The sequence below is a fragment of the Hyperolius riggenbachi genome, chromosome 2 (genome assembly GCF_040937935.1).
Source record: "Hyperolius riggenbachi isolate aHypRig1 chromosome 2, aHypRig1.pri, whole genome shotgun sequence".
Taxonomy (NCBI): domain Eukaryota; kingdom Metazoa; phylum Chordata; class Amphibia; order Anura; family Hyperoliidae; genus Hyperolius; species Hyperolius riggenbachi.
The window spans coordinates 247464629-247608807 of NC_090647.1; the positions used below are offsets into that span (position 1 = coordinate 247464629).

The 144179-nt window shown below is 43.0% G+C and overlaps 3 protein-coding genes across 5 annotated transcripts; 2 read left to right on the forward strand and 1 right to left on the reverse strand.

Annotated features, from left to right (window-relative positions):
* Window positions 1–4114: 4114 nt before the first annotated feature.
* TRAT1 (T cell receptor associated transmembrane adaptor 1) lies at window positions 4115–48548 on the forward strand. 2 transcript variants are annotated; one of them, XM_068265326.1, is made up of 6 exons: window positions 4115–4206; window positions 24621–24740; window positions 26621–26657; window positions 29759–29817; window positions 34160–34227; window positions 48009–48548. In XM_068265326.1, the coding sequence occupies exons 1-6, from the start codon at window positions 4194–4196 to the stop codon at window positions 48315–48317; spliced, it is 606 nt and encodes a 201-aa protein (XP_068121427.1). In that variant the 5' UTR covers window positions 4115–4193; the 3' UTR covers window positions 48318–48548. The 2 variants fall into 2 exon arrangements, with proteins under 2 accessions (XP_068121427.1, XP_068121428.1); XM_068265327.1 differs by lacking the exon at window positions 24621–24740 and having other exon boundaries at window positions 4158–4206; window positions 48009–48547.
* Window positions 48549–61400: 12852 nt separating this feature from the next.
* Window positions 61401–94084, reverse strand: LOC137546234 (uncharacterized). Of its 2 annotated transcripts, none has more exons than XM_068268464.1 (9): window positions 93708–94084; window positions 92653–92754; window positions 86090–86156; window positions 81492–81565; window positions 79220–79256; window positions 76177–76232; window positions 70906–70942; window positions 65419–67280; window positions 61401–63480 (listed from the first exon to the last, which is right to left on the reverse strand). In XM_068268464.1, the coding sequence occupies exons 1-8, from the start codon at window positions 93738–93740 to the stop codon at window positions 65455–65457; spliced, it is 2232 nt and encodes a 743-aa protein (XP_068124565.1). In that variant the 5' UTR covers window positions 93741–94084; the 3' UTR covers window positions 61401–63480; window positions 65419–65454. The 2 variants fall into 2 exon arrangements, with proteins under 2 accessions (XP_068124565.1, XP_068124566.1); XM_068268465.1 differs by lacking the exon at window positions 93708–94084 and adding an exon at window positions 93573–93685.
* MRPS23 (mitochondrial ribosomal protein S23) lies at window positions 93699–115884 on the forward strand. The gene is made up of 6 exons (XM_068268466.1): window positions 93699–93934; window positions 94327–94423; window positions 102876–103052; window positions 106951–107025; window positions 108514–108637; window positions 115566–115884. The coding sequence occupies exons 2-6, from the start codon at window positions 94380–94382 to the stop codon at window positions 115677–115679; spliced, it is 534 nt and encodes a 177-aa protein (XP_068124567.1). The 5' UTR covers window positions 93699–93934; window positions 94327–94379; the 3' UTR covers window positions 115680–115884.
* The last annotated feature ends 28295 nt before the right edge of the window (window positions 115885–144179 follow it).

Sequence of the window (144179 nt, forward strand, 5' to 3'; positions counted from 1 at the left end):
GCGCTAAATAAATACATCATATGGCAGGACATTACACTATGACAGGATTAGATTGTGCGCTCCTCTGAGACAAAGTGGGTGTGGCCATGGCATGATGTGGGTGGAGCCACAACTATATAGCAAGATGTGGGTACCAATCCCCCAGTATCGGTGGCCAGATGTCCCATAAGTAAGTAAGGTGTCCCCAGTGTAGGTAGTAAGGTGCCGCCACTATAGGTGGTAAGGTGTCCACAGTATAGATCGAAAGGTGTCCCCAGTATAGGTGGTAAGTGTCCCCAGTATGGGTAGTAAGGTTGACCCTCCAGTATAGTTGGTAAGGTGACCCCCAGTATATGTGGTAAGGTGCCACCGGTACAGGTGGTAAGGTGCCCCCACTACAGATAGTAGGGTGTCCCCAGGTGATGGATGGGTGGGTTGGTGGGTAGGTAGCAATGTGTGTGGGTTTAGGTAGGTAGGTAGCAGCGTGTGGGTTTAGGTAGGTAGGTAGCAGTGTGTGGGTTTAGGTAGGCAGGTAGGTAGCAGTGTGTGGGGTATTAGGTTGGTAGGAAGCAGTATGTGGGTTTAGGTAGGTAGGTAGCAGTGTGTGGGTGGTTAGATAGGTAGTTAGGCTTTAGGTAAGTAGTAGTGGGTGGGTGGTTGGTTAGGTAGGTAGAGTGGTTAGGTATGTTTTAGGTAGGTATGTAGATGAGTAGCAGTGTGTGTGGGTTTACCTAGGTAGCAGTGTGTGGGTGGCTAGGTAGGTAGGTAGCATTGTGTGAGTGGTTAGATAGGTAGGTAGGGTTTAGGTAAGTAATAGTGGGTGGTTAGGTAGGTAGAACGGTTAGGTAGGTTTTAGGTAGGTATGTAGATGAGTAGCAGTGTAGGGGTTTAGCTAGGTAGCAGTGTGTGGGTAGGTAGGTAGGTATTTAGGGTGTTTCTCTTTCCTCCCCCTCCCTCCCATCAGACCTGCAGATCAGCGCGGCGAGCAGGGACAGACCTCCGAGCAGCATGGAACCCGGCTGACAGAGCGGTGCAAAGCAGGGGAGGGAAACACAGGGGGGCAGTCCAGCTCAAGACCCCAGGCTGCAGTGGATTCCAAGCAAAGCACAGGGGCGGCAGCACAGAGCTCCGTTTGTCACCCCCCAACCATGAAGACACCCGGGGCGGGCCGCTCGACGCTAGGAACGCCACTGGTTGCTCAATAATTCTGCATGTCAGCTCACTGCCCATACAAGACTATGGGCCTGGTCACGGGACTGCATTGTAACTGATAGCGTTATTCTAACTCACTGCATGCAGACTTTGTATTAAAGTCTATGTCCAGTCTCCATTGCAGTTGACAGTCATTATAATTCATTATAATGCGTGCGTTATGCAACTGACCACTGTGAATCTAGCCTCTATATACTTTTTAGCATTAGTTAATGTAGTTGTGAGTGGGTTGTGGAGTTTTGGGATGAATTAATGTAAGTGGGGATTTACATAATACCTTATAAATAAATTATAATCCGCACATATTGCCAAGTATTATCTGTATTAAATCACAATTTCCACCAAGTGCTGCACCCTAAACGGGATGTGCCACCACCAGCAAGGGATAAGGGGTCAAGAAAAAAAACCCTTTGTGGGTGCACTCACCAACTAGCCACTTGTCAGCTTACATATAATCAGACCTTTAACAATCCACAGTAAGTCCAAATAATGATGGGGGGAGTGTCCTAACAGCAAATGAAAAGTTTGCACATAGTCTTCAACACTGTTTGAAATAAAAACACAACTTGCATTGGATGCCGCACTCCAAGAGAATGTGCTGCTCCAAGAATATGGAAACCGAAATATCGGTCCCCCTTCGTAGTTACTCACCAACTGGCCACATGTAGCTTTGCATGTAGTTGAACACCCAGGATATTTCTAGTTTAAAAGAGCTGTTTTATTCCAAAATCACGGCTACCACAGCTGGAGAAATCCAAGGCTCAGTCCTTGCTCCCCCTCTCAACACTGTTTGAAATAAAAACACAACTTGTATTATATGCTGAACTCCAGCAGAATGTGCTGCCCCAAGAATATGGAAACTGAAATATTGGTCCCCCTTTGTAGTTACTCACCAACTGGCCACATGTAGCTTTGCATGTAGTTAAAGAGACACTGAAGCGAAAAAAAAAATTATGATATTATGATTTGTATGTGTAGTACAGCTAAGAAATAAAACATTAAGATCAGATACATCAGTCTAATTGTTTCCAGTACAGGAAGAGTTGAGAAACTCCAGTTGTTATCTCTATGCAAACAAGCCATTAAGCTCTCCGACTAAGTCTTAGTCGTGGAGAGGGCTGTTATCTGACTTTTATTATTTCAACTGTAAGTGAACTGTTTACTTTTTCTCTGCTAGAGGAGAGGTCATTACTTCACAGACTGCTCTGAAAGACTCATTTTGAATGCTGAGTGTTGTGTAATCTGCACATATTATAGAATGATGCAATGTTAGAAAAAACACTATATACCTGAAAATAAAAGTATGAGAATATTTTCTTTGCTGCTAATCTTCTAGTAATTATTCATAGTACACAACCAATTCACTATATCATATTTTTTTTTTCCGCTTCAGTGTCTCTTTAAACACCCAGGATATGTCTTGTTTAAAAGAGCTTTTTTATTCCAAAATCACGGCTACCACAGCTGGAGAAATCCAAGGCTCAGTCCTTGCTCCCCCTCTCTTCTTTATCTATACTTCTGTCCACTGGAACCTTCTTACAGCCTGTATTTGGCATGCAACATCCCTCAAGACAATCAAACATAATCGTAAAATTCACCTCTTCAGGAAAGCATACAGACTGATCTAGAACATGTCATTCAGTCATTTATTTGTTTTAAGTATGTATATAGCGCTGACATATTACACAGCGCTGTACAGAGTATATTGTCTTGTCACTAACTGTCCCTCAGAGGGGCTCACAATCTAGTCCCAACAATCGTCATATGTCTATGTATGTATCATAGTCTAGGGCCAATCCCAAGACTTCTGTACCCTCACTTTTGTAACCAAGATTGAACACCATGTATTGCGGACTCAGGCAATAACTGACTTGCTGCATCTGTGTATGTCTAGAAGTGGAACTCCCAAAACTCGGTAGGAGCGATTGGAGTCTGTGATGGTGCTGCTCTTTATCCATACAAGTCAGTTAGAAAAACAATAGAAAAGAGAGAGTGCACTCCAATTGTCTATGTAGGTACTTGGCCATCTGGCCGAGGACAGATCTCACCTTTAACATGAGCTGGGATTACCCTTATGTGTATGCCACTGTATGCGCCTGTGTCCCTTTAAGTCAGGGACCGGGCTTGTTGTGGCAGGTGGTGTCAATCCTGTGGCAGTTGTCCTCTGCCACTCACCCCTGCCTCTATCAGTCTCGATCAGTCATCCTACCATTCTTGTGCTGGTAAGATGGGTTTTAAATTCTACAATTTGTTTTATCCTATGACAAACATTGTATGTAGCCTGATCAAGTTATGTTTGAATGAGTTACAATATCTCCTCATCACACTGAGTCTGTGGTAGGTGATGTTTAAGCAAACAAGTGGTCTTATCTTTTTGTCATAAATTAGCTAACATCCCTGTGAAACACTCCTCTGACTTGAATATATTTTTGCACATATTCTTATCTATGCGAAAGTGTGTTTCCTTAGATTCCTCTACTTTTGCAAACATTCTTATCTGTGCAAAACAAAAAAAAATGCCATATTTCACTACGTTGTGATGTTGTGCTTCTAAATTGAGGTTATAACTGGTAAAACAACCTCTCCACAGGTTGTAAGAAAGAGCATGACCATACGTAAGACTCTGCAAAGCAAAATGGGAAAACCTGCTGAATGATGCCAGAATGAAATAAAAGCTCTATGGTCTGAACATCCAAACATTCAAAGATGTCGTATGCAAATTACAACAATTCTAACTGAATCCGGTAAAGTGATTTACTAATTTTTAATCTTCACCTTCTTTCCTCATAGCTAAACTTCATGGACATTTCTAAACAAAGCCCGTGATTTTCAGTGTATGGTACATAAAAGGGTTGAGTTGCTGACTTTGTGTACCTCACTTCCTGTCTGAGAATTGTGCATCAAAAGTGATCTGCACCAGATAACTTTACACATAACCTATCTCTGAAAAATGCAAAACAAAGAGAGCCGTACTACACATTAAATTCATTGTGGAACAGCTTATGAGGATGACAGGTAAGTCATACTAATACAAAAACAAATCATAGTTCTTTATTCTTGTTAGTGATTTGGTATTTCTTTTAATTTTCTGAGGTTTTGAGCACTCTTAAAATATTTATTTTGACTGCCTTGATCAGTACAAAACTATCAGTGGTAGAGGCTTTACTTATTTATTTAACAGCGGTCTGCTAAAATCTGCTCAAACGCAAGTGATATCAGGTGGCAAAATGGTTGCTTTCTCTCCAACTGATTTTTCATTAGATTGCTCATCACTTAAGGCCGGTACACACCATGCAATTTTACTTCCGATTTTATTTCTGATTGAGAAACAGAATGATATTCAGAATGGAGACCAATCGCATATAGAAGTTAGCTAGCATACCCATGTATGCAATTTTTTTTTTAAATTACGATCAGATTTCTGGTCATTTTTCCAAATGGATATTGACTGAAAATGAATCGGACATACACATGAAACAATAGTCAGTATTTCAATTGATAATTTCCAGCATGTCCCGATATGCTTTCAATGAAAAAGTGATTGATTTTGGGCTTGGATCAGTTGATGACAGTCAGTAGGCTTTATATTTTTATGGCCAATCTGATTTTTTTCTTGATTGGACATGGAATCTGAAGTACGGTTTGTGGTTTACCAGCCTTTAAAGGAATACTTAAGTCTAGAAAAAAAAATAATGACATTTACTCACCTGGGGCATCCCTCAGCCCCCCGAAGCTGGATGGTGCCCTCGCAGCCCCGCTCCGATCGTCCTGTCCCCGCCGGTGGCTACTTTCGGTTCGGCGACAGCCGCCGACAGGCTGGGAACGCGGCTGATTTTCCGCGTTCCCAGCCGCTGCTATCACCCTCTATGCTGCTATAGCGTATATATATACGCTATAGCAGCATAGAGAGTGATAGCAGCGGCTGGGAACGCGGAAAATCAGCCGCGTTCCCAGCCTGTCGGCGGCTGTCGCCGAACCGGAAGTAGCCACCGGCGGGGACAGGACGATCGGAGCGGGGCTGCGAGGGCACCATCCAGCTTCGGGGGGCTGAGGGATGCCCCAGGTGAGTAAATGTCATTTTTTTTTCTAGACTTAAGTATTCCTTTAATGTGTAGAATTGCCTTAAGAACTACTATAATGGCTGTTGCTTAGAAGAAATTGTACTGTTACCAGTTGTCATTGCACAAACAGTTTAGGCAGGCTTACTCAACCAGGATTCTTTGAGGACTCTGCAGGGGGTACCCCATTGTAAGGGAAGTATAATAGAGCACCTTATAATAGGAGGTACTGTAAAAAGAAGCACTAACTTGGGGGTCAGAATAATAATGAGCACAGTAGAATGAGTGGCAGTGTAATAGGAGGTAGTGAAATTAACAGCCTCACCCACTTTTAAAGACCATGCCTCTAGAAAAATAAATGCAGGGGTTCCTCGAGACCAAAACATTGTTTGCAGGGGTCACGTGAGATCCAAAAGTTATTTGCAGGGTTCCTCCGGGGTAAAAAGGTTGAGAAAGGCCGAGCTAAGGACTGCAATCTGATGCTAATGTACATTTGTAGTTTAACAGAACCACCCTCATGCTTATTATAGTTTTTGAAATTGTGTTAAGCATCTTTTTTGTTACTAGACAGATGGTAACTACCAGCACTGTGACAGTTTTCTTCTTTGCTTTATCTACTGTAGATCACTGTGTCGTCTTAAGCACAAAATGCAGTCTTCACAATCTGCATTTTTAGATATAGCAAGTTAAAACGTATTAGTATACCGGTAATCATGTCATATTAATAAAAAGTACTGTACAACATAACTGCGGAGTTATCATGTGCCTAGCTAACACAAAGTATTTATTTTATTCGAAAAGAGCAAAACTGTGTTTCAGAAAATTAGGTCAAACTACAATCCCACAAACAGTAGGCGCTACACCTGCTATTGCTGAAATTCTGTTTTGTCTTCACGTTTATTGCCTGATGAAGCGGGCTTGGCATACGAAACGTTGCACTTTTGGGGTACTATATAATAAATGTGATTGCTACTTTTCAGACAGTCTTTCGTGTCTGCTTTATGGAGGTAAGTCCACCACTTCCTCCTAGCAAATTTTAAAGGTTTTATCCACTTTTATTCTGCTGGCGCCTCTGTTTTCCTACTACAAAATTCCACAAACAGGCACATTTTATGCTAACACAGTGTTTGATTGCAGAGAGGAGTTACTAGATATCACAGGTATAGAGATCAAAATCTTGACTGGACCCAAAAATGAAAAGTAAAAAGAGACTAAACAAAAATAAACAACACTGTCCCCAATAAAATGAGTGGGCCATGGCTTGATTGCAAAAATTGTCTTGCTGTATTTTAACATTGTTGGTCAGCAGTCTACTAAACATGTAACAAAATGATATTGGCCTTTTACCACTGGTGGTCAGTGGACTACTAAACATTTAACAAAAACATTGTCCTTTTACCTTTGGTGGTCAGTGGTCTAACAAATATTTGAACATCTGAAAGTAGGTAAAAGCCTCCGTTTATCATTAGTAGTCCGTGGCCAACTGAATACTCATTTGTGGCCAACATACTTATATTATTTGTGCCTCTAGGCCAAGTATGTTGTGACTCCCTTTTTTGTGCTGCAGGGCGCCCCATGCCCCGTGCAGCCCCTTTCTTTCATGAAAAGCTCATCCTTTTCATGCGTTGCTCCCCATTTTTACAAATACGTCCCAGGAAAAAAATAAAACACCATCTACTTACCTGGGGCTTTCTCCAGTCCCTCACAGCTTATCTGTCCTTCGCCACAGTTCCGGTGTCCAGGGATCCCTTCCGTTGCACATGCCGACCTCGCCAGGCTATGCAGGCCTTAACTGGCTGCCCGGGGCTGGAGGAAGCCCCAGGTATGTAGAGCTTGGTGCAAAAGACTGGTGTATGGTAATACGGTTATCAAGTCTCGGGTTACCTGAACACTTGCCGGTGCCTTTCCTCAGCTGGATTGCTCATACAGCTCGTGTGGCATCAAAACAAAGAAGAGACGGCACACCACTGGCTCTGCAAAACTTGCTGTGTATTAATCGAACAAACACTACATGTTACGGATAAAAATCCTTCCTCAGGTGTATAACGCTAATACACCTAATGTAGAGCTTGGGTTCTTTTTTTTCTAACGTACCCTTTAAACATCCTCTTTCATATGTAGCGACTCCTCTTTCATATCCAGGTGCCCTCTCTGGCTGAAGCTTCCCAAGACCTGGGCCTTTGTGGCCTTTCCAGAAATCTGGCCCTGGTGGCCATAGGTTTTCAGGCTAGTATTAAAATTATCCCTTGCATTGTCATGAATTCCATTTAATCGACGGCTAAAGGAACATCTTAAAATATCCCTCTATTGTATCAGGTTTCTGATTGGGGCCTCCTCTGCATCTGTTGCTTACATGAAAACCGTAAATGTGTTTCACTTTGTAACCTGTGCCTGCCATATCATTCTATTACTGTTTTGTGACCATAGCAAGTGAAGCTATAATGGGAAGATATGATGTATTAGTGCAGGTGCTGAAAATGAGTAACCATGGCTTTGTACTGACAAAGCACTTTTGCAGCAGCTGGGAGTTTATTGGGAACCTGTATTTCAAACAGAATCCTGTTTTTGTCACAAAGTGTAATATGAAAAATCAGTTTTGGAATTTTTTGACTGGATGCATATTGAAACGGAGAGATAATTTTTTGACATTTAGTTACAAAAAGATAAGTGTAGCACTGATGTAAGGCAATTTTATAATGATAATGGAATTTCCCTTTCCTCCTTTTACTTGTGCGCATGAGCTCTCTTCAAGGCTCCAGTCCTTCTTCCATACTACATTAAGTATCTAGAACTAATCATGATGAGATAGATCAATGTGGTGGCTAAACGTAGTCCATAATTATGCACTTCTTTTACCCAAAGTTCCATGTGTGCTCTAGTAGAAAACTGATTTTTTACAAGTAAGAAAGTGCCATCCAGGTGCATAGCTACAAACCATGGGGCTCCCAGGAAAACTTTAGTGCCCCCCTCAATGTTCACACCCGTTCCCTTGCCTGCCCCTGATGACCCTCGCATCCTGGGGGCCCATCTTACAATGGTCATAAAACAAGTGTGGACATCATAACCTTCACACCCATTACAAATGTAGCTCCAAAAACACCTGATCTGAAGCATGGACCCCTTCATCTGAGGAAGTGGTGTTGTAGTTGGGGCCCCCTTACAGCTCTGGCCCCTCTGCAGGGGGGCTGCTCCCCTGTAGTTACGCTTCTGGTGCTATCACTAGGAATGCTGGGGCCCATATGCAATTCACTTTTTCTCCAGAGTTTTCTCCTAGGAGATAATTTTTCATCTTGTATTTAAAAAAAAAATTCAGCATTTTGCAATCAAAAAAATACCAAAAGTAGGTGAAAAAGTACTATCAAAATTATTCTGAGTATTTTCTTGCTTGCTGAATATAATCACCTTATATCACCTAGAAGAAAACTCAGGGGAAAAAGTGAATTGCATATGGCCCTGGGTGTTTTTTTTCCTTCCAAGCCTCCCTGCAGATATAGCCCATAGTAAAGGTGTGAGTTGAACATGGTTATAGATATAGCCTCCCTTTTTTAAACAGTAACACATTTCATCTTGCAATCTAGCCTTGTATAAGCAGTCAGCTCATTTCAATGCAGTAAAATCAGTTTTATGAAAATAAGGTGACTGTTAATGAAAAGTCAGATCATTCAGTAGCACACAAGATTAAAATCTCCAAAAGGAGCTTTGTAAAGTAGGTCATTAAGTTACATTATGCATTTATACAGAGCTGACATTTTCTGCAGCACTTAACAGATTACATTGAATAATTCATACCACTAACTGCCCATCAAAGGGGTCCACCATTTTTGTCCCAACATTAGCAAATATTCCTCACATAGTATAGGTCCTTTTTTGGGTGAAAGGGAGGAGGGGAGGAATTTAACAATTAACCTTCCAGTGTGATTTTGGGATGTAGGAGGAAACTGGAGTGCCAGAGTAAATGTTAATGTATTTCTCATTGTTAAGAAAATAGAGGGCAATTTCTATTTGCATTAGACCATAAAATTAATTTCTGCTTTAATGTGTACCTGAAGTGACAGATAGGAATGAAGAGATAAATGTGTGTATATGTAGTACTAATCCTTCTGAGAGCTTGCCTGTGTTCACTTTCTCTATTATTCTTTTATTCTATTGTTGAAGAAATCAGTGGTATAAATAAGCCTGTAGTCAGGTGACATCAGACCACAGCAGGATTCTCCCTTGTGTGGCTGCCTGTGATAAACATTCCTGATAGACAGGAAGAGATGAGAAGTTTAATAGCTCATGATAACTCTACATGGGAGCTAAATGAACCTAAAGAGCAGTAGTAGATGTCAGTGAGACAGTTAAATCATGTGACATGATGAGCTAGACATGTGTATGTACAGTGCCAAGCATACAATGAACTAGGCTGTGTTCCTTTTTTTCTGCCTGTTAACATTCAGGGCCCATTTCCACTATATCCAAATGCTTAGCGTTTCCCTGCATGCAAGCCAGATGGGAAACGCCACCAATTCAGACAATAGGCTTGACAATAGGCATGCCACAGCAGGCATCCGAATCCCTATTGCTGACCATGGTACACCTGTAGTGATTCAGCTGCAGCTTCACAATAGCACAGGTTCCCATATGATTCGGAAATTAACACAGCACCTAGTAGAAACTGGCTCTCAGTTATGCAAGTGACAGTTTCTAGTAGTTGGGACCAAGGTGAACTATAACGGTAACCCTCACTGATAAGGAATTACAGCTATAAAACTCTGTCCTGGGAGAGAACACCTTCTGAGTACAGGGAATAGATAAAAAGGTCAATCGTTCAATTGTGGATCGTTCATTTTTACCTATTAAGGAATATATCCCCTAATTTTATATCGGAGGCCCTGAGTACTGGACCTAACAGGCCCTCCTGGGTATGAGCTACCTGGTTATTCATTTAGTTATGCGGAGCCCTGACAAAAGAAGTCCTTGACTGTCGGGCTGCTCGTTTACATTTTCTAAATACCCTGAGGTCACCTTGTTGTCTTACTGGGTAGACATATATACTGTGTAAATGTATGTTTATTTGGAATGTTGATGTTCATTCACTGATTTTGTATTGTTATATTAATAAATGTTTCAATAAAACTACTTAAATTTAAAAAGGTGAATAGTTCACATATTTTAGCTCTGGGAGGCAATAAGACAATAAATCTACTTAAGAGTAAGAGGATGGATACAACTGTTTATCTCATCAGCTTCTTTTTACCTCAGGTTCACTTTAAGATTTTCAACCCTTAATGTGTCCACTGCCCATACACACAATGATTTTCCCATTCAATTCCCTGCAGATTCAATCACCTCAAATGGTAATCTATTCCCAAAAATGTCAGGCTAATCAAATCCAGATCTCTTTTGACCAAAAAATATTGTTAGAAAGTATCGATCGAGCATGATGGATAATCTAGGTCAATCAAGGGCAGGGCAGAAACAGCGGTAGATCAATGGCCCATAGTGTTGCACTGCATCGAGCAACACTGCAATTCAATCAATTTTAAATATATTCCCTGCTACACTCTAATGAAAATTGATGCGCCGAGTATGATAGGAATCAAATCTTTTTGAAATGATTCTTTTCAGAGAGGAATCAATTATTTAGAAACATTAAGTGGAGATTTATATGTGTATGTCCAGATTTACAAGCAATGAAGATTGCACAGACATGCAAATCGCAAGCCTTTGCGCTTTTTCCCGTGTGATCCTATGCTTTATTTGTAGTGCATTTGCAAATCTTATTCAATTACATTGGATGAAAATGCTAAGGCAAATGGACTAAAACACAGCAAGCAGGACTTTTCAGTAACGTAGAGAATCGAAATGCACTAGTGGAAGCAGACCACCGCAACTGACATTGTAAAATCAGTGTCCTTGACACATGCGTTTTGGAAAAATAGATTGAATCGGAGCACACTGTGACATTAGCAATCAACATCAGGACAGTGTGATCTATGTGCCTCCAGATCAGAGTGAAAGTCTATAAGGGCTGATTTACACAGAATCAGTTGCAGTGAGGTTTACAGCAAATATGTAGTGCAGAGAAAAAAATGTCAAATGCTTACCTATGGAGAGGGAAGGCTCTGGATCCTATTGAGCTTTCCTTGTCCCCTCTTTGCTTTTCCTTGTCCCCTCTTTGCCCCTCCCTTCCAGCCCTGTCCCCTGGTGAAGTTATGCCACATCCAGAAGCCCTCGGAAGCACTTGTTTCCTCGAATGCTCCTGAAGATAAGTAGCTCAATATTGCAAACAAAATAAAGGTAGAAGGCTGCGCATCCCTGACCCAATACTGTACAATTGAATGGTTAATCGCTATGGCGCACACCGCCCCCCCCCTGGACTGAAATGTACGCCCGCATCCAAACAATGCAATACTGGTCTATGGAGAAATTTTAGCTTCCATCATAGTTTTGCATGCAAAAATATAAATATAATATACTGGACATCTGCACCAACGATGAGGTAAATCTCCAGAGCAGATGTCCTAACACTAACTAACCTAAGTTAAAAGCAAATGTCTTTACCCTGGGAGCAGCTACGCTAAAATGTGTAACTTACATTCAATACAGACAGCAAAAAACAAAGCAAGCGCTCACCAACATGGGCTGCAACTGAATGACTCATCAACTCATATGCACCGCTTATATAGCTCAAATACACACTCAGCAATCAGACAGATGCAAAACATATGCATAACTAAATACTTACCATGCAAAACAGGATAACACAATGGGTGCTGCTAGCCTGGTAGTTACAGAATTATGGGAACAAAATAAAGGTAGAAGGCTGCTCATCCCTGACCCAATACTGTACAATTGAATGGTTAATCGCTATGGCGCACACCGCCCCCCCCTGGACTGAAATGTACGCCCGCATCCAAACAATGCAATACTGGTCTATGGAGAAATTTTAGCTTCCATCATAGTTTTGCATGCAAAAATATAATATACTGGACATCTGCACCAACGTTGAGGTAAATCTCCAGAGCAGATGTCCTAACACTAACTAACCTAAGTTAAAAGCAAATGTCTTTACCCTGGGAGCAGCTACGCTAAAATGTGTAACTTACATTCAATACAGACAGCAAAAAACAAAGCAAGCGTTCACCAACATGGGCTGCAACTAAATGACTCATCACCTCATATGCACCGCTTATATAGCTCAAATACACACTCAGCAATCAGACAGATGCAAAAAAAATGCATAACTACATACTTACCATGCAAAACAGGATAGCACACTGGGTGCTGCTAGCCTGGTAGTTACAGAATTATGGAAACAAAATAAAGGTAATTTCTCCATAGACCAGTATTGCATTGTTTGGATGCGGGCGTACATTTCAGTCCAGAGGGGGCGGTGTGCGCCATAGCGATTAACCATTCAATTGTACAGTATTGGGTCAGGGATGCGCAGCCTTCTACCTTTATTTTGTTTCCATAATTCTGTAACTACCAGGCTAGCAGCACCCAGTGTGCTATCCTGTTTTGCATGGTAAGTATTTAGTTATGCATATGTTTTGCATCTGTCTGATTGCTGAGTGTGTATTTGAGCTATATAAGCGGTGCATATGAGGTGATGAGTCATTGAGTTGCAGCCCATGTTGGTGAGCGCTTGCTTTGTTTTTTGCTGTCTGTATTGAATGTAAGTTACACATTTTAGCGTAGCTGCTCCCAGGGTAAAGACATTTGCTTTTAACTTAGGTTAGTTAGTGTTAGGACATCTGCTCTGGAGATTTACCTCAACGTTGGTGCAGATGTCCAGTATATTATATTTATGCATGCAAAACTATGACGGAAGCTCAAATTTCTCCATAGACCAGTATTGCATTGTTTGGATGCGGGCGTACATTTCAGTCCAGGGGGGGCGGTGTGCGCCATAGCGATTAACCATTCAATTGTACAGTATTGGGTCAGGGATGCGCAGCCTTCTACCCCTAATTTTGTTTCCATAATTCTGTAACTACCAGGCTAGCAGCACCCAGTGTGCTATCCTGTTTTGCATGGTAAGTATTTAGTTATGCATATGTTTTGCATCTGTCTGATTGCTGAGTGTGTATTTGAGCTATATAAGCGGTGCATATGAGGTGATGAGTCATTCAGTTGCAGCCCATGTTGGTGAGCTCAATATTGCACATGCGCAAGTGCATGCTCGAGCATGTGCAGTACTAAGCTGCCTGTTTTTGGGAGCACTCGGAGACCAAACATTGTTACACACATTGGGGCTGTTTTCCTTAGAGCACAAAAATGTATGTGAATCCAGCTTTTATCAGAACACATATTTTACATGTAACAATAGCTGGTCCGGTGCAAACAATGGACAATTTTTTGCCAATGGCTTCTTGGAACATTTACAAATGATGCGCACTACCCTGTAACATAGTGCAAACAGATGTTTACACTTAAATAACACCTGCTTCAAATATCTTTTGCTATCAAACTATCAAATCTTTATTGAAAGTGAAGATAAATAGTACATACTAGGTGAAGCTTCACTACAGTCATATCAGTGGGGTACTGAAGTGAAGAGTAAATTTAAATTGAGTAAACAATAGGATATGCAAAGTAGTATATAGAAAATACAATCCTAAAATTATACAAAATAACCAGAGGGATAGTTGAGGTCACGAACATACAAAGTCTCTGAAAATTGTGCATCCAAAAAGAAGAAGAAAAAAGCAACGTCTGAGATAACGAAGAGCGTTGCTTCAAATATCTTAATGGAAACCTTTGCTGAGGGAGACATGAAGGCTGCATTTCTAAAGCACTTCTAAAAAAATCTAGTCATCATGTTCTGTCTTTAAAATATTCTGAGCCTTTGGTCTAGAGCAAGAATGCAGATCAGATGTTCTGACTCCATTGTACGCAATATGCATACAACTTTCAGCTCAGAGACTCCAAGGAACACTATGATTGTTTTATTTTTTTAGAAGGGAATAATCAGCCATGACCTACATAATTTCCTCAAGATATACATTTCCGTTTAAAGGTGTTGCAATAAACAACAGGGCACGTTCACACTGCCTACAGTGTTCTGCACTGCTGCTTCCCCACCATTGCTGGTTTAGAATCTGCTCTACTAACACAGAGTCATTCACACTGAGGGTAGAGCAGTGAGGTGCCATCTATAATGTTTGGAAGCTGTGGAGTCGGATGGTTCCATTCACTTGTAATGATTGGGGCCACAGCACTACACACCAACAGTCAGCAGAAGTACCAAGCCTGCATCACATGCAGTATGAATGCATCCTTAGAGTGCTTATAGGGGAGGTTTGTGACAGAGTGTGCTGTTGGTGGGGCAGGGCTTGGAGGGATAGACATTACATCTCTGCTTCTCTAGCCCCCCATCCATAAGGGGTTCACCATCTTCCCCAAGCAGTGACCATAGCTTCAAGCCTCTGGTGGATTCGTGAGCTCCAGGCTGCCACATTGCATGTCGAGAGATGTAGTCACATTAACGTACTTCATTTTCTGACATGCTTTGTGGTTGTCAGTGGGGTCAGTGGCTTGCAGCCTCAGGCCGCCCATGAGGCAGGGTGAGGCAGGTTCCTCAGGCAGCGGAAGTGGGGGGGGGAGAGGGGCGGCGCCCGCCTGGCCGTGGGTGGGGGTCCACCGAGCTGGCGGGGGTAGCAGCCAAGAAGGGGGGTAGCGGGCACAGCGGCAGGGAGGGGGGTCATGCAACCTGACAATATCAGTCAGATCAGGTAACATCCATATACTTTCTGTGGTCTTCTAGCTTTACTGCAAAACTGCAAAACTGCCATCTGTACTAAGGTAAGTTTTTTAGCACAGCCATTCCAGGAAGCCTCCTGGAGCGCTGTTTGCTGAAGGGGCACCATCATTACTTGTCTGATGATAAGAATGATCATTGTCAGCAGCTCCCTGTTATCTAGGCTCAATTTCCTTTATACACAGTATACGCTGCTGTTCCACACCCACCACCTTGAGCATTCACCCGATGCCTTCTTTCAACCCCTCACCTCTATTATTTGCTCACAAGACATTCCAGACCTCCGCCCCGTCACTGCAGTAAAAACTTAGCATCTGAACACCTTCCCTGTCATATCCTAAATCACCTGAAATGAATCAAGCTGAACCAATTTATTATTATTATTATTTTTTATTTATATAGTGTCAACATATTCCGCAGCGCTTTACAAAGCACAATAAGACGACAAGGGGAACATAGATACAACTAACAAATGTACAGCAGAGTTCCAAGCAGCACAAATATTGTTACAAAAACAGTAAACATTAGGAGGAGGACCCTGCCCTTGCGAGCCACAATCTAATGCATGTATATTCAAAAAGTACGTAATTTTATTGATCATAGCCAAAATGCGAATTATTCAAACCTTAACTACCTGCGGACCCAGCGAGTACAAATCTACGTCAGGCAGGAGGCACTGCGGTCCTGACCGGACGTAAACTCTACGTCCCATTGACCGCGCGCCCCAGCCTGTCCGCTTCGCTCGGTCCGCTCTGCCCCCGCCGCAATCAGCTGCCCTGCCGCCTCTATGACGGCAGAGCACTGTGAGCCGGGCAGGAGCCGTTTTCATTGGCTCCTGGCCCTGTCATTCCTGTAAGCCGTTCCCATTGGCTTACATGGAATGACAGGGTTAGGAGCCAATGAAAGCGGCTCCTGACCGGCGCACAGCGCTCTGCCGTCATAGCGACGGCAGAGAGAGCAGCCTGTGGCGGGGACAGAGCGGCGTGTACGGTGCGGGAGCGACGGTAACTTGCGGCGATTCGTCGGGAAGCGGCGGTTTGCTGGACCAGCACCCTCTGGTCCTTAAAGAGACTCTGTAACATCAGAAACATCCCCTGGGGGGTACTCACCTTGGGTGGGGGAAGCCTCCGGATCCTAATGAGGCTTCCCACGCCGTCCTCTGTCCCACGGGGGTCTCGCTGCAGCCCTCCGAACAGCCGGCTACAGACCCGACTGTAAATTCAATATTTACCTTTGCTGGCTCCAGCGGGGGCGCTGTGGCTGCTTTCGGCTCCATAGTAGACGGAAATACCCGATCTCAGTCGGGTCCGCTCTACTGCGCAGGCGCCAGAAACTTGCGCCTGCGCAGTAGAGCAGACCCGACGGCGATCGGGTATTTCCGCCAACTTCGGAGCCGACAGCCGTCAGAGCGCCTGCGCAGGAGCCGGGAAGGTAAATATTGACGTCATCTTGCACGGAGGGCTGCAGCGAGACCCCTGAGGGCCGGTGGACGGCGTGGGAAGCCTCATTAGGATCCGGAGGCTTCCCCCACCCGAGGTGAGTACCCCCCAGGGGACGTTTTGACGCTACAGATCCTCTTTAAGGGGGCAGAGGGTGCTGGTCCAGAAAGGGTTAAAGTAAACCAGAGATAAAAATAAACTAATGAGATAAACAATTGGACCTGCCCTTCTAATCCTAAAGCCCCGTCTACACGGGGAGATGTTTGGGAGATGTTGTGGCGATCGGAGGCCTCTTGCGCGTCCCCGAGCGTGCCCGCCGCGTCCCCGCTCGCGGCATTCGATTCCCCGCTCGTGCCCGCTCGTCCCCGCCGGCGCCGCTTATCTCCCGCACGATTCCCTGCCATTGTCCCCTCGCGGGGATCGAGCAGGGAATCGGCGGTGCGGAGATCCGTCCTGTCGGATCTTATCAATCGAGCCGCATCAGCGGCTCGATTGATAAGGAGCATCGCGGCCGCATCTACTCGTGTAGATGCGGCTTTAAAATGACCATTTTAGATATCTCAAGGTTTTATTTTACGTATAAACATTTACAAAGCAGATTCATGTTTTATAGTCTCTGGTCAACTACAGTGTCTTAAGAGTCCCAGAGTGAAAATACATCAACTATTGACCTTTTTATCTGTTCCCTCACAGTAAAAAGCTCAGGTATCGGCTTAGGAAAGTGTTTTATAGCTGTAATTTGTTATCAGTGAGCCCACTGGGTACTGACTGGAGAAAAACTGCCAGTTCCTGAGCTAATTATAAACGCTTTCAGGCAGGGAAAAAAAGAAATGGAGCACAGGATAAGTGTCCGTATGCTTGCCACTGTATATAAACATGTCTATCTCATCATGTCACATGTCATCTCTGGTACACTTTAAAAAACTATTAAAAACAATGCAAGGGCCATAAAGTCCTATACCAAACAGGATGATGGGTGTTATAATAATAATGATCAGCCGACAGACTTCTCCAGCTTGGGCTAGTAAAGCTCTTACAGGAGTATGACCTGGGTCATAGAGTGGCTCATAATTACAAAGATTAATAAATATCAAAGTGCAATGACACAATAACAGTGTATATGGCTTTTAAGCAATTAAAGAAAGTGCTTGTGCATAAGCAATGTAATAATGTACACACACACCTAAAATCTAGTGCTATAAATAAGCCCCAAAGCAATGGCAGTGCAACCTGTATTGAGTGATGTGACCCTTCATTTGTTTTTAGTGATGTTTATGTGTGAAACACGAAAGCGTTATGGTACATGAGCAACATTTGTTGTAATTCGTGAATCTTTTTACTCGACTTTCATTTGACTTGTCAGTATAATAAAAATGCTATCTGAAACAGATTTTCCTTCCATCTTCCCTGCACTGCAATAATCCATCAAGTACCAAATAAAATACAGCATAATTCCTCAAAATACCCAAAGAAATAATGCATGAGGGGAAAATCTTTGTGAATTGTCATGCAGTTTTTGATAAATAACTGAACTGTTACCACATGTGTGAACATTTTTGTGAACTTATAAAAATAATGCTGTATTTTACCGACCCTTTATTTTTTACCACTTCTTGGTGGATTGAAGCCATTGGGCCAGATCTAATTCACTTTTTCTCCTGAGTTTTCTCTTAGGTGATATTTTCTCACTAGAAATAGAATGCATTTTAAGCCACCAGCAAACAAGAAAACACTTTGCAAAGTACCCTTTCACCAAATGTTTGGGTACTTTTACAGTTGCAGAGTGCTAAAGTTTTTTTAAACAAAAGATGAAAAAGTATCTATTATGCTAAGCTGAAGAAATCAAAGGAGATGCTGGACTTTAATTTCCCTGATGTGCAGGGGTACAATTTAGCCTCTTTATTTCGTCATGCCCAAGATTGGTTAGGGGGTACATTCTTTTATTCTAATTGCTCTTTGGAAGTGGATATGGCTGCTCCTTGGTCGCTAGGAGGTATTTTATACACAAAGTGTCCTAGCTTCTCTTTTTATTAAGCATAATATTGTTCTGCGAGATACTTGTTTCTTACTTTGTACAGTGCCACGGAATATGTTGGCGCTTTATAAATCAATAACAATAATAATAATACTATAATAACCTGGAGGGATACTCGGAAGCTGTTTAACCTGACTGGTCCTTTATCTCCTAGAGCGCCTTTGGTAGGTGTCACAGGGCCCCTCGTGGCCAGACCGCAAATGCCTTCCAATCGGTTTCAGCACACAGACCATGCAAGCTGTGGTCGCGATCAGTGCGCAGAAACCACTGGAGTTTTGGCAGCAAACCGACCAGAAGGGAGCCTGTGGGTTACGGTAATTACGAATTACACACTATTTCAGGGTATAACTGCCACCACCTCTGTTTTCTGAGACAGAGGAACTCACTGACTGGCTGAGCGTAGATCTACAAATAAAAACGGTTAAACACACTCTATTCTGTCTAGCTAGCAACAAAAGTAGCATCTCTCCAGAAGTCTGGGTTCAGTTTCTGTATGGCTGAATAATAGGGTAGCTGAACAAACAACTGACGATAGCGTCGGTTTATTAATGCAATATAAATAATTAATATATACAGAAAATTGTTAAAATCAACAATTATGGAGACAAATGATAACAGTATGAAAATAAAAGGGAGAAAATACTTAATTCATGAATAGATGTCCTTTCTGGGAAAATCATAAAGTTCTTAGTTTCAATTCAGTTCCAGAGCAAAGTCCAAACAAGATGGCCGCTAACCACGTGTCCTCTGGCTAGCAGCAGACAGGCTCTCATACAGATGGAATTTGGAGGACTGAGGTCTGCCTGCTGGCAATGTGCTTTTGATAGCTCAGGGGTGTGGCCGTGCCTGCCTCCTCTGAATTACCAACCAACCACAGTTCAAGTCCTTGGGGAGAGATTTAGGCTTAAACTTATAAAATGCCGTAACTCATAAACGATACATGTCATATTTAGGTGGATAGCAGATTCATACTTGTAGGAAAATACAGATTAATATGATATCAGACGTGACTAGGGCAGCGGGTCAGGTTCCTGAGAAGATTCATACCGCAATAACTGGACGAGATATTGCCATGAATGTTATATCAGCACGTTGGGCAGACTTTAACTAATAAGACTATGTGAATTTCATAGCTGTGCGATACACGGTCTCCATATACCGACAAGAAATCATCCAACACATGCATTCAGATCTGCCCTCCATGGAGTCTGTGGGAAAGCAGGTTTTGAATAGACCTCCTGCTGTGGGGGAAGTTTCCTTTGCTGGCTCACCAAATGGATGAGCAGTTGACACCTATCTGAAGTTCTGCCAGAGTGCAGCATCCTATGTCCCCAGGTAATTAAAAATACACACTAGTCTCTTGAACACCAGAGTTTGTTCCTGGTCATTAGCACATCAAAAGAGCCATGCTGCAGTTGAGCTAATGCTATCTCTCTGCTGAGAAAAGAGAGAGCCCAGATTGACTGCAGATGCTCCTACACAACCAACCAGATTCTATCGATCTTAATCGCAATCGATGCAGAGAATCGATTGCATTCGCATGTTCTTCACGGGCGGTTCAAGGACGCGTCTTCGGCCACGCAACCGTTCGTCACAGTAGGTAATCCGAGTTTTTTTGCCATGCAACTGCTTACATGCAGCTTATCAAATCTGTGCGGAGCATGGTGGAACTCATTAATCTCACTTATTACGAGTGGATGGGTCCTTAAAAACTCAATCCGAGGCCATGGCACAGTACGCCTTTCTGACATCATAAGCCTTTTATTATAACCAAATACAGAGTTTCTGCACTTCAGTACTAGGGAATCATGGTAAGTTCCCAAAGATACAGGGCTTTGAGGGCCTGCTGGCGGGACTGGGAAACAAACAATACCTATCATGTATTTTCTACTTTATCAGGGATAGGCAGTCAGCTAGGAGGAAGGGTCTAACCTCCCCTACCTTGGAGGGAGTCTCTATAGACGAAGACCAAGATATAAATACTAAATAAAAATAATAATAATAATAATTGTATTCTTGAGGCTTGGAAGGCGACGCGTAGTAGCATTGTGAGTGCAGATTGGAGGAAGATGCAACTAAAAAATATCCACGGAGCTTGCATTCCAATTAAGGGTCCCTACACTCATACTGAAGCCACGAGGGAAGTAACCGGTTGTCCTAAATGCCCGTCGATTGAACCAGACCTCAACCATATGTTTTGGTCCTGCCCTGCTGTTCAATAAGTGTGGAGGTTGTCTCTTGATTTAACTCAGGTGGTACAGGGCCATGGGAGGGACTGTAATATGTTTATTTGCCTATTTCATAGCTCTGATTATTTAGAAGGGGACCAAACTAAATCACTCACTCAGTTTGAACATTTAGTACTCCTAGCAACCAAGAAGTTCATTCTTCGGCAGTGGTTGTCGCCTGTAGTTCCCACTAAAGATATGCTTAAGGAAAGGCTTGGCTATTTGACGCATATGGAAAACTTACATATAGAAAGTGAGAAGAAGAATTCTGTAAAGAAGTTTTTCAAGACTTGGAGGGCATATATAGAGATGGAATGCTCGAGTGAACAGATTGTAGCCATTATGACTTCTCTATAGAATAACACTTTGTATTTAACACAAAAAATAGGGAGGTATCTGGGGAGACTGGAAATTTAAATTCATTCTGTAGCTTCCATTATGATGCTAAAATTCTTATTGGAGGGTGTGTCCTGGGGATGGGAGGAGAAGTGAGAGGAGTTTCTCCTAGGAGCAGCATGGGTGTATATAGTTTGGTTCTATTTTATGTTCTTTTTCTTCTTTAGGGAACTGTATCTGATGGTTACTTGGTTTGCAAACCAACTATATGTTCTGTGTATGGTTACGGGTAAATGTACCTTGACGGACCTGAACCCTACCATATGTTTACGTTTACTTATTATATATTTGGTGCAATCTCTGATGTTATCTATGTACAATTGTATATCAAATGTAGAAAGGAAGATCCGCAGAACACAACAGGTTGAGGTAAAAAAGGCTGATGAGTTTATTCGAAAAAATCCACAGACAGTGCAATAAAATCACAGGATCAACTGACGCGTATCGGGCCTACCATCTGCCCTTAGTCGTAGTTAAAAGTGAACCTGTACAGGAGGGAGTTTATATGTGGCCGGGGGAGAGAAGATTCCACCCCTGGAAACACACAAGCTGCCCCTTAAAGAGACATACATCCCAGCATTTGCAATACAAAAAATACAATAATAACATCAAAAGTACTAGATAAAAGATGTAAAAAAAATGATTGCACTGTCTGTGGATTTTTTCGAATAAACTCATCAGCCTTTTTTACCTCAACCTGTTGTGTTCTGCGGATCTTCCTTTCTACATTTGTCCTGCTATGGTCTGCTATGGTCTGGCTTGCCTGATCCTGCACCGATTGGTATGATGGTTGGGGGTAGAGCGTCATGAACTTTCCCATTACAATTGTATATCATTGGATGGCTGCACCTGTACATCTATATTGTTTACGAATTTATAAAAAAAATTGGGATCTGTTTCACAAATGTGTGTGACATTTTGTATAAACAATAACTTTATCTTGTTTCTATCTCTGCCCCCCAATAAAAATTGCTTTACAAAAAAGTATCTACTATGAGAAAACTAAGGAGAAAAAGTGAATTGGATTGAGCCCATCCCATCCTAGGAAATATTTTTTTAATCTTCTATTAAATTAACTTTTCAGCACTTTGCAATTGAAAAAGTACCAAAAAATAAATTAAAAAGTACTATCAAAATTATTTGAGTATTTTCTTGTTTGCTGGTGGTTGAAAATGCATTTTATTGACAAGGTTTGAACATATCACCTGGGAGAAAACTCATGAGGAAAAGTTAATTGCATATGGGCCCTTGGGCCCTATGCAATTACCAAACTCGCCAGCGCTAAGTGCTGGCGAGTTCTTAAATTAGGCGTCAGCAAGGTCGCCTAATGCAATTGCATTTAACACCCCCCAGGGCGGAAAAGAACTCGCTTGGGCGATATAATCGCCCAGCAAGTTCCTTTCCCCCTATGCAATTGCATTTTGCACCCCCCAGGAAGATAGGTGCTAACTTTTCACCTGCTCTGAGCAGGCGAAAAGACCTATCGCTGCTGTCAGCGGGCTGATTTTGGCATCTGGGAGCCTCCTTTACTAAGGAAACCCCAGATGCCAGTGATTTAAATAGGTAAAGGAGTCAGCTTTGACTCCTTACCTATTTAAAATGTAACAAAAAAACATACCTCCATCGTTCCCGTCTCGCCGCATGTCCCACGCCGCTCCTCCGCTCATCTCTGTGACTGTGAGTATTCTTGGAGCCGGCAAAGCATCTTTGAGTATCCCGCCGGGGCTCCCCATTCGTCCACTAGGTGGCCCAATGAGAATCATCCTGATTCTCATTGGTCCAATTAGAATCAGGATGATTCTCATTGGGCCACCTAGTGGACGAATGGGGAGCCCCGGCGGGAGACTCAAAGATGCTTTGCCGGCTCCAAGAATACTCACAGTCACAGAGATGAGCGGAGGAGCGGCGTGGGACATGCGGTGAGACGGGAACGATGGAGGTATGTATCTTCTGAAGGTCCCGCGGTAGCGACGAGCGGCAGAAGGCGACGGGCGGCGGTATGAGCCTTGCAACGATGCGCTGGCTTTTGCGACGATGCGCGCGCATCTTCCCGGGAGCGAGGCAGCAGTGTTGTGGTGCTGAAGGACAGCTCCACGGCACAAATGCCTCACTCCACATCGCTGGCCACACAGGAGCATCGCTCGGCGAATACCTAGTTTTTGCCTGAGTTATGCTCCTTTATGCAAGGACATCGCTTAGGTGAAACTGGCAATTGAATTTGCCGGTAAATCCTGAGCGATGTGAGGTGATAAGAAGCTCGCATGTTTTCAGCTTCTTATCTCCTCGAATTGCATATGGCCCCTTGTCTCTTACTCTGGAAAGGTTCCTTAGTTACACCACTAGCAGCACAGCAATATTTAAATCCTACTGCTTCACATGGAAGGAAAACATGGTAATAGATGATAAAAAAAACAGGCCTTAAAACTCTTTTGGTTTCTTTAAGCTTTAAAAACCTTAAAGGGAAGGTCCAAGCAAAAAAAAAAAAATGAGTTTCACTTACCTGGGGCTTCTACCAGCCCCATGCAGCCATCCTGTGCCCTCGTAGTCACTCACTGCTGCTCCAGTCCCCCGCTGGCAGCTTTCTGACCTCGGAGGTCAGGGCCGAATTGCGTACATTTTTACACATTCCCGCTAGTGCAGGAACATTAACACATACATTTTTACGCGTTAGTGGTGCAACACGTACATTTTTGTTCCTGCACTAGCTGGAATGCGTAAAAATGTATGCAATGTGGCCCTGACCTCCGAGGTCAGAAAGCTGCCAGCGGGGGACTGGAGCAGCAGTGAGTGACTACGAGGGCACAGGATGGCTACATGGGGCTAGTAGAAGCCCCAGGTAAGTGAAACTCATTTTTTTTTTTTTGCTTGGACCTTCCCTTTAAATAGACACTGAACTGAAAATAAAAAGTCAAAATAACCATACACAGGTCATACTTACCTCCTGTGTAGTCTACTTCTCAATCTCTTTCTCCTCTCCTACGTCCCATTTGTCCACTGTGATCAATGGAATTCTCCGTCCTCCATTTTAAAAATGGCCATTACCCCATAACCGCTTCCTGGTCAGCACACTGTTAAACTGTAATATCACCCACTTGAGCCATAGGGAAACATAGACATTACCTTGCACATTCAGTTGTAACTGACAGCTGCTGATATATAACTGACAGCAACTGGTATATTTCAGTTCTGACAAAATGTTATCAGAACTGGAAAGGATCACTAAAAGAAGAAAATGGTGAGCTTCTGAGAGGAAATGACAGTAAGGTTAGTATGTAATATTCATTTGCAGCTACGGCATGTGTTTATTTTAAATTATTTTACTCGCTTCAGGTTCCCTTTAAGGGCCTTGAGGGCGTGTTTTTTTTATAACCAAAAAATTAGTTAATAAAACATGATACCATATTTAGTTGCTCTCTATCTTTCTATGACCTCAAACTGATTTAAAGATTTTTTTTTCCCATGTTCACAATGCACAGTATATATAAGCGATGTATCTGACACACCTTTGTCACATTCTATCTACAGATACTCCTGCTAGTAATGTAAAATGCATTGAATACCAGGTGCCATTAGTGATCCTGTCTGTGGCTTTCATGTCTTTGTTGACTATTAACATCGTACACTTTGCTAAAAAACATAAAAAGGGTAAGTGTTTTTTTGTTTTTGTTTTTTTTAAACAAAAATACTAATAGTTATGTTAAAACATATTTACAAGCTTTCACTGGGGAAAATATTTGGTTACATTTGGCCAACACTAGCAATACCTGGGTCACCTTAGATACACTGGATACTCTGACTCAGAAATATACACAGTACACTATGGGACATGATGAATTCAAATAACAGAGCTGAATTTTGTGAATGTTGCATTTGAGAGGGCACAGATGTGTCTATTCTTTGCTTTATACCTTGAAATAGAGGGACAGAACATCTCAAAACTTTGGACGGATTTAGAGCAGCATTGATAAAGTATTGCTTTATAGACTTTACTGAGGACTGCCAACAACCCTTTCCAACTTTTTCCTTTGGATTTTCCTTCTCACTGCAACTGCCCTTCACATTTGCACCACATACATCTGTCCTCCCAGTAGCATCAATAGGTCACTAGGTATTCAAGGACCACAGCAGTCCAGGTTTGCTGCAGGAGATGGGGAGGCTGCTGGACATGAATGAGCCAAACGGTGAGCATAGTCTATTTTTTTAACAGGCACGTCTGAGCACCCATGACTGACCATGGCCAGATTCAGATGTGACTCCATGGGGGTGGGGATATGGGGCACCTTCCAAATGCTAGCACCTGGTCAGTATACAGAAGCAGTTGACAGGTGGTGTATTTACCCCCTTCAGCCTCCCGTGGGAAAGTGGTCTAACTGTGTTTGGGGGAGACCGTACACTGACTAACAGGAGTGGTCAATGAGATACTAATAATTCTAAGTTGATGTAAATGTGGTTTGCCTTGTGGCATGGCACGTATTAGTGGATTTTAAAAGAAAACCCAAGGTGACATGATGAGATAATGTAGACATGTGTATGTACAGTACCAAGCACACTGATGACTATGCTGTGTTCCTTTTTTTCTTTCTCTGCCTGAAAGAGTTAAGCATCAGGTATGTAAGTGACAGTTTCTGTCTGGGTCAGGACCGGGTTGGGACTACAGAGTAACCCTCACTGATAACGAATTACAACCATAAAACATTTTCCTAGCAGAAAAGCGCTTCTGAGAGCAGGAAACAGATAGAAAGGGTCATTAGTTCATAGATTTTAGCTCTGGCATACTTCAATGAATGTGTCATTGAGCAGAAACAATGAAACAGTAAAAACTTACAAATTGGATTTAAATATAAAATAAAACTGTGGGATATCTTAAGTCATTTCTAGGAGAAGGAGGATAGATACAATTGTTTATCTCATCAGTCTATTTTCACTTCGGGTGTCCTTTAAGGTGTTCCTCAGGTGCCCACAGGCATAAAAATCTAAGTATAGCCCAAACATTCAAAAATGACATGACACCAGGTTGCACCTAAAAGTGATTTTTTTTTTTTAACAATCTTTACTTTGAAAGGCAAAACAAGGAAAAGTACAACACTCGTCAATATCTGTCTAACCCCCGTATGGGGCATTAGAACCAACAGTGTTACGTATAATGAGCATTAGACAGGTAATCATTAGAGCCTTACACTTTTTTTTCAGTCAGGAAGCATTCCTTCCTATTGCATTAAAAGGCATCATAAAGCCATCCAAATTATTTTATTGCTTGGAAAAAGGGTAGAAAAAAATCCTCCTGACAAATGCTGGGGGAAGTGGGGGAGGGAGGGGGGGGAGGGTGGTTGTTGAAATCTGTATTTTGTAGTGTGTTGCTCTATGGTGATAGGGAAAGTCACGTTATCATGATATAGTTAAACGGTAATAAAGTAGCCGTTGGTAACAAACTATAATAATACAAAATATCATGTTGATCATTACAGAACGATGTGTCCTCTGACACACTAGTAGTTTATTTTCAACCGTTTACTTCTCTTTTACAGGAAAAGAAATGAAATATTACAGCCAGTGTACCATAAGGTATGTAGCTGGAGGTATGCTGGGAAATAGTCCTCTTGATGTGAATATATTGTGTAGTAAATGGGCAGCTGAGGTGCTAAGGCTAGCTGGTATTTGATCTTCACAGAAGTGCCTAAAGGCAGTAACCAAAGTGACAGAAAAGTGACGTTATTTAACAGGTTGTGCAGAAGGTCCAAGTCACTGAATCCAAAGCCAAAATACATAATAAACTGCAAATTCCACTGGCCAGGGGAAAGACATTATAGTGTTTTATGATTTAGGTGTCAGGTTGTCCTGTACTCACTGTACAGACGTAGTACCGGTTTCACTTTCACGGAGATTTTATTTGCAATTTTTTACCATTTCATTTTAAAACTTATTAGGGCTTCCTGCCATTCATTCCTGATAATGAACAGAAAATATCTTACATGGTCTCTTTTCTTCTATGTAGTGTTGGTGTTTTAATGTTCAGGTTTGACCTGAAAAGCTCAGTCTCCTGTATAAGCATCCTAAATTGCTGTTTTTTCTCCCTGCTAATTAAAAAGGCACAATTTTTACACGCTCACCCTGGGAGCAATTTAGCCAAGAAACTGTCCTACCTACCCGTCACAACATTCCAACATAGAATGGAGAACATGAAGCCAAGCAATGAAAACCCAGAGCTTCTAGATCTTTATTGTAAAGTGTGAGTCATAGTAAAAGGGTATGCAATGGTAGCAACTGCACCAGGGCCCCTGGACCAGAGGGCCACTGGGGGTCCTTCAACTGCTTTATTAGTTCTTTATTGGGGCTATGCTGATAATGATCACCTCTAGATGGACGGTCCTTTGATTAGTTGTAACCATTAAGACTCTTCTCCTCTCCAACCTACACCCCTCTGACATTGCAGCTGTCCTTGGCAGATTTTGGTGCGCCACAGGCTTGAGACAGAACAATATATAACTCACACTGGGGCCCACAGTTCCTAAGCTACACCACTGGTAAAGTGTGTTTACTGGTGTCTGTGTCACACCTTGTAAGAGTCACGTAACTAGTACTGGACTTCCAAGGTTTTGAGGAGAAACATAGTATTTTAGATGTCTGTAAAATTATTTGAAGGAAACCTGTAACAAAACAAGGCAAAGGTTAGACACTTACCTAGAGAGAAGCCACTGGATGATCTAAAGGCTTCTCCAACCCTCCTGCTGCCCAACGCTGCTTGCCAGGACCTTTTTTTTCTTCACGGCTGTGCACCCGTCTGTGTACGAGCACGGCCGCACTGCAAAGGCACAAAGGAGTCCCGTGTCTGTGCAGGAGCTCGGAGGGGGGGGGGGGGGAAAGCCTCGCACAAGCAGCCTCATGCTACTGTGCAGGCTGGCATTGCAGACAGGATCATAGCCGTGTTAACATATTTGAAAAGCCTTTGTCGAATTTGTTTGGAGGGTCCCAGCACTAGATCCGTGGGAGTGAGGAGGATGGGGAAGCCCCTGGAGTATCTGGAGGCTTCCTACTGCTGAAGTAAGTATCTAAATTTTGCCTCTTTTTTTTTCTCCTCACAGGTACACTTCAACACAAACAGGACACCACGTTCACGAAATCACAATGTTGAAGAAACCTATTTGCCTTCATAAAACATTAGTTACCTTCACAATATGCACTATTAGCAAGGGTTGAGGACAAACTTAGTAAACACTGCATTTCAGATTGACAATTCCACATGTAATAGAGGATGCACTGTATTAATGGATACACAAGGTGACATGTGACATGATGAGATAGACATGGGTATGTAACTAGGCTGGGTTCCTTTTTTCTGCAGCTGTCACACCCACAAAGCCTGGCAATTCACCAAAGAAATGGCATGCTTCTGTTCATGTCATCAGAATCTCAATATTTGTAGCTGAGGAAATATCCTTTCATTCAAAAAGTTAACATTTGAACACTGTGATCACTAAGCCATGTTAATGGTGTTTTGAGATCTGTGTCTTGAGATGGGTATTACATACTTTCTGGTGCAGGAGAAGTTTAGCTATGGCCTCACCTATGTTAACTTATGCATTGGAGCAGGGGATGGTATATTGTCATGTAAGTGGGCAGGAGATGAGGCCATAACACACATATCACTGTTCCTGCCCATCTGATTGCAATGCAGTATTGTAAAGCTGGCCATGCACTGTTGTATTGCCAAACAATAAGGCAAACAGTTCAATCCCTGTCTCTTCAGAGTCAGACCAGGGAGGGATTGATCTGTTTGCCAGAATCCCTCCATACACGGAAGTGTTAGATACAGTGCAACGCTATGGGCCATTGACCCCCTCTGAATTCTCTTACGATCAATGTGGCTCGATTGTAAGGGGATTGATATAACCAGCAGTTTTGATCACTGTAAATGAATTGGCCTGGAAAAATCAATGTGTGTATTCCCAGCTTTAGTGGTTAGGGCATAATTTCTGTGGGGACAACCATGCCCAGTGCCCAACATCATGCCTGCTCCAAAACAGAGGTTGGTGTATGGTCAGGTGGGGGACATGGATATAGCTATGTTACTACCGCAGTTGTACTCCTATACTCATATACCAGAAAGTACTGATAAAAGAACAACCAACTCTTTCCAGCTACAAATAGTTTTTTCCTGTGCAGTGTAGGGAGTATGTTTGGTAAGACTGCATACAATGGACACTATCATAGGTTCTATTTTAGTGAACTCTGGAAGTTATATGATTGATGTAATATTATGAGGATGGTTCTTGGTTTAAATTAAAATGAACTACATGTGAAATTCTGAATCTGAAATGCAGTGTTTCTCAAAAATGTCTTGACTACTGCTAACAGTACATACCGTGAAGGTAGTCTCACATATGCAAATACATTCATGCCTGCTTCTGTGTGACTTATTGCCCTGTGTGTGTACCCACAGGGAAATTATTCTGTGAATGTATTGCATGCAGGTTTTCTGATATGTGTAGCCATAATCATTATTTTACAATAAGCACAAACATATTTTTTGTAGGTTATACAAGAGGATGTAGAAAGGAACATTTCTATACATAAGAATGAGACTTTGTGACTAGATGCATTTTTATGTACTGTGAGTGTTCCATATGGCAATTCATTTTATGAATAACACATTTCTTAATCTACAGTTATGATCAGTGTATCGAAAATAACCCAATTTATGGCAATTTGGATCAACTCATTCTTGGTAAGTTGATATGAGAATTTGCTCAGTTTCACATAGATGACTTCTAATTTAAAGCTTAACGCAAACCTGACCCAAACCCGAACTGTGACAGTAAAGATATGAATAGAATACTTACTCCCTGCTATCTATTTTCCTCTCTCTGTGGATCCCATTCATTGTGGCTCACATCATAAACATGTCTCCTCCATCTTTCAAATTGTGCCAACCCTGGAAGAACTTCCAGGTCAACGCTCCCTGTTTCATGCAATTTGCGCTCTCATTCTCTCCATTCACAATCAAGAGAGCAGCAAGGAGACGGGCAAGGGGCCTGTAAGAGGCTGGCAATGGGTGAGATTGGTAGGGGCTAATCTCAGGGGCGAACCGCAGGGTAACCTCTTCCACTTCCTGTTTCAAAGGTTGACTTTCACAGAAACCAACCGATCCGAGCACACAGAGGTTTGTACCTTGGTTGCAAACATACCTCTGAGCTCATTTTAAAAGTTAGATCCGGGTCAGGTGTCCTTTAAAGGAATACTATCGATTCACATATTTTTTTCAATTGACACAGGAATTGTTTGGGAAGTGCTGCTAAGTACTGGTGTATACATTTTAGTAGCAAGTTCTTTGTTTACTGTTATCAAAATACATTCAAACTTTACTGACGCCAAAACTGACGGCTGACTGAGCCATGAGGAGAGGGGAAATTCCCCTCACACTTGATAAGTTAACTCTATGTGTAACTCTGCATGTGACAGAGAGAACAGCTGCAGCTTCTGTGTCCTGTGTTTCTGACTGACGTGGCTGAAGAGAGCAGAGGAAATGTAACTAATTGTCACAGCTTTTCATACAGTTTTTGCTTTCAGAGTTTGATATGTTTGACATTTGCTTTCTGTAGTCCGATATGCAACTCTGGCTGTGCATTGAAGCAGACACCCCTTCTGCAATTGATTTGTCCCAATATAGCTAAATCCTACCCTCAATAAATTACAGCTTTTGCCTCTGATATTTAACATGAAAAGTAGGAAAATGTTTACACAGCTACTTAGACATTATTTGCACACTGTAATTTTAAAACACTTGGGTATCGATAGTATTCCTTTACGGCTAAGTTTCTGCTTTGTGTGATGCCTGTGTTGGATTAGTGCAATGCTCTACATTATTTTTCAGAGCATGAAGAATTGCTTTGGCTTTTATGAGAACTACAAGAAATAGGACAAGTTTAGAACAGAGTTGAGGTGGGTGTTCCCAGAACATATATCCATTTTTGCTCAATTTTATTTTAAACATGTCCTATTTCTTGTAGTTCTCATAAAAACCATAGGATACAATGCAGAGCCCTTGTAAGCAATTACTACAAAGGACTCTGGGTCAGGCACTTGCATATAAAACTTCTATTTCTTGTTAGTTAATTGAATCCACTGCTAGTCACAAAAAAGGAAAGAAAGAAGTGTGGTTGATGCACCCGTTGTGTTTACAGATAAAATTATGCTTGCTTTTGAAGTGAACTGCTGCCATGTATATAATAGCTTTGATTTGGACTACAGATTTAGGGAACACCGAGTACGAGTAAGCATAAGAGGGAGTGTGTTTGAGAGATACAGCAGACTCCCCCTTGAGAAAGCCCGAGCGGAGGGGCAAAATGCGTCGGTGGGTGTGTCCCTGGTTCTGAGCGCTCCACGCCAGCCTCACCATGAGGGATTCCCATGTGGATAGCAAACGGACATGCAAATCGGAGGTGATACATGCCTGACAGCAGCCTGTGGAACTAGATGCAGCCAGTCTACCCCAGTGCACTGGTGCTGACCCTATCTCACATATGAGCGGAAATTACCAACACGATCCCTGGTATTCGAGTACTGGACTGTGGGAGTTGTGGCTAGTTCCAGAGGGAGCCTATTGAGATAAATTTTCATCCATGAAGTTTTGCAACTTCAACCATAACCGCTTTATTGTTGCAGCCCCAATTGAACATAACTTTGCATAACTCTGGAAACAAGAAGCACATATTGGTTGCACAGTGTGGGGTGTCATTGGTGAAGGTTTAAAGGGAACCTTAACTGAGAGGCATAGGGATGTTTCCTTTTTAAAAATACCAGTTGCCTGGTATTCCTGCTGATCTCTTTGGCTGCAGTAGTGGCTGAATCACAGACCTGAAACAAGCATGCAGCTAATCCAGTCTGACTTCAGTCAGAGCACCTGATCTGCATGCTTGTTGAGGGGCTGTGGCTAAAAGTATTAGAGACACGGGATGAGCAGGAGAGTCAGGCAACTGGTATTATTTTAAAAGGAAAAATCCATATCATTCTCAGTTTAGGTTCCCTTTAAAGGGACTTAAAGCGATAGAGCACGGACTGTTTGTATAGGCATCAGATGGGTGATGGTCACATGCATTTACTGCCGCTGTTCCCGCATATATAGATAGTGGCGCTCACTACCAGGAACACTGTTTTATATTGTATGTGGTTTAATAGCAAGAAGTATTGAATCAGGATGATGCCATTTATTGGCTTTAACTTAGAGATAAATAAAAAGTAAGCTTTCGGCTAATAATAAGCCTTCATCGGATTTAGTTCCTGCATATACTGACAAGAAGTTAAGAACCAATATGCAGGAACCAAGTCCGATGAAGGCTTATTATTAGCCGAAAGCTTACTTTTTATCTCTAAGTTAGCCAATAAATGGTATCATCCTGTCTCAAAACTTCTTGCTTTTACGAATGGCTAACATGGTACAACACTCTACTGCCTCTACTATGGCTATCAATCATAAAAGTGTTGTCGGTAAAGTAAATCCATGCGGGAAAACACCGCTGGCGGTATTTTAGACTTCTGGCTGCTCATTCATAAAAATGTATACAGTTGCAATAGCAGTGCGGAGATTTCCCGAACTAGGCTGGCGGTAGGCAGGCGGTAGGCTTGCGGAAGCACAGGAAGCTGCCGAGTTGATACATTTCTCCGTGTTCCGCTCTACTGCAGCTGCCTGGGAGGTCTGTGTCTGCATTAACTTAACATTGTTATTGCCACATCCAAGGGAGCGGTACTTCCCGACCTCACACTGCTTGCGGTAATCTTTATGAATTAACATTTTGTTAAATTTTTTACGATAATCACCGCATAAGGCGGTGATTTATCACTTTGCTCAGTAATGTCAGCTTTTCATGCGGAAAGAGCCTTTATGAATGCAGAATTTGCTAAGTGTTCGGTAAAGTCAGCAGTTTTAAGCATTTCCGCATGCGGAATGATAGCCTATGTGGTCTTAATGCAACTTTCTTGATATCACTCACTGCCAAGGCAGTAATTAAAAATGTTTATGTATAAGAAACCTCTGCAAAAAGTTTATAGTTTTGAAAACATATGTCCATCGAGTTTAAACAGAAAATAAGGTACAACGCTAGCCTGCACCCTCACATATCCCTGTTGATTGGTAGGTTTTACCCCAGTGCAAAGTGCTAATGAAATATATTCTTCATTAAAGTGGTTCCGAGGTGAACTTTTACTCATTGCATAATTGTGTTCCTTTTCCATTGTTTATAGGGCATTCCTCAAGCCAAATACTATTTGTTTTAATACTCTAATTCCCTATAAACTAAATAAACCATGCACACAGGTTTTCAGAGAGCCTTGGCAGTAGCAAGGGCTCATGGGAGCTCAGTCTGGGCAGGAGGAGGTGTTGAGCAATTGATTTCAGAAGCAGAGAGGAGGAGGGAGGAGGGGAGGATTAGGTTTTTTCACAGGCTTAGTGATCAAGATACAGATAAGCCTGCCTCTGTGTAATGTTTACAAACAACATGGCTGCTGTCATATCACAGGAATAAATCATTTTCTATTAAAGGTGTTTGCAGCTATATTTGCTGTGTAAACTATGTAAACTTTAGATAAGATATATAGACAAGTTACTTGTTAAAGTTAGTTTTTCATCTCGGATCCGCTTTAATATTGCCATTTAGACCCCTTCCAAATGCAATAAATGCTCTGCTCACTACATACAAAGTAGTAACACTATGGCCTCAATTCACGGAGCATTATCAAACGTTTATCAAACACTTTATCAAACGTTTGATAATTTACCTCATGGGTAAAATCTCATTTTGAATTCACTAAGGTGTTATATATTTGTTGAACGTTTTATCGGTAAAACATTCGATAAATATACAACACCTTAGTGAATTTAAAATGAGATTTTACCCATGAGGTAAATTATCAAACATTTGATAAAGTGTTTGATAAACGTTTGATAATGCTCCGTGAATTGAGGCCTATGTATTTGTTTTACTATGCAACGGAAAAACTTGTCTTTTGCTGATAAAATGTTTGTAAAATAGGTTAATTACAACATATTGTTTTTCTAACATCTCTTTTCTTAGAGGAAACTGAAGCCTACTGTTATGAACCAATGGCGACAGCCCATGAAAGACACCAGGAGGATGTGCAGGTACAATTCATATACAAACTGTAGCAGTAGAATGAAAAGCACTGGGCACCCAAGTTGAACGCTTCAAAATGTATTCCAACAGGTACATACAGACAGATATGGCATTAATGGGTAGTGATAAAAGGCCGAACAGCCGTTTCACTGGCTTTTACCCGCTTCCTCAGAGACCTGGTCCCTGAGGAAGCGGTAAAAAGAACGTGAAACGGCTGTTAGGCCTTCTGTCACTACCCATTAATGCCATATATGTCTGTATGTACCTGTTGGAATAAATTCTGAAGCATTCATCTTTGGTGCCCAGTGCTTTCATTCTACTGCTGCAATTAGTGAATCTGACTACTGTAAGTACAAAGGTGGCTTCGGACCCACGGTACAGTGCATCAGCCCATTATATGCCAGCCATTCTGTTTTCTTTCTCCTTCTTTGGTTTACTACAATTCATATACAGTATAATCTCATTATAGTATACAGGATCTTCTCAAAAAATTTGCATATTGTGATAAAGTTCATTATTTTCTGTAATGTACTGATAAACATTAGACTTTCATATATTTTACACAACTGAAGTAGTTCAAGCCTTTTATTGTTTTAATATTGATGATTTTGGCATACAGCTCATGAAAACCCAAATTTTCTATCTCAAAAAAATTAGCATATTTCATCCAATCAATAAAAGAAACATGTTTTTAAAACAAAAAAGTCAACCTTCAAATAATTATGTTCAGTTATGCACTCAATACTTGGTCGGGAATCCTTTTACAGAAATGACTGCTTCAATGCGGCGTGGCATGGAGGCAATCAGCCTGTGGCACTGCTCAGGTGTTATGGAGGCCCAGGATGCTTCGATAGCAGCCTTAAGCTCATCCAGAGTGTTGGGTCTTGCGTCTCTCAACTTTCTCTTCACAATATCCCACAGATTCTCTATGGGGTTCAGGTCAGGAGAGTTGGCAGGCCAATTGAACACAGTAATACCATGGTCAGTAAACAATTTACCAGTGGTTTTGGCACTGTGAGCAGGTGCCAGGTCGTGCTGAAAAATGAAATCTTCATCTCCATAAAGCTTTTCAGCAGATGGAAGCAGGAAGTGCTCCAAAATCTCCTGATAGCTAGCTGCATTGACTCTGCCTTTGATAAAACACAGTGGACCAACACCAGCAGCTGACATGGCACCCCAGACCATCACTGACTGTGGGTACTTGACACTAGACTTCAGGCATTTTGGCATTTTCCTCTCCCCAGTCTTCCTCTAGACTCTGGCACCTTGATTTCCGAATGACATGTAAAAGTTGCTTTCATCCAGAAAAAGTACTTTGGACCACTGAGCAACAGTCCAGTGCTGCTTCTCTGTAGCCCAGGTCAGGCGCTTCTGCCACTGTTTCTGGTTCAAAAGTGGGTCCATGCTTCCATCTGCTGAAAAGCTTTATGGAGATAAAGATTTCATTTTTCAGCACGACCTGGCACCTGCTCACAGTGCCAAAACCACTGGTAAATGGTTTACTGACCACGGTATTACTGTGCTCAATTGGCCTGCCAACTCTCCTGACCTGAACGCCATAGAGAATCTGTGGGATATTGTGAAGAGAAAGTTGAGAGACGCAAGACCCAACACTCTGGATGAGCTTAAGGCCGCTATGGAAGCATCCTGGGCCTCTATAACACCTGAGCAGTGCCACAGGCTGATTGCCTCCATGCCACACCGCATTGAAGCAGTCATTTCTGCAAAAGGATTCCCGACCAAGTATTGAGTGCATAACTGAACATCATTATTTGAAGGTTGACTTTTTTTGTTTTAAAATCACTTTTCTTTTATTGGTCGGATGAAATATGCTAATTTTTTGAGATGGGAAATTTGGATTTTCATGAGCTGTATGCCAAAATCATCAATATTAAAACAATAAAAGGCTTGAACTACTTCAGTTGTGTGTATTTGAATCTAAAATATATGAAAGTCTAATGTTTATCAGTAGTACATTACAGAAAATAATTAACTTTATCACAATATGCTAATTTTTTTAGAAGATCCTGTATTTACTATATCATAGTAACCTCGGATATAGTAAAATTTCTGGTATAGTAAACTAAATATCCAGGTCCCATCCAAGCACCACTATAAGTATACTACGCATTACATGTAGTATGGAAAACACTAACATAATAGAACTTCTGTTATACTGTAGTAAACCTGTTTTTTTTTTTTTTTTGGCCCATGTGGTAATCTGTATCCAGCTATAGTGGGAAGTGAGCAGGTGCATGTGTCATGCGTCAGTCGGAGACCCATGAGCTGTGGTCAGTGGATTGGCTGGCAGACAGTTGTAGTCTGCTCATTATCTGCATGCTACTGGGGGCCTGTGTTGATTACCTCAAAAGTACCAGCGGGTGAGACCTATGCTTCCTGTGTAAGCTGCTGCCTAATTACTGAGGGAACTGCCTGTCATCTGTGACTTGCTTGTGCATGGCTGCAATGGTACAGTATCATCTAGGCTGCACAGAGGAGCACACTATCAGTACTGTACGTACCTGCATTAACTAGTGAGACCTACGCTTCCTGTGCAAGCTGGTGCATGATTATTGCATGCAAATCCCTGCATTTTGAGCACTGTGCATTTTTATGTAGCTTAGACACTCTTCGTGCTCGCTTGCTGAATTGAAAAGAAAAAATGACTCCCAATTATTGACTAAATTACGATACAGTACTATAGTACAATTTATGTGCTTGATTATGAAAATTTCTGATATAGTAAACTATTTTGCCCTGTCCCTTGGAGTTTACTATGAGGGGATTTCTACTGTACCAGTTTTCTCAACATTAGAACAAGCCTTCCTTAGTTTAAATAAATTCTGTAACAATAAAAACTCCCCTAGGGGGTTTTCACCTCGGGTGGGTGAAGCCTCCGGATCCTATTGAGGCTTCCCCCGTCCTCCTCGATCCCACGGCGGCGGCGATGAAAAGATTTACCTTTTGGCTCGAGCGCAGGTGCAGTATCCGATCCTTCCCAGGCGGAAATAGCCGATCTCCGTCGGGCCGCTCTACTGTGCAGGCGCAAGTCTCCTGCGCCTGCGCAGTAGAGCGGACCCGACGGAGATCAGCTATTTCCGCCTATCTCCGTCAGAAGAGCCGCAACAGTACCCCCGCTGGAGCCTGGAAAGGTAAATATTGAACAGGCTGTCGGGTCTGTCAGGCCGCTGTTCGGAGGGCTGCAGCGAGACCCCCGTGGGACAGAGAAGGACGGAGAAGCCTCATTAGGATCCGGAGGCTTCCCCCTCCCGAGGTGAGTACCCCCCAGGGGACGTTTTTATTGTTAGAGTCTCTTTAATTTAATCTCTACCATGCTCTGCATAACATTATTTTACTAGTGTATAATCCATCACATCTTACAGGTCAGAGTTGCAAGATGTGCTGTTTTATGCAAATAAGCTTATGATTCTAATTCATATTTTGACACTTGCTTCAGGCACTAAAAGGCTATCCCTCCCTCTAAGCTCCCCTGAGAAAGAGCAATGAGGCAGAGCGTTTAATATTTACATCTCTTCATTAACTACCGAAGTACATAGTGAAAAAGATCAAAAATCACTCTCTGCAATGTAGCAAGCTGAACTGAAGGGACTATTTCTCTCAGTAATGTGGAGTTATTCTTTAAAATAGATACCCACTGTGCAGATATTTTGGCCTCAGCTGTTTATGTTCTTGGTCTGGAGCAAGCATACTGTAAGATAATTCAGAATACAAACATTAGAAAGATGAAACTTCATTAGTAATGATAAGCTTTGAAGTTACAGATTGCCCAGCAAGCTTATGGTGAACAAGAACTCCAAGGAGTGTGTAAGGGGCTAAAAATGACCCAAAAGCCCTCTCACAAAAAATACTATGCAAAACAGAAATTTGACTTCTTAAATCAGAAGGTATCTGCGATTATTTAGGTTGGAGTGAGCATGTGAGGTTTCCCACAATGCATCACTGCTGAATATGCAATATGCATGTTTTAGCCACACTTATGCAACATTCATACAGACTGTTTCGAGCTGGTTGATCCTCATGTCATGGATTAATATGGCTCTATGAGGTAGGACTTGAAACATCCAATGTCCTTTGTAACCCCTTACACATTCTTAGGAGTTCTGGTTCACTATGAGCTTGCTGGGCAATCTGTAACTCTGGGCGTTTTAAGTCCTACTTCATAGAGCCACATTAATCAATGCCATGCAGTGAAGAGGATCCATGAGTTCCGTTAGTGATTGGTAAATGCGGCGGATCCGTCGATACGGAATTATCGCAGACTCCCTATATTTGCATTCCCTTCAGGAGACCAGACCAGTTGGGTCCATATCAGACAGACTGATGTAAACAGATCCTATTAACATAGGATCCATTCGCATCCATTGGGATCTGTTCCATTTTGGTCCTCTAAAAAGGAACTTTTTTTTTTTTTTTTTTTTTAGGACAGTGTGAACTGAGCCTTACACTTGCTTATATGTCAATACGTGGATAATTGTGGATTCGTTTCTGGGACTGGGCACGGCTGCTCACCTGGAATGTTCATAGGAAGTGGGTTATCCGTACATAAAAAATGCAGTTTCCTAAAAAGCGGAAAATTGTATACTTACCTAACGGTAATTTTCCTTTCCTAATGCATCCATGGTAGCGCATTGGGTAGTGACCCCGCCCCACTACCCCATAGGACCAGTGAATATTAAATTGAATTGAGAGGAGGTGCTTGCTGTCTTTGTAACTATTAGACTCACCGAATAACGGGTGGGATCCATGTGCTACCATGGATGCTTGGAAAATTACCGTTAGGTAAGTATACAATTTTCTGCTTTCCTAATGCCTCCATGGTAGCACATTGGGATCTAACTAGTATTTAATAAGAGGGAGGGACACAGTAGTTTGCTGAAGAAAATAATAGAAATGTATTCCAAGGCAGAAACAGAGGAGGAGATAACTGCTCTCCCAAACTCTAGTGTAGTAGAAGAGGAAACATCAACTTTATAATGTGAAATAAACGTATTAATCGATGACCAATTTGCAGCTTGGCAAATCTTTGATGCAGATACATTTGAGTAGGCCGCCCAGGAGGAGGATATGCTTCTGGTTGAATGCGCCCCTATGTTGTCAGGAGGAGACAAATTGATAGCCCGGTATGCGTTTTGGATTAATTTCACCAACCACGAAGCTATCGTTCTTGAAGAAGCACTTTGGCCTTTTCTGTATCCCGCAGGGATGATGAACAGGTTATCAGCTTTGCGGAATGAATCTGTTGCCGAAACATAGGCTTTAGGGGCTCTCGAGACGTCAAGACAGTGTAAATTAGCATTTACTTCGTTTTGAAATGTTGGAAGAGACCACTCTTGGTTTATGTGGTATGTTGTTGAAACTTTTGGTAGGAATGAGTCCATAGGCCTGAGCTGTACTCTGTCATGAAAGAAAGATAGATATGGCTCCTTACAGCTTAACGCCTGGAGCTTTGAGACTCTTCGGGAGGATGTTATGGCCACGAGAAAAACTGTTTTTTAAGTGTCAAATTAAGCAATGAACACTCCTCAGTTGGTTCAAACGGGGTTCCAGAAAGATAGCTCAACACTAAAGGCAGATCCCACTTGGGAAAACACGCCCTCTTTGGAGGTTTGAGTTTAATCGCTGCCAGAAGAAACTGTTTGACTAGTGGATGCCAGGCCCATTTATAGTCAGTCAGAGCGGATAGTGCAGAAACTTGAACTTTGATCGCACTGTAACTTAAGCCTTTATCCAAACCCGTCTGAAGAAAGGAAAGTATATGGTGAGGTTGAGGATGTGCATAGTCGAAAGTGTTAATTTTTGCAAAGTCCACAAATCTGTTCCATATCCTATAATAGGAAGAGTTTGTTGAAGCTTTTCTGGCTTGTAAAAGAGTTGCGATGACCTCTGGTGTGTGCCCTAGACTTTCTAGTTTCCTCCTTTCAATCTCCAGACTGTCAAATTTAGTCGAGATGGATTTGGATGGAATATCAGACCTTGAGATAGTAGTTGTCTCCTGAGTGGTAGGATGAGAGGTTCCTCTATTGCCGGATGTAGCAATAGAGGATACCACGGGCGTCTAAGCCAGTTCGGTAGGACTGCCAGTAAGATTACTGGTTCTTGGCGAAGTCTCGAGTAATCTCTGTATCAATGGGACTGGTGGGAACACATACCCCATTGAGAAGTTCCACTGAGTCGTTAACGCATCTAGGGCTTCCGCCTGTTTGTATGGGTATCTTGCAAAGAATCTCTTGCACTTTGTGTTGTGGCTGGACGCCATCAAGTCGATTTCTGGAACTCCCCATCGTTGGCATATGAGATTGTAACATTGTAACATTGTAACATTCTTGACTCAGTGACCACTCGTTGTTGTCGAGATTCTTCCAACTGAGGAAGTCTGCTTCCCTGTTCAATCTCCCTGGGATGTAGATTGCCTTGAGAGATAGTAGCTTCTCCTTTGCAAGGGAAAAAAATTGGTCTATCTTCATCAGCGACTGACTTCGTGTGCCCCCTTGGTGTTGAATGTAAGAGACTGCTGTCTTGTTGTCTATTTTGAGAAGACAATTCTTGTTGTGTAGAAGATGTAGAAAGTGGGTGAGAGCATATAGCACTGCTCTAGGTTCTCGGGAGTTCGACGATTCCTTCTATGTAAGGAAGTCCCACTGACCTTGGACTGAGTGACTCTCGCAGGTGGCTCCCCAACCTCTCCTGCTGGCATCGGTTGTGATCACAATCGGTCGGTCGGGTACCAGTTGAACATGAGAGTGTATCTTGTCCCTCGATAGCCACCATTTCAAGCTGCTCTTCATCTGATGAGATATAGTAATGCGTTGGTTCATGCTCTGTTCCATTGCTTCAAGAAGCCAATCTGAAACGTTCGGATGTGAAAATGCGCCCACGGCAGCATAAGTATGGTCGCAGATAATGTTCCAGTGTTCTCCCCAGGCTCTTTTAGCCGAGTGCTCCACCCGGCTAGTTTTGGTGACCACCCGGCTGTCATCAGCTCACCTCCTCCTATACTGTAAGCAGAGTTGCTCACAGAAGCACTGGCCCTGCATTCTCATCTCGTCCCACCCGGCTACTTTTTCATGCCACCCGGCTGGAAAAAATTTCTGGGGAGGACACAGTCTTAGGCATTTCCTCGCAGAGCAGTAGTGGAGTTTCAGCATATCTTGCACTCTGTCCTGAATTTTTGGGATCTTCTCCAAAGGAATCGAGATTGAGTTGTAAGCTGTTTGAAATCGGGCCCCCAAAAAGACAAGGTCCTGTTTCGGTTCCATCTGACTCTTGTCGTTGTTGATTATCCAACCGAACTCTGTTAAGGTAGGGAGAAGAATTTCTCTGTGAAGTAGTAGATGATCTCGGTCGTTCGCTATCAGAAGTATATCGTCTAAGTAGTGGTATAGACGTAGACCTTGTTCTCTCAGTACTGCTATCAGGGATACTAACACCTTTGTGAAAGTTCTCGGGGCAGTCGAGATGCCGAATGGCAGGCACACAAACGGATATTGGTGTATTCCGACTGCAAAGCGTATATTTCTGCATTGTCTGTTGAATTGGGACGTGCAAATATGCGTCCTGTAAGTCGACGGAAAGCATCCAATCTCCAACTGTTATTGCTTGACTTATGGACTGCAGAGATTCCATTTTGAAAGTCTCCAGATGGATATAGTGATTTAGTCTTTTCAGATCTAGTACCGGCCTTAACTTTCCTGACTTCTTCTTGACTAGGAAGAGAGGGGAATAAAACCCCTGTCCCCTTTGATCTGAAGAAATAGGTGACACTGCCTGTCGATTAATTCTGCCAGATATGAGAATAAGACGTTTCTCTTCTCCTTCCCATGTGGGATGTTTGTTGGTATAAAGGTATGAGGTGGATTCTGTTTGAACGCCCAAGAATGACCTTCTGAAATCGTTCTTGTTACCCAGTGAGATTTTATTTATTTTCGCTTCCCATATGTGATGGAAAAGCTTTAGTCTGGCACCAACCGGTACTTCTTGGGCACACGTACCGTCAAAAAGATTTTTTCTGTGTTGATGTGGACTCCGTTGATTTCTGTTTAATTAGCTTATTCAAAGCTCCTTGCGTACTTCTCCAGTTCCGTTTAAAGTTTTTGTTCGGACGATAAGATCTTGGATTCTTGAATCGATTTTGTTGTTGAAAATTTGAACCTGGCCTAGCTTATTTCCTGTCTTGGGGAATGAGCCCAGGATTTTCCTCCTGAAACTCGACTTATGGCAGTATCCATCTTCTCCCCAAATAGTGACCTACCGTCATAAGGAATTTTGCACCAGGTTAGTTTCGAATTTTAATCTGCCGACCACGGCTTTAGCCATAGTGCACGTTTTGCAGTAACGCTATAGAGCATAGCACAGAAAGCGGATCTGATCACATCAAATGCTGCCTCTCCAATGAAGTCAGCGGATAATGTTAGATCATCAAGGGCAGAAATGATGGATTTTCAGTCCACGTCTGATTTTAAGGCTGCTTCTAGGTTGTCCGTCCAGGCTCTTATTGCTTTCCCGACGGATGCTAAAGCTATGCCTGGTCTACATGCACCTCCTGCCGCTATATAGGTCTTTTTCAAGTCCAGATCCGTTTTGCAGTGAAGTACATCTCTGAAAGATATGGCATCTTCGAGAGGGAGGGTCATATGCTTGGCAAGGCGCATGACAGAGGCGTCTACCACGGGAGCGTTGTCTAATGGTTTTGAATCCCGTTCTGTTAAGGGATACAGCTTTTGTAGCCTATTTGCTAAAGGTGTTTTTTTTTTTTTTTTTTTTTTTTTTTTTTGCCATTACTCATTCATAATATCTTCAACTTCCCCCATACATGGGAAAGAGTCCTTTACTTTAGTTTGTTGTTCATAAAATCTTCTTCTCCTTTTAGCTTTTATTTCTGGTTGTTCAGAGTCATCATCCGATTCCCACTCGATTGCTTCTCGAACCAATTTTATAAATGGCTGTACTAAGGAGAAATCAAAGCCACAAGGAACTTCATCTATCGAATCTTCCGGCGATGCTGTAGAGGTACTGGGATGTCCTTGTTCATCCCTAGAAGGCGTAGGACTCCATAGATTCCTGTACGGCCTTCTTTATGAGGTCCGAGACATCAATTGAGGATTGTTCTGGTTCCACAGGCATTTCTGCGAAACATCCTGCGCAGACAAGCTTTCCTGACATTACAGTGTCTCCGCAAGCCCAGCATCCGATCTGACTGGAAGGAGATTTTCGTCTTGGAGATCTACTTCTGCTCCTGTGCGCCGTATGTTTTGAAGTATGGCGTAAAGGCAATTTGTTTTTGGAGCGATGCTCAGTAGCCTTTGATGAATGGTGACGGGAAGGTGACTTCCTCTTGTTAGACTTTTTCTTCTTTGACGAAGTCCGTTTTCTTGGACTGTAACAATTGTCAATTTATGACTATTAGTATGGTGAATGCACTCCCAATAACTCTACACTTACCTGAACAGTCACCTACATATCAAGATGTCGCTGATCTGTATGAGGCGCATAGGTGTCCATAATAGCTGGTCAAAATATGACCGCTGAAAGAAGAAAGAGATTAAGAAGCAATAAGTTTATGCACCAGAAATTAGAGAAAAGATAGATGCTGCGGAATGACCAACCTGAAGAAGAATGATTTTCTTTTGTATTGGAAGGATTCAGCCAGAGACGCAGACTCATGCAGCAGCAGCAGCAACAGCGTGTATAGGCATGAAAGCGCTGGAAAATGCCGCTGCTCTGGCTTTTAAACTGTTCCTCTTCCTGGTTTCGTAAACCGGAAGCGGAAGTACGCGTCCACGCTTTACCCTGGAGCACATGACGTGTCAGGACCCCTCCTGCGTACTTTCAGTCACTCCGAGCGGCAGCGAGCAGAGACAGAGACAGACTCCGCCTCCTATGTCCCCATGCGTTCCAGAGGCCTGCATGGAAGGTAGAAAGTGGTGGAACGCACGCCGAGACGGCGGGGAGCGCACGAAAGGGAAGGAAAAGGGACACCTAGGCCGAAGTCTAACTTAAGAGTTGATTTACATGATGCAGGTAGACATGCAGCGATTTACACCAGAATTACACTGAACATCAAAGAACCCCCAAGACCAGCAGAATGGGGTGCCCCACATAAACCTAATTTATAGGCTGTACAGGGGACCATCACACAGGGGAGGCAAGTGTGTGGAGGCTGCAAGAAACAGAAGGTAGGTAAGTAAAGTAAAAAACTTCTGCAGCAAACGCAGGTACCTGGTTCTATGAGGTGAGGACTGGAAAAAAAGGCAGCGAGCACCTCCTCTCAATTCAATTTAATATTCACTGGTCCTATGGGGTAGTGGGGCTGGGTCACTACCCAATGTGCTACCATGCAGACATTAGGAAAGAGATTTCAGGGTAAATTGAAGTGCATTTTTTTTCATTAAAAAAACTCTGGTTAAACCACATATTTTCTTGTGAAACTGGGCTCATGATTTCTACCTACTTATCTCTGCTGATTACTCATATGGGAAAGCTGCTACACTTTTTTGTACAAGTAAAAATGTTAGCAATCTTCTCTATGGTTGCCTAGCAGGGGGTGATCGAGAAAGTGTTGGACATGTTTGTGAAAATGTCCCCAAACTTTCAGTAAATCCGCAAATTGTAAGTGAAAGTGAACCAGTTACGTGAGCTGCATTGAAGTCAGTGGCACCAACTTAAAGGGAACCTTAAGGCTGATAAAAAAAATGACTTTTACTCACCCGAGGCTCCTCTCAGCCTCCTGCAGCTGAACGGTGCCCTTGCCGTGTCCCTCCGATACACCTGGACTCGCCGGCAGCCACTTCCGGTTTGGCCGTCACTGGCCGACAGGCTGGGAACGCGGCTGATTATCCGCGTCCCCGGCCGCAATAGCGTCCTCTATAATGCTATTGCGTCCAGGGACGCGGATAATCAGCCGCGTTCCCAGTCTGTCGGCCGGTGACGGCTAAACCGGAAGTGGCCGCCAGCGAGTCCAGGTGTATCGGAGGGACACGGCGAGGGCACCGTTCAGCTGCAGGAGGCTGAGGGGAGCCTCGGGTGAGTAAAAGTCATTTTTTTTTCTCAGACTTAAGTATCCCTTTACGAGGTCTGTATAATATAATCATCAACATTTGCTAGGTAGGAAGAATAGTAGGAATAAGTTAATGCCAGTGTTTCAAAAAGACCTTGTAGTTTTTGAGAAAATTGTTTACTCTTAAAGTTACTCTAATAAAAAAAATGTGTTTCTAATGACAGATAATGCATCATACTCATCTGTATTGCAGCTGTACAGGACCTGTATTGACCAGTATAATGACCAACATGCAACCCTGGGATCAGTGTCATGATGCCCATACACAATGCAATAAAAACGTCTCAGGGCTGTGGAGTCGGAGTCGTGGAGTCGGGGCAATTTTGGGTGCCTGGAGTCGGAGTAGGGAAAAAAATGCACCGACTCCGACTCAGACTCCTAATGAATTTAAACTGTAATTAAAATAGAAAATATGATAAAATGTTCTATTTCTCAGATAATAGTCATCATAATTTATACATACAGTAATAGTTGTGCTTAGTCCACAAAAATGAAATAAACCAATCAAAATTAGTTACTTGTGCTGCTTCAATAAAGCAGTCCCCGTATTTTTAAAGTCAGATATACACATCTGATTGTGACTGTATATATGATGTGTACACAGGAATCTCTTATAGATACGAAATAACATCTATGCTGTAAGTATAAAGCCTGATGTGTAGCCGTGTCACTAATAGAGATGGTCAATGAGATGGAAATAATTCTGCGTTGATTCTGATTTATGCAAATGTACACTTTGCTCATGAAATCAAATAATTTGATATGGTATTTAAAATTTGGTTTGGTGATTACGAATTAAATGGTACCCGAGAAGGATGAAAAGAAAAGTTTTATACATACCTGGGGCTTCTTCCAGCCCCCTTCAGGCTAATCAGTCCCTCGCTGTCCACCTCCACCACCTGGATCTTCTGCTATGAGTCCTGGTAATTCAGCCAGTCAGCGCAGTCCGGCCGCATGCCACTTCCACAGCCCGGAGCGTTTTGCACCTGCGCAACAGTGCTGCGCAGGTGTAGTACGCTCCCGGCGGCGGAGTGTGTGCATGCGCACTACGCCAGACTGGCTCAAGTACCTGGACTCATAGCAGAAGATCCAGGTGGCGGAGGAGGACAGCGAGGGACTGATTAGCCTGAAAGGGGCTGGAGGAAGCCCCAGGTATGTATAAAACTTTAATTTCATCTGTCTCAGGTTTACTTTGTTACAAAGTAGTACTATACTCTACATATGCACTCTCCACAGAGCTGCAGAGAATCCACTGAGAATGTTGTGCACATTGAACACAGAGGTGTTGTCTATCACCCATAAACCTGGTTCAGATTGTGCATGAAGAATGTGTAATAGAGGAAGTATCTCCTTATTCCCCTGTAGAGTACCTGCACATCACTCTTACATGTACCCACAGTTACATTGCCTAGGGCCTGACAGATGTTCTTTGTTCCGGTCTGTACCTTTTACAAGCACTCTTACCAAGGACTAGTTTTAGTCTATGACTAAAGGGAATAAATATGGCAGTCTCCATATCCTTCTCACTTCAGTTGTCTTGTAAAATTCATAAGTGTTGGCAGTTAAGAGACGAATTTCATGTTACATACTTTCATTCAACAAGATTGTAATATGCAAATTAGAAGAGTCGGAGTCGGTGGAATCCTAAACTGAGGAGTCGGAGTCGGTGGATTTTTGTACCGACTCCACAGCTCTTAGATCTAAATGATCGAATGAAAGTTGAAAATGTTTTTTTTTCGATCAAGAAATTCGAATGATTATCCTGTTTTTTTGAGAAAAATCTGATTGGACATGCTGGAAAAATCTTTATATTCGATCTAACAGAATAATCGAACTAAATTATCTAATCGAAAAAAATGAAAAAATTGTTCCATGTATGGCCAACTTCAGGGAGACTTGCCAAAGAAACTCCTTACTGAATAGGCACAGCTTACTGAACAGGCAGAGCCGAGATTCGAACCTAGGTGTCCTGTGTCAGACACTAAATTAGATGCCCACAGGACCTCAGCTCTAAGCTCAGAAGCCACTACAAACTGCTGAGCCCTGCAATATGACTGTTGATGAATGATATGCAAATAATTCCAAATTCATGCAGGATTATTTACATTTTGTAGGTAAATGTATACAGCTTGAAAATGGATCAGTTATTTTAAACCTTGGTGGGACTTAACTGATCCATTTTCAAGCTGCACATATTTGCATACAAAATGTACATAATCATGCATCAACTTGCGATTATTTGCATCTCATTGAACACTCCTATTGCCCTGGCTTCTTCTTCTGGCAGAATGTGCCCTACACAGCAGCATCCTCTTATCCAACAGCACTTCGCCTGACACTAGGACCTTCTGCCCTCTCCTTGTGCCCCACAAAAAAACTCCAACGTGTGTGCACAGTCCATCCAGCTGTACACAGAGCTAATGTGAGCTGAGAGAATGAAATGTAAAGGTTAACAAAAAAGTGCTGCGCAAACGTTTTCTGCATGTTATACCGTGGTGACAAGTGTGCTTCCAGAGTGCTGGCTGTGTAGTGTGTAATCTGTGAATGAAAGCATGGATATGATTTAGATGTCTGCATTAGTTACTTTGACTAGAATTAATGAGGTTAGAACCAGTTGGAGTTAGTATTTGGGCTGTTGGTAGCTAAAATTATTGTTATGGTAACTGACAATAAGTGTGTTTAAGTGAAATGAATTTTTATTTTGTTTACCACTAGCTGGAACCTGAGGAGCAGACATGCTATGCATCACTAGATCTCAGCCCCAAAAGACCTGGGAAAAATAGAAGGAAGAAACCAAAGCCAATTAAGCATCAAAATATGGAAGACAAGCCAGTCAGTGTAAATGGCAAGATTTTGTCTAGACCCAGCATATATCTGAACAGCGAAGAGCTCACAGCAGAATGTCAAGCTGAAGAGGATTTGATCCACGATGACCCTGTCAGAATTTACCCCTCATTACAAAAGACAAGAAAAAATGTCACCACAGAAGAGAATGAAGATGACTGGTCAAATGAGATATTATAGTATGTGACTTACCAAACAGAACTCTGGATAAACAGGTGTAATCATGTTCAGTGCTTTGAAGTGCAAGTGTAAACTTTCCCAATAAAATGTATACTGTGTATGTTATGCCTCAAAGGTATTTATTAACCGATTGTGCAAGAGTCAGGACATGCATATTTACCAGTAATTAATCCTAATGTACTGTTAAACATTTGAGTAATGCTACAGAACAGACAAAGGTCAATACTATTTGCATTATCTTATTAAAGTAACCAAGCATATGTGCTTGGAATCCATAGCAATAACGTATTCACTTTTGTTACTTCGTCCTTTCAAATATTGTTTAGTGGCCACATTGCTGCTGCCTATAATTGTTTTTGGAAATTAAATAATTAAGAGTTCTTTTACGCATGGTGACTTTGGCAGTTTATATTAATGGAGTGAGTGGAAGAGAATATGGAACTTATTTTTAAAGCGTCAATAACTTTACAGCTCGATACATACCGCTGCTCATGGTAAACATAACTACAGGTCTATTTATTAATGGCGGATGTCTTTGTGAAGCTTAAAGGGAAGGTCCAAGCAAAAAAAAAAAAAATGAGTTTCACTTACCTGGGGCTTCTACCAGCCCCATGCAGCCATCCTGTGCCCTCGTAGTCACTCACTGCTGCTCCAGTCCCCCACTGGCAGCTTTCTGACCTCGGAGGTCAGGGCCGAATTGCGTACATTTTTACACGTTCCCGCTAGTGCAGGAACATTAACACATACATTTTTACGCGTTGGTGGTGCAACGCGTAAATTTTTGTTCCTGCACTAGCTGGAATGCGTAAAAATGTATGCAATGTGGCCCTGACCTCCGAGGTCAGAAAGCTGCCAGCGGGGGACTGGAGCAGCAGTGAGTGACTACAAGGGCACAGGACGGCTACATGGGGCTGGTAGAAGCCCCAGGTAAGTGAAACTCATTTTTTTTTTTGCTTGGACCTTCCCTTTAAAGCAAAACCTGAAAGCAAGGAAACTCACTTCAGGTTTTATACTTACCTGGGTAGAGTGAAGGCTCTGGACAAAGCAGCAAATTAAAATGTTAATTGTGGCCATAGTGGCACCTAGTGGACAATTTGCCCTGGGCGCCACCAGAAAGGTGACACAAATAGCAGCAGAGGGACAAATATTGGTGTAGATTGCAGCAGAGGGGCAGACTGGGTATAATGTACCTGAACCTTACATTGGCACTAATAGTATTAACAAACACAACGAGGGTTGTCCACAGACCTCAGGAATCACTCTGTTAATCTCGGGAGTCACAGGTCATCGTAGGAGGTCCATCAAGCCTCCAATCATAATTCAGTCCATACACAATCAATCGATTCCGGACTCAACCCTTGCACGAATAATCTTCAGAGTCAGCGATTTCAGTTCACAGTGAAAGTGCTCGATTGTTGACGTATCCATCACGTCCAATTGTGGCCTTAGGGAACGAATATGTCGTTCACTGAAATCGCTGACTCAAGTGAAAGTGCTTTTTTGTCTGCTGTATAACCGCATACATTATTACAATAAACTCTGAAGATTATTCGTGCAAGGGTAGAGTCCGGAATCGATTGATTGTGTAGGCACTAATAGTATTAGCCATAGGTGGTGGTGGGGGTAATATTCGGTGTAGATAGGGGTAGGTTAGTGATAGGAGTAGGTAAGAAGGTAGAGGGTTTATGCGAGATGAAGAGTAGGTAAAGCAGTAAGTTTATAGATATTCTACCTTATGCATTATTCAGCGACTATTAGTAGAATATCAGCAATATTCCTGATATTCTACTAGCAACTTTTTGGTTTGTTTGCTTTTAATCATTTTATACTCCATTGGGCACCTCTTACTCCTGTATCTGCAATTATGTTACCCTCCTCTGGAGAGACAAAACATTAGTCACTCATTTTTAGAGAGAGACCCGTCCCCAAAGAGACTGTCTACTTACCTTGTGGGATGGGTGTTCCCCACAAACACGGTGGTTGCTATCAGGCAACCTGGGTTTGTGAGTACATCGTTTACTACAAATTTACTTTCTTCCATTGTCAAAACATACTACACCATATTGGGCTTCTGTCCTGTAGATTTTTGTTAACAAGGTCACTTGATCCACACCTGAAATCAAACCCACACTCACAGGTAATTTAAATTGCATGTCACCTTCCCAAGAGTCGTAATACTGTGAAGTCCTGCTGAGGTTCATTTTCAGCACAGCACACACATCTCCTATTTTTACATTTCACAGTGGTCAGTCTGAGGTCTCTTTTTTTACACTTTGTGCATTTGTCTGCAATGCAGAAATGTTTTAGAATAGACAGCCTATGTAAATCAATGGACTTTTCACATTTAATGTTTTTCCCCAAAAAATACATTGGAGTAGTACACTTCTTTCTTATACAAATGCACTTGGAAATGCATGGATGTAAATAAATATGCAAACGGAATTAAAAAACATGCACACGAACAAATTTCTGGGGACACGCATGTAGCATAATGCCTGATCCATTCTTGCACATCTTGAGCTACCCTCAAGACATTACATGCATTTCTCCATGATGGCTTAACTGTACCATTTGTAACCATGCCTGGACATCTGCAACTGTGGTTGACAAATACCACCATTCAGTTGCTGTGAGATGCTCATTACCAAGCAGATTGTCGATCTACATAGCATTTGCATAGTTCAGCTGTCCAGGTCATTGATCTCTAATAGAAGGGACTAAATTACTAGAGAAAAAAAAATATCTACCAGTAGCCGTTGTGCAATCAGTCAATCAGAAGACTTGGGAAGGCTATGGAAGAGCATGCCTATTTGTTCATGACACCCCAACTCTTTGCCAGAATCTGTGGTTGGAGTTTGTGTAGCACCTTTTTGGTTATGTATCATTGCAATAAATTGTTATAGAAGCGTTCTCATACCGTGCTTCAGAGAGATGCACTGAAAATGGAGTTTACCATATCATATTTAAAATACTTGCCTCTTCTCAAACAGGATATAGAAATATCTTGTAAAATGTCAAACTTACATGGTTCTTAGGGTGGTGGTCTTCAAGCTTCAACAGAGCTTTGTCTAGGTCCCTAGTCTTAGAACAACTGGAGATAAGCATATTGTAATAATTTGCTCCTGTCTTCTGCCATCAGTAACCTGGCTAGCAAAGAGGGTCAACTATCCTTTCATAGATGTGAAAGATCTGTTTAGACTTACAGAATGGAGACACCGAGAGCCCAATATATAGTGTAGTATGTACTGGTAAGTGGTTATGAAAGGTAAGTATGTATTTACACTCACAATTGTTGATCGGATACCTCATTATCCTATTCGAGTTTGGTCGAATTCGGATAGTGAACTATCCGAATTCACTCGAAGTTCGATATTCAAGTTAATCGAATATCCGATTTGAACTCGGATATCCAACGTTACTATCCGAGTCTGTATTCGAGTAAAATATTCGAGCTGGCCTTAAATAGCTTTTAAAACTTGTATTGGAGGTCAATGATGCATGAAACCACCTTTTTTATGAAGAAAAACATCAAGTGGTTATGTGGTGATGTAGTAGATATAAAAAAGGTATCAAAAATAGTAAATTAACTTCATGAAAAGTGTTTGCATGAGAAGGTGTGTCCAAAATGGTTGTAAGTCTTCTTCTCCTTCTCCTTCTCCTTCCTCCTCTTCCTCTTCTTCTCTATCATTATATTATGTGTCTTGGTTTTCCTTTCTTTTGTAATATTTTTTTTTTACTTCATTTGTGGAAATATTTTATTTTAATAACACCATAGTTATATTTGTGTCGATGGCATAATAGGTACTAGTGGCACATTGCAAGCCACAGTGCCTTTTTCTGTGTACCCTGGCGGTGGTAAAACACAGACATCAGCAGGAGGAGGAAGTAGTTGCAGCTATTGTAGTGTGGTAATAGCTGGTAGGAGAGTGGGTGGCAGCAGAAAATAGTTCTTCTGTTCTCCCTGGCAGTGGTAGCAGCACACAGACAGCAGAAGCTCAATGCAGCTACAGGAGGAGGAGTAGTGTGTGTCAGGCAGTGTGATGTGACTGACATAATAGGCCCTGGTTCCTAGCGGTGGTACCTGGGCTGTAAATGAACATCATGAGGTACCAGACAGCGGCCGTGAAGCCCACATTGTGTCCAATACACAATTGGGACAGCACAGTTTTCAACCCGGACACCTCTAAAATATATATATTTTTTTCAAAGTAATGCAGCTATTTGTGAGCGTAAATAGCTGGTGGCGCATGGGCAGCAGCACCTTGTAATGTGTTCCCTGGCAGTGGAAACATACAGACAGCAGGAGGAAATACAGCAGCAGGCAGCGTGAGGAGGATGAGTGTGTGGCAGACTGGCAGCAGGCAGGAGGCAGGCAGCGAGGCATAATAGGCCCTGGGTCCTAGCAGTGGTACCAGGGCCGTAAATAAACACCATGAGGTTCCAGACAGCGGTCGTGAAGCCCACATTGTGTCCAATACACAATTGGGACAGCACAGTTTTCAACCCGGACACCTCTAAAATAATTTACATTTTTTTTTCAAAATAATGCAGCTATTTTTGAGCGTAAATAGCTGGTGGCGCATGGGCAGCAGCACCTTTTAATGTGTTCCCTGGCAGTGGAGACACAGACAGCAGGAAGAAATACAGCAGCAGCAGGTGTATTGTGTGTGTGGCTATGTGCCACTTCATGTCCCCCTCTCGCCGACAACAGGGGCCAGGAATTCGCCTTCCACCCAAGCCTGGTTCATTTTGAGAAACGTCAGTCTGTCCACAGACTTGTGAGACAGACGAGATCGCTTCTCAGTGACGACTCCACCGGCTGCACTGAAGCAACGCTCTGACAGTACGCTGGAAGGGGGGCAGGAGAGCACTTCCAAGGCGTACTGCGCAAGCTCGCTCCAGATCGGCAGGTGCTTGACCCAATACTCCATGGGATCAACAGGGGCAACGCTGTCAAGCCCGCTGAAGGACCCCATGTAGTCAGCCACCATGCGGGTCAAGTGCTGTCTGTGACTGGAGAAGGATGCTGCTGCAGGCACCTCCTCTCTAGTCCCTGGCAGCTCTACACTCATGTAGAGCTCGTTGGTCAGAGACAGCAGGTCTGTGGTGCACGTGTGCTTGCTGCTGGTGGATGCAGGCACCTGCTGCTGCCTCTGTGCTGGCTGGACAGTTGGGGTGGATGGCTGAGGGGAGGCTTCCTCCAAGCCCTCAACAAGGGACAGCTGCAAATCCCTCATTTGTTGCGCACGGCCTCCTCCTGAAGGCAGGAACTGGCTGAGCTTCCCCTTCAGACGTGGGTCCAGCATCATGCAGATCCAGATGTCCTCCCTCTTCTTCATCTGGATGACCCTTGGGTCCTTGCGCAGGCACCTCAGCATGTGCGCTGCCCTTGGGAAGAGTTTGGCCACGTCTGCTGGCACATCATCGGCAGCCCCAGAGCAGACAGTGCTGTCCTCCTCATCCTCTGCCTCCTCCACCTCATCCTCTCTCCACCCCCGCACCACTCCAGCTGCGCTCTGCTGCTCCCCCTCATCAGCAGCAAGGTCAGGGACCTCCACCAACTCCAAGCCCTCCTCCTCAGATGTGGCCTGTAAACCTGCCTGCAGCTCCTGCTGGTCCAAGGCTGCCGCTCCCTCTTCCAGCAGTGCATACAGGGCCCTGTCCAGCACACACACCATGGGGACCCACTCGCACACCATTGCATTGTCCCTGCATACCATGTTGGTGGCCTGCAGGAAGGGTGCCAGCACTGAGCACACCTGCTGCATGTGCCCCCAGTCCTCCGTGGAGATGATGGACGGGAGGGTTGGTGGCGGCACGCCCAGTTGCAGTGATGAGGGCAACTGTTGCTCGTGCAACGTACTGGCTGGCAGCCTGCCTCTGTTCAACCAGACGCTCCAACATCGCCAGGGTGGAGTTCTAGCGAGTTGGAACATCGATCATGAGCCGGTGCTGTGGCAGGTGCAGCTCCTTCTGCACCTCTTCCAGGCTCACTACGGCTGCAGCCGAGTGCCGGAAATGACGCACAACCTTCCTTGCCGCCTCAAGGAGTCGGTCCATCCCCTGGTAGGTCCGCAGGAACTTTTGGACTACCAGGTTCAGGACGTGCGCCAGGCAGGGGATGTGGGTCAGGTCTCCCCTGCTGATTGCAGCAACCAGGTTTGCCCCATTGTCGGACACCACCTCTCTGACTCTGAGGCCTCTGGGGGTCAGCCAATTCCTCTCCTGCTCTCGGAGTTTGGCCAGGACATGGTTCGCCGTCAGTTTGGTCTTCCCCAGGCTGACCAATTCCAGCAGCGCTTGGCAGTGGCGGGGCTTCACGCTGCTGCTGAGGCGGGGGTTTGGGCTGGTGTGCCGGAGGATGGAAGCGGATCAGAGGAACCTGCTGCAATTCCGCTGACCCTGCATGGTGGCACCACCCACTGCGTTTTTGCTGCTGCTGCTGCTCTGACAGTGCCCGATGCTGCTCCCCCCTCCTCACCCCCTTCCACCAAGCTGACCCAATGCGTGGTGAAGGACAGATAGCGGCCTGTCCCAAACTGGCTGCTCCACGAGTCCATGGTGAGGAGGACCCGTTGACCCACCGCGTGATCCAGCCCTCTCCCGACATTGGCCATCACAGAGTGGTGAAGTGCAGGGATGGCCGTGCGTGCAAAAAAATGGTGGCTGGGGATTGGCCAATCGGGGGCTGCACACATCAGGAGCGCACGCATGTCGCTCCCCTCCTGCACAAGGGAATAAGGCAGGAGTTGGGAGCACATGGCCCGTGCCAGCAAGCCGTTCAGCTGACGCACGCAACAGCTGCTGGGAGGCAGAACCCTGACCACCCCCTGGAAGGTGTCGCTGAGCAGGGTCTGGCAACGCCTTTTGCTGGCACGGGAATCACTGGAGGGAGCAGAGGAGGCCACTGAGGACTGGCTGCCAGAACAGGCCTCAGTGTCGGCGGCAGCAGTTGCAGAGGGAGGAGGAGCAGTGCGTTTCTGACGCACTCCTGCTGGTGCTGCTGGAGGTGGAGGAGGGCGGGTGGATGCTGCCCACAGCTTCGCAGTGGTGGCGGGTCTGCCACTGCCAGCTTCCTTCAACTTCATGAACTCGTCATGCTCATGAAAGTGTTTCCCTGCCAGATGGGTCACCAGAGAGGTGGTGCCATACGCAGAGGGGTCCTTCCCTCTGCTGAGCTGCTGGCGGCAATGGTTGCAGGTGGCATACTTGCAATCCACATATGGCAGGCTGAAAAAATTCCAAATTGGGGAGGTGAAGTTTCCCCTTCGGCTCGAAGGTGCTGCTGCCGCTGGTCTCCCTGTGGTGGTTGGGGGGGTTTCTTGGTGCGGCTGGTGGCACTGGCAGAACTCTCCGGATCAGCACGCTGTGTGGCTTGCATACCACGCCCACTTCTGATCCTGCCTATGTCTGCGATGCTGATCCTTCTAGCAAGGCCCGCAGACGCATCCTCCTCCTACTCCTCAGAGCTGATGACATCCCCAGGATCAGCCACCCATTCTCTGTCCTTCACCCTGTCATCATCATCCTCCCCCTCCGCAAACATGTCCTGCTGGGATGACCCCACAAACTCCCCTTCTGCATACGTGGGCTGATGGACACTCACCACTGTCTGACTGTCCAAAGCATCATCCCCCAAAGTGCCCATCAGCATTTCTTCCTCCTCCAATTCTGCCGCAACAGCACTCCATACCCTCACTGTGCTTGGGGATAAGAAGGTGCTGAGTGACAGGGTGCTGGTGTTGCCCGCTGGGGCTGGAGAACTGCACTCCTCCCCAGGCAGTGCTGGGCGGCTGCTGCTGCTCTTGCGAACAGGAGTGGTGGCGGGGGTGGAGGACTCGGTTCCAGAGCTAATGGTGGCCTGCTCATCCACCATAGAGTCTGCGTCCTTCTCCTCAATAGGACGGCTACGACCTGGCGGTGGGAGGAACATCTGCGCCACACGCTGCTGCTGTGTCTCTGCAGCGTGACTCCCAGCTGTTGGGCGGCCAAGGCGTCCACGGCCAGTGGCGGAATAGCCACTGGTGCAGACACAGAACTGCGCATGGTGGTGGTGCGGCTGCCACGACCTCTTTTGCCGATGCTCTTGCTGCCCCTGCCCAAACCGCGGCAGCCAGTGCTAGACATCGTATATTTTTAAGATTATACAAATGAAAAAAAAAAGTTATGTATATAAAGGCGGGTGGGGCAAGTGGGGTTCTTTAATGGGGTGGGACTGGTGGGTGTGTGACAGACAGGTATACTCTACAGCAGAGATCGGTGTAGCGCTAACGAGAGAGTACGCAGTGCGCACACAAAGACCCTAGCTGACGCTGACTGACGGTGTCCCTATACACAGACTACAGTACAGTACAATTCAGCGAATACACAATACAAGTAATATGAACAATAGGACAGGCGTAGCACTAACGAGAGGGTGCGGACAGCGCAGACGTGCACTGCGCACACAAAGACCCTAGGTAACGCGGTGTCGGACGGTCCCTATACACAGACTAGAGTACGCTACAGTACTAACTAAACAATAAAAGAATCTAGCTAAACAATAGAACAGGTGTGACTAGATTACATAGAGCAGATACAGGACAGGTACAGCAGTAAAGCTGGGCCTTGCTAACTACAAAATAGTACAATAATCTAACACAGAAGTAGTACAGTAAAGTAGGACAGGTGAGAGCACAGGTAACTAGAGACTAGAGCACAGAGCAGGGCAGGCTGCCTTGCCTAGGCACAGGGCCTATCTGCTGCAGCAGCACCAGTGACAGTATCCCTCCCTAGTCCCTAATCACACAAACTAAACTGCCTAAAATACAATCTATCTACAATACAAAGCAATACAGGTGAATATCAAGTGTTGGAGTGTAAAAACGCTTGGTGTATTGAACAATAAATGCACTACTTGCACAGACAAAACGCACTGGAGCAGTCTCTCAGTACAGTCAGTCAGTAAGTCACAAGCAGGACGAGTGAGGCAACATGGCGCCCGCTATTTATAGAGGGGGGCTTGGCCAGGCTCCCCCTCTGTGATTGGCTGCAGTCAGAGGGCAGGGAGCCCTCTGATTCGCTTGTGAGGACTCGAGGTGACGTCACCCGCTGATGACGCTATCCGAGCTCCGTATTAGAGCTCGGATATCTCCGGATAGCTGATTGCTATCCGAATGTGCTCGGATATCACAGCCGGATAGCTAATGGTATTCGAGCTCGAATAGTAAATAAAAGAGCTAGGATATCCGAGTATCTCGGATATCCTAGCTTGGATGAGCATCACTACTCACAAACATGGGTTACCACCTAGGTAACCACTGTATCAGCAGGTGAGGAGATTAGTCGCTCTCTGTAGATAGGAAAAAAGGGGCAACACCCCTCCACCAAGGGTGGACTCAGGAACTATATAAGCAGACAGGCGCCAAACGGGTAAAATATTCTAAAATGTTTAAAATGAGAGGCAGAGGTGGACTTACCCCCTCCAAGCAGACACACGTGAGTATTGTGTATATTCAAAAGTAACAACAATTTATTTACATGCCTCCTCTCATTTTAAACGTTTTAGAATATTTTATCCTTTTGGCGCCTGTCTGCTTATACTGTTTAGACTTGTTAGAAAGCCAGCGTTAACACCAAACTTCTGTTACCAGGCTCATATGGGATGAGATTCAATGCTGTGATATTAACATATCCCATACCTAGTGGCTGTCAATGTTTACAGTTCTTTCCTCTTTGCAAACCTGGACCTTTAAAAATAAAATATGGTAGTGCAGTCTACCCCCTGTAATATTTTCCTGTGTGGCTCATTGCTTTGTTTCCTGCCCATGGATCCCGGCGACATGTCACCACATATTTCTAGAATTTGGATAGACGTCGACTAGCTTCAGGTTTAGAAATAAAACTGGTGGAAAGCCTGTGGATCCTATTGAGGCTTTCCTCGTATTCCTCCGTCCCACAGTGGTCTCATTGGGCCCCTCCGAACAACGGCCATGCCTGCGCAGTAGAGCAGATCCGACTGGGATCAGCTATTTCTGCCTGATCCCCAGCCGAGAGCCACTGCTGCGCCTGCACTGGAGCCAGGGAAGGTAAATATTGCAAAGCTACTACGCCTGCGCCATAGCTTGACAAATTGTCGGCTGTGGCTTCGAAGGGGCCCAGCGAGACCACCATGGGACGGAGGACATGGAAAGCCTTGATAAGATCCAGAGGCTTCCTCCCACTCCCCGAGGTAAGTACCCCCCAGGGGCACTTCTTTTAAATTAGTCTCTTTAAGAAACCTTGCAGAGAGAGAGAGACGGGCTGCCATGTTTGTTGCCCGCTGAACTTTCCGACTTAAGTCGCATCGGAATCACACGCAGCTAGTGTGCTCACATTTTAGTCACAGCACCCACCTGTTCTGCATACTCATTCTGGAACATAAAGGGAACCTGAGGTGAGAGGGATATGGAGGCGGTTATATTTATCTCCTTTTAAACAATACCAGTTGCCTGGCTGTCCTCTTGATCCTTGTGTCGCTAATGCATTTAGTTATAGACCTTGAGTAAGCATGCAGCAGATCAGGTACTCGGACTCAGCTGCCTCTGAGTCAAAACCCTGGAACAAGCATATGGCTAATCCAGTAAGACCAGACACTACTTATGCCAGAAGATCAACAGGGCTGCCACACAACTGGCATGATTTACAAATACCTCGGGTTCCCTTTAAAGTGGTCTGAAACTCTGACATAACATTCAATAAATAATAATAAAAAAAAAAAAGTGTTTTCCTACTTTTTATTACCCATAGTTACCATATTTGCTTTTGTGCACAAGTAATATTAGAGAGAGGAGAGGATCGCTACAACCTCCAATACATGACCAAAGGGAGCAGGGATCATGTAGTCTCAATTCAGTCAGCAAAAGAAGGATGTCCTGAAACTTTTATACCCAAACCAAGATGTAGCGGGACATCCTTTCGTTTGCACAAGTAGTATTGTCTGTTTACAAATTACAAGTTCCTAAAATACATTTTATCTGCTCTGAAAGCTGCCATTGCATGTTACTCAAGCTGATTTTTATTATGTATTAAAATCTTCTAGTGAGCTGTTCTGAACTGTGTGCATGCTTGAAACAAAGAGACATCCATTTCAGTTGTTACACACAATGTAACAGGTTAGGAATATAAACAAAATATACTGCTATCTCAGGATCAAGGAGCTTTTCATAGCAGGACAAAGTGCTGTGTTTAACTGTTTGAATGCCGTTCTGCTACAATTTTGTGTGTGTGTGATCGTTGCTTTAAAAGCTGTAGGCAATCTTTTAGAGCAAAAAAAGAAATGCTGAGTTTCAGACCACTTAAAAAACAAAACAAAAAAAAAACCTGTAACAAAACAAACAACAAAAAACACTCTAGGGGATACTTACCTCGGGTCTGGGGGATACTTGTCCTCAGTCCCACAGTGGCAATGCTAGTAGCCCCCATCCAACAGGCATGTAAATATTCACCTTCTCTGCGCAGATGCAGTAGCGGCTCTACACTCGGGCTCAGTCAGAAATAGCCAAGCTTGATCGGTCTGCTCTTTTAGGCAGCAAAATAATAATTTAAAAAAAAGTATCTAAAAAAGAATTAGTCGGGTTATGCACACAGTGGGGGGGAATTATGTTGCACATCCTGCAAAAGCAGGATCAAAATGCAATGGAGGGGACATGTTGGATGTGATACATACAGTAAAGCATTCAGTACAAAGTATGCTTTTACTGCACATGTTAACATGCATGTTATGCAGCACTGTAATTGTATTTTAGTTTGGTTCTCTTTTGTTGATGAAGCTTATGGTGGGCTAGATCATGGTTTCTCAAGTATCCCCAACAGAGCATGTTTTGTGAAAATCCAGAGGTAGTTAACCCCCTTGGCGTTATGACTCTTTCAGGATTTTAGGGTCTAAAAGCGATGCAATTTTTTTTTGCAAGCTTTTAGATCCACTTGTGAATAGAATGTGAATACAATTAGAATATCTTGCAATAGTCCATTTATTTCAGTAATTCAACTTAAAAAGTGAAACTAATATATGAAATAGACTCATTACATAAAAAGCAAGATATTTTCAGGCTTTGTTTAATTTTCGACAATTATGGCTTACAGCTTATGAAAACCCCAAAATCAAAATCTCAGAGCATTTAGGCCAGCATTTCTCAAACCTGTCCTTGTGACTCCCCAACGCTGTATGTTTTGCAGGACATCTCACCTATGCAGTAATTAGTGTCTCAGCTAGGTGGATTCCATGTAGCTGAGACACTAATTACCTCACCTGTGCATGGATGAGGTTGCCTTTAAAACATGTCCCATTGGGGAGTCACAAGGACAGGTTTGAGAAACACTGTTCTAGGTTTAGAGTGTCAGACTCTAATCAGCTAATCCAAAACACATGCAAAGTGTTCCTTTTCACATATTAGTTTCACCTTCTAAGGCACAGGTGTAAAACTCCAGGCCTGGAGGGCCAGATCCATGCCAGTGTTTAGGATGGACTGAGAAAGAGAGGAATGTGTTCTACCCGATAGACCACACCTTTCCTGATTCTGATCCATCAGTTAAATTGAGCGGTGTCAAAAATGTGTGTTCCAAAAAGTTGGTCAGCACCTCCAGAAAAAAATAGCTCTTTTAGATTAAAACATAGCTCTTTTATTCAAAAAAAAGTCTAAAATCCATAAAAGTAGATGGACTGTCCAGCCTGAGAGGTCTGAAACAGCGGGCTGTCGCTGGAACTCAGCCCCATATGATGTCCATCTACTTTTATGGATTTTAGACTTTTTTGAATAAAAGAGCTATGTTTTAATCTAAAAGAGCTATTTTTTTCTGGAGGTGCTGACCAACTTTTTGGAATGTTTGTTGCCGTCCAAGAGGTACTCAAGGTCGGATGGTCTTAGCACTCCAGTCTGTTGTCATCTTGAAGCCGTGGGTGCTGATCACTTTTTATGAATTCTCAAAAAGGTGCGAGGACCTCTGCCCTCATAGCACTGGTTTGACATCCCTGTTCTAAAGGTGAATTACTGAAATACAAAAAAAACTTTTCCAAAATATTGAAAGTGTGTGTGTGTGTGTGTGTTTTCAAGTAAAACACACTCATTTGAAAAGGATAATTTTAATAACTAGAAGATTAAACAATCCATATACAAAATGGTTTTATGTACAATATCCTAATAATTAGAGAGAAATCAGTAAATGTAGACAGCATGCTTCCTCTCAGTTTGATCATTTTGGTCTCGACAACTTGTGCAGTTGTTAATGCAAGAAAACAAAATAAATGTGAAGTGACCAGAAGGTAACACAGCTGCAATCATTTACATAAATCGATGTGCCATTCCATCATCACTGTTCTAAGCTGGGGAAAGGAAAAGGAGAAGAGACGGAGCGAAAGACAGAGTGGGCGCTTAGGTTTGCTTTAAATCAGAAGTGGATAATAGATAACTTAGGACACAGCAAGAAATGTGTAGGAGGCCACTAACAGCAAGCAAAGAAAACCCTCAACCTTAGGAACCTGAAATTATTCTAAGGAGCCCTGTCTACCTAGATCTGGGATTTGTCCTTGGTCTACACCTGTTTTAGAGGATACCTTTATTGAGTAAGGCCTTGTTTCTATCAGCACAATTTAGCCATGCTTTTGGAAATTCAATGCAACGCCTAGGGGCTTCAGAAGCTTCCTACCCACCCACCATCTGTTTTGCTCAGTAATCGAAGAGAGATCTGTCAGCTGCCCATTCCCTATTGAATAAATGTACCCCCCGTGTGTATTTATTTATTATCTGTTCTGTGCTATGGTGCTCGTCTGTCTTCAGAATCTGCTGCACTTCCATTAGCCCTATACACGTCGCCAGCGTGGCGCACGTCTGACAACACACACTTGCTAAGTGCTATGCACCGGCGCCATGCATGGGGCTAATGGAAAAGCGGTGGATACGGAAGATGGAAGACACAGGACAGGTAATGTATAAACGTACAGATGAATACATTTACATTTATACACTGGGGAAATGGCGCAGGGGGTTTCGTCACGTCCGTTGCTCATCCTGATATTGCTCACCATTACGGTCGCAACAATCAAACGAGTTGGACCTCATTAGCATGTGCAAATGATTTATGTGACCAATTTTGGCCCAAAATTGGTTGCATCGTCAATTGGGCATGCACTTGGTGCCACAGATTTTCATCCGTTAATAAATGAATCGGATGGTCGATCGGCCGCCAAGTCGCCTGATGTTTGGTCATCTTTAGCCTAGCAAACCAAAGTAATCAAGAGCAATAACACAGCATCACTGAGTTCAGACGAAACACAAACAGGAATATTCCTTTGTGTATGAAGCATCCAGCACGAAAGGGAAGTACTATATTTTTACTGCAATTTACACTGAAAAGGATAAAATAAACAAAACAACCTCACAACACCTACCACAATCTTGTTTTAAAACAGAGCATGTTCTGACTATCTAAGTGGGATCTTACTAAAACAAAAAACGAGCGAGTTACTATTCAAGCTTTAAAACTTGCTAACATACACGCATACTTTGCAAACTCTTGCTTCATTTAACACACAACACTTATAAAAGCACTTACGCTACAACAGGTAAAATAGCTGCAACATATACCACTGAACTGTACGTGAAAGCAGTGGTAAAAGTCAACAGAATACATCTTATTTAAGGTGGCCACTAACAGTCCAATTTCTGGCAAAAAAAAATCGTTCAAGAGATCAGAAATTCTAACCAGGATTGGTTGTAAATAATCTCCATTCATGGGCACAATCAATTACGAACGATTATAAATATAGTAGTTAGATTGGATTTTGGTCAAACCAAAATTTGGATTTTCTTGTTGGTGGTGATAGATAGGAAGCAAAGATTGCTTTGTTGATGGTGTACTGAAAGATTTTTCTCCTGATCAGAATTATCTGATCGCTCGAACGATTTTTCGTTAGTGGCCATCTTTGTTCATATCACTTCAGTAAAGTTACTGTACAGTCCAAGTGCTCTTCCTACATTGTTTAAAACACTGAGTGATCTTGTATAAAAGCCACAAACTTAGTTTTTTTTTTACATAACTAGCATGCTACAACTTCTTCTTTTCCATGTTAAATTAGAAACCTGACAGGGAACAAGGAACATCTTCTCAGCAGAAAGTGTTTTTGGCATCTTCTCACAATATCAACTTCCTATAATAAGAGCAAGAGAAAAATATTTTTATTATCAACATCACAATATCAACTTCCTATAATAAGAGCAAGAGAAAAATATTATACAAAGACATTTCAGAAAGACATTTTTTTTAAAGAGACTATTATATTATACTAGTAGACCTAAGCTCGTTTAAAAACAGGCTCTAGGTCTGTGTTTAAACCCCTCCCCCTTCCCACTCATCCTCCCGTCACCACACATTCACCGCGCATGCCCGCCCGCTGCACGCCAGGCCGCCTGTCTGTCCTGCTCCCTCCCGTAGGTAGTAACCTGAATTTGATGCAGCAACCGATACAATGGGTTAGCTAGATATTGTAATTTCTATTTATAATGCTATGGGTACAATATGTTCAAAGCTCTCTTTATTCAGCTCCTATGTATGCTAAGGGCCCGTTCACACCTAAAACAGCAAAACGCCTAGCGATTATTGCTAGCGTTTTGCGGGAGTGATTTTTCCACAATTAATACGGAAAAAAAAATATCACTGGACACTATCGGTTTGGGAGCGATCGCGATTAGCAGTTCAATACATGCTAATCGCGATCGCTCCGGAATCACTGGCAAACCACTGCATGTAACATGTTTGCGGTTAACATGAGAACACTGCCATAGTGTTACATGTGCTAGCGGTTTTTAAAACCCGCTAGCTGTTTGCCTTGAGTGGGAATCACGCGATGCCCGCTCAAAGCAAACCGCTAGCGGTTTCTAAAAAAGTGTGAATGGACCCTTACAGTAATGGTTTAAAGTGGAATTTCACTTTAAATTAACCACTTCAGCCTTCAGTCGTTTTTCACCTTATGCATCCAAGCAATTTTCACCTCCTATTCATTCGCCAATAACTTGATCACTACTTATCACAATGAATTAATCTATCTTGTTTTTTCCGCCACTAATAAGGCTTTCCTTGGGTGGTACATTTTGCTAAGAATTATTTTTTTCTAAATGCATTTAAAAGGTTAATGGGAAAAAAAAATAAAAAAAAATCTCAGTTTTCGTCCAATATAGCTTTAAAATAATGCTACCATAATTAAAACCCAAGTATTTTATTTGCCCATTTGTCCAGGTTATTACACAATTTAAATTATATCACAATGTATGTTGCCAATATTTTATTTAGCACTAAAGGTGCATTTTTACAGTATTGCATCCATCACTATTTACAAGCTTATAATTTAAAAAATAGTAATATTCCCTCTTCACATATTTTTGGGGAGTGTGGGGGATAAACAGTTAATTTTAAATGTAATAAATTGTATTTATAAAAAAAAAAAAGTATGTAGATGTAGTTTTACTATTTGGCCAGTCTTTTTTTTTTTTTAGTCCTGTAAGCGAGCCCTCTTGCTTAAAAGGAAGTGAAGGGAAGACGGGAAACATTTTTTTTCCAGCCGTCTGTCTTTCTTACGGGGACTTAGATCAATGGATGGGAACGGTTCCCATTCATTGATCACCAGGCTAACGAGCGGCAACACGGGAACGCGCAGCAGCCTTTTGGACGTAATAGCAACGTCCAAAAGACGAAAGTAGTTAAAGGGAAGGTCCGTGCTATAAAAAAAAAAAAAAAAAAAATCAGGGTTAGAGAACCACACATATGCAGGATTTTCACAGCAGCACGATGACGGGTAACATGCGCGGCAGGGAGTCGTACTGATGACTTCAGGTGGAAGTCGCCAATTAACGGCTCCAAATTGCGCTCCTTTCATTAGCCCTTCAGTTAGATAATTTTTGAGGAAAAAAACCCCAGACAAACCGTTGCCAGCACTACTGGCAAACTAACTTTCTTACACTAAGTAAAACCCAGCTATTTCACAGTGTTCAAAATAGAACCGTGCAGGTAGGTGTGTTAAGGTCATCTACTATAGATTGACATAAGCATATGCACATTAAAAACATCTTAAAGTCAAGAGAAAGTAACTTACTGCATTTGGTTTAGAAAGATGAACAGTAATTTCCAGCTACAACAAAAAACGCTTGTTTGTCGCTTGATCAATCACAAAAGTTTTATCAAAACTCTTGTGTCTCTTAAATGGGGAGGACGGCACAATAGAACTTCCTTGTCTTTTAGCTCTCTGTGATCCTGGTGAATTAACAAGAGAACAAACCAAGTCTGATGATTGAACTTTAGCATTAAAAGATAAACTATTTCGATTGGGACGATTGTGTAATTCAATTCTAGAAGCACCTTCAAAGGGTATTTGCAATGTGACATTAGGACTTCCAGGTAATGTAGAAGCTGAGTAACTTCTGGTTAGGGGATACACCAGCCTCGAAAACTTACTAACGTCTCCAAGTTGGGAATTATTCCCACCTTTCATTTTCAAATAGGCAATTCTCCTTTTCAGGTTTGTGGTTTCATCATATCCACAGTAAAGAGATCCTGAATTGCTATTTACGCTACGCGATGCAGGAGATGTAGAGAAAGACCTTCTTCTTGGAGACATGTTTAAATGCCCCTTTTGTTCTCTAATGCTGGAGATCTTGTCCTCAATTTTCTCAGAGTGTTGATTGGTAAAAGTGTGCTCCAGTTTTAGCTTTCTTCTGCATTTTTCTTGCCTGTATGGTGAAGAGGGTGCAGAGAGCGATAGTCTTCCAGATGGGCTACCTGTCACTTTTACAAGCAATTTATTATATTTTTCTCTAGGTGAGAAAGAATTCACACGATCCATTTCCACAGGATTCTGGTATGTGAACGTTTTGTCCAAAGTGTTGTTCCTTGCATAGACATTGCACTTTGATTTGGAATTGCTGTTTGAGTAGTGTATTGAAGGAAATCCAGAAAAAGATCTGCTCCTGGTGAGAGAAAATGCTGTGTCAGAAGTTTGCCTATACGGTTTTTGTTCCCTGTGCCGGAAGTCCGTCTCTTGAAATTCTGTGTGGTTCGATTTAATAAAAGTTTTGTTTAAAGCAGTCATCCTGCCAATATCAGGGCTTAATGGCATATCATATTTTCTGGGGCTGTAGTCTTCTGGGATGGTGGAATGCAAACTTGTTTTGCTACTCGTCACTTGGTTTGGAAGCTGCTTAAAAGGGTTGATGCCAGAGAAAGTATTCACTTCATCAGTTTGTAATTTGCCTTTGTAAATGAAGAGCCTGTCCAAAGCTAGGGTCCTAGGATGAACTTTATCACCAACTGTCTTTAGCTTGACCTTTGGGCTGTGTATAGAGTGAAGCACAGAATGAGAGTATATTTTTACAGGGGAGCATGCCATCTCTGAAAGCCTACTGCCTCCTTTGTTACGGGGGGACCCAATTTCACCAATTGTACTTTTGTGTTTGGTAGGAGAATAGTCCAAGGCTGTGAAAATACCTTCCATGCTGGTGTCTGATCCGTAATTGTACGGCTGAGGTCTGTTTACAAGTTTGAACTGGCACAGAGTATTTGGAGGCATAGTCTTCGCATTAGTAGGCCTACACATTTTTCTTTTCATATCCAGCGTGGATTTATGAGATTTCAAAATCTGACGCTTGTAGTGGTGGATAATACTGTCAGCTGCCCGTTTTTTCCATGGAAATTCCAACAGCCTTTGAAAGCTTTCTACCATATCTGGATAGAAATAGCCAAGGCCGTCTTCGACTGAATCATCCATTTGTGTGGATTGGAGAGGCCCATTCAGTACTGTGTCATTCTGGGATAGCTCTCTAGTGTCTTCAAAACAAAAAGTCTTGTTATGTCTGTTGATAAATGTCCTCATATGCTCAGAAACTGAAGCTTCCAATGGACAAGCAAGAGAGCTCTCATTGCCAGAATAAGAGCTATTTTGCGCAAAAGATGGTCCACAGCCTGTAAATTAAAAAAAAAAATTATATATATTATTGATCGTGTGTTGTACATAATTTGCTATGTTCATTAGTATAACAATGATTTCACATCGAACACTTATTATGTAATGCCATTAAAAAAAAAAAAAAAAAGTATGATTTGTGATTTTTATTGTAGCATGTAGAAATGAATTCTGTGTTAGACACATCCTCTTGTAGGCTTCATCCCACTCACTCCCCAAAATCATGGGCAAAACTTATAATCCACGTTTGGCTTTCTTGTGCGATTTAGCAAGAAAACACTGACAGTTCCAAAACAGAGGGATATTAACCTACTTAGTGGTAATCACGAGTTCAGCTCGGGGTGGAAAAAACAAGCTAGGATTGGCTATCCCGAGCTGAACTCATGGTAGTGGCCAGGAAGTCTATGCAGAGCAATTGCGCCGTGGGCATTTTAACTCACCTCCTGGGAGATCCTGACGTTGGCCGCTATTCTTCCTCTTCTCCAAGGCTCTGCTTCCCCCCTGGTGACATTGACGTCTGTAGTCATGACGACAGCCGGCAATCTCACTATGGGATTACAGCACCACCCGGAGGATGGAGAGAAAACTGCAGCGCTGGATCCCAGTGAGTGCTGGGCTGCTGCTAGCAGCATGATTTTTTTTCCAGGTTTTAGGATTTAAAAGCATGCAAAAAAATTGCACCGCTTATAGACCCTAAAATCTGGAAAGATTCATAACTCCAAGGGGGTTAAGGCCTAAGGCCCGCAGGAGCTGTTTCAGCCACGCCATCTGAATCGTCAGCGATTCCAAAAACACTATGCTAATTAAAGTCAATGGAGGTGATACAATACACAGTAAAGCATCTCTGCAAAATTGCTTTTCAAATCACTGTACAAAAACTATTTTACTACCCAGAACAAAAGAGCATATGAAATTTCTAAATAAAAATTGCAATCGCTGTACAATCACTAGCATTAAATTAAAATCCATATGTGACTTGCATAACATGATTCTGTATAGTCACGCATGCCACAGACAAGGCAGACTCCTCTGCTTGGTAACAATCAACCTGCCTTTTTAATGTCACAAAGTGCATGTGATCCGCATTAGTTTAGGGTCACATGCATTGAATCAGGGGACGATGTGCACTAATCCTATTTATTTTGTTTGATTCAAGCCTCTTACTCCCATTCCAAAAATGTACAGATGCAATTCCCTGCTCACGTGGCAAGGGACATGCAACATCTGATGCCAGGTTCTTGTTATTTGGTGGGGTCATTACCATATATTTTGGACTATAAGATGCTCCTGACCATAAGATGCACCTAAGTTTAGACGACAAAAAACACTGTGTCCAGGGTGCAGGGGCCTCTTGTGGTTGTTCTACCCCCAATTATTATGCCCCCCTTGTACATCTTGTCTCCCTGTGTCCTCTGTTTCTCTTGTGTCCACCTCTGTGCCCCTTTGTATCCCCCATGTGTCCAACTCTGTGCCGTTCTGTGTTCTCAATGTGTCCACCTCTGTGTTATCTATTGTCCCACTTGTTTCCCCGTGTCCTGCTCTGTGTCCCTTTGTGCCCAAGGCTGTGGTGTCGGAGTTTAGAGCAATTTTTATTTACCTGGAGTCGGTGGTTTTATAAACTGAAGAGTCGGAGTATGACTCCCTAGCCATGCAAGGCTCTGTGTAGTAGGAGCAATTTTGGGTACCTGGAGTTGGAGTTTTCATAAACTGAAGAAACGGGTGATTTATGTACCTAATCCACAGCCCTGTGTGCCCATGTCCTCCGTTTCTGCCCGTGTCTCCCATTTGTCCCCGTATTTATCCTCTCGTCCTCCTCCTCTCCCCCGGTGAACAGTTATTGACAGTGGCCTGCGGCCAGTTGAGATATGTGTCGCTGCCAATTACTGTTCACTGGGGGAGCAGAGGATGATGCAGGAAGTCCCCATCGTGGCAGGTTTGCGGTTCATATTGGTGGGCATTCGGAAGTCTGGTACTCATTGTATTTGGACTATAAGACACAGGGACTTTTTCTCCCCACTTTTGGGAGATAAAAAGTGCGTCTTATAGTCTGAAAAATACGGTATGTTTATCATTTAGTAGTATCTACATAAGTCACTGATATCTGTCATTCGTTAGCATTATTTGCATGTCATTGCAATTTTACTAACATAGAAATGAATTTTCATTGAATGAAATGTCTTCATTTCTAATTCAAATTTAACTGCTTGCCAACCTCGTCATGCCAATAGGCGTGGCTGTGGCGGCAGCAGTTTGCAGGAGACCGCACGCAGGCTGTGCGCGCATCTCCTGCTTGGTGGGCGGAGCGGAGCACGGCTGACCCCCTGGGGGACAAGAGAGCAATCGGCTCTCATAGGCAGAAGCCTATGACAGCCGATCACCGTGATTGGCTGGCTGGGGGGGAGGGGTTGTAATAAAAAAAAATAAAAAAAAAATTTGGAAATAAATATTAAACTAATAATTATTTATTTTAAAAAAAAAAAGAAATAAACACAGAGGGGGCGATCAGACCCCACCAACATAGAGCTCTGTTGGGGGGGTGGGGAATCACTTGTGTGCTGTGTTGTGCGGCCCTGCAGCTTGGCCTTAAAGCTGCAGTGGCCAATTAAGTAGAAAATAGCCTGGTCACTAGGGGGGTTTAACACCATGGTTCTCAAGAGGTTAAAATAATTATAATAGTGCAATTTACTTTTCTATTTTTCAGGGTAAGGAGAGCGCCATCTTGGATGTAATAAAGATGCTGAGCTAGTGCATGATGTCAATCGAGCTGCCTAGCTTAGATTTTGTAAATGATCACTCCAATGTGCAACAAAAGGCGTAATACATAGGAGCGTGTCTTGCTAAAATACTGTGCGAAAAACACAGAAAGGAAAGAGGCCAGATTGTGTATAATATAGTCATGACAGTTCTGTTTCCACTGTTTATGTACTATTTACTGAATGTTAGAGAAATGCAATAGATCTGTTGCTAAGATTTGTGCAGCTTAAAGGACCACCATAGTGAAAACTAGGCTATTAGGGTAACGTGGTAGCATGCGCCTAATATTAGGAGCATCAGTTACTAAGCATTTTTTTTTTTTTTTTTTTTTTTTTCTCTTAATGTGAGTTGAAAGGTTTTTTGACAACAAATGCAGAGATTCTGCCCGTAGTTTTTTTGAAGCCAATCTGACAAATACGCACACTCCCCCCTCCCTGTTACAACTGATTTATCCTATCTTTTGTCTGTGCTCAAGCTGTAGGGGTCAGGGAGTGCTGGGGAACATCATAGATGGCACTGCAACGCAGAAGGAGCCAAGCCATTCATCTTGCTTATTTGTTGATGTTTTATAGCACTCGCTGACCACCCCCCCCCCCGCATTCCAGTGTCTTCAGCTGAAAGACATGAGAAAAGCAATCATTCTTTTACAGTGCACTGCATCCCAAGTCAGCAGAGGATGCAGCAGGATCACAACATATGCTGTCTAAAACCTCTCAAGCAGACATTTAAAAATACTTATCTTATGCTCTTAATATTAGGTACATGCTACCAGGGTTATGCCACTAGCCTAATTTTTGCTATAGTGCCCCTTTAACCTGAGTAACTCCATACTTCTTTTACAAGATACACATAACAAAATAAATATCTTACCAGTAGTAAAGGTTCCATTAAAAAGATCATCTGAGGTCTGCCAGAACAAAACACAAATGTTAAGAGAAATGTCTTCAATTCTAATTCAAATGTGGCTAAATTCAATTTCCAATTATACTGCTTCTATAGACAGCAGCTGCAGATGACCATAAAGAAAAGCACAGAATCTATGATACAGTTAACACTTTCCACTTACATCCAGACCTAGACTTGTGAAAAGAGTGTTAGGGGTGCTGTCTACTGTGGCTACACAAGGGTGTATGTATATGGGTGGAAAAAAATATATATATATCGTATTTTTCGGACTATAAGACGCACAAAGGTTTAGAAGGCAAGAACCAGAGAAAAGAAAAATATACTAAACCTGGTGCGTCTATGGTCCAGGAGCGTCTTGTAGATGTTTTCCCCCCCAATTATTGGGTCTCACCGGTGTACCTCTGTCCCATCTGCCCCTTTGTGTCTCCAGTGTCCTATCTGCCCCCGTGTCCCCAGTGTCCCATCTGCCCCCGTCACCCCTCTGGTCAGTGCCCCATGTCTTACTGGTCCCCTGCGCCCTAATGTGTCCCCTTTGACCTCATGTGTACCTCTGAGATCAGTCTATCCCAATCTGCTCCCCTGTGTCCTATGTCCCCCTGTGCCTCACTGACCCCCTCTGATCTTGTGTGTGTTCAGTGTGATCAGATCTGTGATCAGTGAACTCTATTTGAAGCTGTGCTCTGTGTCCCCCTGTACCTCACTGGCCCCCCTCTGTCCCTTCAGCCACCTGTGTCCTCTTCATAAATTAATCTTCTTACCGCTGCTAAAACAATGCCCCGGGTGTAGGGACCTCCATGCAGCCTCGCTCGCTGGATCCTCCAGGCATCGTGCAGCCCTTATACTTCGCCAGCCCCCTCTGTCCCATCAGTCTTCCTAGTAAGTTAATTGCCGCTTACCGCTAATAAACTGATGTCTCGGGTGTAGAGCCCCGGGACCTCCGTGCAGCCATTCAGCACATGGCTTGATTGTGCAGCCCCTATACTTCGCCAGCCTCCTCTGTCCCATCAGTCCTCCTAGCAAGTTACAAGTCCGACATCTCGGGTGTAGAGACCCACGATCTCTGTGCAGTCATTCAGCGGTTCGCTCGCCCGCTGAAGCCTCCAGATGCTGTGCAGCCAATCAGTGGGAGCACTGCAAGTCATTCACGGCAGCCTGGCATTCTGACTGGAGCTGCTGGTCTCGGAGGCGGGACAGCGGTTTTGTCAATGGGTCAATCACGATCAGCGATTCACTTGCAGTGCTCCCACTGATTGGCTGCACAGTGTCTGGAGGCTTCAGCGAGCGAACCGCTGAATGACTGCACAGAGATCTCGGGTCTCTACACCCAGGACATCGGACTCGTAACTTACTAGGAGGACGGATGGGACAAAGGGGGCTGGCGAAGTATAGGGGCTGCACGATCAAGCGAGGCGCTGAATGGCTGCACGGAGGTCCCGGGTCTCTACACCCGGGACATCATTTTATTAGCGGTAAGCGGCAATTAACTTACTAGGAGGACTGATGGGACCAAGAGGCCGGTGAGGTACAGGGGGACACCAGGCATGATGGCAGATGTGACAGAGGGGCCAGTAAGACACTGAAGGACACGAGACACTGGCCAGATGGAAGCCATTGACAAACGTTAGCTAAAGAGGACAGAGAGGGCACTTACTGCGGGCACCTTCGGACTATAAGACGCACTGACTCTTCCCCCCACTTTTGGGGAAGAAAAAGTGTGTCTTATAGTCCGGAAAATACGGTAATAAATATGTGTGTGTGTGTGTGTGTGTGTGTGTGTGTGTGTGTGTGTGTGTGTGTGTGTGTGTGTGTGTGTGTACACACACACACACACACACACACACACACACACAAAAGTATTCGGCCCCCTTGAAGTTTTCCACATTTTGTCACATTACTGCCACAAACATGAATCAATTTTATTGGAATTCCAAATGAAAGACCAATACAAAGTGGTGTACATGTGAGACATGGAACGAAAAGCATACAGGATGCCAAACATTTTTTACAAATCAATAACTGCAAAGTGGGGTGTGCGTAATTATTCAGCCCCCTTTGGTCTGAGTGCAGTCAGTTGCCCATAGACATTGCCTGATGAGTGCTAATGACTAAACAGTGTGCACCTGTGTCTAATCTAATGTCAGTACAAATACAGCTGCTCTGTGACAACCTCAGAGGTTGCCTAAGAGAATATTGGGAGCAACAACACCATGAAGTCCAAAGAACACACCAGACAGGTCAGGGATAAAGTTATTGAGACATTTAAAGCAGGCTTAGGCTACAAAAAGATTTCCAAAGCCTTGAACATCCCACGGAGCACTGTTCAAACGATCATTTAGAAATGGAAGGAGTATCTATATCTATCTCTCTCTCTAGTTCTCCCTAAGCCCCTTTTAGCTGGGTGCTCCGCCCACTTAATCCTGGCTCCTGCCCAGCTCCCTGTCACCCTCTCTTAGCAGCATGCATGTGCAAAGGACGCAGGCAGAGCAGTGAATACTAATTAAGAGGGGTGGGACAATCACAGCTCTCGCTCCTGAGAGCAGAGGAGGCAGGAACAGAGGTGAATACTAATAAAGAGGGGAGGGACTCTTACAGCTCACCAGTCCTCCCGAGTCCTGTGTGCAGAGGAGTGAATAATAATGAAAGGGGCGGGACACTTACAGCTCTCTGTCATCCAGCCAGTCAGCAGCAGGGAGTGTGAGAACGGAGGTTTGAAATGTGTGCTGACTGCTGGGGGTGATAATCATTAGCTGCAGCCTGGCAGTACACAGCAATATAATCTGTATAGTGTATAAGTACTGTATAGTGCACTTCATCCTTTGCATTCCTGGGATTCACTTAGGTTTACAGTATTTTTGTCAGTCAGGAACAATAAATACCAGGAGTGCAATGGAAATGGCACACTATGGTACTGCAGTGCATATATCACAGTGTGACAGTACAAAAGGCTTCTCTGCACATTTGTTTTAAGTTACCCATTTAACAGTACAATTTTTCTTTCAGATTCGATCTTTCAACGCCATTTGAATGATCAAAACTAATCTAATGGCAATTATCAATAGTTCCCATTAACTGAACGATTTGAGAAGGTTTTACATTCCGATTCGATCATAAACTCCAACTTTTGGATCAATTTTTTTTCCTTTTCCAGCTGACCAAAGAATTGTTTCACATAGATTTGTGCCACACGTGGCACATTTTTCTATAAAGTCTGAAAATAAAAAGTGCGTAGAAAGACTGAATCTGAGGAAAATTGCACTATTAATGATGATCAGCAGCATCTGCCAGCTGTGATCACCGTAACTAAAGCTAAACTGCAACGGCTCTTGCAGGGAACAGCACAACGCAAGAGGCTATAATTTCATATGTCTGTCCATCCCCACTTAGTACACCCTGCTGAAGAGCTTACACTCCATCTGCTCCCTGCAAAGATGGCCAGGAACAACGTGAGGGTAGAGCTGCACTGCAAATGGAGGCCCTAGGCAATTGCCCAGTTTGCCCCTATGGAAGCGCTGGCCATGTATTTCCCCATCCTGCCCCACCCAGCTAATTTTTCATGCCACCCGGCTGGGAAAAAAATTGGGGGAAATATTGTACAGTATATGAAAATCATGGCTGTGTAGTCAGTACAAAAATCATCCGACTCCTCAGTTTATAAAAACTCAGACTCCAGGTACCCACAATTGCTCTGACTGATTAGTCTAATACTTACCAGTGCTGTGGAGTTGGTACAAAAATAAGCCGACTCTTCAGTTTATGAAACCAATGACTGATTCCAGGTACCCTAAAATTCCTCCGACTACACAGCCCTGATGAAAATCCCTGAAATGTACCACTTATATTACCGTATTTAGATTATGTTTTGTAACTAGCATTTTATGCAGATACGTTCTACCACTGACTGACTTTTTATTGTAAAATTCACCAATGCTGGGACGTTACTCATACAATTCCATGAACACTTTAGGCTTGAAATTCCCATCTTTCCTCGTTTGTGAGCAATAATCAGATACAAGTACTAAAAGTGAGCCGCAAAACAAAAATAGTATACCAGGGAGATTAATAAAAGAGCTATGTTATGAAATTCCTGCAATCGCTCAACACTGGAATATATGATTTAGGCCCTGTTCACACTTAGGGCTTGATTCACTAAACCGTGATAACTGATATCATGGTCGCAGCAGCGTTTTTTGCGTGCAATCGCAAACTTCCGTGCAAAAATGTGGCCGCTTGCTTGCGAAAATGCATGATTTTGCGTGAAAAAGTTTATGCTCATTATAACACTAGCACGATCGTGATGTCAGTTATCACAGTTTAGTGAATCAAGCCCTTAAACTGAACTTGAACATATGCATAGGAGACAAGTAAAACTGTCTGTTTGTAGAGATAACAGGCAGTCTAATTCTCCCTTATCGACTGGCAATAAATCAGTGTAATTTGAGATGATAGCTCCGTTTGATCTGTGTTGCAGTCTGTGTCCCTTCAGGGTTCTTTCACATCAGACAACGTATGCAGGAGCCGTTCTCCAGCACGCGTTATGACCTGCGGCGTGTCGTCGAGATGTTGCGGTGCGACGCAATTAGCGGTGGTAGTTATTAATTCACCCAACAGGAAAGCGCCGGCTACCGACGAATAAAAGCTCCCGGGTGCATCGAACCGAAACGCATCGAACCGAAACGCACCAAAACGCAGCAACAGATGTGAAAGGTAAAATTACTTTCATTATACCTTGGTTAACGCAAAGCATTGACTTTGCTTTAAACCACAGAAAAACGGGCTCAGAAGTGAAAGAGCCCTTAGAGGCTATATGTAAACACAGGAGGTTTAACCTTGTATGTGCTTCCAGCAAACTAGGATTTAAAAGATCTGCAGCATCTCTGAGGAGATCTGTAAACAGTAACAAAGAAATATTTTTCTAAAAAAAAGGTTATTATTCTGTTGCTTCTCATTTAGAATAGAGAGGAAGTCCTAGGTTTAGGTCCACTTTAATGCATTGAGTTGAGTTGCTTCCCATTTTGGCAATGGGATGCAACAAGAAGCAACTGAACGCAACACATTAAGTGTAAATAGGGCCTCAAAGAGCCATCCTGTTTTGCACAATTTTATTAACATCATAATGTAGAGCATTTATTTGGATGTGATAAAGAATATGATGCTTCTAGATGGTGCAGGTGTATCTTAACCTTATGGTGCAAGCTGCAATACACAACCGTAACTAATATATCATTTAACATTCACCTTTTTATATGAAGAACAAGTAGCATTGAGATCTTCTTCGTCACTAGAGTCGTCTTCTATTTTTATAGGGAAAAAGAAAGCAGATATTTTATCAAACTTAAAAGTTATATATTTCATTTTTAAAAATAAACCACCTGCATCAGTCACTACTGCATACAGAAGGCGGTTTCCATGATCGGTCTAAAAAGTCAGATGGAGATGACCAACTAGTACAATGCACCTGGCCTGGATTCATAAACAATGGTCTGCTGTCAGATAGACGCATCATGTGAGAAGCTCTTATTGCTGGTGCGTGCATGTGACCGGTTGTAGGACTGCTGCTTCTGTAGCCCTCTAGCAATCCTCCCGGGCTTGCTATGACCCAGGCAAGGGATGTCCAAAACTATACTCAGCACACAGTTGTCTGTCTGGATAACCCAGTGAAGAATAGTATTTTACAGTGTATCAATCCATGCAGTGTTCTCCCCAGAAATGTTTTCCAGCCGGGTAGTGAAGAAAGGTCATGCTGGGTGGAAAGGGAGGGTCACATCGAAGTGGCAAATTTATTTTGGATCCAACATACGCACCTATGCTGAAAGCTGTGATTAGCGACTACAGCTGGAAATGTGTACATGTCGTAGCAATTTAAGACTAAGTACCCAGGAAAAGATAGATCACGGAATTCCACCATGAACAATCATTCCACGATCTATCTTTGAACATTGGAAGCGGAGTTATGTGACCGACAGGACGCAAGCAATCGTTCAAATGGAACCATGTTTTCCTAAAGTCCATCGACTTTAGTGTAAACTATTGCTTCGTTTGATCAATCGTTTTTGTTGTGATCCCTCAGAACGTTCTTAAAAAAAAAAAAAAAAAAGCGCATCACGGTCGTCAGCCATCTGTAACTTGTTTAACGAATCTCCATTAAATGATGGTTATGTAATGTCACGCTGCTTAATTTTTATGTGGGTATGGACCTTTTGGACTGAGATCATAACCAATGCCTGCTGTACCAGATTGCTATTAGGATGCAGGTGGGTATGATATATATAGATAGATATATATAGATATCTATCTATATATAGGTAATCATCAACTTGGCAGACAGCGTGGCTGGGGAAAATCACAATGAGCTGTGTAAATAGATTGTCACAGGTCAGCAGCATCTGTATCCCCCAGCCCACTCCCCCCTGCCTTGATTTCTCACCTTTCTGTGTGTTTGATTTCTAGAGACACATGTGGGAAGGAAGTCTAGAGCGTGAGGGGACAGAGTCCTTCACCCGTTGTCTGTCTAGCAATTCTCTGATGTTTGCTTTGAAAACAAGAGGCCAGCATGTCAATGGAGAATGACTGATAAGAGAACTCTAAGGAGCCCCTCGGGAAAGCATCCTCGTTTTCTCCCCTCTCCCAACCCTTTTACAGCCAGGAAACAGACCCAGCGGCTTGGAGCATCGATAGCAGCAGCACATTAGCTGAACCACGCGACAGGGCACGCCTCCCGCTGGTGAAGCTCTAATGTGACTAGCTAACGGGGGTAGTGAGAAGCAGAGTCTTCTGAGCTGCATGAAAATGTCATACAGTACTTTCACTGACCCTCCCTCCATACCACTGACAGACAAAAATTGAGGAGGAGGGCGGTGATAGCGTCCTAGTGCGACAGCGGGCTGCCTGCAAAAGTAGTTCTGCTGCGGATGGTGGCCGATTGGCAGCCGGGCGGTAGGGAATTTCAGGTGGGCGGAGTGCCTGGTTAACAGGCTCTAGGGAGAACACTGCCATGATTCAAGAGAATCACTTTTCAACTATTTTAAAATCTATGAACCTTCAATAGTACAGTAGAATCTCATTATAGTAAACCTCTGGATATAGTAAACTCAGTCCTCTAGTCCCAGCAAATGCTTCTGTATAAATATACAATGCATGATTAATTCTGATGTAGTAAGCTTCTGGAATAGTAAATGACTTTTCCTGGTCCCTTGGATTCTACTGTATTATATATTTTCACTATACAGACATGAATAAAATGTATTGGTACCCACATGTTTTTTTCTCCTGAAAATTGGTAAAAAAACAAACAAAAAACACACACACAAAAATGTCTGATCTATAACTGCAATCTGTTAAAATGTCATCTAAAGCAAGGTGTAAAACAAAAAAATAAAATCATCCAGATATTCTAAAATAGCCTGGCCACATTTGCAAGTTTCCGCCAAAAAGATAAATAATTTCAGTGGCTTAACTAGACATTTTTAGTAAGGCCACATGTATCCAATCAAGCAACAAGTCATGCAGCCCATCTAAATGGAGAAAAAAAAAAAGTTGTCATGCTCCAATGTGTTATTATATGTCCCAGACAGAACATGAACCAGAAAACAGAAGAGCAAAAAAAAAAAAAAAAAAAGTTGTCTAAAGAGATCAGAAAACAAAATTTATAGACAAGAAGGTTAAAGGCAAAGGTTATAAGACCATCTCCAACGAGCATGATGTTCCTGTGACAACAGTTACTAATATGATGAAGATCACCTGTAGCCAACATCTCTGGAGCAGCCACAATGGGAAAATGGACACATTTGAAATTAATAAGAGGTTGATGATTTGTCACTAGGATCCACAATGGTACGGTTTAAACACCCAAGAATGGCCAAGAACAAAACCTTGGACTATACTGACTTCTATGAGTTCCACTTTCAATCCTATTGATCATACTTTAAATATGACCCAAATGAGAAAGTTTGCTCAGGTAGAGTAACCTGAACGATGACTGCCTCTAAAGGCCTTGTAACAAAATTTTAGGCTGAAGGCATCAATTACATTTTCCCATTTCATATCTTTATCATTTGAAATATTCAGTTAAATCAAAATCTGGTTTCTTAAACCCCCAAAAAATAAAATAAAAATAAAAGGAATAATGGGTGCCATTTACTTCTGTGAGTTATTTCAGAGACAAGTGTGGGGTTTTCCCATCATTCTGGTAGAAAGGTACCAAAAACTTGGCCACATTTCTGTAAGCTACCAGAATTTTGTGACACACACACACACACACACACACACTTATGATGCATACCTGTTTCAAATGTTTTATTGAGGGTTCTATTTTCTCCCTGAATGAAAAAAAAAGGCACAGGAGTTTTAAATGGCAATGATCATATTATGAAAGTGCAGCTCCAGTCAGACATGCACAGTACAGAGTTGCCCGCCTTCAAAAGCACTGGGGGAGCACAAGTGCTTCCAAAGCCTTCCCAGGGCCCCCGTGTATTCCGTAGAACTCTGGGGAAGAGTTTGTGTGCATGGATAGGGAACTGGCTAATGGACAGAAAACAAAGAGTTGTGGTCAATGGATCGTACTCAAAATGGGAGACTGTTAGCAGTGGGGTCCCACAGGGGTCTGTACTGGGTCCAGTGCTCTTCAATTTATTTATTAATGACCTAGTAGATGCAGTAGTGAGCAATGTTGCTATTTTTGCAGATGATACAAAATTGTGCAGAATCATCAACTCTCAGGAAGATAGTGTCATATTGCAACAGGATCTGGATAGGATGGCTATATGGGCACATACATGGCAGATGAAATTCAATGTTGACAAAATGTAAAGTCATGCATTTTGGTCGTACCAATGGTCTAGCACCATACAAAATAAATGGGATACAGTTGGGAACATCAAACTTGGAGAAGGACTTAGGAGTACTCATCGACAACAAGTTAAATAATCGTACTCAATGCCAAGCCGCTGCAGCTAAAGCGAACAAAATTTTGGGATGCATTAAAAGGGAAATAAAAACTCGAGATGCTAGCATAATATTGCCCCTGTTTAACTCTCTAGTAAGGCCACATCTGGAATATGGAATTTAGTTCTGGGCACCACATTACAAAAAAGATATTGCAGTTTTAGAGCAGGTGCAGAGACGAGCTACATAATTGATACGTGGGATGGAAGGTCTCGCTTACCAAGAAAGGTTAGATAAACTGGGTTTATTTAGTCTAGAGAAAAGACGCCTTAGAGGAGATCTAATTAACATGTATAAATACATTAGAGGGCAATATAATAGCTTGGCGGATGAGCTTTTTGTCCCTAGGCCTTCTCAAAGGACTAGAGGACATGAGCTGCGCATGGAGGAAAAACGTTTTAGCCATTTATTTAGGAAAGGGTTCTTTACAGTAAGAGTGGTTAAGATGTGGAATGCATTGCCACAGGAAGTCGTTATGGCAAACTCTATACCTGCATTTAAAGGGGGCTTAGATGCTTTCCTTGCGTTGAAAGACATCCATGGCTACAATTACTAGGTTATGCCTAATGATGTTGATCCAGGGATTTTATCTGATTGCCATCTGAAGTCAGGAAGGAATTTTTCCCATTTGGGGCTAATTGGACCATGCCTGGTGGGGTTTTTTTCGCCTTCCTCTGGATCAACAGGGGTATGTGGGGGACGGGCTGGAGTTGTACTTTGTACTGGTTGAACTCGATGGACGTATGTCTTTTTTCAGCCAAAATAACTATGTAACTATGAGGAGATGGAGAAAAGACCAGGAAGGCTCAATAGGATCCAGAGCCTTCCCTCTCCATAGGCGAGTATATAACTTACTTCCCATTTACTTTTTAAAGCGTCAGGGACAGTCATACTATCCCAGGGTAAAAAAAAAAAAAAAAATCAAAAAAAAAAAAAATCAAAAAAAAATAAATCAGTCCCTCGCCATCCTCCACGCGGTGGCATGGTAATTTCACCAGTTGGTGCGTATTGTGCACGCGTGGCTCAGCTGCACGCCCCGTTGCACTTCAGACAGTGGGAGAACTCTGCGCCTGTGCAGACGCTCCTGGTCACACGTCAGGGGAGCGCACGCAGCCGGACTGCGCCGACTGGTGGAATTACCAAGACGCTTAGCAGAGGATCCAGGCGGCCTGGGAAGACAGTGAGGGACCGATCAGCCTAATATGTATACAATATTTTCATTTGCTCGTCTCAGGAACACTTTAAGACTATTATGTGAGATTTGGACACAAACTAGTGCAGAATGTAAAATAAAAGGCAGCAGGCTGCCAGTTATTTTCCACAATACACAGACAGAACATTTAAATCACGCTTTTCTCCTGGCAGACTGAATGTTAATGAATATTTGCATTACATGGAAATAAGGACATAGACTTTAAATTTCATTCAAATTTTCCGTACATGAAACAGAAACAGTGGAAACAAGCCCTTACTCAACAAAACAAGTACGGTAATCTCTAATTACATTTGTTCTTTATCACAAGTAACAACCTATTTTAAGTCATAAATGACATTTTTTTCTCTTCCATGTCGAAGTTAGAATAGGAATGTAAAAAAATAAATAAAATTACCTCTTCTGATATTTCTGTTATTTTAGGTTTTGTGTTCTCAGTTTTCTTTGGGATGAATTCCCATTGAACACAGCCTAGTAACAGATAAACAAAAAAAACAATTTATATATATTTGCATTAATACATTTTAGCTTACAATGACCTACAGATTTATTCTCAATCCACAGCATTAGTTAAAAAATGGAATTTTGAAGTGTGGTGGTACACAGAAGGACCATTTGTTAACCAGTGACTAGTAAATCTTACTTCACCACTACTACAGCACTACATCTTTACTTATTCTTATTAACAGCCACAAACTACTCTTATTATAGCAACTCTGTAGTGATTTTTTTTTTGGGGGGGGGGGGGGGGGGAGGTTAGTTGGATACTCACCTATGGAGAAGTAAGGCTCTGGGGCCTTAAGAGCCTTCCTATTCCTGTCATAGTCACCGCATTCCAGCGCTGTCCCCCCAGTTCACATTTTCCGCCTGCTGGAGTCCTCGTTTCCAAACATGGGTGACTCCATACTGCGCATCTATGAAAATGCACTTACACATACGCAGTGAAGAGGGTCTCATCTTCAGGAGCATTTGGGGAAATTAGTGCTTCCGAAGGTGTATTCCACCAGTTGCTCAAATATGTGCAATGGCGGTAACAGGACTGGGACAAGGGGGACCATGAGAGGAACGGGAAGACTCTTTAAGATCCAGTGCTTTCCCTGTCCATAGGCGAGTATCCAACTTTGACTCTAGTAGTGGCTGAATCACACACCTGAAGCAAGCATGCAGCTAATCCAGTCTGACTTAAGGCTCATATACACATCAGACTATAGTCTTTGGAAAATGAAAGATCACAGACCAATCTTACCCCCTTCCATGTAGTATGAGAGCCATACCTTTACAGTCTTTTCTATGGAGCTGAACTCCCCATCAGACAGAAATCTTTGCAAGATGCTGCACACTCAGATGCTGTAGTACATGCAACAGATCAGTATCTGCAAAAGATCTCTTCCTGCAATAGATCCATTCCTGCAAAATGCATTCACAGTCTATGAGATCTGCAGATCCTCATACACACCTTGTTTAACTGAAATTCATCTGCAGATCAGATCCACCAGGATGGATTTTAAGATCTGCAGATGATTGATCTGCAGATGAATGTCAGTTAAACAAGGTGTGTATGATGATCTGCAGATCTCATAGACTATGAATTCAATTTGCAGGAACGGATCTTTGGCAGGAACAGATCTTTTGCTGATACTGATCTTTTGTGTCTGTAGCATCTTGCAAAGATTTTTTGCTGATGGGGAGTTCAGCTCCATAGAATAGACTATGTAGGTATGGCTCTCATACTACATGGAAGGGGGTAAAATTGGTCTGTGATCTTTCATTTTCAAAAGACTATGGTCTAATGTGTGTATGTGGCCTTAGTCACAAGCATCTGATCTGCATACTTGCTCAGAGTCAATGGCTTAAAGTATTAGAGGAAGATGATCATCAGGATAGCCTGGCAATGTGCATTATTTAACCTCTTGAGGACTGCAGGGCTAAACCCCCCAAGTGACCAGGACATTTTTAGTAAAAAAAAGGCCACTGCAGCTTTAAAGAGAACCTGTACGGAGTAAAAATATTTAAAATACACACATGAGGTACCTTCAAATGAACATTACATAGTTACCTTGCCATCAGTTCCTCTCAGAAGCTCACCATTTTCTTCTGACAATAATCCATTCCAGTTCTGACAACATTTTGTCAGATCTGAAATATATCAGTTGCTGTCAGTAAAATATCAGTTGCTGTCAGTTATAGCTGAGAGGAAAACTGATGTACCAAGTAATGTCCATGTTTCCCTATGGCTCAAGTGGGCGATGTTACAGTTTAACTGTGTGCTGACCAGGAAGCTGTTATGGGTAATGGCCATTTTCAAAATGGAGGACAGAAAATTCCCTTGATCACAGTCAACAAACAGGATGCGGGACAGGAGAAAAACACTGAGGAATAGACTACATGGGAGGTTAGTAGGACTTGTGTATGCTTATTTTGACTTAATTTTCAGTTCAGGTTTTCTTTAAGGCCAAGCTGCAGGGCCGCACAACATAGCACACAAGTGATTCCCCCACCCCTTTTCTCCCCACCAACAGAGCTCTCTGTTGGTGGGGTCTGATCGCTCCCCCCATGTTTATTTATTTTTTTATAAATATTTTTGTTTGTGTTTTTTTTAATTTTTTTTTTTTATTAAAAACCCTGTTCCTTTAAACCCTCTCCCTCCCTACCCCCAGCCAGCCAATCATGGCGATCAGCTCTCATAGGCTTCACCCTATAAGAGCCAATCGCTCTCTTGTCCTCCAGGGGGACAGCCGTGTCACACGGCTGTCCCCAGTGCAGCGATGCTGCTGATCGCAGCACTGTATAAATTGACGGCGATCACTGAAGGCGGTGCAGCCTGCGCGCGATCTCCTGCAAAACAGAGCCCCAGGACTTTACGCCAATTGGCGTTAGGCGGTCCTGGGGCTGCCGCCGCGGCCCCGCCCATTGGCGTGACGCGGTCGGCAAGAGGTTAAAAAGAAATAAATATGTATGCTTGCATATTCCTCTCACTTCAGGTGTGCTTTAAGATAATCTGCCACGGGTTCTTCCGCTTTCCAACAGGATTTAATATAGTCTTCCTATTTTTCTTGCGTCACCAAACCTAGTTAGATGCCATGGTCATCTTGTTCTTTGCCTAGTAAAATATATAGGACCCGATCCAATTCACTTTATCCAAGGAGATCATTTTAAAATAGTGTTTAAAATGACTTTTCAGTACACTACAACTAAAAATAAAATAAAAAAGTAGGTGTAAAAGTACTGCCAAAATTATTCTGGGTATCTTCTTGATTGCTGGTGGCTTCAAAGGCATTTTATTGATACAATACGAAACATCACCTAGGAGAAAAAGAGGAAATAGGAGGGGAAAAAAAACAAAACAAACCAACAACTCAGGCTCGTTTCCACTATTGCGGTGCAGAATCGCCTGGATTCCACCGCTGATGAAATCGCATGCGATTCCGCATGCGTTTTTTGCCGCGAATTCGCATAGGTGAGGGTATATGCGATTTTAACCATGTCACTGCCTGTGTGAAGTTACATTGGTACCTATGCGAATTCGCGGCAAAAAAAACGCATGGGGAAAACGCATGCGATTTCCCTATTAAATACATTGTGTGCGATTCGCCTGCATTCCACACGCAGGCGAATTCTGCAGGGTGTTCCGTGCAGATTTTCTCTGCACAATAAAACGCTCCTGCAGACGCATAAGTGGAAACAGGCCCATTCACTTATATTGTCTATGCGAATCCGCATACACAAGACGCATGCGGATTAGCGATAGTGGAAACGGGGCCTTAGGAGAAAAAGTGAATTGGATAAGAATATTGGATTGGGCCCATTATATCTCCTTGCCTCCTGGAATGTCATGTCAGCTTGCTAATTGTACAGAGTCACAATAATCCAACATGCTTACAGACTGTTTCGGATTGGTTGAGTCCATAAAGACACATTTATCCATGCCATGCACTGATGTATGCATGTTCGATTATTGTAGCTTTGTACAATTAACAAGCTGACACATCATTGCATTCCAGCAGTTCTGGAGGTGTGGTTAACTTACAGGGACAACAAAGGACGATTTACATATTCAGCAGTGATGCATCATGGGAGACATCATATGCTCACTCCAACCTGAATTATCACAAATACCTCCTGTTTTAAGAAGGCAAACCCTTTTTTCCCCTTAACATTTTAGTAAGAGGGCTTTTTGGTCCATTGTAGCCCCTTACACGCTCCTATGAGTTCTGGTTCACCATTAGCTTGCTGAGTTTTCTGTAATTTTACTTAACTAACTTTTCGTTTGCTTGAACTTACAGGTGTGCTTTAAAGAGAACCTGAACTGAAAATGAAGAGTCAAAATAACCATACACTGGTCATACTTACCTCCTGTGTAGTCTACTACTCGATCTCTTTCTCCTCTCCTGCATCCTGTTTGACCACTGTGATCAATGGATTTCTCCGTCCTCCATTTTAAAAATGGCAATTACCCCCTAACAGCTTCCTGGTCAGCACACTGTTAAACTAATATCACCCACTTGAGCCATAGGGAAACATGAACATTACCTTGCACATTCAGTTGTAACTAACAGCTGCTGATATATAACCCACAGCAACTGGTATATTTCAGTTCTGACAAAATATTGTCAGAACTGGAAGGGATCACTGTAAGAATAAAATGGTGAGCTTCTGAGAGGAACTGACAGTGAGGTTAGTATATAATATTCATTTGCAGCTACGTCACGTGTTTATTTTAAATAACTTTACTCAGTTCAGGTTCCCTTTAAGAGGTACTCCTTAATGAATTTGATCTTGTTGATTCAGAACATACATTTCCTTGCTTCAGTTATCATGTAGGTAAAAGTTCGTATTTCAAATTAAATTCATTAGGGTTAACAATTTACAGACTGATTACAGTGAACCAAAAAGTGTTTGTGAGTAGAGACTCCGCAGGCCTGGGTTTTATTTGCCCTCTGGAACAAAACAAAAAAAAATATTAATTGGGTGTTCCAATATTGAATGTACACTTACCTTCACCACCAATATAATTAAAATCTGCTATATTCACAATGATGTCATCCTCAAATGCATGGTTATACTGTGAACAAAAAACAAACAAAATGTGAAAAGGTTAGAGTTAGACAGATGTTTTACAGAAATCATATTTGTTTAAGCGGATTTCTTTTATTGCAAGGGCTAATAAACAAGTGCTTTATCTGCCCAGTTGGAGCAGTCAAACTGCAGAGGCAGCTCTTCTGAAAACGATGCAAAACCAAACGAATCAAAAACCGTAAAACATATGTGTGGCTGTGCAAAAACTACAAAGACCCTCAATAGGTGTGATCCACAGGTATCCAGTTAATAGTCCAACCAATAATTCTTCATATACAGTTCATAGCAGTAATGATATATTCTCACCGGAACAATAGGCCAACCACTAACGATTAGCAATCGCGTTTTTGGACCATGCCAGCACACAAACTCCTCCACTGATATAGGACTCCTCAGATGTGTGTATACATGTCATATGAAAGAGAGACACAGCAATAGTGTGATACCGTTTACAGAGCATACACTATCCAGCACCACCAGTGCTCCCACTCCACTCACGGGTCACCCTAAAGTGCCTCCACCAGCTATGCACTCAAGCCTCTCACCAGATAATATGGCCGACCCTTCACAGACCAGCAGCTCTAGCTTGTTGTGATGACTTTCTCTTGTGTCAGCAAAGAAATGATCTAGGGCTCAAACAGGTGTACCATAGCGTAATTCCATTTAATAAAATATATTAAAAAGAGCAAGTGCACTTACAAACATCCAGTTAAAATGCGCATATAAAACAATCCTCGAGGTGATCCAGCGTCTGACCGGCTCCTACAGCGGCAGCTAGAGCTGCTGGTCTGTGAAGGGTCGGCCATATTATCTGGTGAGAGGCTTGAGTGCATAGCTGGTGGAGGCACTTTAGGGTGACCCGTGAGTGGAGTGGGAGCACTGGTGGTGCTGGATAGTGTATGCTCTGTAAACGGTATCACACTATTGCTGTGTCTCTCTTTCATATGACATGTATACACACATCTGAGGAGTCCTATATCAGTGGAGGAGTTTGTGTGCTGGCATGGTCCAAAAACGCGATTGCTAATCGTTAGTGGTTGGCCTATTGTTCCGGTGAGAATATATCATTACTGCTATGAACTGTATATGAAGAATTATTGGTTGGACTATTAACTGGATACCTGTGGATCACACCTATTGAGGGTGTTGTGGACTTTTTAAATGTGGAATCTTGTGTATTAATATGTGGGTTGTTGAGCACTGTTTCCATAGAATAGAAATTTTGTACGTAGTGTGACACACACAATTAAAAAATAGCGATCCGACCAGACAGAGATTTATTAATATTTAGAATATCTATTGAGGAGCGCACTGATCAAATATAGAAAAACTACAAAGAGCCTGATAGCCAGAAGGAGCTTATTCAACTGGAGCTTCAGTCTAAAAATTTTAGAGGGACCCTTCATTGAAAGGGGGATGGGGGTTGGGGGGGGGGGGGGAGCGGGAGATTTGGAAGATACTGGAAATTTCTGAACCAATAACTACAAAAGGTAAATATTAAACTATTTCTATGCAGGTAACTAGGTTACAGAGAGTTCTGCACCGATCTGCTCCTCTTAATTCTCCCACTATATCACAGAGCAGAAGCCAAACTGGGCGTGACAGGGTCTAACATCTTGCAATCACTGTGCTTATGGTAAGAAATACCCCGACTTACATCTATGTGCTGCTCCAGAGACCAGTACAGATCATTGTTTACAGTAATTACATGTCTGGCACAAAGGACTGGTTGATATATTTACTATTATTTATATGACCAATGATAAGCAGCAGTATTAAAGGACTACTGAAGTGAGAAGAATATGAAGGCTGCCATATTTATTTCCTTTTAAACAATACCAGTTGCCTGGCAGCCCTGCTGATCTATATGGCTGCAGTAGTGTTTGAATAACGCCAGAAACAAAAAAGCACTAATCTAGTCAGACACACCCGATTTACATATGCTTGTACAGGGTCTACTGGTATTGCTTCAAAGGAATAAATATGCCATATCCTCATTACAGTTGTACTTTAAGGCCATATATAGTGTTCTCTGCTGAGGTGTCCAGTTTGGGCCATCCCTACCAAGAATGGTATGTATGTATGCAGGGCTGTGGAGTGGGTCCAAAAATCCACCGACTCCGACTCCTCAGTTTAGGATTCCACCGACTCCTCGACTTTGCATATTACAATTTTGTTGATTAAAAGTATGTAACATGAAATTCGTCTCTTAACTGCCAACGCTTAGGAATTTTACAAGACAACTGAAGTGAGAAGGATATGTAGACTACTATATTTATTCCCTTTAGACTAAAACTAGTCCTTGGTAAGAGTACTTGTAAAAGGTACAAACCGGAACAAAGAACATCTATCAGGCCCTAGGCAATGTAAGTGTGGGTACATGTAAGAATGATGTGCAGGTACTCTGCAGGGGAATGAGGAGATTCTTCCTCTATTACACATTCTTCATGCACAATCTGAACAAGGTTTATGGGTGACAGACAACACCTCTGTGTTCAATGTGCACAGCATTCTCAGTGGATTCCCTGCAGCTCTGTGGGGAGTGCATATGTAGAGTATAGTACTACTGTGTGACAAAGTAAACCTGAGACAGATGAAATTAAAGTTTTATACATACCTGGGGCTTCCTCCAGCCGCCTTCAGGATAATCAGTCCCTCGTTGTCCTCCTCCACCACCTGGATCTTCTGCTATGAGTCCAGGTACTTGAGCCAGTCGGGCGTAGTGCGCATGCACACACTCCGCCGCCAGGAGCATACTACACCTGTGCAGCACTATTGCGCAGGTGCAGAATGTTCCTGGCTGTGGGAGCGGCATGCGGCCGGACAGCGCTGACTGGCTGAATTACCAGGACTCATAGCAGAAGATCCGGGTGGTGGAGGACAGCGAGGGACTGATTAGCCTGAAGAGGGCTGGAGGAAGCCCCAGGTATGTATAAAAACTTTACTTTTTATGCGTCTCAGTTACCCTTTAATTTGTAGTCACCAAACCAAATTTTAACAACATATCAAATTATTTGATTTCATCAGCAAAAGGAGTGCATACATTTGCATAAATCAGCATCAGTGCAGAATTATTTCCATCTCATTGACCATCTCTATTAGTGACACGGCTACACATCAGGCTTTATTCTTACAGCATAGATGTTATTTAGTATATATAAGAGATTCCTGTGTACACATCATATATACAGTCACAATCAGATATGTATATCTGACCTTAAAAATACGGGGACTGCTTTATTGAAGCAGCACAAGTAACTAAGCTAAGCACAGCTATTACTGTATATATACATTATTTTTAATGACTATTATCTGAGAAATAGAACATTTTATCATATTTTCTATTTTAATTACAGTTACAAATTCATTAGGAGTCGGTGCATTTTTCCCCGACTCCGACTCCAGGCACCCAAAATTGCCCGACTCCACGACTCCGACTCCACAGCCCTGTATGTATGTATGTATGTATGTATAGCTGCCCTGAGGCATCACCAAAAGATCTGAAGTATCGGATTGTCTGGTCAGAGTGAATGTTTTGCTCTCCTTACATCTCTGAAAGCCACACTGATATTTTTTTTAAAGATTCTTTTATTTTGAAAATTTTTGAACATTACAAACAGAAATGACCAAATGGTCAGTGGTCAACACACACAGCGGCTTACATATAAATCTTATTCTTAAACAGAGATCCAAAGGTTATCCATATCTTATACCAGCAAACAGTCCAATCCTCTTAGGGCTAACATTATTTCACCAAATAATATCCGATATATCATTGGTAGTAGATATAATGAGTACCAATCCAACACAAAGATACTGTCTTGTGAGTTGTGATCTCCTGAGTGGCCTTTGATATAAGTGTCATGTGATGAGTTCAGATATGTATAATGTAATTAGAGAAGTGCCAGTTGTGGGATCTATAATTTAATCGGAGAGCATAGCTAGGCGTTAGAGAGTAATATTGCAGGCCACACTGATATTCACCTTTTGCGCCTTCAAAAAAACAGAAAGCAATGACAAGACAGTGGAAATGCTTGGCACTACTGACAGTAATGTATTGCTTCATTCACTTGACTTCACAAAGCATGCATAAAGAGTCCATCTTGTGCATAGCATACAGTATAAGTGATACTTATCGTGAGCAGCGTTGTGGGAATTTGAGATGACAGTGGGTGCCGCTGGGTGCACGGCCCGATATGGTCTAAAGTGTACTGTGCAGACACAGTAGATGCCACGACCACATCAGCGCGACCGGCTCTTGCATAGGTCCAGTAGATGTCCAACAGCATCTGCAACGGAGGGGACCTCGGGCACAGGACGGCTACCAGGGGCTAGAGTAAGCCCCGGGTAAGTAGATTTTTTTTTTATTTGTTTGGACCTTTTCTTTAAAGAGAATCTGTACTCTAAAATTCTTACAATAAAAAGTATACCATTCTATTCATTATGTTCTCCTGGGCCCCTCTTTGCTGTTTCTTCCACTCCCTGCTGCAATCCTGGCTTATAATTGCCAGTTTTAGGCAGTGTTTACAAACAAAAAACATGGCTGCTAATCAGCATGTGATAGGCTGAGAGAAGCTCAGTCTGTGACTCACACAGAGCCTGGAGGAGGTGTGTATAACTTCTCCCTATCACAGCAGAGCAGCACAGTCCTGCCTGAGCCAACAAAGGAAAGAAGATTACAGTATATAACAGAGATAATACAGCTACTGTGCAACTAGGAAAGGCTGCAGTAAGACAGACCACATTAGAACAGGTATAGGAACTTATAGGATAGAAGAAATAAGGCTGAAAATTTTGTTACAGAGTCTCTTTAAAAGCTAAATTCACAGTGGCACATTGCGTTGCAATGCAACATTAAAGTCACAACGCAGCATTACAACACAACGCAAAAAAAAAAAAAAGGGTGATACCGTCGCATACAGTAGGGACAGTAACATTACAATGCGACGCTAACGACGTACTGTAAACGTCCCATTGGATTAGCATTGCAGTGGTAAGCTGCGTTATAAGCTTTTATAATGCAGCTCCGCAGCTTCTCACTGTGAATAAGCCCCAGGAGAGTAAAAGTAAGCTTTCAGCTACTCAGCCTTCTAACATCTTGACATCATACAGGATTCGATTTTTTTGCAAAGGGAGAAAAAGGTGTGTGCATCTGACCAGTATCACCTGACTTATATACTGGCTGCCTCAAGTCTATTGACTCATTCAAATTTGAATATTAACTGACTCTCATCTAATTAAAATGGCAAAGCGTTGCAAACTGCAATCGCCTACCAGATAGTGCAGGATCTAAGGCTAACTCCCTGACATTCCTGCAGGAGTTGGCCCACGCAAATACTTGCATCTAAACAGGGGCGCCGCGTGTAGGCCTCCTTGTACCCCCAGGAAATGAAGGGCAGCGCAAGCACCCCCACAGAGCATCCACTGCCCGGGAGCGCCGCAACTGTCCCCCAACAGGGGGAGAGGGCGAGAACGGTATACTCCCCAGACGCGGCCTACGGGTTCCAGGCGGTGAGAGAGAGCCTGGGCCCCCCGGTTGTATGGGGGCAATGGGAAGCCTCCTCGTGGCGCCCCTGGATAGTGCTATGTAGCATGAACTAATTCCCACAGGGCGACTGTTTTGCGGTTTTTGACCCTGCATATTTAGGCATGCGAAAGCAAATGCATATTTGCATGAGCAATGTCTCGTGATTAGCCAATAGGCCAAATTTGTAAAGCCAGATTTGTCAGGTTCACTTGGTTGATGCACACTTTTCTCTCTGTTGTAATTAGCATTGCATTTTCTTTTCTTTGGAGGCAAGTGGTGAGTGGCTTGTTTTAGGAGGTGAGAGCCCTGGAGCAGGCTATTTGCGCCTGTCCTCCCCTCATGTGTCGCGCCCAGGTCATGCGCATATAGCAGAACGCAATGGATGTTAAGGTAAGTGCCTGTTTTTAATCTTGGGAGGTGTGTGCGGGTGGCTCTTCCCGGCGCTGGGTAGATCGCCTGCACCCCCCAGCCTCCACCTCCGGGGTGCCGCTGTGTGGGTTCCAGGCGGTGAGAGAGCCTGGGACCCCCGCGGCCCCCCGGTTGTATGGGGGCAATGGGAAGCCTCCTCGTGGCGTCCCTGGATAGTGCTATGTAGCATGAACTAATTCCCACAGGGCGACTGTTTTGCGGTTTTTGACCCTGCATATTTAGGCATGCGAAAGCAAATGCATATTTGCATGAGCAATGTCTCGTGATTAGCCAATAGGCCAAATTTGTAAAGCCAGATTTGTCAGGTTCACTTGGTTGATGCACACATTTTCTCTCTGTTGTAATTAGCATCATACAGGATTCGAGTCTGAAGAAGGCTGAGTAGCTGAAAGCTTACTCTTGTTCTTTTAAAGTTAGCCAATAAATGTTATCAGCCCGATTCAAAACTTCTTGTTTTTACTGATTGCTAACACAGTACAATACTCTACTGCTACATATAATAAATAAGATGATGTTGAGTGCCTACTTTCTCAAAAATGTTTCTCATTTTAGCTTGAAATGCTTTCTCATTTTGGTCCAGCCCATGCAGCCAATCCTTGCTTAGTGCAGATTTCATTTCTTTTGTAAGCTGAAACGCAAAAACAGAAATAATTAGTTGGATACATCATGAAAGAAGCATTGTTTGTCATTTTGTTTTTATTACAGCTGTGCCTAGAAATCGGTAGGTGTGTGTAAGGCTACACATAATGCAGAAGAACTCCAGGTATTTCAGCTGGATTCCTCAGAGGCATACATGTAAGGGCTGGTGCACACCAAAAACCACTAGCGGATCCACAAATGCTAGCGGTTTTTGAAGAGGTTTTTTCAGAGCGATTCTACAGTAGGCATGTTTAGAGAGATTTCCTAAACAAGCCTAGCGTTTTTGTGTAGCGTTTTTTATATTTTGTTACAGTACAGCTGTATCTGAACAGCTATTGTAACAGAAAGGCTTGGAAAACCGCTGGATGAGAGCACACTTATTTGAATTACATTTGTTTTGCAGCATAGCAGAAAATGGATGTGAAATAGCATACAATGGAAATCTATGGGCTTCATAGACTTCCACAGACTATATGCCTTTTCCAATGCGATCTTATAAAAGCACACAGCGAGCTCCTTCTTCCTGTATATGATGTGCATGCCATGATTTCCTATAGGAAACCAAAATGCATGGAATGTGGATGCATGTTTATAAGAGAAAAAAAAAAATAAAACTTGATAATGTATTTTTTTTTCTGCAAAGACAAGTGTTCTCCCAGTTTTAGTCAGCTCACTATTACTAATACTGTAGCTGCAAAAAGCAGTTTATTAGCAATCCATGCGAGGTAAAGAAATAAGTAATTCCCAATATGCATCAGACAGTGAGTGAGTTTGCAAATATTTGTTCCTAAAAGCCAGTTGTCTCACTTATGGAATATTTGTTTTCCAGAGACATATACAGCTGCTAATGAGACTGGTTATCTGCTGCAGGTAAATGCCGGTAAACCGTGATAAGTCCTTTAGCCGAGTCACAGCAGAGTTTATATAGAATAATGATGTTACCTTGGGAGCCAAACCTCCCCTCTTCTCATACATCTCCTCGCACTGGCTGTATCTGCAGAAGCAACACTCCTCCGTACAATTCAAACTTGCCGCACTTGTCTATTTCATCCTCATTGGCTGGAGAAAGTGCGTTGTGCTCATGACGTGCTGCATCCGCCATGTTCAAGAAGACCACCACCGTGGAAATAAAGGGTGCCGCTAAGGCGCCAGAATAAGCATATTATAGAGTAATAATTAACACGGAACTTCTTGTGTTTGAAATGCCAAACTGTATTGGGTTTATTGTCAGAAATAAGTTATTTACATCTTGGGCCAGATTGCTGAAGGGCAAAGCTATGTAACTGACCTCTTAATCCATTCGCTCAGTTATTGATTAATCTCCCCTAGTCCGCATGAGTTGCAGTTCCGCCATATTGCTTTCTGGAAACTCTTAGGTTGTGTAATGATGCAGGCAGAACAGCCGACACTTTTGGCTTGGTTTTGTAAATATATGGGTCTGCAGAGACATACAGGTTATACTGTTATGTATGGCATTGAGTGTATTATAATACGCTGCTTAAACGCTGCATTTATGGTGTCCCTTATTAAACATGTCTGCCACGTGTGACGTTTGTTCTAGTTCTTGATTGTAGATCTGTCTGACGGGCAGAAAGCCCTCCCTCTCTGTGCAGCATGGCTGGAAGCAGACTGGAGAAGCTGGGAACAGTGTTCAGCAGGTATTCATAATGTGACTGCAAAACCGATATAAATATATGATGGCATGCTGCAGGGGCATTTGATCTTGCTATGTTTGTGAAGGTTCTTATTTATATTTTGAAATAGTACAGTTCCAACTGGATACATTTTTGTGTTTTTAGTACGGCTGCTATGTAACCTATGCTTTTTTATGAAAGGGGTTGTTGGCCACATGTCATTTATTGTGGGTAACATTGACTTAAAGGACTCACGAGGTGACATGATGAGATAGACATGGGTATGTACAGTGCCTAGTACACAAATAACTAGGCTGTGTTCGTTTTTTTTCTTTCTCTGCCTGAAAGAGTTAAAATCCGGCATGTAAATGGCAATTCCTGACCGGGTCGGACTCTAGCGTAACCCTCCCTGATAAGGAATTGCAGCCATAAAACACTTTCCTGCCAGTAAATGGCTTCTAAGAGCAGGAAAGAGATAAAAGGGTCAATAGTTCATATATTTAAGCCCTGGCATACTTCAATTAATGTGTCATTGAGAAAAGGCCATGAAACAGCAAAAGCTTAAAAAGTTGATAAAATACAACTGTGCAATAGCTTTGAAAGTCATTTTTAGGAGGAGGAGGACATATACAATTGTTTATCTCAGGTTTTTTTTTTTTTCCAGCCTTCGATGTCCTTTAAGCATTGTTTCTCAAACCTGTGCTCACAGCCTGTTTTGTAGGTAACGGGACGTATGTACAGGTCAGTGTCTCAAATATGCGGATTCCACACAGTGAAGACACTGATTATGCAGGACTAGTATGGTTGAGGTGACCCAGCAGGAAAAGTCATAAGGAATCCATTGTCCACTCTCCTCCCCACTGAGCTCTGTACTTCAAACTAGCCATTCAGAAACAGACTTATTAGTCTGCTGACAGACTGTACACACGCACTACTGTCGAGAGAACGACTGCCCAGCGGGAGGGTCTGGCGGACCCGTCGTTCTCTTTAGTAGTGCGTGTGTACGCACCTTTAGACCAATTTTACCATCTTCCATGTAGTATGAGAGCCATGCTCTACACAGTCTATTCTATTGAGCTGAACTCCCCATCAGATAAAAATCTTTGCAAGATGCTGCACACAAAGATGCCGTAGACATTCGAAAGATCAGTATCTGCACAAGATCTGTTCCTGCAAAAGATCCGTTCCTGCAAAATGCATTCATAGTCTATGATATCTGCAGATCTCAGTAGCAGTAATTCTGCGCCTGCGCAGTACAGCCCGGAGGACGTCTGATGACTTCAGCGTGCCCACGTGAGGTGCATTTTGGAGCGCAGAAGAGCCCGACCAGGAAGCCGGCCTGGCCAGGTCGGGCTCGCCACCGGAGGAGACCGGGAGCCTGCGGAGCGGCGCCGAGGGCACGTCCTGCCTGCCACGGGCTGGAGGAAGCCCCAGGTAAGTGGATTTGCATTTTTTTTTTTTTAAACCACCGTGAACCTTCCCTTTAAAGCCCAATCCACATGATACGATTCTTTATACGATTCGATTAGGATTCTATTTACAATCCGACCAAATCCGACATGTCCAATCGGGATTCAATTCGATTTGCCATTGCAAAACAATGGCAAATCGAATTGAATCCTGATCGGACATGTCTGATTTAATCGGATCATAAATAGAATCGCAATTGAATCGTATAAAAATCGTATCGTGTAGCTGGGGCTTAACAGACATTCATCTGCATATCTGACAATCATCTGCAGATCTGAAGATCCATCCTGGTGGATCTGATCTGAAGATGAATGTCTGTTAAACAAGGTGTGTATGAGATCTGCAAATCTGCAGATCTCATAGACTATGAATGCATTTTGCAGATACTGATCTTTTGCATGTGTACAGCATCTTTGTGTGCAGCATCTTGCAAAGATTTTTATCTGATGGGGAGTTCAGCTCAATAGAATAGACTGTGTAGAGTATGCTCTCATACTACATGGAAGGTGGTAAAATTAGTCTAAGATCTTTCATTAATCTTTCAAGTGTGTACACACCATTAAATACACACCTTGAATACAAATCAGATGCAAACTATGCACTGAACCCTATTGAATGCAAACTCGTACACATGAATGCAGCTAGCCATAAGTAGACTTACATTTCTGAACAACAGAAGAAAATGGCAGTGCTTCCAAATGCAGGCTGCACTCGAGTTGACCAGCTGTATATACAGTGGCTTGCAAAAGTATTCGGCCCCCTTGAAGTTTTCCACATTTTGTCACATTACTGCCACAAACATGAATCAATTTTATTAAAATTCCACGTGAAAGAGTCGAAGTGGTGTACACGTCCAGATCTAAATCCAATCGAGAATCTGTGGCAAGATCTGAAAACTGCTGTTCACAAACGCCGTCCATCTAATCTGACTGAGCTGGAGCTGTTTTGCAAAGAAGAATGGGCAAGGATTTCAGTCTCTAGATGTGCAAAGCTGGTAGAGACATACCCTAAAAGACTGGCAGCTGTAATTGCAGAAAAAGATGGTTCTACAAAGTATTGACTCAGGAGGCTGAATAATTACGCACACCCCACTTTGCTGTTTTTGATTTGTAAAAAATGTTTGGAATCATGTGATGATTTTCGTTCCACTTCTCACGTGTACACCACTTCGTATTGGTCTTTCGCGTGGAATTCCAATAAAATTGATTCATGTTTGTGGCAGTAATGTGACAAAATGTGGAAAACTTCAAGGGGGCCGAATACTTTTGCAAGCCACTGTATGTGCAGAGCCCAAAACACAGTCCGATTACACCACATGCATTCAAAACAGATGCAGCAAACGGAGGACATAAGCTTCCAAAAACAGTTTCTATGCATATTGTTCAGTAATAGACTCTTCCAATTGAATTGGATTAGGCAATTGGATCAACTTTTTTTTAGCAGTGTTGCAGTGGTATCACAAAGCAATGTGCACAGTGGGAAAGGGGCCTTAAAATATATATGTTGTAATTTGTGAGAGCAAAGTGTTATGAATAGATTATGTATTTTTTCTGTATAATGTATTGTAGACATTTTGGTTTGCTCTGCATCTTGTCTTATGTGTAGCCTTTTTGAATATGACTGTTTTTTGAATTCTTGAACATTTATTGTAATTCTTAAAAGTAACTTAGAGACTGAAACCAATGTAATATTGATGGTGTGATATACTGGGAGTGCAGAATTATTATGCAAGTGGTATTTTTGAGAAATAATTGTATTATTGAACAACAACCATGTTCTGAACGAACCCAAAAAACTCATTAATATCAAAGCTGAATATTTTTGAAAGTAGTTTTTAGTTTGTTTTTAGTTTTAGCTATTTTAGGGGGATATCTGTGTGTGCAGGTGACTATTACTGTGCATAATTATTAGGCAACTTAACAAAAAACAAATATATACCCATTTCAATTTATTTTTACCAGTTAAACCAATATAACTTCTCAACATTCACAAATATACATTTCTGACATTCAAAAACAAAACAAAATCAAATCAGTGACCAATATAGCCACCTTTCTTTGCAAGGACACTCAAAAGCCTGCCATCCATGGATTCTGTCAGTGTTTTGATCTGTTCACCATCAACATTGCGTGCAGCAGCAACCACAGCCTCCCAGACACTGTTCAGAGAGGTGTACTGTTTTCCCTCCTTGTAAATCTCACATTTTATGATGGACCACAGGTTCTCAATGGGGGTTCAGATCAAACAAAACAAACAAACAAACAAACACAGAACATTTATATTGCGCTTTTCTCCTGGCGGACTCAAAGCGCCAGAGCAGCAGCCACTAGGATGCGCTCTATAGGCAGGAGCAGTGTTAGGGAGACTTGCCTAAGGTCTCCTACTGAATAGGTGCTGGCTTACTGAACAGGCAGAGCCGAGATTCGAACCCTGGTCTCCCATGTCAGAGGCAGAGCCCTTAACCATTGCACTATCCAGCCACTCCTCAGGTGAACAAGGAGGCCATGTCATTAGTTTTTCTTCTTTTATACCCTTTCTTGCCAGCCACGCTGTGGAGTACTTGGACGCGTGTTATGGAGCATTGTCCTGCATGAAAATCATGTTTTTCTTGAAGGATGCAGACTTCTTCCTGTACCACTGCTTGAAGAAGGTGTCTTCCAGAAACTGGCAGTAGGACTGGGAGTTGAGCTTGACTCCATCCTCAACCCGAAAATGCCCCACAAGCTCATCTTTGATGATACCAGCCCAAACCAGTACTCCACCTCCACCTTGCTGGCGTCTGAGTCGGACTGGAGCTCTCTGCCCTTTACCAATCCAGCCACGGGCCCATCCATCTGGCCCATTAAGACTCACTCTCATTTCATCAGTCCATAAAACCTTAGAAAAATCAGTCTTGAGATATTTCTTGGCCCAGTCTTGACGTTTCAGCTTGTGTGTCTTGTTCAGTGGTGGTCGTCTTTCAGCCTTTCTTACCTTGGCCATGTCTCTGAGTATTGCACACCTTGTGCTTTTGGGCACCCCAGTGATGTTGCAACTCTGAAATATGGCCAAACTGGTGGCAAGTGGCATCTTGGCAGCTGCACGCTTGACTTTTCTCAGTTCATGGGCAGTTATTTTGCGCCTTGGTTTTTCCACATGCTTATTGCGACACTGTTGACTATTTTGAATGAAACGCTTGATTGTTCGATGATCACGCTTCAGAAGCTTTGCAATTTTAAGAGTGCTGCATCCCTCTGCAAGATATCTCACTATTTTTGACTTTTCTGAGCCTGTAAAGTCCTTCTTTTGACCCATTTTGCCAAAGGAAAGGAAGTTGCCTAATAATTATGCACACCTGATATAGGGTGTTGATGTCATTAGACCACACCCCTTCTCATTACAGAGATGCACATCACCTAATATGCTTAATTGGTAGTAGGCTTTCGAGCCTATACAGCTTGGAGTAAGACAACATGCATAAAGAGGATGATGTGGTCAAAATACTCATTTGCCTAATAATTCTGCACTCCCTGTATTACTGCAATTCTTTTTCTTAGCTTTCTACTTTGAGCCACACATTTGATGACTGTTAAAGAGACTCTGAAGCCTCTTTAAAAACATTTTTTTAATAATCCTGCTTAATACATTAGTCCTACCTAAATCGCTGCATTCCCGCGGCTGTAAACTATCTCAATCCCCCCTAAATCCCCGGGGGCGATCTGGGCAGCGCTTCCGTGTGAGGCAGGGCTATGAGCTGCAGCCCTGCCTCACACGCGTCTATCAGCGCGAATCACCGCCTCTCCCCTGCCTCTCTGTCTTCCTTCACTGAGAGGGGCGGGGGAGAGGCGGAGATCCACCGCTGACAGACGGGTGTGAGGCAGGGCTGCAGCTCATAGCCCTGCCTCACAAGGAAGCGCACAGGGGCAGCAAAATCCATGTATTTTGCGGGGGAGAGGAAGGGCGGGTTAGGGGGGTTTTAGATAGTTTACATCCACCAGAATGCGGCGGTTTAGGTAGGGATAATGTATTAAGCAGGATTGTTTAAAAAAAAAAAAAAAAAAAAAAATTTAAGAGGCTTCAGAGTCTCTTTAACCACTTCAGCACCACAGTTTTTTTTTGTTTTGTTTTTTTTTTGCTTAAAGAGAGTCTGAAGCGAGAATAGATCTCGCTTCAGACCTCATAGATAGCAGGGGCATGTGTGCCCCTGCTAAAACGCCGCTATCCCGCGGCTTAACGGGGGTCCCTGTCCCCCCAAACCCCCTCCGAGCAGCGGGGGAGCGCTTCCTGGTTGGGGCAGGGCTAACCGCCGCAGCCCTGCCCCATGCGCGTCTGTCAGACGCGTACCTCCGCCTCTCTCCCGCCCCTCTCAGTCTTCCTTCACTGAGAGGGGCGGGGGAGAGGCGGCGATGCGCGTCTGATAGACGCGACTGGAGGCAGGGCTGCAGCCGTTAGCCCTGCCTCCAGGAAGATCAGGTCCAGCGACCTTTTTTCCGACCCTGGTTTGCGGGGGGTGGGTTGGGGGTGAAGGGACCCCCGTTAAGCCGCGGGATAGCGGCGTTTTAGCAGGGGCACACGTGCCCCTGCTATATATAAGACCTGAAGCGAGATTTAGTCTCGCTTCAGTGTCTCTTTAAAAACCAAAGCAATTTTCACATTTCAGCGCTCCTCCCATTCATTCACCAATAACTTTATTGCTACTCATCAGATGTAAATGATCTATATCTTGTTTTTTTTGCCACAAATTATGCTTTGTGAGGGTGATATTTGCTTTTAGTAATTATGTTATTATCTGTGCATTTTAAAGGGAAAAATAAGAAAAAAAAAAAGTAAAAATACACTATTTCTCCATTTCCATCCACTATAGTTTTCAAATAAACAATGTTACCATAGGTAAAACCCACACATTGTATTTGCTAATTTGTCCTGATTATCTCCACATTTAAATAATGTTCCTAGTACAATGTATGGCGATAATATATTAGTTGGGAATAAAGTGTTTTTTGTTTTCTCATTGTACTCTATCAGTAATTAAAAGCCCTTATCTTCATGATTAACAGTAATACACTCTCATGGCATACATATTTTAAAAGCTAAGTCCCTAGGGTAACTATTTATGTATTCTCAATGCTGTCACTTTTGTTTTTTTTATTTGGAGGTACAGAGTATATGAAAATAACAGTTTTATTGCTTTTCATTCAGTTTTCCAGTAAAAAAAAAATCACACGACTTAGCCCTCAGTTGTCAAACACCTCAAAATCTATTCTCTCACTTGTCACAGTTAAAATGATACCCTATATACATAATCAGATAGTTTATTGGGCATACAGCACACTGTTAACCACAAGTACGCCTATCTACTCCCCTGAGCTCCATGTGAAGTTCTGTGTGGAGTAGATAAGCGTAGCAAGGGTTTCAAAGTGGTTAAAGGGAACTGAAGTGAGGGCTATGGAGGCTGCCATATTTATTTCCTTTTAAAGGGAAGGTTCAGGGAGGGTGGGTAAAAAATAAAAATCAATTTCCACTTACCTGGGGCTTCCTCCAGCCCGTGGCAGGCAGGAGGTGCCCTCGCCGCCGCTCCGCAGGCTCCCGGTGGCCGACCCGACCTGGCCAGGCCGGCTGCCAGGTCGGGCTCTTCTGCGCTTCAAGGCCCGGAACTTCTGCGTCCCACGCCGGCGCTCTGACGTCATCGGACGTCCTCCGGGCTCTACTGCGCAGGCGCAGAACTACTGCGCATGCGCAGTAGAGCCCAGAGGACGTCCGATGATGTCAGAGCGCCGGCGTGGGACGCAGAAGTTCCGGGCCTTGAAACGCAGAAGAGCCCGACCTGGCAGCCGGCCTGGCCAGGTCGGGTCGGCCACCGGAGACCACCGGGAGCCTGCGGAGCGGCGGCGAGGGCACCTCCTGCCTGCCACGGGCTGGAGGAAGCCCCAGGTAAGTGGAAATTGATTTTTATTTTTTACCCACCCTCCCTGAACCTTCCCTTTAAACAATATTAGCGCTGCGTAATATGTTGGCACTTTATAAATACAATAAATAAACTGGCAGTCCTGCTGATCTCTATCTGCAGTAGTGTCCGAATGACACACCTGAAACAAGTATGGGGCTGATCTGGTCAGACTTCCGTCAGAAACGTCTTATCTGCATTCTCATTCAGGGCCTATGGATATAAGTATTGAGGCCCATACACACGTCGGATTTCCGCGAACGACGGGTCGTTTGCACGCCCCGTCGTTCCGTCGTTCGCCCGCTAAATCGGGCGTGTGTACAGGCTGTCGTTCACTTGATAAGGGTGAGTTTGAGCGATCCGCCGGGCGGATCGCTCAAACTCACCCTTATCAAGCGAACGACAGCCTGTACACATGCCCGATTTAGCGGGCGAACGACGGGGCGTGCAAACGACCCGTCCGCGGAAATCCGACGTGTGTATGGGCCTTAAGAGACAGAGGATCAACAGAACTGCTAGGCAATTTGCATTGCTTAGAGAGTCTGAAGCGAGAATAAATCTCGCTTCAGACCTCATAGATAGCAGGGGCATGTGTGCCCCTGCTAAAACGCTGCTATCCCGCAGCTTAACGGGGGTCCCTTCACCCCCAAATCCCCTCGGTGCAGCGGGGGAGCGCTTCCTGGTTGGGGCAGGGCTAACCGCCGCAGCCCTGCCTCAAGCGCGTCTGTCAGCGCGTATCTCCGCCTCTCCCCCGCCCCTCTCAGTCTTCCTTCACTGAGAGGGGCAGGGGAGAGGCGGCGATGCGCCGCTGATAGACGCGACTGTAGGCAGGGCTGCAGCCGTTAGCCCTGCCTCCAGGAAAAGAAAACTCACGACCAAGTTTGCGACCAATGCTTGCGGGGGTGGGTTTGCAGGATAGCGGCGTTTTAGCAGGGGCACACATGCCCCTGCTAACTATGAGCTCTGAAGCGAGATTTATTCTTGCTTCAGAGTCTCTTTAAAAGGAAAGTAATATATCAGCGTCCATGTCTCTCTTGCTTCAGGTTCCCTTTAATAACCCAGATTGCATTTCTTGTTTCATAGAACACGGGATCTGATCCGTGCTGGTGTGATAAAGCAAAATGAGATACCCATTTGGTATGATGTCTATGCTGCTTTTCCGCCAAAAAGAGAACCCACCTATGTGAGTCCACCAAGACGGCGACCAAAACCTGTTGAAAACGTGCCTGAAATTTTATACCAGGAGGATGTCATCAGAGCGTAAGTCACCTAACTACTTTATTTGTATTATTGAAATATTTATTGCAGCTTCATATTTACCAATCCTGATTATGTTGGCAGGTAACAAATGTAGCTATGTCACTCAGGAAACTTAATTGCTGCCACTAGCCTCAGCCACTAAGATGCTAAGCAGGTGCTATAAATCAATGCAATTGCTAACAACTAAGTAACAGAACAGCAGCCAGTTGCTGGTGCTCTAGAATGTCATAACTTTTAGCAACAGCAGGAGATGACAACAGTAACAGCTGCTTAGTCTATAATTTGACATGGACCTTACTGTCGCTGAAGGACGTCATGAAAAACAACTTTTTTCCTGCTCAATAATCCATCACGGGGCGCACATGACTACTAGTACTAGTGCACTATCAGTGTTCTCCCCAGGCTTTTTTAGCTGGTTGCTCCACCCGGCTAATTTTGGTGAGCACCTGGCTGTCATCAGCTTGCCTCCTCATACTATGCTGTAAGCAGAGTTGTGCCGTCCCTGCATTCTCCCATCGCGCCCCACTGGCTTCTTTTTCATGCAACCCTACTGGAAAACAAATTCTGGGGAGAACACTGCCTATCTTTTGTCATTTACGGTCAGGTCCATAAATAATAGGACATCGACACAATTCTAACATTTTTGGAACTCTACACAACCACAATGCATTTGAAATTAAAAAAACATGATGTGCTTTAAAGAGACCCTGTACTGAAAAAAAGTCCCCTGGGGGGTGCTTACTTCAGGAAGGGGAAGCCTTAGGGTCCCAATGAGGCTTCACCCTCCCCTGTAGCTGCAGGCAATCCAGCGCTGGCTCCCCTAAAGTCTCCCGCAGTCCAGGCTCGACAAGCCTGACAAGCTAGATTTATTTACCGTCCCTGACTCCAGCGGGTGGTGCTGTTGCGGCTCTCAGAATGGAAATAGCCGATCTCTGTCGAGTCCACTCTACTACGCAGGTGACTTGCGCCGGCGCAATAGAGCGGCCCCACAGCGATCGGCTATTTCCGCCTATATCCGAGCGGAGAGCCAATACTGCGCCTGCACTGGAGCCGGGAAGGTAAATATTTACATCCCCGCTATTCGGAGGGGCACAGCGAAACCGCCGTGGGACACAGGAGGACGGGGGAAGCCTCGATAGGATCCAGAGGCTTCCCCCACCCGAGGTGAGTACCCCCCAGGGGAACTTTTTCTCGTTACAGGTTTTCTTTAACTGCAGACTGTCATCTTTAATTTGAGGGCATTTACATCCAAATCAGGTGAATGGTGTAGGAATTACAACAGTTTGCATATGTGCCTCCCACTTGTTAAGGAAGTAAAAGTAATGGGACAATTGGCTTCTTAGCTATTCAATGGCAAGGTGTGTCTTATTCCCTCATTATCACAATTACAATGAGCAGATAAAAGGTCCAGAGTTAATTTCAAGTATGCATTTGGCATCTGTTGCTGTCAACTCTCAAGATGAGATCCAAAGAGCTGTCACTATCAGTGAAGCAAGCCATCATTAAGCAAAACAAACCCATTGGAGAGAAACAAAAACATTAGGCGCGGCCAAAACAACTGTTTGGAACATTGTTAAAAAGAACCACCAGTGAGCTCAGCAACACCAAAAGACCTGAAAGACTATGGAAAACAACTGTGGTGGATGACAGAATAATTATTTCCCTGGTGAAGAAAACAGCCTTCACAACAGTTGGCCAGATTAAGAACACTCTCCAGGAGGTAGGTGTATGTGTGTCAGAATTAACGATGAAGAGAAGACTTCACCAGAGTGAATACAAGAGGGTTCACCCAAAGATGTAAACCATGGGCGAGTTTCAAAAACAGGAATGCCTTATTAGAGTTTGCTAGATGACATCTAAAAAAGTCTTCATGTTTCTGGAACAACATCCTATGGACAGATGAGATAAAGATCAACTTGTACCGGAGTGATGGGAAGAGAAGAGTGTGGAGAAGGAAAGGAACTGTACTTGATCCAAAGCATACCACCTCTTCAGTGAAGCATGGTGGTGGTAGTGTCATGGCGTGGGCATGTATGGCTGCCAGGGATGCTGTCACGAGTAGATTCGAGTGGCCTAAGCACTCGTACTCGTGATTCAAATGAGCAATAATTAATGCAGGTGAGGAGCGGGACATAAGGGGTTATTTACCCATAAGGCTGCGTGTTCCCTGCGCTCCAAATAGGATCCGCACGCGTCCTATTCTTTGCGTTACAAGCCTCGCTGCAGGCACTGCGGGCACTTCCTGCGGGCACTTCCTCCTTCAAGCCGGAAGAAGTGCCTGCAGCGAGGCTTGTAACGCAAAGAATAGGACGCGTGCGGATCCTATTTGGAGCGCAGGGAACACGCAGCCTTATGGGTAAATAACCCCTTATGTCCCGCTCCTCACCTGCATTAATTATTGCTCATTTGAATCACGAGTACAAGTGCTTAGGCCACTCGAATCTACTCGTGACAGCATCCCTGATGGCTGCCAATGGAACTGTTTCTCCTGTATTGATGATGTGACTGCTTACAAAAGCAGCAGGATGAATTCAGAAGTGTTTCCGGCAGTATTTTCTGCTCATATTGAGCCAAATGCTTCAGAACTCATTGGAAGGTGCCCCCCCCCCCCCCCTTATATAGCACCATCATGTTTTGCATGTCTTTAAAGTTAGAAATAAGCAATCCCTTCAGCTCCCCTCTACATATTGCTTAGAGCAAAGCTGCATATTGTTTAAACCTGCTCACCTTGTATGTTTGGATTTCAATGCTCAGCCTCTCCACACTGATTATAGCAGAATGTGTTACACTTGGAGGTTTAAGGTACTGCCAGTCACATCTAGTGCAGGCATGGAAAATCCGCAACAATTATTCCTGCTCTGTGTAGCTGCTTACTCATGCATGAAGAGGAAAGTACTTGGGATAACTTTACAGGAAACTAGGGCATCTCAGAGTTGAAAATCCAGGCAAGAAGGAGCTATGCAACAGTTTGGGAAATGTATAGCTGGCCTGGCTGTAAATTGAAATGCAAGGGAGTTTTTCATAGCATTAATCTGCAAAAACATTAGGTCAGCACTGATGCATGATTATAGCAAATGCTTTAGCAAGAGTGCAGTTTCACATTAAAGAGTGTATAGAGCTATTTACATTTTCCTTTTCACCAGTGGAGCTGAGCTAAATGTCCCTACTATAGCCATGAATGGGTACCATTTGGTGAGTTTCTATATTGCCTTCTAGTATGGTCTTCTGATATGGAAGAGAGTAACCAGGTAGCTCGGGGTGACCCAAAACCACAAGGAAAGTATAGGGGAGTAAAAGAGACCAAAAAGCCCTCCTACTAAAAAGCAATGCTTAGTTGCCTTATTAAAGGGAACCTAAACTGAGAAGGATATTAATTTTTCTTTTTAAAATAATACCAGTTGCCTGACTCTCCTGCTGATCCTGTGTCTCTAATACTTTCAGCCACAGATCCTCAACAAATATGTAGATCAGGTGCTCTGACTGAAGTCAGACTGGATTAGCTGCATGCTTGTTTCAGGTCTGTGATTCAGTCACTACTGCCCCAAAGAGATCAGCAGGACTGCCAGGCAACTGTTTATAAGGAAACCTCCATATCCCTCTCAGTTAAGGTTCCCTTTAAATCAGTGTGGAGAGCAATGCTTAGTTGCCTTCTTAAATCAGTGTGGAGAGCAATGCTTAGTTCATTCTTAAATCAGAAGGTATTTGCGATGAATTCAGCTTTAAGTGAACATCTGTGGTTACCCACAATGCATCACTACTAAATAGGAAGAACATAAACACTGCATCCTAAGTATTAATGGCTGAACTTTTTGTACCATTTAGTTGCTTTTTTTTTTTTTTGTCAGTGTATCACAATTTCATAATGTTTAACAATGTTTTTGTTTTTTTCCCTTTTCAGCAAATTTTATGAAATGTATGGTAATCCAGGAATCATTGAATTAAACACAAGAAATTACAAATCTACATGCCAAAGGTAAGGCAATACATCAGTACAGATCCTGCAACATTTCAAGTTGTGTTGTAAGTGATAGCTTTTACAGGAAGCCTTTATGTAACAGGCACCATTAATGTAGATTACATTTCCTGCCTCTGTGGCTAAATGTAGTACACCTGTGGTTAAACTGCAGCTGGCACTTTGTTTTAGCATTACCAGCTGGATAACTGTGTCTGTACAGTGTCTGTGCAGCAGGCAGCTACTGGCCAGAAGCCATACTTTCAGGTAACAGACCTGCAGGCATGCCTCTCTAGCATCCCTATATTACAAGATAACATTTGCAGAAATCCTTCCAGAATCATGTGGTCTAATATAAACCAAACAAGGGTTGTGAACCTTGGTCACCTTAAAGACGGCCACACACAATACATTTTTTTTTTTTTAATCTTTCTTTTCAATTCAAAGTTACACATTACCCAGCAAGTTAATGGTGAACCGGAACTCCTAGGAGTGTGTAGGGGCTACAAAACACAGAAAAGTTGGCCTTCTTAACTACATAACGACCGCGTCACACCCATGGGCGTGACCGCGGTGGCAGCCCCAGGACCGCCAAGTCCTGGAGCTGCAGTTTCCCAGGGAACGGCCGCGTGCATGCAAAGTGGCAAAATGTTCAGAAACTGCCTGTTCTTTATCTTTATTGCGAATCACAGTTTTATGCGATGATATTCTTTTCCTTAATTCCTGTGTACTTTTACCACATGGACATTTGACCATATACACTACCAAACTAAAGCCACAAGAAAACCTATCATGAACTTTATATTTATTATCTCTAGTGGGATGGGTGAAGGTGTCCCCCTTGATGACATCTGAGATGTAACCACCATTTTTATTCAGTGAATTAGACTTTTAGACTTTTATTTTAGACACACTGGGCCATATGCAATTAACTTTTTCTTCCGAGTTTTCTCCTAGATGATATTTTCACACCTTGTCATAAAATGCCTTTAAAACCGCTTGCAAGCAAGACCATACTCGAAATGAACGTGATGGTACCTTTTCACTAACTTTTGGTTACTTTTTCAATTGAAAAATGCTGAAAAGTTATTTTAAAGTGAAGATGAAAATGCTATCCTAGGAGATAATTCAGGAGAAAAAGTTAATTGCATATGGGCTACTGTATCTTTAGATTTTTTTTTTTTTAATTTTTTTTTTTTTTTTTGCAACTTGTTCACTTTTGCTTCAGGTTTCCGTAGACTTGTCTTGATACATCCACTCTCGGGTGCTTCATTTTTGCACAGACCAATCAATGCTCAAGGTTGTACAAAAGTACAACGGCACCTCTGAGGAGCAGATCGCCTGATACCATGTGTCACTCCCAGTGTACTGAATGACCCAAAGAGACTTCAATAATCCCAACTAAAGAAAAAAAGCTAATTCCCTTTAAAGCAAGATAATACTGTATAGTACAGAATGAAATGGTTATTGCCTTATTGTGCCTCTGTTTTATATTCTCTTTTGTTTCAGATTTGTAGAGAAGTATTTAGAACTTCAAAGCTCCGGAGAAGTTGATAAAGATAAATTGTTTGAAAAGACCGGAAAAGCTCTCCTCTTGGAAGGTGTTACCCTGAGGAGGCCAGGAGACAAACAGGTATGAGGACATTATCGGACAGGGTTACTAATAGTAACAAGGACAAACAGCTATGACCTCAAAAAAACCGCACCAGATCAGTACACAAATAATGTTGCAAAAAGTTAATCCTTTATTATAAATCCTCAAACAATTAAAACATACAATTAAAACCAGGTGGGGATTGACATATGAACCCAAATTGTCGGTGCTTTGAGAAAGCCACAGGATGGTGGCGAATCGTGATAGCAGCGGTGGGGGACCCGTGGAGCTACCTCTTTCCGGTAGGACTTTTCACTACACTGGTGGTTTCGCTCTTTGATCACTCTCATGCATTCTGTACTTTACTTGCTAAACCTGTAGCACTGTGTGGTTTTACTTTCCCTCCCCTATATAAATATTTTTCCCCACAATCCTTCAGGGCAAAGGTGAGACGTAGCTCCTCCCAGGAACAGGAACAGACAGCACTTCCCCTATAAAAAAAGTCACATGGTTAGTCCACCCGCAGTGCTGTTTGTTCCTGCGTCCAGGCAGGTCGGCATCTCCCCTTTGGGTGAAGCCTGTGTGCTGGGCTGCAGGTGGATCTCTCTGGGTGGCTGAGACTGTGGTACTGAGGCAGTCTGGCCATGCGCCCCAGGCTGGAGCTTTCCTGGGGTTTGCCTACCTTTCTCTCCCGCTTCCAGGGAGAGCAAGAGTGGAAGGCGTGGGTTCCCCTTGGCGGCCTTGCGGCGGAGTGAGCAGGACGGAGGTAAGCCGGCGGCCATGTGCAGCGTGGAGCGCATTGCGGCCATTAGGACGCTTGGCCGCGTCCGGATGCGTACTTTCCGGCGGGTATGCCGAAAGTAACAATTTGTAGTGCCGGCTCATTACTCTCTCTGCAGCTTCCGGGCCGCCACTCATCCATTCGCGGCAGGCCAGGTATGTTTCAAGGGGAAGCTGCGCGGGCCTGTAGCACTGTTGCTCAGAGAGAGTTTGTCCTGCGCTGGATGTGTCAGCTGGAAGCATGTCAGACGCTGAGAGGATTGAGAGCAACCAGGCCGCCCAAAAGGTGAGATAATGGTTTCTCTTTCTGGGCTGATTGTGCTATATGTGTGAGCAGAGTTACATGCCTTGTTGTGTTGTTGTTTATGCCAATACTAAGGCTTCTGCTAAATCTGCTGCTGCAGATAAGCACAGGCATCCTCCTAATGATAAAACATGCCCTTTGTGCAATTTTATGTTGCCCTATGCAAAAACTCTGTCAGTTGTGCATACAGAGGGTTGTAGGGGAGGAGCCGGGTCACTCTGTTCAGGATACATTGAATCCTTTAGAGAGGTGATTAATGCTTCATTGGAATCAATTAAGTCCTCATTATTGAATGCTAATCCATCCACTTCTCAGGTTGCTGTATCTGGAGTATCTGTGACTGAAGTTGATAGTTTCAGACACTAGAGAAATAGAATCTGAATCTGTTTCAAAGTTTAAATTCTGTATTGAGGATGTGGTAGCTGTTTTGTTTATTCATAATCAATTATACAAAGCTGAAGGATCCACTTAATTAAAAGGTGGATGTTTATTTGAAAAGGTCTTGGGAGGCTAGTGCGGCTATGTTTAGGCCGGCTTTTACCTCTACATGTGTGGCCACAACTTTGGAGCTGTGGATTAATCAGCTCAAAGCTAACATCCTGGCTGGTGCACCTGTTTTGCAATTGTTTAATTCTATTGCTATTTTCATTTAAACTGCTGCATATTTATCAAATGCTTCTGCTGAAGCAATTAGGTTTACTGCCAGGTCCATTGCTCTGTTTCTATTAGAGCCTTGTGGCTTAAAATATGGGATGGTAATATCTCATCCAAAAACAGGCTGTGTGGTGTCCCTTTTTCAGGTGAATTGTTGTTTGGTCCAGAACTGGATTCAGCTTTGGGGAAAAAACATTGAATAAAAATAAAGTTTTGCTTAAGAAACAGAAGACTGTGGTAGCAATATTTTTCGTAAGCCAAGGAGTGATCAAAAGGATGCCTCGAAGGATCAAAGTAAAGGCAGGAGGTGGACTTTTGACAAGTCCAGGAAAGGGGGCTTTAAGTCTAAAGCTCTAGAGTCCCAGTCAGAATCCCAATGACTCGTGTCAGGCGGTGGGGGGGAAGGCTAAGATACTTTCTCTTAGGTGGGCAAAAGTGTCAAAAAATCCATTTATTCGCCAGACAATAATGTTTGGTTTCCAAATAGTTTGCCCTTCCTCCACCATCGAGATTTGTGATCTCAAAGGCCCTAAGAGATCCCACTCTGGTTCCAGAGATTTTGAGCATATTGCAGAACATGCTAAGACAGAATTATTATTATTATTATTATTGATTTATAAAGCGCCAACATATTCCGTGGAGCTGTACAAGGTAATGGAATTCATCCTGTGCCTGATTCTGCACCTAACAAACCTGAGTCGGTTTATGAAAAATTTTCGGATGGAATCAGTAAGGGAGTTATTGTTTCCAGAGGTCTTTATGGCATCTCTGGATCTAAGAGATGCATATTGGCATATGCCGATTCACCAAAAATCACAAAAATTCTTAAGTTTTGCAGTGAGAATAAATGGGATGGTAGAACACTACCAGTTTGTTTGCCTCCTGTTTGGGATCACTTCTGCCCCAAGAATGTTCACAAAAATTCTGGGAGAAGCATTAATTCCGTTAAGGGAACAATCGATTTTAATCATTCCGTATTTAGACGACTTGCTTATTCTAGGAAGTTCAGCAAAACAGCTGAAAATCCATTTGAATCTGGTATCGGAACATCTCCGATCCCTAGGTTGGATCATCAACCTGGAGAAGTCCTCTCTAATTCCAAGTCAGAGAACTCAGTTTCTTGGCATGCTAGTGGATTCAGTAAAACAGATGATTTTCCTTCCTCCCAAGAAGATTCTGAAGATAAGTTTGGCAGTGAAATCATTACAAGGGGAAGACAAAGTTTCCCTAAGAACGATTTTGTCGGTGTTTGGGTTAATGTCATCCACGATGGTGGCAGTTCCCTGGGCATTAGCGCATATCAGGAAGATACAGAGGTTCCTCCTAGAAAATTGGGACGGTCGTCCACAAACATTAGATTTCAAAGTCAAAATCCCTCAAACTGTGTGTCTCTGCAACGGTGGTTGGAGGAATCCTACCTTATGAAGGGCAGGCCTTGGAAGGGGCCTGTAGACAACGTAATAACTACAGATGCAAGCGCCTGGGGCTGAGGAGCTCATATAGCTCACAGAGCCTTTCAGGGGAAATGGACAAAATCAGTCTCAAAGGTTATCCAATTGAAAGGAATTAACAGTAGTAAGGCTGGCTTTATTTCAGGTGCAATCGATACTGTTGCAGTCCAATGTTCTGATCCAGTCGAACAACGTTACGGCAGTAGCGTTTATCAACAAACAGAGGTACGCGATTCCTGTTGTTGCAGGAGGAAGCGGAGGACATCTTGTCTTGGGCAGAAAAGAATGTGTCATCCTTGAGAGCTGTTCATCTCAAGGGAACACTCAATATACATGCAGACAAACTGAACAGAAGCAGGATTCTGTCATCAGAATGGTCTCTAAACAAGGAGGTGTTTTCGCAGACATCATAAAACGATGGGGAACACCGTCAATCGATCTGTTTGCAACAGAAGACAATACCCAGATTCAGACTTTTTTCTCTCTCAATCCAAGAGATCAAAGCAGGGGGGGTGAATGCATTCATTCAAGAGTAGAACTTTCCACTTCTGTATGCATTTCCTCCTCTCAATTTGATTCCCGCAGTCATCAGCAAATGGAGAGGTTGTCAAAATTGGATGATTTTGATAGCACCTTGGTGACCGAGAAGGAGCTGGTTTTCAGCTCTCAGGTTAGCATCAGAAGACCCTTGGAGACTTCCTTGCAGGCCGGATCTACTGCTACAAGGGAACCTGTGGCATCCGCATCCAGGAAAATTGAATCTGTTAGTCTGGATCTTAAATTAGCCTTACTCAAAAAGTTGGGAGTATCTGAGAAGGCAGCCTCTACATTTGTTACTAGCTGTAAGGAAGTTACTAGGAGGATCTATCTGAAATACTGGAAGACTTTCCATCTTTGGTTATCTGGCTCTGAGTTTGATAGCTTGTCAGTCCCAGCAGTCCTGGTTTCTCCAGGACAGTTGGGATAAAAATATTTCTGTGAGTACGCTTAAGGTGCAGATTGCTACCTTATCTGCTTTTTCAGGTATCCCCTTGTCTTCCTCTCAAATACTGAGATTTCGGAAGGCTCTATCTAGGAAACTGCCAGTTTACAAGCCATACGTTTCTCCTTTGGATTTATCGTTAGTATTAGAGGGGCTGTCCAAAGGTCCTTTTGAGCCGCTAGGGGACAGTTCTTTTAAATTTCTTACATTAAAGACGGTATTTTTAGTAGCCATCACTACAGCCAGAAGGGTTAGTGAGCTACAGGCCTTGTCTATGAAAAGTCCTTATTTTCAGGATAGGTTAGTATTACAGACGGATCCAAAGTTTTGTCCAAAAGTTATGTCTAGGTTTCACAGGTCGCAGGATATTATTTTGCCTACCCTCTGTGAATCCAAGTTGTGGAAAAGAGAGGATTTTTCACTCATTAGATGTTAGAAGATGTGTTCTGGAATACTTGAACAGAGCTGCAGATGTCTGGAAGACCGATTCCTTATCTGTTTTATTTCAGGGAAAACTGTAGGTCAGATAGCTTCTAAATCTACTATAGCTAATTGGATTAGGTTAGCTATTATAGAAGCTTTCAGAGTTATGGGAAGTGAGGCTCCTGCTTCATTTAAAGCTCACTTTTCTAGAGCTAGGGCAGCTTCTTGGGCTAATAATGCAGGGGCTTCGCCTGAGCAAATATGTAAAGCAGCAACGTGGTCAAGCTTTTCTACGTTCATCTGTCATTACCGAATTGATGCAGTGTCTGCACACGACCAGGCGGTTGGTAGAAACGTTCTCCAAGCATTGGTCCCACCCTGAGGTTGTATTACTTGTTAATCGTCTCACCTTTGCCCTGAAGGATTGTGGGGAAAAAGCAGAGTTAGTACCTGCTAACGATGTTTTCAACAATCCTTCAGGGCAACGATCCCACCCGGGTGTTAATTGTCTGTGTCTGATAGTTGCACGGTTATGGGTAGTGGAATGTTCACCTGTCGGGTACTTGGCTAAACGCACTGAGGGTGGACTAACCATGTGACTTTTTTTATAGGGGAAGTGCTGTCTGTTCCTGTTCCTGGGAGGAGCTACGTCTCACCTTTGCCCTGAAGGATTGTTGAAAACATCGTTAGCAGGTACTAACTCTGCTTTTCACTCACTCCTTTGTGAGATTTTTTCTATATTGACTTTTTACTAGTGAGTTTAATGGTTACTCTTATGAGGTTATGTGGTTGTCATCCTCATTGTTTGCAATTTGATTGATTCAACCTATGCACATTGCACTTTGTTCCCCCCCCCCCCCCCTTGTTTTTTCCCTTCCTTCTTCCCCCCCCCCTTTTTTCCCCCCATCCTTCCTGGCACTATACATGCTCACCAATAAATCACTTTAAACCAGCCCTCCATTTTTTCACACCCACGGGGTGTGTCATTTGCACTTATTGCACCTTATTGTCCTCCCGGATCTCCGACAATTTGGGTTCATATGTCAATCCCCACCTGGTTTTAATTGTATGTTTTAATTGTTTGAGGATTTATAATAAAGGATTAACTTTTTGCAACATTATTTGTGTACTGATCTGGTGCGTTTTTTTGAGGTCATAGCTGTTTGTCCTTGTTATTGCTTCTGGTTGGCCATGCTGCACATTTCAGTGTACTGTATTACATTGAGGTAGTATTGATCGTTTTTCTTTTGGATGGTGCTCTACATGTCTTGTATGATGTATTACTAGGGTTACTAATAGGACAAGTTGTAGCCCTTTTGCACATCATTGTATCATGTATTTCTATAATGAAATGTTTTGTTCTCCTATGTACAATAAAGTACAACCTGCTATATTGGTATTTATTTCAGGTTTTCATATTGATATATAAGAACTTCAGATAGAATGTAATTATGTTTTCGTTTTTAATTATTGGAACAGGAAAGAATTAGACCCCGTTCACATTTGCGTTTTGGCAAGTAAGCGGATCGGATCCTGATCGGGATCAGGACCTGATCCTGATCAGAACCGTACGGTTCCGATCCGGATCCGGTCCGTTTGTATCAGGCATGCATCAGGCTGCCATCCGGATCCGTGGGGAAAAAAATAGTGAAATTTAAATAAAAAAAATGTTGGGGTCAGCAGACGGTGCACCTGTAGAATCAGGTTCCTCCGCTGTAGGCCTCACCTCCACCTCCGACATTCTGCCAAACAGCTCCAGCACGTCTGTCACTGCTGCTCCACTCCAGACATGCTTGGCCCATGTGTCCCCATCCGAAATGGCCGCTTGGATACGCTCAGGAAGTGGGGTAGAACGTCAGGTTTTTGTAGGCAGTGTGTTCTGTGCCTTCCGTTTCCCATTGGTTTCTGTGTTCCAGATGGTGCTGTCAGGCTCAGGTCCGGGTGCGTGGGCCGGAGATCCGGACCCCAAAAAATAGCGCATGTTGGAAAAGTGTCCGGATCCGGTCCGGCTCCGTACTGTACGGAAGGGACACATGTGAACGTCCGCATAGACTTTGCATTGCTATGCGGAACGTACGTTCCGTTTGTACAGTATACGGTCCGGATCAGATCAGGAAAATCCGGACAGGGAACGCTAATGTGAACCGGGCCTAAGAAACTGCTATAGAGATTAAAAAAGACCTGGTGAGAGACAATACAAATAAAATCTGCCTGTTTAAACCTATTATTTATTTATTTATTTTTTACTTAGTATAGTGTTCAGACTCCATTACTCTAAAATCTGGTCCAGAACCTGTATTGATGTAAAAGGTATGCTTTTCTTTGTTATTTACTGTCATGAGTGTATAATGTGACTGTTATTCTCTTTTGCAGGTATCAACTCGGCCATCTCCTACATCGAAAAGCCCTTTGAAATCAAATGTATCATCTATAATTGATGAGTTGATGCATTTAGATAAGAGTGATAAAAAACAGACTGACTCTTAACTACTGCTAAAACTGGCAGATTTTTGTGAATTACTGAGAAGACTATGGACTATAAACATGTTTTTCATCTGCTGAAATCTATTTGCTTTGATATATTTCCAGTTCCATTTCGTAAAAAAAATATTCCTATTGTATTCTATAACTATTGTTAGTTGCTTCTAAAACTTAATCTATTTTTATTGCAAAATAAATAAAACAGAACTACTTGGTTTGTGCTGTCATGCTTGGGAAGCTTCTGTGTTTTTAATTTACAGGCTGTGGAAGACATGAAATAACGAAATATAGTACTTATGTGTTAATTTACAGGCTCTGGAAGACATGAAATAAAGGAATATAGTACTGTGAAATATGGAGATCTGTGCACAAGGTTGATACAACTAGTCTTGGTTCTATCATTCAATCCAATAGGACAGGGGTAGGGAGCCAGATGTGGCTCTTTTGATGGCTGCATCTGATTTACAGACAAATCAGTAGGGGTTGAGCAAGTGGCAGAGCAAGTAAAATTTTCAAAGTAGGCACGCTACTGCTGTAGCATGCACTGCGAACTTACTTGTGCTACCCCAAAACAAACAGCTGCACCAATTATCCCACTCTGGACCCTGTCAGGTCCAGTGACTTTGTAGAATGAGATCCCTTTTGATTGGCCCAATAGGCTCACCTACACATTCTAAATATAAGTAGCAGTAGAGTATTGTACCGTGTTAACAAAGTTGTGGGGAAAAAAAGGTTTGAACAAGGACAACTCTCTTTTTAAAACTTTTTTTTTTTTTTTTTTACATATTTTTTTTTTTAACGTGTCTCAACCAACAGCCCACTGTCCAAACAATATCTCATGTATGAGCATATTACGGTAAATATGGCCCAGAGTGATTAGGATATGAAGTACAAAAGATTGTTGTGGCAGAACCCTGTCTGCAATCCAAACATTCTCAATGGGCCATAGAATAAGATTATAAAAACACATTTATTAAGTACAAAAAATAACAATAAAAAAAATTACAAGTATATCCTATAGCAGTAAAGAGGTATGCAGTCTAATAACAAAGCAGTCTCCAACACCAGCAAATCTCTCTATACATAAGCTTAGGATAGAAGCTATTTGCACTGATTATGATGGTATATATAATCAAGCTGTCTTTTAGCACCACCTAGTGACAGTCTATTTCCATAGAATGACTAGTAAGTATTCAATAACCATAGCCCATCAAAGCAGAAGTTCAGTCCTTTTATCCAGATAACTTTTTCCACAGCAACAGAGAGCACACAATTTTTTTGAACTTAATAAATGTTTTATAATCTTATTCTATGGCCCATTGAGTGTGTTTGGATTGAATAAGGACAACACTTTTTATATTGTTATAAGGGTTGATGATATTTAATGCCATAACTGTTTCTCAGCCTAGACAAATATTGCATCCACTCTGCTCGTAGCTAAAGGTCCGTACACACGCCGGACTTTAGGCAACGACGAGTCCTTCGTTGCCTCCCGCTGGGTGGGCGTGCCAGCGATAGTCCGGCGTGTGTACGCTCTGTCGTCAGACTGATACGGCTGTTTCTGAGCGATCCGCCGGGCGGATCGCTCAGAAACAGCCGTATCAGTCTGACGACAGAGCGTACACACGCCGGACTATCGCTGGCACGCCCACCCAGCGGGAGGCAACGAAGGACTCGTCGTTGCCTAAAGTCCGGCGTGTGTACGCTGCTTAAGACTTGTGAGCTTGGAAGTTATCAAGCCTCTGTGACAGTATGTGTCCCAATTGTGTGAGGATTGAGTAAACAAGGAGTCTTATCTGTTAGTCATAAATCAACTAACAACCTCTCACCCCATTTAGATCTTCTGTTTCATTTAAGGCATCTTAATGACATGTATTTATACTTGCAAAAAAAATAAATAAATATATCTATGTATTCCTTTTGAGATTGCATGTATATAGCTGTCTGTTCCAACGTCTGTAAGCAAACAGGATTGAAGTCTCATGAAGGCTGCCCAGCCGAAAGCTTACTCCTAATCTTTTAAGTTAGCCAATAAATGGTATCTTCCTGATACAAAACTTATGGATTCTAAATATGAATGCAGCAAGTGAGCACAGAGCTAGAAATATAACAAACTTTGCCAAAATAGTCCTCTAAACATTCCCCTCTTTACACCCCCCAACACACATATCATTTTGGTGGTTTATGTGGTGCCACCACAGCCATTCTGTTCTCGTGTTCTCAGAGAGCTAGGTGAGTGCTCATTTTAGTCCTGCCCATTTCCAAGCTGGAATTGATGATGACATCCACTGCTAAGGCAGAGGACTGTGGACAACTTCCCCTTCCTATGTTACTTCTACTTTTAGCTGTTGAGTTTTTGCCATTTCTCCTGCACAGTGATCGTGCTCTCCATATATGGTCTAGGTCTCTCCCACATACTACCATGTAAAGGGTAGTGTATGGGAGAGACCTAGACCAACACACACAGTAGTATAATCTAGTAAATGATTCAGAATGCCCACTTTTATGTTAAATATCCTAGTTTCAGCATAAGAAACACTTCCCATAGCTATACTGTATATCACTGTATATTGGTATGTAACCCCGCCGTCCCACTGAGACTTGGCCTAAGCTGTTAATTATGTGGAATTATTCCCTCCTGAGCATTCTGGGAGACTAGATATATTTTCTACTGGCTTTAGAACTCTCAGTAAACAAACATTCCGCAGAGATCACCATCAGTTATTTTTACCCTGCTTGCTTTTTTTTTTTTCTTTAATGTAAGTTTTAGAAGAAAAGCTGGCACTCCGTTATTGCGTTTATTCCATGCTCTGCAACACACTCATAGGCCTGGTGCACACCAAAACCCGCTAGCAGATCCGCAAAATGCTAGCAGATTTTGAAACACTTTTTCTTATTTTTCTGTAGCGTTTCAGCTAGCGTTTTGCGGTTTTGTGTAGCGGTTTTGGTGTAGTAGATTTCATATATTGTTACAGTAAAGCTGTTACTGAACAGCTTCTGTAACAAAAACGCCGGCAAAACCGCTCTGAACAGGCGTTTTTCAGAGCGGTTTGCGTTTTTCCTATACTTAACATTGAGGCAGAAACGCATCCGCAATCCAAAAAATGCCTCACCCCGGGAGTATGCGTTTCTGCAAAACGCCTCCCGCTCTGGTGTGAATCACCCCATTGAGATACATTGACCAAGCGTATCCGCAGCCGCAAGCGGCTGCAGAAACGCTGAAAAAGCCGCTCTGTGTGCCCCAGCCCATACAAAGGATGTGGCCTACTCATTCAGATCCTAGATGCAATTGCTACAAAGGGAATACCCCTTTATTTTTGTCATAACAAAAATATCCCAGCTAGTGGAACAGGTTTCCTTTGGGGCCACTTCAGCAAAATCATTGTCTGAAATGTTTTCCTTTTTTACTGGCTCTGTTAATTCTATAAAGATTTTACACAGAGCTTTTGCCTCAAGTTCCCCTCTGGAGCCAAAAAGCGTTGCCTGTTCCATTGGCTATGGTATTTCTTGGAATTACGTAATAAATAAAATTCTGTTACAACATTTTGTTTCTTTAGGAGTAAAATATTTCATACATTCAAGCTTGCCATTTTTAGTAACGTATACAGGGAAAACCAGTAATGCTGTATTAGATAAAAGTGGAAAAGACACTATGGCCCATATGCAAGTCCCTTTTTCTCCTGGGTTTACTCCTAGGTGATATTTTCATACTTTGTCATAAAATGCCTTTTAAACCCCTGTCAAGAAAGAAAATACTCAAAGCGATTTTTATAGTACTTTTTCACCAACTTGTAGGTACTTTTTCAATTTTAAATGCTTAAAAGTAACAATATAAAAATTATCTCTCAGGCGATAACTCAGGAGAAAAAGTGAATTGCATATTGGCCTAATTCACCATTCCAAACGTAACCCACAAAAGAATGGTGAGACACTAAAGCCCACCACTGTAGTGGATTCCAACACAAATTTAGCAAGTTCGAGAGCGGATTTACCGTACATCTTGGGAGCGTATATGCACAGACAGAAGTTCTAGTCCCCTAAACACCACCTTCCCCTGAATCTGCAAATCCTGATGTGAACGTAGGTTCGCCTGCCAAAGTGTCCAGGTTACCTCAGTTCCTTGGCCAGCCCAGTAGTCGCCTTCCCCTAACTTTTCACCTGCACTTACCATTCAGTTCTACATGCTGCGTACAGTACACACAGCCAGGGGCGGTAACATTAGTGTGGCTAAAAGATGGTGATCATCAGTTCACAACCCAATGACAACCGCCTCCTAGCATACTGATACCGCAAGGCTTATGCCTACTGCTACATCGGGCCCTGAGCACATTACTCTCTGGATGAAACATGATTTTCTGCTTTGCAGAATTAGAGATGGTTAATGAGATGCTAATAATTCTGGCTTACATGCACACTGCATGTGCACATGCATCTTGGAATTGGGCCAGTCAAATGCACTTTCTACTGAAATTATTTCACTCGGTTCTAAGCTGTTCACAAGCTGAAATCATTAGATAAACTTCCTCTATGCTGAATTGATGCTGACCTAAACAGCAAGCAAGCCAGTAAGGTATATACAACCAAAGTGGTCTTTGTTTCTATGGACAATGTGGAGCTAAAAGACAACTGTAGCAAGATGAGTATGGAGGTTGCTATATGTATTTCCTGTTAACCTCCATGACGGTATGATTATTTCCGGATTGTAGGGCCTTTTAAGCACGTTTCAGACCATAAAAATCAGGAAAAAATCATGTTGCCAGAATGCCTGCAGCAGCCCCAGCACTCCCGCACCTCCCTGGGCTCCAGCACTGTAATTTTCCCTCCATCCTCCAGATGGCGCTGTAACTCTATAGTGAGATCACTAATGGCGATCTCAACAGAGTATCAGAGCCTCGGAGGACAGGAATGAAAATGACTACCGATGACTGGATCCCCCAGGAGGTGAGTAAAAATGCCCGCTGGGCGCTATACTCTGCATTGAGCTCCCGGTGGCTAGCCCAAGCACCAGGGAGGTTAAACAATACCAGTTGCCTGGCAGCCCTGCTGATCTGTTTGGCTGCAGTAGCAGTGTCTGAATCACACCAGAAACAAGCAGGCAGCTAATCTTGTCAGATCTGACAATAATGTCAGAAACCCCTGATCTGCTGCATGCTTGTTCAGGGCCTATGACTAAATGTGTTAGAGGCAGAGGGACAGCAGGGCTGCCAGGCAACTGGTATTGCTTTAAAGGAAATCAATATGGCAGCTGCCATATCCCTCTTGCTTTAGTTGTCCTTTAGATCTCGTTCACACTAGGGACATTACTGTGCGCTTTTCACAGTGCATTGCGGTGTGTGCTTTGCTAGGTACAGCTTTTTTCATTGTTTGTAATGTGCTGCGTTCACATCTAAGCGCTGCCTGCATTCTGTGTTACGCTGTGAAGCGCACAGCAATGCAAGTGAATGGGTGTGCTTTTTTAGCACATAGCAATGCGTTTTGGAGATGCATTTTTTTTACCCCAATTCCTTTTCTTTAGGGAGTAAAGGCAGCTTCTAGGGAGTAATGAGCAAAACGCGTGCTGAACAAAAAACGTGTTTAAGCGCACGTGAAACGCATGGGTCTGCTTAAAAAAATTGCACCGCAACATATTGAAATGCATTATGAAACGTGCATCAACACATACATTTTTTATCTTGCGCTTAAATACATTTCTGAATGCACCCAATGTTAATGAGGCCTAAAGAGGAACTATAATGAAAATAACAATGAATAAAATTGCTTATTTTTTTTTACAATTATTTACTTAGAATTTGCCCATTGTAAAACCTTTCCTCTCCCTGATATACTTTATGGTAAATTTATCACAGGTGGCAACATCTTTAGTCCTGCCAGTCTGTGCATAGATCTCTCAGTAAACAAACATTTCACAAAGGGAGATACTGCCTGCTGGGCATTTGGAAACATGCATCATTTCCCACAATGCAACAAGGTTCACAGACAGGAACTGCCAGGGCCATGGTCCTGACATCACACTTTAGGAGGAGTTTCACCACACCACAATATCAGCCATACAGATGTCCCTAAAGATCTGTTTGAGAAAAAGTAAAGATTTCTCGTGGTAACGGGGGTATCTCCTACTGATTGGGATGAAGTTCAATCCAAGGTTAAAATTCCTCTTTAAAACCCCAGTGCAGGCACAAATGTTTCCTAGATCTGTGCAGGTAGATAGTTGCAGAGGTTGCTTGTGGCTGTGTAAAAGCACCTTGATTAACAGATTCCAGATACATCAATTGTAAAATATCTGATAATGAAATTAGATTTTCACAACTTCCTGCTTTTATAAACTGCATATACTGTAGGCTGTAATCTCATTCAGAGACACAAGCTGTCGCTTAGTGGTCTGTGTGGCTGACCCTTGGGTTGGAAAGCCTTCATCAATAAGCAATTTGTGTAGAATGCTCTTCATTTGAAGATTTCCTCTGGCAATAAAGTGGACTCAGCCATAGGGAAAATTTGGAAGAAAGACTGGGTTAATCTTGCAAGAAAAGAGGCTATTGTCACTTTAGACTGGGGTGCGTGCTAGAGTGTTCTTAGTTTGGGCGGTCTCTACAGAGAATCGAGCTCGTGCACATCTGCCCCAATGTGTTCCCAAGAGATCTGGAGTGAAGGATCGTCTCAGTCATGCACATAATTCCTCTTCCTACTCCTCCATCGTGTGCCACGTCATCATACCTCCTGCATAGCAACAAAACAAATTAGCCTCACTATGCGTCTTTAAAGCACTCTACTCCAATTGGTCTTCTGACAATATTTGTCTGTGTATGCACCTTCAGACCCTCACAGTTTAAATAGTATTTCCCAGGCAGCTCAAAGGAAGCTTTGTTCTTGCAAGTGAAGAAGAGATGCATTCAATCTTCCTTTTAAAAGGTATTCTGCTTCAGTGGAGCAGGCTTGGAAAATCTTTTGAGAGACAGCCCATTCTAATATACATTGTGGGAAAATTACATCACTCATTCCAAGATGTTTGGGCAAATTAATGTTTTAGGCAGGGTCACAGATGGAAATTCAAAAAACACCCGTTTCTTTCACAAGAATCAGCTTTTGTCCTCTTCACAGAAGGCAAGGGTCTTCCATCAGCATATGGGGACACTATTTCTCAATGCTACCTGAAAACACTGTTTCAAGATGCAGTCCATTAATACAGTTGTTTAAGCACCCCGAGCTGGATGCTTTTTGTTGGTTTAAAGAAGAACTCCAGTGAAAATAATTTCATTACAGTAGTGCTTCATTTTTACAATAATTATGTATACATGAGTCAGTATTTTCCCATTGTAAAATCTTTCCTTTCCCTAGTTACATTCTGACATTTACCGCCTGGTGACATTTTTACTGCTGGCAGGTGATGTCAGTGGACGGAGATGCTGCTTGCTTTTTTGGCAGTTGGACCCAACTGTAAACAGCTGTTATTTCCCACAACGCAATGAGATTCACAGACAGGCAACTGTCAAGACCATGGTCCTGACATCACACTGTGGGGAGGGGTTTCACCACAATATCAGCCATACAGAGCCCCCTGATAATCCGTTTGACGAAAGGAAAATATTTTTAATGGGAAAGGGGGTATCAGCTACTGATTGGGATGAAGTTCAGTTCACACTTGGTCACAGTTTCTCTTTAATGCAGGTATCAAGCATTTTACATAGAGATTAGCAATGTAAAGTAAAGTTTATCTGAGTAAGTTTTGTTTAAAGTAGCATTGACACTCATTTAACTTTTTTTTTTTTTTTTAATTAATAACATAAAGAGTCTTCAGTTAACCCCTATATCAGCTGCAGCAGGATGCATTGCATGCGTATCTGGAGGGATGCAGGCATGACACGTGCCCCAGGCGACCTCCCTCTTCAATCATCAGGGGGGCGCAGTGCTGCTGACAGCATTCCTGAGTCTAAGGGAGTAACAATCATCCAGCAGCCTGGCCGTCTCAGCCTTTGTCTTATATCTACATTACAAGCTATTGAGAGTTGAGCTCCGAAGTTTTCCCACTCTCCCTAATGTCTCAGTCCCCTGAGATAGCAGCAGATGCTCCTGGTCTGGAGGTTACAATATCTCACATCCATTCAGCTCTGTCATTCACACATTCCTCAGCCTTATCTCAGTGTGCTGTTTACTTACTTTTATTTATGACACTCTCTGCACTTTAACCATTATGCTGCTGGCATCTCTGTGGCCAGATTTAACAACCTCTCTCTTGTACAGTGTATCTCAGTTGTTAAAATGCATTATATTTCTAGCTCAGTACCTATCTACTGATATTTAATAGGTTGTCAGCCTTTTATTATGTTATAATTGTCACTGCAAATGTTTCATTGCTTTCATTCATATGAGAGTGGTGGCTGCCATATTTATTTCCTTTTAAACAATACAGGTTGCATGGAAATCCAGCTGATCGTTCGGGTCAGTAGGGTCTAAATCACACACCTGAAACATGCATGCAGCTAATCTTGTCAGATGTGTTATAGACATTTGATCTGCATGCTTGTTCAGGGTCTATGGCTAAGGCAGGGATCACACTTGTTTTTCAGTTTTCAACTCAGCTTTTTCTGCGCACATTTTCTGCACACCAAGTGTGTTTCTATGCAGAAAAATGTGTGCTTTTTTTCACAACAGTTAATGTAATCGATACAGAAAACTGACAAAAAATGAGCAGAATTATCATGCAGAATGTCAGTTTTTTTTTCTGTGCAAGAAAAACACATTAAGTGTGAACTAGCCCCTTGATTAACATGAGTTTTCAGTTCTTCTGTGCAGAAAACGCGTATGAAAACAGTCAAGTATGTTCCCTGCCTTAACGCGTTAGAGGCAGAGGATCAGAAGGATAGCCTCATTTATTTCATAGTGACTGTCACATTCTGGTATTTGTGTGTGCGTGTGTGTTCTGAATGCATGATGGTGTTACCCTGTCCAAAAAGGTTAGACAGGACGCTGTTGATTGTAGGTGGGGGGGGGGGGGGGGCTGGGGACCGCAATTTTGGTATTTGCCATGGGCGCTGTCTTGCCTAGATACGCCACTGCAAACATGTGACAGCAACTGTGTGCTCAGCACTACCACTTTCACTGAAACGTGTGCACTGAGTTGCACTGACTAATCATTGCAAGGCATCCTGTGAAAGCTTCCTGTAACCATGGATTCAAGTAAAAGAGGGGCCAATCATAGGCTTATTTTAGACCAGTACTCTGAAACATATTGCATATAGTCTGCTGGTATGTCCATCGGCTAAAAAAGACCTGTTTATTATGCTGTATACTCTTGGGACAGACTGGTAGGACAAGAGTCACACTTGTCAAAAAATGTGTGCGTTTTTCGCAATGTGAAAATGCACTTAATGCTTCCCAAGGCACAATCGCAGTGCATTTTCCCACTGCGGGGAAAAAATACCAACACTGCTGCTTTTTTCACACATTGCATGCAATTCCCTATTGCCCACTGCTGCTCAGGTGGCTGTCAGCCAACAATGCAGATACGTCCGTGGAAAAACGCTTCCATTATTCTGCGGACTCAAGAGGGAGCCCTGCCTAAAAGCCAGAGGAGCCATTTGACAAGCAGAAAACATTTATAGATATACACATCAACTCGGAATTATTTGAGATACATTGACTATCCCATGTGATAAGTAACACTGTGGAGTCAAATGGGTAGATGTCCACTCGCTCAGGAATTAGAGATTTGGTAATAATGGGATTCTTTGCAGATCCTTGGTGCTGAGGGGTGGTAATTGACAGAGAATATGAGCTGCATTGGCAGGGCTGGGTAAAGGTGACATAAAACTCTTCTCACTTTCTTATTTTATATGTACCCTCACAAATCAATTTTAAATTCAACTGTAAAGTAATTTATGGAAATTATTAACTTTTTGTGTACAGGTGGCATTTGGACAGGATTGTCATGATAGATCCTTACATCCATGTACAGAAAAGCTGAAATTGTAGTAAAATATAGTATTACGGATGAACTTCACAGAACATGCCTTTTTATATTTCTTACTGCTGTTTCTCCACTAGGTGGCACTATTATAATGGTGCTTACATATAGCTGAAATTCCAGTAAAAAGTAAACAGAAAAACATGTTCATTTGAAAGTTAAATAGTAGTTAGTAAGTTAGTTACCTACTTTTACTAAATAATTGGTTGCAGAACTTGCACTTCATTACACTGAAGCTTTTTCTTACATATTGCATATGGGAGAAAAAGGGTGAATGAATACAACAGCTGTTACTAACAACTGAGAGCCAAAAAAGATAACTAAATTACATAATCATTTTGCGAAGGGAAAGTATGTAGAAGTAACCAATTTCTGCAGCAAACTGTGTGTTAAAAACGTAATATAATTACGACTGGTGATACACACTGTCATATAATTTCACAAACTTTAAAACAGAGCACGTAGCAATGACTGAAGAATTTTTTTTTACCAATGTGTGTGATTTTTTACTTTTAACCTCTTTTGGTTTTACCATCTACCTAAGGTAAATTTCCATTCAATTTTGCAGTTAAAGTTACAATATACATCTCTCAGTACAAGCTTGTGTTTAGGGAACATGGAGAAAAGATAAGGGAAGGGTAGAGAGAAGGGGGAGGAAGAACATTCCTCACACCTGATACATTTTTGTCAAGTATTCATCAAATGTATTTCTTGCTGTTATACACTTAAAGGTATATTTCTTGGTCTCACCAGATTTCCCATACCTTGGTCGGTAAACCATCAGGGAAGGAAAGGATGGAAATGATTTATGTGCCACTTCAGTATATTACCCTATCCAATCACTTCCCTTGCATCACTTTTAAGCACCATGTCGAATCGTTTCGACCAAGTTTTATCAAATCTGCTCTGGCAGATTCTACTGTATGTCATTTTAAATAGTGGGAGAGATTTGTTTACTGTAATTTTCCATTCCTGCTTGGTTGATACCAGTGATTCCAGAGAATTACTTTCTTGGTCATCATTTGACACAAAACAAAGATCATAGTCAATAACGCCAACTTAGGCTCATGTTGGTAAGGACGACCCAGCAGCTGAAAAATCACCCTCCCAATCTGATTCCAATTATGAGTTAGAGCAGTTAGAGCAGGACATACCCAAAACATATGTAGTTAGACACCTACATCTGAGCCGCACCTATGACACACATCTGAATGGAATTTATGCAACTTATGGGAAGTAAGGTAAGTTATATGTATACATTTCAGCTGGGCAAGCCTGTCTTTAACAAGATCAACAGGTCCGCTCCCCAACCTGTTATATCCTCCCAATTCTCACTGTTTAACTCCCTAATTTAGCTGTCATTGGGCCTTGATTTTGTTGGAGTTTTCATCTTAGCTAGCCAACAGGACTGAACAATGGCCAATAGGTTGTTTTTTGTTTTAGTTTCAAGGGTGCTATGCTAAAATGTAAACCTTCAGTTTTGAAGTCATTGGTGGGGGAGGAAAGGGGAGGGAAGTCATAGGAAAGGAAAAAGAGGGGGAGGAGTAGAAGGTCCATGGGAGTTTTCCACACCATGCCAAATGGACCAAGGTGGGGAGGGTAGCAGGGGGGAAGACAAGGAAAAAAGGGAGGGAAGAAAACATAAGTGGTATAAAGCAATTTCTACAATGAAACAGAGCGGCATGTGTCTCCAGGCAGCTAAAAAACATTTTGTCAGACGATCTGGATTAGCCAGGTAAGGCCTTATGAGTAGAGAACATATAATAAACCCACATTGTCCTGCCAATTGTACTATTTTTACAATTGGACTAAGCAGCTGCAGTTCAGTAAGTGCATTTGTAAATAAAGAAATAGCTGAGAATCCCCAATGAGGAGGTGGACTAGTCCAAAACCTGATAGATCTGTCAGATTTTCAATACCTACTGTAAGTGACAGTGACACAGGAAAAATAAATGAAAAACTAATTTTACTCTGGGAGAAATATACATTTATATGTACAGTACAGACCAAATGGTTGGACACTCCTTCTCATTCAAAGAGTTTTCTTTATTTTCATGACTATGAACATTGTAGATTCACACTGAAGGCATCCGAACTATGAATTAACACATGTGGAAGTATAGTAAATAACCAAAAAGTGTGAAACAACTGAAAATATGTCATATTCTAGGTTCTTCAAAGTAGCCACCTCTTGCTTTGATTACTGCTTTGCACACTTTTGGCATTCTCTTGATGAGCTTCAAGAGGTAGTCACCTGAAATGGTCTTCCAACAGTCTTGCAGGAGTTCCCAGAGATGCTTAGCACTTGTTGGCCCTTTTGCCATCACTCTGCGGTCCAGCTCACCCCAAACAATCTCGATTGGGTTCAGGTCTGGTGACTGTGGAGGCCAGGTCATCTGGTGCAGCACCCCATCACTCTCCTTCCTGGTCAAATAGCCCTTACACAGCCTAGAGGCAGTGCAGTTTCTAGGTTAAAATGCACCCAGGGCGAGGATGTAAAAATTGCGCCCCCCCCCCCCCTGAAAAGGTATGGGTGCCCGCAGTATAGGATAGCCAGGTCTAGTTGCACTTAGTATAGGTCCCCCCAGTATAGGTAGCCAAGAATAGGTACCCCAGTATAGGTAGCCAGGCATAGGTGAGCCAGTATAGTTGCCCCCGCAATAGGTTAGGCAGGTAGGTGCCTCCAGTATAGGTAGCCAGTATAGTTGCCCCCAGTATAGGTTAGATAGGCAGGCGCCCCCGGTATAAGTTAGATAGGTAGGTGCCCCAGTAAATTGTAGCTAGGTGGGTGCCTCTAATATAGGTAGCCAGAATAGTTGCCCCCAGCATAGGTTAGATAGGTAGGTGCCCCCAGTATAGGTTATTTAGGTAGGTGCCTGCAATATAGGTAGCCAGTATAGTTGCGACCTGTATAGGCTAGTTAGGTAGGTGCCCCCAATACAGGTTAGATAAGTGCCCCCAGTATAGGTTAGATAGGTAGCTGCCCCCCAGTGTAGGTTAGATAGGTAACTGCCCCCCAGTGTAGGTTAGTTGGTAGCTGCCCCCCAGTGTAGGTTAGATTAGGTAGGTGCCACCCAGTGTAGGTTAGATAGGTAGCTGCCCCCCAGCGTAGGTTAGATTAGGTAGCTGCCCCCCAGTATAGGTTAGATAGGTAGCTGCCCCCCAGTATAGGTTAGATAGGTAGCTGCCCCCCAGTGTAGGTTAGATTAGGTAGGTGCCCCCCAGTATAGGTTAGATAGGTAGCTGCCCCCCAGCGTAGGTTAGATTAGGTAGCTGCCCCCCAGTATAGATTAGATAGGTAGCTGCCCCCCAGTAAAGGTTAGATAGGTAGCTGCCCCCCAGTGTAGGTTAGATAGGTAGCTGCCCCCCAGTGTATGTTAGATTAGGTAGGTGCCCCCTCAGTATAGGTTAGATTAGGTAGCTGCCCCCCAGTGTAGGTTAGATTAGGTAGGTGCCCCCCCAGTATAGGTTAGATTAGGTAGGTGCCCCCCCAGTATAGGTTAGATAGGTAGCTGCCCCCCAGTGTAGGTTAGATAGGTAGCTGCCCCCCAGTGTAGGTTAGATAGGTAGCTGCCCCCCAGTGTAGGTTAGAGTAGGTAGCTGCCCCCCAGTGTAGGTTAGAGTAGGTAGCTGCCCCCCAGTGTAGGTTAGATAGGTAGCTTCCCCCCAGTGTAGGTTAGATAGGTAGCTGCCCCCCAGTGTAGGTTATATAGGTAGCTGCCCCCCCCAGTGTAGGTTAGATTAGGTAGGTGCCCCCCAGTGTATGTTAGATAGGTAGGTGCCCCTCAGTGTATGTTAGATTAGGTAGGTGCCCCCCAGTATAGGTTAGATTAGGTAGCTGCCCCCCAGTGTAGGTTAGATTAGGTAGGTGCCCCCCAGTATAGGTTAGATTAGGTAGGTGCCCCCCCAGTATAGGTTAGATAGGTAGCTGCCCCCCAGTGTAGGTTAGATAGGTAGCTGCCCTCCAGTGTAGGTTAGATAGGTAGCTGCCCCCCAGTGTAGGTTAGAGTAGGTAGCTGCCCCCCAGTGTAGGTTAGAGTAGGTAGCTGCCCCCCAGTGTAGGTTAGATAGGTAGCTGCCCCCCAGTGTAGGTTAGATAGGTAGCTGCCCCCCAGTGTAGGTTAGATAGGTAGCTGCCCCCCCAGTGTAGGTTAGATTAGGTAGGTGCCCCCCAGTGTATGTTAGATAGGTAGGTGCCCCTCAGTGTATGTTAGATTAGGTAGGTGCCCCTCAGTATAGGTTAGGGAGATGATTGGTTCCCGCATTGGTGACTCCTCCTCCCTCGTCTTTCCACACAGTGGGTTGTTGTGAGTCTGTTGGGCGGCTGGGGATTGGACACCGACCTGGGGACTTCACAAGCGGACGTTGCAGGCTCTCTTTTGATTGGTCATCAGTGCCTGCATTGAGATTCCGTATAGGGACACGGTGATCCGTATTTATATGCTTTCCTTGGTGCTTTACACAAAAAGGAGCGTTGGGTGAGTGTCCTATGGTACTGGTACATGTATATACTATACTGTGAGATCTTGACTACTCAATTCTAGTGTATATAACCATGTTTCTGAGATCTTCCATGGGATTGGTGCTTTTGTTACTGATGAATATGTATACATGCTAATGAGCAGTTCTCTATGTGGTCCTCTTGGGGGCCTTATAAATGGGTTGTGAGCAATCTTTTTGTTAGTGTGGGCCTGCCATGATTTGAGAAAGGACTGGAAGTGGCCCGAAACGCCTGTGCGTCATCTGAGGCATACCCACATGTGGTTTTTAAAGTGATGTAACATTTTAATTGAAGATTGTTCAATAAAACCGTTTTTTAGATGGTGCTAATCTGACGGAGTATATGGACATTTACTTGTGACTCCAAAGGCGATTACAGCACATCGACCGAACCATTGGTGCTAGTACAATTTCTTACAAATCTGTTGACTGGAGTGTCGTATAAAGCACAATGGAGAACCTTGGGATGCAAGCATCAAGTAAATCCTTTGCATACTCCAATGAACAGGCAGCCAACATTGTGGCATTGGTCCCCGATGGTGGAGGTTTCCTGAAAAAGCCAGACCTAAAGGTGATTAAGAGAGAGTTGGAGACTGCTAAAAAGAAATATGTTGAACTGGAGCTACATGCAAAGACGCTAGTAGAGTATTATAAAGGTGGTAAGATCCCCAGAAATATCCGAGCCCAAGTGGCACCAGTGCTGTTCCCAAAGAATGTTGATTTCTGTGGCAGATGGGAGTTCATTTGGAACCGTGCGGCCTTTGATGCGATGCTTTGCACGGTAGAAGAAATCATGAAGGAACTACCTAAGATTGATAAACAAATCTCTGCCTTGACGATCAAATTGGCTGAAATGATGGAGAAAGACGACTTCGAGAAATACAGGGCACACCTCACACTGATGACCAAGGAATATGAGGCCTCTTTAGAGGTGATTAAACGGGGGAAGTTCCATAGGGACACAGGATTACAGTGTGGGTTATGTTTATAGGTGGCAAAGGGGCCCAGGAGAAGGTTATGCTAGGCACCCTAGACCAGTGAAACCCAGGAATCCTAAGAAAAACCCGAAACCCCGTATACCGAAAGAAGGTGATGAACAGCAGTCGTCTGATTTTTTAGCCTCAACGGACGACCTATCGGGCCCGTTCGACAGCACAAGCGGCGGGGAGGAAAGAGGTACCAAAGAAAGAAACAAAGGGAAACAGAAAGGGGATTCTCGGATGCAATTGAGGAGGGGAAGATAACTCCGGTCGATCTAGTGGTGAACATTTCAAGTTATACATTGACTGAAGCAGAACATCAAATACTCAATCGAGGACTCTCTTTCTGCCCTACTAATTTTCCAGACTTTTTCACGTTAGATTTGGAACTCACGAAATTTTTCAGAACTCTCAAACTGAAACACTTTTTCAGCAGTAGTTTTTTTGGTAATCCCCAATACAATCAGGGGGGTAATAGGGACTGTTTGAGACTCAAGGAGTGGGGACTGAGAAATATGAGTTCTTTCACCCCATCATCACATGGAGTGATTAACTCATATATAGATAGAGTCAATGATGATGTGAAATCTTTGAGATCAGATTTTGAGTGTAAGAAGATTAAGAACATCACTAATAACCTTTCTTTGCAGGAGCGTAGAGCTATCATGTCTTTATCATCTAATAAATTGATTACTATAAGAGCAGCTGATAAGGGCGGTGCGGTGGTCGTTATGGATACAGTATTGTATAGGAAAGAAATACTTAGACAATTGAGTGATGAACAGGTCTATGAGAAAATCACCTATGACCCCACTGCTAATATCAAATCCAATATAGGTAGAATTTTAGATGATGCTGAAGGGCAGGGCATTATAGACAGGGACCTTAAAAAGTATCTGTATAGGGACTTCCCTCAGATCCCCATCCTCTATACCCTTCCAAAAATCCACAAGGATGTCCATAATCCCCCCGGACGCCCGATTGTTTCGGGCACCGATTCTATATTTTCTAACATATCGATTTTTCTTGATAGAGTATTGAGACCGATGGTGATCATACTGGAATCATATCTTAAGGACACACAGGACTTCCTGACCACCATCTCTAGGATCGACAATCTGGGGACTGATTCTCTGCTGGTCACCATGGACGTGAGTAGTCTGTATACCGCAATACCCCATAAGGATGGGGTGGAGGCGGTTGAATTTTTTCTGATGCTTTGTTCAGACTTTGATTCCAAACAGAAGGGTTTTGTACTGCAATTGCTAGAACTGGTTTTGAAAAATAATTATTTTCTTTTTGAATCCTCATTTTACATGCAGCGGAGGGGCACTGCGATGGGCTCGAACGTGGCCCCTTCCTATGCTAATTTGTTTATGGGCTTATACGAGGAGGCGTTTGTCTACTCTAACCCTTTGTTTACTAAACATGCCCTGACATGGAAACGGTATATTGATGACATTTTTTTGATTTGGGAGGGGCCACGTTCGAGCCTAGATGCCTTTGTGACTGTACTGCATGAGAATTGTCCTGCAATTCAACTCACTGTCCATGCTGACCAGCAGAGAGTCAGTTTTCTAGACACTTGGGTAGTTAAGAGGGGAGATAGGTTGGTGACAGATTTATATGCGAAGGAGACGGATAGAAATTCCGTTCTCCACTTCACCAGCTTCCATCCACCACATATTAAATACAATATACCTAAAGGTCAATTCAAAAGGATAGAGAGGATTGTAGGGGATCCAGATGTTAGATCTTTACGCCTGGAGGAGATGACATATAAGTTCCTGGCGAGGGGCTATCCCCCCAACTGTTTACAAACTGATTTCAAATTTAAACCTAAACCATCTTTTGGAAGGAATAGAGGGTGCATTAAGTTAGGGGTGTCAGAGAGGATACCCTGTGTTACCACCTACAATGTTCTTTCTGAAAAGGTCGGACAAATCATAAATAAACATTGGTCTATGTTAAAACAAGGACTGCCCACGGTCAAAGAATTTCATGATTTGCCATTATTATCTTATAAAAAAGTGCCCTCATTAAGGAATAAAATTGTTAAACATGATTTGGGTCCTGCCAAAGTTGAGGTTATTAAAAGAAATGGATTGTTCCCTTGTTTAGGTTGTCACTTGTGCAGCTATGTAGTGAAGGGGGACACCTTTACCCACCCCAGCCGGGGGACAAAATACACCATTAGAGGTAGCTTTAGCTGTGATTCCAGATTTGTGGTGTATCTGTTGAAATGTCCCTGCGGGCTGGGATATGTGGGTAAAACGACCCAGCCCCTTAGAGATCGGTTGGCCTCACACAAGTCCAACATTAGGAATAAAAATCGGGAACTCTCGGTCTCTGACCACTTTTGTTCTAAACAACACTCTCTGTCACAGCTTAGAGTTCAGGTGATTGAGGGGATACCAATTCCACGAAGGGGGGGGGGGGGACAGACATAAACTTTTAGCTATGAGGGAGAATTACTGGATTAACAAACTTGCACCCAAGGGTCTTAATAGGGACTACGACTTGGCTATACTTATTTAAATTTGTAATATCCATTTGAGTTGATGAGTTATGGTTTCACTGAAGATGTGGTCTTTTTCTTGCAGATAATGGTTGGTGCAGTGTGGGCAGCTGGAGCCTGGAGTGTTGAGCTATTGTATTAAATTCCTGTTTAGATATAGTGTATATTGTTTAAATTTGGACATGTTGTCCAGCTCTGGCGTTCTTGGCTCTTGCTCCCCATTTCTGCATCACAACCACAGGGGTGACAATCCCTGGTGGCGCAGACTTGATACACCCACGTGGTTAATTTCCATACATAGGGGCGTCATTTTTGATCTGTATTATACTGAGCGGCTGGTGGGCGGTCACGGGGCGTTTACGTCGCCTGGGGACCGCACCGTACCGCTGTCTTTGACGCCTCAGATGCGTTCTTTTGCCGGCGTATCTGTGATTGACTGGGGAGTGACCACGTGGTGTTTAACACGCCCTGCACGGTGTCCTCAAGCGGACGTTGTCGGCGTTAATAGGATTGGCGGCCGCATTGACTTATGCGCACGCCATTGGTCCTTTTGGAGCAGGTGGGTTGTGACATTGCGTATATACGCTCCACCCTTATACCTGCTGCACGGGCGGACGCTGTCGGCAGGGAGATGATTGGTTCCCGCATTGGTGACTCCTCCTCCCTCGTCTTTCCACACAGTGGGTTGTTGTGAGTCTGTTGGGCGGCTGGGGATTGGACACCGACCTGGGGACTTCACAAGCGGACGTTGCAGGCTCTCTTTTGATTGGTCATCAGTGCCTGCATTGAGATTCCGTATAGGGACACGGTGATCCGTATTTATATGCTTTCCTTGGTGTTTTACACAAAAAGGAGCGTTGGGTGAGTGTCCTATGGTACTGGTACATGTATATACTATACTGTGAGATCTTGACTACTCAATTCTAGTGTATATAACCATGTTTCTGAGGTCTTCCATGGGATTGGTGCTTTTGTTACTGATGAATATGTATACATGCTAATGAGCAGTTCTCTATGTGGTCCTCTTGGGGGCCTTATAAATGGGTTGTGAGCAATCTTTTTGTTAGTGTGGGCCTGCCATGATTTGAGAAAGGACTGGAAGTGGCCCGAAACGCCTGTGCGTCATCTGAGGCATACCCACATGTGGTTTTTAAAGTGATGTAACATTTTAATTGAAGATTGTTCAATAAAACCGTTTTTTAGATGGTGCTAATCTGACGGAGTATATGGACATTTACTTGTGACTCCAAAGGCGATTACAGCACATCGACCGAACCATTGGTGCTAGTACAATTTCTTACAAAAGAGTCATATGGGGTAGCATTGATCAGGAAGTGAAGCCCCATGCTCCCTTCTTCTGACTTTGTGGACAGACATAAACCTGCAAGGCTGATGTAAGGGTTATTAGTAATAAGGTGTGCATTTGTGTGTGGTTTTAAAAGAAAATGTGAGTTTGGAAATGCATTGCATGTTGTTTTCCATAGGATAAACCTATTCGCTTTCAAACTTGTGCATTGCCATTCTTTCAGCCGACATTGTTTTTGAAAATACTAAGTTCAATGTCACTAAGGGCTCTTTCATATTATAAGCGGTTTCACTATTTTTTAAGCGCTGGCGATTTTAAAAATTGCATTAAAAGCGCTTATGCAATGTTAACTTATGTGAGTGAGCTCACATAAGCGATGAGAATTCTATCCAATCGCAAACGCGGCTCCTGCACCATTTCCAGAGAGTTTGCAATTCAATAGAAAGTATAGAAAGATCGCTAAGCGCTTAAAAAAGCACTTTGAAAAGCGATTTGCTGAGTGCTTTAATGAATAAATACATTGTATTTATGCATTTCCAGGTCAAAGAGTTCACTTCTGGAAGTGAATAAAACATCATTACACAAAAGCGCTTAGAAAAGTGCTCTGAAAGCACTTGGAAAAGTGTTAACAAAATGCGATTGCGCTGGTGATTTATAATGTGAACAAGGCCTGATAGTGGGTGAAACTTGCACCAGCGCACAAGAAACTTTGTAGTAGACAGCACTCCCCAATAGTATCAATCGATGTGCCCGATCTAAGGTCCTGCAGCACTCAGGATCAACTTGACATGAAGAAGTGGAGATCGGCACCATCTAATATATTCAGCTCAATTACTTTATTATAAAGACATCTTGACAATAAAACGACGTTATTGGGGAGTGCTGTCTACTACAAAGTTTCTTGTGCGCTGGTGCAAGTTTCACCCACTATCAGGCCTTGTTCACATTATAAATATGGTATTGGGGGGATGAAAACTGTCATATAATAAAGTAGAATTAGTATCAGTGGGTTTAATATAAAGATCCGTATATAGTCTACCATTAGAAAGTTTCACCATCGTGTCTAAAAAGCTAACCTCCCCTTGATCACAATTGATAGTAAGTCTGATCGCTGGACACTGCGACTGTAGCTGTCTGACCAGCTCATCCAGGTCCGAACGCGGCCCCGTCCACACGCAAAACACATCATCTATATAGCGCATCCAACAAAATGCAAATTTAGTAAAAATATGATTAGTATAGACAAAAGTTTCCTCATATGCATTCATGAAAATGTTTGCGTAGGCGACCCCACTGGCGTGATTGGCTCATTTTCCATGGTGGTGTATATAAAGAGAAAGTGTGATTCAATGTTTATCAGACACTGACAGGAACTTGATAAAGGAGGTCCACCTCCGAAACGTCGTTTTATTGTCAAGATGTCTTTATAATAAAGTAATTGAGCTGAATATATTAGATGGTGCCGATCTCCACTTCTTCATGCACCAGCGCACAAGGGAGATTAAATGCTTTAATGTAAATGCAAGAGATCATTGTGAAAGAGTCCTAACCTAGGTTAAGTGTTCCTTCCATGCAAAACTACTTATCTTGAACAGTATATACAGTACTCTGAATCTGTAATGAAAGCTTGCTGGTATTGGCGCACAACATTTTGCCATAATCTCAGTCTCTTAAACAGACAGTTGATGCCTTCTATGATGGGGCTGCGGTATCTCCTGTTTCCTGGCTTATAGATTTAAGGGTGTTGATGAACAATGGGAAAAACCAGGTCCTGGAACCGAAAATATTTAGCTGTTCTCCTGCTGAAAACTTCCACTGACTCACTAAAATAAATAAGGGCAAATAACTCCTGTATTTAGTTGTTGACAGCAGGGAGTAAAGTGTACATTTCCCCACATTTTACTTTTGTGTGGCCACAGAGGCATTGCAGGATTGCAAGATGCGTTCCATGTGGTCTTGAAACAGCTTCAGAGCCTAGAGATATTTTTTCTGATTCAATCTGATGCTGCTTTAGTTGCAACCGTGAACATGAATCCCAAAATATAAAAGCACCGTGTTAGGTGTTTCAGTTTTCCAGTGTTTCTATATTCTTTCACTGTGTTTAAGTCATGGGTTTAATCATCTAAAAGATCTTCACTGGCGTATCCAGACGGGGGTTCTGGATGTATGGAACACCCCCCTGAGACTCCTGTACCTTTAAAAAAAAAATCCCTGAAATCGCTGAAGCAGACAAGCTGGTAAATGTACAGAGGCTTGCCTGCAGGGTCTGTGGGAAAAAAACTCAGCTCTTTCCCTATTGTAAAGACTGCATGTAGACAGCTACATAAGGTATGTCACAGGTTGAAAAGTTTTTGACAGTCCCTAAACTCCAGGTTGGCTGCCTGCAGCTTGTGTGAGAGGCTGACCATCCCTTACATTCTCCACACCCCTATGGACAGTATACCTATATCCTTCCCCTATTCCCACAACCCCCCCCCCCCCCACCACCACCACCACCACCACCACCTTGTTGTTAATGTTTTGTTTTTGCTTTGGCAATGCTAAATGTATTTGGTCCTGCCAATAAAGCTTTTTTGGATTTGGCTGGCAGGGACAGGAGACACAGTACATGCAAGTAGCCTCTGTGTGATGTGGGACTGCAATATAGATATGCTATCTGCTCTATCTCAGTCTCTCCACTCCACCTGGGGGGCAATCTCCCCCCAGGTCCCCTTTCATTCAGTGATTTAGGTCTGGTGTCTGGTGTATTCAGGTTTGTTGTTGTAAGGCAATGCAAAATACTAGGCTAGCTGATAAAACTGCAATTAAAGGGCAGGCAAGCTGGTATATATACACAGCATGATGCAGAGCTTGCCTGGAGGGTCCGTGGGCAAAAATCTGTCTCTCCCCTATGTCATAATGACTGCATCTTGTTAAACAAGGTGAACATTTTTTGACAGTCCCTAGACTCCAGGAGGGCTGCTTTCTGACTTGTGTGAGAGACTGGCAGGGACAGGAGTCCTATTACAGGCAAGTAGCCTCTGTGTGATGTGAGACTGCAATACAGATAATGCGCCATCTTAGGCTATGCTCAATTTCTCTCCACTCCTCTTCTCTCTGGGCTAATGCACACCAAAATCACAATAGCAATCGCTAGCAATTAGTGAGTGTGATTTTCAGAGCGATTTCTGAATGAATCACTCAAAAAAATGCTACATGCGGTATACCTGCGATTTTGAAAAAATCACAACGCTGCTGTGGGAACACCCACATAGGGTAACATTAGCCAAGCGCTTTTCAAATCAATGTTGATTTGAAAAACGCTCAGAAGCCCTCTTGGTGTGCACCAGCCCTCCCTCATTCACCTTTGTTTCCCTCTTCCCCTAGTGCTGGCTGGCTGTGTCTTCTTGTCATACAGGAAAGCTAAATAAAAGTGCAATCCTGGTGAAGCAAATTATTATTATTTAGTATTTATATAGCGCCGTCATCTTCCGCAGATGCATATATCCCTGCATCATATGGGTATCGCTTGCTCTATGTGACATGTGACATATTCCACTGAATTGTCCAAACTAAGTCTATCTCTCGTTCCTCTCTCGGGTAGTTGTTCCAGCGCTGTCCCCTGTTCAAATTTGCTGCTTCCAGAAGCCCTCAGAAACACTTGTGTTCTTGAGTACTTCCAAAGATAGGCAGCTCCGTAATACGCCAGCGCACTTTTGTGCATGGGTAGTATGGAGCCACCTGTATTCGAAAGCACTCGGGGACATAAGTGCTTCTGGACCTTTCAGGAATCCCCCCCTTAAAAATCCTGCGTTTGCCCCTGATCTTTATGCACAATTGTAGACATAGTGGACACTGTCTCCCTCCATTGTCACCTGTGTTTCCCACCTGCCCTTCTGGTTGATTTTGTGTCCTCAGTTGGGTCTCAAATATTAAACTGTGTCTGGCCTATTGGAGAACTGAAGGACTATTGCTTGGGGCTCATGGAACAAATTTGAAAAATAAAGCTACGTGTTTTTTTTTAATCTATTAGGATAATATTTTTTTAAAAATCTATTAGAATAATGCCTCCACTCACTCACATTATAATTCTTGCAAACATCCAGAGCCCTTGGTAATTTTATAGTTCACTTTCCATAACTGTATCTTCCAGTTTAGCAACATTCTTTCTGTTTTGTTTTTTTAAAGAAATGATTATGAGGCTACAAATATGGATGAAGATGCCAAAATAGAAGCAATCTGCAATTAGAAATCTGCTACTTTAGATTCCTCATAGGAAATAATAAGCTTCAGTAATTTAATTGAGCAGTCACTCCATGCCATTCTATTTCAAAACATTTACAATAAACAACAGATATCCTAATCTATAGACCTTTGGGATGCTACCATCATTGATAGAATTGTTAAGGCTAGTTTAATCCCACATGCAGATCTCTAAAAATGTGAAAATATACCGTTTCATCTAGCGTGTGTATGGGGCTTTGGAGAGCAGAAAAATGACATTTCCTGTTTTTGTCCATACTAAGTTTAAGAAAGGGAAAGTACATGAAAGGGGGTAGTATTTAGACAGCCAGGAACATGAGAAGTTAAAGCTGAATATGAGCAGGACCAGAGACTGAGAGACAGATTTTGGCTTTGTCTGCATAGACGATATTAGAAGCTGAAAGTGCTAATAAGTAGTGAACATGCCCATGGTACACAAAAACATATTTTCACCCAAATAAGTGAAGTCAACAGAAATGTTCTGTTCCTGGCTTTACAAAAGTGTGTATCTTTAAAAAATCTATTATATTTTCACAAACATTTCTACTTGTGAAAATGTAAGTTTCAAAGAAGCTCACCCCTACCAGTATATTGGTCAGGACCATAGGTGTAGGTGGAGAAAAGAGGTCCAAAGACTGCATGCTGTGGTATTCTAGCAGAGTGAGGATAAGGAGTGAGAAAGATTTCAAAATGGGGAACACTGAAAGTCCTTCCACTATGATAAGAAGAAAGCCATACAATATGTTTCAAACTGGGACAGTGCACATGTGCAGCAGAGGGCTCACATCCCTGTTGCCATGGTGATGAGTACACAGTTGATCCTCTGGGCAGCGGAAGTGCCAGACAAGTCTCCAGCTTCTCTTGGGTTTCAGCAACATCAGCAATTTCCCCAAGAGACAGACAGGAGAAATGCCGACTAACAGCTTGTACAATTAGCTAGCTGGCTTGGCGGTTGATTCACTTTGTAGGACGAGAGCCCCACACTTTGGCCCAATAGGCTGCCTGTCATGTGACAGGCAGCTTGGTGAGCCAATCAAAGTGCGGGAATCTCATCCTACAAAGTCACAGGACCTGACAGGGTCCAGAGTAGGACAATTGAAGCAGCTGTTCGTTTTGGGGGAAGCGCAAGTAAGTTAGTAGTGCATGCTACAGCAGTAGCGTGCCTACTTTTAAAATTTTACTTGTGCTGCCACACTAAGCGGCGCTGCTTGAGCAGTGTAGCTTAGTGAATCAACCCCTACTGATTTGTATGTGAGCCAGATGTAGCCATCAAAAGAGCCACATCTGGCTCCCAAGCCATAGGTTCCCTACCCCTGATCTACCCTTTCAAAAGCTGAAGACGAGTCAAGAAGAATGAGATTTGATTGCTGCCTGTCTGGACAGAAACTGAGGTCATGGTGACAAAGGATAGCAAAGCTGACCCAAAAGAGGTTCTAATATCTTGCCAAACATAAATAAAAAAATGACCCGGGGTTGAAAGTTGAATAAAAATATATAGACTCAATGAAAAGCACAGAAAATGATTATCCATATTTGATAAATGTGCAATGAAAAATATTTATAAACAACCTATGTGCTTTTATTTGTATTCCTACTGTACAAAGTCATTTTGCTTTTCTCAATATTGGCATCTATAAAGGCTAAAGAGTACGCTAGACTGCTTAAATACATTTTTGCTATTTTGTATGCGTAAATCTGATTTTAGCTCTTGGCTTTGTCTTGCTAATGCACACTGAAAGCCTATTACAGCACAGTGGTAACCCAAGTGGTAAAATGTACAGTACATTTTGTTTTCCCTTACAAATTGACCCATGTCGGTGCCCCATAGCTTCTGTTGTTGACAACTGTAATTTTGTCTCAATTTTCTTTTTTGTAACTTACAAGCCAGTCCTTTTTTTCTGTTCTGTGAAAGCATGCAATTTATGCTTCTTTTTTTCTCAACTTGCTGTATATTGATATAAGAAAATAAACCTGCACTATATCGAAAAGCATTAATGTATTTTCTGCTGCTAAATGTAACCATGATTTAGATCAGAGGGGGCATTTCTCTACTGCTTAGACCTGAAATATCTGCATCAGTCCCCAGGAACCACTTTAATATGCGCTGGCGTGCCATCATTATGGCATTACCTTGTCACGTCTGACATCCTTTAGAGAACATTTCAAGCAAGTTGTTCTCTGCTCCCCATGACCTGTAGTTAGCTAGAACCTTTCTGCTGCATATTTTCTTATATATATTACAGTGGTAGTATCCCAGTATTTATAAAAGTAATGGTATTTTACTACTTATTTTTCTTTCATCACCTGTTTTTTCTTTGTTCAGATGCTGTAAGGCTCAGTTGACACTGGAGACAAAAAACTGAAGGATTTTGTCCCTTTTATGGATGTAAAAATGGACATGTCAATGGATCCCATGTTATTAATAGGATCCATTTACTCTTGTCCTTTTGCAACTGATTCGTTGCATACAATGTGGGCCAAAATGCAAAGTCCCGACCTGCACAATTTTTTTTAGAAAAGGGGATGCGTTTCCCATAGAAGCCTATGGTGGAAGCACATCCACTCCAGACACTGGAGTGGATGTGCTTGCTCCTTGCTGATTCTTATTGCTAAAAAGCACCCCTCAACAGCTCTTTTTAGAGCTAATCTTGTTCTTGTGATCTTTTGTGTGTGTGTGTGTGTGTGTGTGTGTGTGTGTGTCCCACAGACACTTGTGTTGCATAGACAGCCTTGGTAATTCCTACTGTGTGTGCTGCTACCAGGCCCAGCACATTCAGTGACTACCTGTGTGTGTGACAGGTGCGCATTGTAATATCCATCACTGCATATACCTACCTGTTGTTCACTTCAGTGCACCCACCTACCTACGTGAGCGCACAGTGTCACTGTGCCTGTCCGGTACCTGTCTGTGTGTGACAGGTGCACATTATAATACCCATCACTGCATATACCAACCTGTTGTTCACAGTGCACCCACCCACCTACGTGAGCGCACGCAGTGTCACTGTGCCTGTCCGGTATCTGTCTGTGTGTGACAGGTGCACATTGTAATACCCATCATGCATATACCTACCTGTCCTTCACTTCAGTGCACCCACCTACCTACATGAGTGCACGCAGTGCTAGCAGTGGCCGCTATACTAACTTTTCTGGTGCGTGTACATGCCTGCCTAATTTTTCTGGCTGCACTGCAGCTGCAACAACAAAACAAAAGGCATGTACATGTGCCAATTCCGCTTCGTGATCATTACCGTGTTGCGGTGAAGGGGCTTGTGTATCACAATGAAGCAATGACCGCCGGCTATATGAGTGTCTCGGGGGGGGGGGGGGGGGCAGGGGGGGGTTAGTACACCCAAGATAATAAGATTGTTGCTTCATTGTGGACAGACCAAATTTGATCAGCTGGCCAGTCACTGTTGTTCTATCATTGAGCTACCACAGCCCGGCGACCATATGGGCTTGAAAACCGCCACGGCCTGCACTCTCGCCATGGTGCGCACCAGTCCAGCATGGCCGCCACTACACAAACAGCTGTTTGCGGTGCGTTACACAGTGAGTTTGGTATGTCAGTGTGAAGCAGTACTCTAATTACACTTCCTGATTGATGTATACACATGCAAGATGTTTTAAATCACTTTAGGCCTGCAATTTAGCATTCAATGTGATTTCTGCCCTTAAAACGCTGCTTTGCGTCAAATCCAGATTTTTCCCCCGGGACTTTTGGTGTCTATCCCACTCATCCATGCAAAAACTCAGATGTTAGACCCCTTGAAACATCTTTTCCATCACTTTTGTGGCCAGCATAAGTGTTTCTAGTTTTCAAAGAACGCCTCCCCATTGAAGTCTATTGCGGTTCGCGGAAGTTCGCGCAAACCGAACTTATGCGGAAGTTCGCGTTCGCAAACCGAAAATCGGAGGTTCTGGCCATCTCTACTCCTCATGCATATCCAGTGGAAACATAAAAAGGAAGCAGAGAGATATGCACAAACATAGGGTGTAATGTATGTGCACAAACACACCCTTAGTGCAACACCACATGTCTCCAAGGAAAATAATGTGCCCAACCAGAGACAGGGAAAGCGTCAGTCACCCCTTCGGATTGCCTGCTTACCTGCAGTATGCTTTATCAGTAGCTTTCAATAGCAGCCATTGCCTCCAAGAACACTCCTGAGACTGATATAAAAGCTTAAAGTGAACCTCCGGACTAAAAATCAACTCAGCAGCACTGAAAAGGCTTGGTGTTTCTTTAACAGTTTCACAGCATCAGAACTTTGTTTCTCCTATACAAGCCTCATTTTTGGCTGCACAGAAGAAAACTGCCCGGGCTTTTTTCCCCTGATGCTGTGCAAAGCATGATGGGATTTCTGATGTTGTTGTTCTCTTTCTGTTGTTTTGGTGCAATTTTTTTTTTACATTTTGAATTTGACATTTGAAGCCTAGCGTGTGCAGCTGGGAGAGGTATTCAGGCCCCCGGACTGTTGGAACTGTGTCTCCTGCTCCTTGTCACCTCCTTTCAACCAAAAAGATGGCTGCCCCCATGACAAAGATGGCAGCCCCCATGAATCACAAACATTTGCCTGTTCTTTTAAAACAGGGTGGGTAAGAGATTATATTACCTATCTATTCTAATTAACATAACTAATGTAACTTGATGACAGTATGTTTTTTTAGGCTGAAGTTCCCCTTTAACATAGCGTAATCCAATTTATTAAAAGGTTAAAATCCCTGCTACAAATCTACTAACATATTGCATGCACGATACACTTGTCTATCCATACATACAGTATATATGCAAATATTCCCTGCAGAATAGGGACATAGGGTGTTTCTACACCATCGCCTTACACTGCAGGATGAATAAAGGTGGGTACACACATCAGATAAAAGTCTTTGGAAAATGATAGATCACAGACCAATTTTACCCCCTTCCATGGAGTATGAGAGCCATACCTACACAGTTTATTCTATTGAGTTGAACTCCCCATCAGATACAAATCTTTGC

Excerpts from the sequence above, each read along its gene's own strand:
- TRAT1 (XM_068265326.1), top strand. Across the intron at positions 26,658-29,758 it reads TACAGCCAGTGTACCATAAG|TTATGATCAGTGTATCGAAA; the intron begins GTATGTAGCTGG and ends CTTAATCTACAG. Across the intron at positions 29,818-34,159 it reads TTTGGATCAACTCATTCTTG|AGGAAACTGAAGCCTACTGT; the intron begins GTAAGTTGATAT and ends CTCTTTTCTTAG.
- LOC137546234 (XM_068268464.1), bottom strand. The coding sequence starts at position 93,740 with ATGTATGAGAAGAGGGGAGGTTTGGCTCCCAAG. Across the intron at positions 86,157-92,652 it reads TGAGAAACATTTTTGAGAAA|TATAACCATGCATTTGAGGA; the intron begins GTAGGCACTCAA and ends TTTTGTTCACAG. Across the intron at positions 70,943-76,176 it reads CTTGTTCTTCATATAAAAAG|ACCTCAGATGATCTTTTTAA; the intron begins GTGAATGTTAAA and ends TTGTTCTGGCAG.
- MRPS23 (XM_068268466.1), top strand. The coding sequence starts at position 94,380 with ATGGCTGGAAGCAGACTGGAGAAGCTGGGAACAGTGTTCAGCAG. Across the intron at positions 94,424-102,875 it reads CTGGGAACAGTGTTCAGCAG|AACACGGGATCTGATCCGTG; the intron begins GTATTCATAATG and ends CTTGTTTCATAG. Across the intron at positions 103,053-106,950 it reads CAGGAGGATGTCATCAGAGC|CAAATTTTATGAAATGTATG; the intron begins GTAAGTCACCTA and ends TTCCCTTTTCAG.